General features: G+C 40.0%; 3 protein-coding genes and 2 long non-coding RNA genes across 10 annotated transcripts; 1 reads left to right on the top strand and 4 right to left on the bottom strand.

The window, feature by feature from the left end:
* Positions 1 to 1,339: 1,339 nt before the first annotated feature.
* On the bottom strand, positions 1,340 to 42,006 carry LOC135492520 (uncharacterized). Its single transcript, XR_010448084.1, has 3 exons — positions 41,740 to 42,006; positions 39,096 to 40,775; positions 1,340 to 1,395 (listed from the first exon to the last, which is right to left on the bottom strand). It is a non-coding gene; the product is annotated as an uncharacterized LOC135492520 (long non-coding RNA).
* Positions 42,007 to 43,264: 1,258 nt separating this feature from the next.
* On the bottom strand, positions 43,265 to 53,118 carry LOC135492830 (uncharacterized). Its single transcript, XR_010448130.1, has 4 exons — positions 52,968 to 53,118; positions 46,278 to 46,371; positions 44,019 to 44,088; positions 43,265 to 43,860 (listed from the first exon to the last, which is right to left on the bottom strand). It is a non-coding gene; the product is annotated as an uncharacterized LOC135492830 (long non-coding RNA).
* A 677-nt stretch (positions 53,119 to 53,795) lies between these two features.
* LOC135492156 (ets DNA-binding protein pokkuri-like) lies at positions 53,796 to 62,428 on the bottom strand. Of its 5 annotated transcripts, XM_064778381.1 has the most exons (9): positions 61,672 to 62,299; positions 60,812 to 60,980; positions 57,848 to 57,938; positions 57,404 to 57,520; positions 56,644 to 56,757; positions 55,967 to 56,263; positions 55,579 to 55,740; positions 54,996 to 55,242; positions 53,796 to 54,641 (listed from the first exon to the last, which is right to left on the bottom strand). In XM_064778381.1, the coding sequence occupies exons 3-9, from the start codon at positions 57,906 to 57,908 to the stop codon at positions 54,326 to 54,328; spliced, it is 1,314 nt and encodes a 437-aa protein (XP_064634451.1). In that variant the 5' UTR covers positions 57,909 to 57,938; positions 60,812 to 60,980; positions 61,672 to 62,299; the 3' UTR covers positions 53,796 to 54,325. The 5 variants fall into 5 exon arrangements, with proteins under 5 accessions (XP_064634451.1, XP_064634449.1, XP_064634450.1 ...); XM_064778379.1 differs by lacking the exons at positions 60,812 to 60,980; positions 61,672 to 62,299 and adding an exon at positions 62,318 to 62,428; XM_064778380.1 differs by having other exon boundaries at positions 60,812 to 62,299.
* Positions 62,429 to 62,878: 450 nt separating this feature from the next.
* On the bottom strand, positions 62,879 to 67,335 carry LOC135492155 (uncharacterized). Of its 2 annotated transcripts, none has more exons than XM_064778377.1 (5): positions 67,201 to 67,335; positions 65,484 to 66,428; positions 64,834 to 64,995; positions 63,544 to 64,317; positions 62,879 to 63,101 (listed from the first exon to the last, which is right to left on the bottom strand). In XM_064778377.1, exons 1-5 carry the CDS (start codon positions 67,203 to 67,205, stop codon positions 62,879 to 62,881), a joined length of 2,109 nt encoding a protein of 702 aa, XP_064634447.1. In that variant the 5' UTR covers positions 67,206 to 67,335. The 2 variants fall into 2 exon arrangements, with proteins under 2 accessions (XP_064634447.1, XP_064634448.1); XM_064778378.1 differs by lacking the exon at positions 67,201 to 67,335 and having other exon boundaries at positions 65,484 to 66,073; positions 66,177 to 66,306.
* An 11,233-nt stretch (positions 67,336 to 78,568) lies between these two features.
* Positions 78,569 to 117,967, top strand: LOC135492766 (FMRF-amide neuropeptides-like). Its single transcript, XM_064779403.1, has 3 exons — positions 78,569 to 78,767; positions 113,945 to 114,130; positions 114,516 to 117,967. Exons 2-3 carry the CDS (start codon positions 113,980 to 113,982, stop codon positions 115,931 to 115,933), a joined length of 1,569 nt encoding a protein of 522 aa, XP_064635473.1. The 5' UTR covers positions 78,569 to 78,767; positions 113,945 to 113,979; the 3' UTR covers positions 115,934 to 117,967.
* The last annotated feature ends 5,175 nt before the right edge of the window (positions 117,968 to 123,142 follow it).

A 123,142-nucleotide genomic window follows, 5' to 3' on the forward strand; every position in this document is an offset into this window, starting at 1 on the left:
CGGCTGCTGACCTTTCAAGGACTTATTGGTGCTGAATACCGTTGATCTATTTGGTTATGAATTGGGCTACTTTTTGTCCTTTATGCTTCCTCAATCCTCTGTCACAAGTTAATTTTTTTAAACATTACCGAGGCTCGTCTTTTCTTTTTATATTTTGCTCATTGTTTTGGTTTTAGAGCTAGGAGGACTATTCGAGCTCAAGCGAGTCTTCCAAAATGGTTTAATGGATAAGATACTTACCAAATTCTGTGAGCATGAAAGAAAGAAAGAACTGTTAATTCGATTAATATCATATGATTGTCTGGTGATAGAGCATGTTTATGTTGCACGCAGAATGTGTGCATGGGGAGAATTGCGACAGAAAATAGGACGCTGGAAGAAAATCGTCTTCAGGAATTGGTTCACAAATATTTTCCGTAAATGACATATAAGAAATATTTTTATGGCCGATACCGGTTGCACCACATATTTCAGTAGCCCTTACAAAATATTGACGAAATAAACATGACAAAGTTTACTTCACAAAGAAAGGTGAGGTCTGCAGCGTTTCCCCATCAATACGGGAAGTAGTGAAATAATCATGGTTAGCATCAAAACCATATTACATTTATGAATTGTTTCTGGGTGATCGAATTTCTCAGTGCTGCGCCTACTTTCTTATAGAATTGTTTGGGGAACGGTAGAGAATGACTATTGTTCTTTACAATTTCTTTGAAGAACGACAATTCGAATCGACAGCCAATCTTATATGTTTTTCAAGTTGTCATAAGACTGTGTAACAATGGGAACTACGGAACGTGCGGGCTTTGTTTAAAGACAATAGACTGTATTGGGCTAGGCCGGAATTCTTTTAACAGAGAGGTAAGAAAGGGCAAGAAAATCAAATGAGTAAGCACGTTCGACGAGTTGATTACGCTGCTAACACTGTATTACATTAATCTCCTTTTTTGAATCGACACCGCTTGTGAATCAATAAGCCATCGTCATTAGCAAATGATGTACAAATGTACTATGAAAGCCAGATGCAACACATCCGATTTGATATAACAATAGGACATCTCTAATACAAGACAGAAATGTTGCAAAGGAAGAACTGGTGTTATCTTAGTAATTTCATTGTGCAATTGTGCTTGCCAATTTCCTTACGTTTTTGATATTAAAGAGAAGTCAGAAAAGGAATTGCGAATTCCGAAAAATGGAGCAATTAATTACGACTTGCGCGAGCTGCGAACTACTTAAGAGACGCAAGCGCAAGACGGAATTTGGAAATATAACACAATCAAAAATATCAGATCAGAAGACATCACTAGTTGAGAAAGTCTGATACATGATGACTTACCCCTCGCTTGTCGGTTGATATGTCTGGTAAAGGCAGTCTCCGGCCCTCCGAAGCCACTTAAAAATACAAAAGAAACTGTATGAGTAAAGCATAGAGACTCGAGATGCTGTTCTTGCTGCCAACTGTTTTTGAAATTTCTTTTGAGTTATCAGGTTGTCCTGTTCTTCTTCAATGTGGAAGAACCTGTCCTTGGTGGTTCGATAATTTTCTCATCTGAAAAAAAGGAAGAGAAATGGGGTAATCGCGAGCGAGCCTCGCAGGCAATTGACGCATAGAAAGACGCAATTCCCGCAGCTCACTTTTCCATAGTACTGTACTTGACCGTGGACTGCCGTTAGTGACGGCTGAGAGGCAAAAGTACGGCAGACTTGTGAGCAAAGTTGTCGATAACATGCACATCATTCTTAGCTATCACCAATATCGGGAAAACGACAATACCACTCGGTCAACGGTATGTCGATATTATTGTTACCCTGGGGCGGGGGGGGGGGGGCTGACGTGTTTGGCTCTCTTTCTTAAGGAGTGACAGGCAGGATCATACGGAGTGCACGGCGTATGCATAAAACAACTTGCAGCAAGAGGCTCTCTTGGTTAGGCGCCCCCCCCCCCCCCCCACTAGGTCGATTGTGAGATGATCTGGTAAAACAATGTATTCTGGCAATGGGAGTTGTTTAAAGGCATAATATGATTTTCAGAACGAGCATAGCAACGAACTAAGTCAGGTAAGTAACTTTAATGGATGTTACGGGTACCACAACAAGATTTCCAAAGCGTAGAACTTCGCGACACGCCCTTGACGTTCGAACTGGTAAAATACCAATACGATGTACCTTGAGTCAGTAACATTTAAGAATCAGAGAGACACAGACGTACAGCTTGCAACAAAAAGAGAGCCTGGGGCCAGAAAGACCTCATCAAAAGGTACATTAAGCCAGAACTAACAATATATAATACACAGCTTCAGTTATAATTGTCTTGACTGTGAAAAGATCTTTGTGATGGTTGAAACCATGATAAACCTATCACGCACTTAAATCTACGAGACAAATCATGACATGTTGTGAATATCCCTAAAATTACCGACGTAAATGCCATTTTTCAGAAATGACCTTTCCTCTAGACGTTCAGACATAAGTAAGAAAAAATGCGTTATATTCTGCGCTCATTCACATACATGGGTTGGGCTGTCGGAGTGAGACAGTTGAAACATCAGCGCTTGCCACGCCTGAGGTAAGGTTTACGATTTCTGTTCGGTCCCGGTACATCAATTCATCTGATAGAGAGGGCGATTCTTTTCGACAGCGTGCTGAAAGTTTAGAGGGAACCGAAGACGACAGGAAAATATCACCCGATTGAAAATGTCTAAAGACTTACCGATAGACAGTATTAATCCAAGCACAATTGAATACAGCAGTAAGGGTTGCATTATCCGTTTAGAATCAGGTGCCAGAATTGGTATTATCACAATGCTACCGTGTGATGCTGCCTTGAAAACAATAGTCTAGTCACGAATGCCGAAAAAGAAGCTCTGAGCGCTAGTCAAAGATCCAGGTTACAATAGACAATATATCGTGATCGACTGTCAAAACGAAAACCCACCAAAAGGTCAACACTTGCTGAAGGTAATATATAATAGCAACCTGAGTTTTAAATCTAGAGTTGGAAAACTAAGCGGCTACGATTAGGAAAAAACGATTCAATCGGCTCGCACCCTGATTAGTTTGACTTGAGTAATCCGATATGCTCTCTGTCTGTCACGATATTTTAACTTTTCTGACGAATTGAAATCAGGATTATGAGTGTCGTACCCACTTTTGCAGTAACGGAAGCCCCTGCTATCACAAAAACATTAGCTGCTTTACAAACCCGCCTCGAGTAAGTTTATTGCTGCTACTTCTAAATGTGCTATGTAACCAACGTGTCCTCCAGCACAAACTGTACTACACGGCAATTCTCCTTGTTATCATAAAGTTGGTGTGTCTGCTTCCTTTTTTATATAAGGTATCCGTCTAAACAACTTACTTGACGACACGGTGTAATGATCCAAGTTGTTACTGAATGTACATATGTATGATATCTCCGTGTTTGATTAGTTAAACATATATTTTCATTTTCGTGGCGATTTTTTGCTAATCACAGGCGAACTGACTGAGTAACACTAACTCATATTAAACTAGATCCTGTTGAAGATATCAACCTTGAGTCGGACAAATTCCGCCAGAGTAAGAGTGCCTTTTCGTTGAGAGTTGTCAATTTCCTGATGTGTCCTTTGATTATCAAAGCGACGTTCTGCCAGAACGTTCCGTATTGGCTCCGAATGCGTAACTAAGTCGATTGAAGATAATAAAATGAATACACGTATAGAATTATCCTATGCCCACGTGTATTCGTTATTAGTTCTCAATATGTTCGATACGTCTTTTGATAATTAGGCGAACTTTGTATTGAACTGGTCTTAGCTAGTGTTGAAGAGCGCAGCACATTGCGTCTATTATCGCCGTGTTTCAACTGTAAACTGACCATAATCACCAATAGTTTTCATTAAATCAATAAATCTTAACAAAGTAAACAAGAAACCCCCGATGATTCAACTGCTATAAAAATAACTTTATGATGACTATCCCGGTTTCAAAACGTTGAAATGAAAGCCTATGGGTTTACCTTCTTTCTCATATTTTCTTCACCTCAAAGTAAAAGTGTTTGCCGCAAGGAATGAAAACGCAATTGACAAGGCCGGCCATTGGGTGTTCTTTAAATGCCTCAGGCAAAATCGATCAAATCTACGCCCTTTATAATGGTTACAAACTTCAAACAGAGATACTTCCTGAACACTTTTGAAATATTACACAGCAATTAAGTATTTATCTCAACGATGTAATGCGCTAAAATTAAACTGCTTTCGTTTTCTTCTTCTGGTATGGTATTACTCTAAATAAGGTCAGGTTTTGCGAGGTCGAAGTATCTACCGGAACCTGATGAAACTACTGAACCGGATTCATTCATAAAAAAAATATAATAAAATTAAGGAGTGTATTTAATACTGTGCTTTTGATTTGATGTCTGACGAGGTAGACAGTGTAGCCAACAACAGATCTGTAGGAACAGGCAGGATACTGGTTCCGATTCACAGCGCGGATCGTACCTGGTATCGATACTGCCACTGTTCGGAAGAAGTGGTAAGAATCTACATTTGTAAGGTGCATAATTTTGAGGATTCCTGAATCTCGTTCTCGGTCTCGTGATATTCAAATGGTTTTACCGAAGTTTGATACAAACAGATGACTGCGGCCTTCCTTCTCAGAAACACAGCATCGTCAATTTTTGCTGCCATCCTAAAGAAATAGAAATCAGTTAATTGCAGCAATCTAATTGTCACCTAATTAGATCTCTTACAGATTGATAACCATAAATCATTTATTAGTTACTTCGGAGCGTAGGATGTTTTGAAGATGGGCAATTTAGCAAAATTATACTAATCATATAGCTGTTTGTCAATAATTTATGTTATCTTAATTTACCCAAATATGCTGGAAAAGTTTAGAAATAATATTCAGGAATAGTTCAGGGATATTACTAACCAGTCATCCTTAAAAAAATAAAATCATTAAAAAATACCGGCAGGGCCAAACTGAGCAGACTATAAATACTGTCTGTGTCTTCAACCAGATTGGTTTTCAACGGGTGTATTGAATATTTCTAACGGCTCGACTATTGAATATTGTCTAGACTGTTGTTTTGTCAGAGTTTTATTATTGTCCACATACGAAGATACTGTATAAAGCCTAACAATTTTTTTAAAAAGTTAACAAAGTGATGAACAGCTGGCAGTGGGATACAGGTTGTATACATGACATTTAAACTAACTGCTTCCTAAACATGTTTTGTTTTATTGGATTTGATGTACTAACAAAGTACCTTTAAGTTCTATTTCAGAGCTGCCATAGTTTTTCATTATCGGTATTAATATGTCATGGTTTAACATTCCAGATCTCAGAGTGTGAAATAACAATATTATAACCTCGCGTTAAGGCTTGTTTCCACATAGGCGTTGGCGTTGACGTTTTGCGCTCACCTCCTTTGTCTGGACGCCTATGTGGAAACAAGCCATTACTGTAGTTTGCCTCACAATGACGCGAGCAAAACTTTCCCCGTCAATTTCTGCGAAAGCGCTTGTCATTTCGTGCATAATAAACAAAATTAATCACTGCCATAGCAAGCGCCAAACGACTGTTCGTCCGATGTTCCATTTTGACAAGCAGAATCATCACGATGACTGATAACACATTCGCCATTAACCTGAGCATCAACCAACAGCGAACTAATGACGATTTTAATATTGCCCGATGCCAATTTCTTGAATTAAAACTTGAGCCTTATCAATCAATTTGGTAAGTTCTCATGGGTGAAGCAATCAAATGCATTTTGAGAAGGCTACGTATGATGGTGGAAAATTCAATGCACCCCATCCAGTAAGAAAACACTCGCCTGATATGTACTGGCTCAAATAATGCTGTCGTGTATATTATAAAGGAGCGTGTCAAAAATCTTTTGAAGTCAAAAACGAGCTCTGCTCTTCTTGGGGTAGGGGAGTTGGTGAAAAAGACATAAAAACGGCAATTCTTGTCGTAAAAAGAATTAAACTGATTCCTTCGACGAATGACATTTTCTGTCGCACGTGCAAATAGTACCGTCCTTTCCTGAAATATGCAGCCAGTTTTCCCTGGGAATTGATTCAGTCAGATTAATACCATTTAGGCTGTCTATTCGGTCTGACAGTGTCTGGGAATTAGCCTACTTCACCCAACATGTAGATACCATCGATTAGGTTGTAATGTTCAAGAATACTAGACTCTATACGCACTGTCAGATTATAGATTACACGTCACTCAATTTTCTGAAACCCTAATCATCACCCAAACCCTTCGGACAGCTTGTAATTCAGTCTTGTCTCCTTGCCAAGGCGAAGGGGTAAGGATTAAATGGTACTATGCATGTAGGTTAATGCCCTAAAGCAGTTGATGCCGGTGTAGAAGCTAACCAAATGTCCCCCTAAAGAAAGGCCCTGTTGTATTCTAACGGCTTATATATGGTGTATTGCTCTATAGTTCGTATTCTAAGTCGTGGTGATGGCCTACGACTTCGTCATATCCGTCTCATATGCACAGTTTGGAATTCAAGATATTGTAAAATGCAGGAGGAATATCAATATAAAAACAACTTTTATCAATTAAATCAATTTGAATGTATCACTTTAGATGACTGTAATTCAACCTCGGAGATGAAGCCATGGTTGGAGTCGAAATGGTGCGCAACCCCTGTAAACAATGAAGATACAGCCGCGGCACTGAGATCAAAATTATATTATAATACGAATACCGATGACGGGAAAATTGTCTGGGAGATACGGATTCAGAAGAACGTCCCTCCTTAGCCTGTAGTTGGCCAGATTTGAATTGGAGATTCCACTTCACAGGTGGGGTGGAATCTGGTTAATTCCAACTCGATCAGTGGGCATGCTAATTTAGTTCGATAGCTTTCAGGCAGGGCTAAGTGACATCCTGCTTCTGATGAAAGAAAGATAAGCTGTAAGTGATTCGGTTGGTTTCGTGCTTTGAAGAGACTTGGAGCGCATTTTCATTCCAAGTCAAAAATGAAGCGACACATTGCCAATGATATGATTTGGCACCGAGCTGAAATACAGCCATTTCAACACTCGAAAATAGGGTTATTCTGGCATGGCTCTGGAACTTGCGGAATGAAATATTACTGCTCAAGGAGATAAATGAAAAAGTGTGGTATCAGGCTCTCATTTCTAAATACGAAATTTCTTGAAATCCGGCCCAGAATGGGTAAATACTTTTTAGACACGAATGAACTTTCGCGCAGGTTTTCTGTAGTGGACATCATACATGTTGCAATGTAACAAGCGCACATTTAGTGTGATCTTCCCTTGAAGCGAATCTAGTGCGATTTCTGGTATAATGCTTCAAGAACGTTGTTCAAAGATGTCTTCGTCTGGCGGGGCCATGTTCTGAAGAGGTAGAAAAAACCAAACAAGATTGAAGCACTTCTCTCGATAAATGATAGAGATAATTTTCTTGTACTTTCGTGACTAATTACTGGTGTAAGGTGTACCCTTGTGACATGAACTTTAGTGGTAGGATCAAACTGAGAACAAAAAGCATTGCTTCTCTCTTCGCCTAAGGTGATTCAAGGAATAACTGACATGCATGTGGGTGTATACAGGTTGCGTTTTTGAAGTAGGTAGTCAGTTGTTGGGTGGACAAGGATTCTATAATGATTCACTTCAAGGACACTTATCGCTAGCTTTAGTCTGTAAGGCATCATATAAAAATGGCAAAAAAACAAATCTATGGTGGGACATATACCGCCTCAGTCTGATGTACCCAGAGAATTATGTTTCTTTACTGAGCAATGAAGAAGCGTCTATGGTACGTACATGCATAGAAGGATATTGATTACATTAGTTATGAAAATGATAATTATTTCATCAGTTGACATTTACCAGCCTAGTGAATTCTCATAGTGGACCTTTAAAAATTTGATGGGATCGAATTCCAGGCTGTATCTATTACATGCATGTCATTATCTCGGTCATGGCCACAAAATGTATTTAGTTGAGAAGGTTACTTCCCCGATGTGCTCTCACAGCAAAGTGTTTTTATCCAGCCGTACTTCTAGGTACCATGTTAATAGAAGTGACGGCTCACGAGGGATTGATACGGAAAATGAATGATCGAAATAATTTTAATCATCCATCACGAAATCCCAGTTGAACCTTTGAGCTGGGGAGAAGACCAATCTACCTGCGCCGTGCTCTGGGAAAGAATTGACTTTGGGGAACCTACTGTATATGGTCAATTTAATTGACACTGTTGATCTTGATGTTGATGTTGACATGTTGAAAGCCAAAGATTGTTAAGATCAGTCGTAGCATTGTGGTGAGAGATGAATTGAACACAACTGTTCAATCTTTGTCTCTTGAGCAGGCATTTTTGTCTTATTTTCTTTTTCTCAGCCAAGAGGCAAATGGGTACCTGATTGGTAAAACTGTTTATACGAGGTAGTGATGTTCGCCTAGTTCGAACTGGGACCAGGGGTATTGGTACTATTGCCGTAAATAATAGTCAAAGGATGAAGTAGGACCAAATATGGGCCATTTGATACATGTACTAAGTATTGACATATTAATGTTCCCAGCTATTCTGTTTGTTTAGCGTGCAGTGGGATTTTTCCGTAAAATGGGGTGTAGTTGTTACGTCCCGGGGAAAAACGAACGCTGTCGTCATTGCATGAGTATGCATGCAAGAAGTCGAACGAACACGCTATTTGTGTTAAACATAATAGCATGTAATGGATGTATTTCAAGTTACCGTCGGTATTCGGGAATGAACTATTTTTACGTATGACTTTCCAACAACAGACGACGACGCCTGACTTTTTATCCTTGATAATAGAACTAATATAGCTAATACTTGGCGCAAAACATCATTGCATGTGGCGGATGCACATTTAAAAAAAAGTCAATTTTTTTGCGTTTCGATAGAATCTGTGCTCCATTTTTGCGTTGTGATGGTGAATTTGATATCAAAACTTCTAGACGCTGCGTGTGTAAGTTTCATTGCGTGTGACGAATTTTTTTTAGGTATATTATTGAGTAAGTAAACAAAGTGATGTTACGTTGGTATTTTTCTTGGTCACTCGTGAAGACCTACCACATCGTGATTGAGTTGTTATATGCTGATGAATTTAATAATGAATGGAATTATATCATGTCCATTGACATGTAGCTCCTATCATACCACAAACAAAAGATTTATTGTATATCATATGCACTTTATTTTCGCCGATCTAAGATCATTCTGATATTGGGAACATATTTTTTCGAAAAGGTATTTTTTCTCGGATAACCAATAATTATCATCATGTTCAGGGCCAGGTTCCTCAAAACAAGTTATGTCATCCACTGAGCATTAACTTACATCTCATTAGTGTTATCTCCTTCACGTAAGCCAATAAAATGAAGTTAACGCAACTTAAATGATTACTTCTTTCAACAACCGAGCGCTGGTATAAGTCGTACATGAGGTTAACTATAAACATACTGTTATGAATGATCGTATGAAGATATTTTCAGGTACGAAAAAAAGCATATCAAAACTGGTCTTTCTTAATATTGAAAGCGTTAAACTGTGAGTGGGTGGTTGTAATTGGGTATTAATTGCTCTGGTCAAGTAGATAATCAATCAGGGAGACTTGTTTCATTCGCAATCGCATGACCTAAAGAATCATGAGCGGAAAATTAGCAGCATATCCGGGATATTGAAGATCAATAAAAGCAAGTGCTTGATGTGTTGTGAATCATTACTATCATTATCAAAATAGCATCGTGATAAAGTTAAGATAATTTGCATGGGTAAAGAAAACATATGATTCATACATTATGATATCTTTTCCTGGAGACATCCGTGATTCACGTCTATCTCCATTCACACTCGATCCCCGCTTCGTACAAAACTGTTTTCAGGTCCCTCTGGCCAATTTAGATTTGCGGTATCTCACATATCACAACGTGCCAAACCACCATTCGTACAGTCATTCTCCTTCCTCGACAAGCCAAATACAGGAACCAGTTCCCGGTTCAAGCACTCAGCTCCTTCGTAATGCTATATCTTAACCATCAATTGGCGTAGAATGAGTCTGATAATGAGGTCTAATCATGTTATTTTTCTTTGAGGTGTGTCATTATGTTGTTCTCCTCAACTCATCTACCCATAAAGGGCAAATCAAGCGGGATGAAGTGTACGCAGTTTTGGCCTTGGTAGGATAGGAATTTAAATTGGACTTTTTAAAGTCTATTTTAAAGTCTCGCGCTAACTTAAAAGTTAGCGCGACATGATATCTATTGGACTAGCGAAAATGCTCCGCCAAGAACCCTAACCCACGGTATGACATTGTTCTTATCGCCAACTGCCGAGGGCGAATATCCTGATAAAATTCTCATACTTGACAAGAATTTTGTTCATTTGATTCTTCGTTAAGTTCTTAATGAACAATCTTACAAGAATCTTGGCACGAATATATATGTTTATGTTGACGACACTGCATAAAATCTTAACTTAAAATCTTAACTTAAAATCTTAAAATAATCTTACATTACACCAATTAAGCGCCATTTATAACGACTCTCAACCTACTATGAATCCCATTTGGCAAATTGTGATAAAGAAAGGGAATCCAGTTAAATTAATCCATCTGGCGCAATCACAGAAATAAAGTCATAATTAGCAAGATGATACATGATGTTGGATTACAAATTGTCTTGTCGCGTTTGGGCTGTTGCGACAGACGTGCGGGGGTGGCCTCATCAGACTGCCGGGAATGATCATATTGCGATTGTACAAGTGAGTGTCCATGTATCTCCCGCTGCGGATGAGAGGTGAGGATATATGAAAGTTAAAGTTCGAGTTCGGATCCGATATAGCGCTTTTCCGAAGAATTTTGAATCAGAGCGCTTGGCGGCCACCCAAGAAGTTCCCGGGCGCTGCTACCATGTAACAGTCGTGCTTTTTGAAATATGTAAACACTGACAAGTGGCAAATAACGTAATGTAAATATCAAAAATCCCGATGAAATTCGAATTATATAATAAGTTTATCGGGAATTCCGATCTGGGTTCAATCATAGTAAATTAATAAATCATTATAGTTTGTGGGAGAAAATAACGGCTGCTACGAGAGCAACGTTATTGGAAGTTTGAATAGTTCATCGAAGAGCGAAGACGTGGACATCAGCCGGCTATATCTTGTCTCCCGATACTATATGTATGTGTCGATAGCATACTGGTCTTATCACGAATTTGAAGAATTCAAAGTTAATCTGTGAATCAATATGCTACTTCTTATGATCCGACCTGAATGCGAACAATGTCGTGCTTCCGAGGAAATTGCCATATTATGGATTGGAATTTCTTATTAAAGTCATCGCGGGGCATGCCCACATCAAATTATTCTGAAGGTCCTGAGGTATTCCCCCCTTTACTTACTCAGCATACATGTTTGTGTGTGAAAGAAGTGTAAAGCATTTAGGTTCAAGATCACATGTAAAGGGTCGCATATGAATAATGGCAATAAGTGTCACCCAGACAGGTCGCCAGGTGCCTCCGCCTAATTTCCTCCAATGCCTGCCTGATGATACTTGAGAATGTGTCGGGATTCCTCGCCGGATCTGTGACCATTCTTGGACTAATGTGAAGACATTTGGATGCCTGCTACGAACTATCTAATGATACTTGTCTATTGTCTATTGCCTTACCGATACCGAGCGCGAGCTGCTTTTAGGCCAACCCAATATGACGATATCGCTAAAATAGATCCGCCGTCTAAGTACATGTATGTGGTGTTTCGGAGCTTACGCTTTTTCGGGGAGGCCTACTGGTATATTTTGTTCCTGTTTTTTTTATATTTACAGCTATAATTTGCTTCTGTATGGACAAAATCCCAATATATATCGCAGCCTTCTGTAGCATTTAAGGTTGTTTTCATCGAAGAATGGGCTATGACGTTTAGCTACCGAGGACAATGATTCAATGAATAGGGCACAGTGGATACATTTTCACAGCCCACAAAAATGGACTTCAGAAGAATATTTGTAAGATGGAGGTAACTCTATAATTTTTGTAATTACATGAGCAGTGTAGATAATGATTATTGAAGAAATCCGTATATTTTGTCTTGCCTGATGAATTGTAACCTAAAGTGACATATGCGGCGCAATTCGTCACATAGTGGCTCGTCACTCATATGTAACACTCTACAATATGACAGTCAATTTGTTAGAATTTATTTTGTAAAATGCTCGCGTATTCGGAATTGAAAGTCATTATTTTAAAGTGTGGTCTCGATCATGACATGTACCCATGTGATATGCTGGGAATATGAATTTCTTAAGGTAACTCAGATATTATTTACAACGAGTGTTAACTTGCATTGCAAAAACAAAAGCGAAAAATGTATATCAAGTTTTAGTTGTGTTACGTAATGATTTTGGATAGTTGACCTTTAGAAGCAGGTTTAGTATGCATCAAAGAAACAAATGCAGCATGAAATTTGTTGGTTTTTGTTGTTTTTAAGAATATTTCTACCAAAATACTTTTAATTCAATTTTTTGGGAATTTTCTGCATAATATAATAGTGCACGCAACGTTTTATAGATACGGAAACTTGTTTGGTAATGCATGACAATACCAGTGGAGATCAGATCGATCTAACTGAATAGTTCGCTGGTGAAAAAGGCCTGAGGGACATGGTTTATAAACAACGAATCCACGCATGCGACTGAATAGATAACTTAGAGATTTTTAGAAATATAATGTTATATGTCGGCTGCAATAAAAATTGTTTGCTTTAGTCTGCCCCCGGTAAGGTTGTCTTCTCTTTTTTTGAATTCGTGTCCCGGGTCCCAAAATGTTAATCGGAGGGCATTGTTGCACTTCATTTCATGATTGATAAAGGCCGTTATTTTCGGTTCCTCCTCATTTGATCAGGAAATTGTCACGAATTAGGTGGCAATTCTGTTGTCATCATTTCTCGGCTCACTCTCCAATTTGATCGAGGCGGACGCAATCTACAAATTGGGATGTTCTTTTGTAACTTCCTCGGCAATAATTTGATGCCTGTTACACCGGAAGTCTGACCAAATTCTTATTTGCGACATTTCCGTGTCTTCTTATGTCACAATGTCACATTCTAGTGTCAGACAGGCATCCTTTTACTTTCAGAATACACTGAAAAACAGGCCTTCTTTTGGGTAAAAGTGGTTTGAGAGATATAAATTGCGACAGGCCCCACGTATTTTAAGGTTAGCCGATATCCACCATGATCACGCCACTCCTGTAGACACTCATTTCTGACATTTAAGACGATTTTTTTGGGATGGCCTCCTTGTAATGAGAGTCAATAAAATGATAACAGTCACATTGATGGCGGCAGGAACAACACCTGTACTAGTGTGTACGGGTCTTTAAAGATGGCGTGAAATCGATCAAGTCCAGAGCGTGACGTAGGATGAATCCTTCACTAACTCATTAAAGAAGGCCAAGGAGAAACTGCTGTGTAAGGTCTTTTTTTCAATTTCTCAACAGAGTACTGGTACGTTAATACCAGGTTCATATGGCAGTATTAAAAGACCCTCTTATTAGCCGGAAGCATTTTTCAGTCCTAACATTGTCGTTAAGGAGTTTATCCTTTGTTTTGGTACTTATCTATAGCTGCGAGGCGTGCAATACCAGGTGCTCTCATGAAAAAATTCAGTTGTCTATACTTCTCAACCTCGCCCCTGACACGACACCTGCAGCAAAATATGGGTTCCTCTCAGAAACATAATCCTCTCAAGGAAAAGTTGGCATGTTGAATACAACGACTGCCTATCCTAACAGAATTTTTCAATTCTTCCAATACGTAGCAAATCACCGGTATGTAATGGCGATTACTCTTACTTTGGAGGCTGCAGTCGCTTGTTTTTCGTCACAAAATCCACGCGCCCAATAGAATATATTCCAAATCTAGCACCCAGTAGTGCTTATTTTGCGAAAATAGTATCTTATGAGGTTCTAAAACGCACTTAGAACTAAGACATGCAATTGCCGCAGCATGGAATTCTTAACTTGAGATATTTTTTATTCCAAGTCGAGGCCGGAACCTTCATCCTATACATAGACCAATCTACGACCAATCTTGGGGGGAGAAATCTCCGTTATCATTATGCGGAATGGAGTGCATAACCTATGCACAGATTGGGCGATATTGATGCTGGACAATGAGTATGAAATATATATATCGATAAGATAACAATGCGGGCAGGATCCTGAACAGCTTTCAGGAGAAAAAAGGCCATAACATGTCTACATTCAGAGCCATATTCGTCCATAAACTACAGCTAAATGATGATTGGATTCCCCTCCCAGCCAAGTGAACGTGATCAAAAGTACACTATGGCATTATACGTTACGAAGTCACCAGTCAGGCAACTCTCCTCGATGGACCGGTCGTGGCCGATCAAGCTATTTCATTTTTCACTAGAATCGCAGGGCGATGTCACTTGATCCTTGTTATAATTAACCCGATACCAAAGGGATGGGCAAGCCGCTAGAAAAACATGGCCAAAGAAAAGTTGATTATGATTTAGATTCTCACGAGTACGCTTTATTACCAGCAACTATCCATTTGAATAATTACGTTACTATAACAAGCCCCAAACGATTTCAAACAGGACTGGTCAAAGTCCGTTTAGAATGCCCTCGAAAAAAGTTCTTCATTTCTCGATTGTTAGCCAATGAAATAAATTAATTCCAGTACTGATCTATTCAGATACCAAGCTTGCAAAGTAGCGCTGAAAACTTTGATATTTGGTTCACAATGTGGCTAAATTCCCGACGTAGCATCTAAGTTTTTTTTCACCCGAGTTGAGTATATAGCTGACGAAATACAATGTTAGATAGTTGTTCCGCTGACAACTTCAATCAACATACATTTTCTTACGAGTCGAGGAGTTAGTCCCATATCATTGTTTATTGGGCTATGGTCTCCTCACGACTATAATATTGATAAAACAGACACTTTGCCGGACTAATAAAATGTCAAACTCGGACACAAAGTGATGGAGTTCGTGGGCGGACATCCTCCTGAAACTAGAATCGGGGTGCGACTGCTCAAGTTACAATTTGATCCTAAAGCTAGTTAATTGCCTGTTACATGTACGTACCTGTTATCTAATACTGCAGCTATTAGCAAATGATTCAGTTTAGTTGTTGCTCGAAGCAGTTTGTTGATCAATAAAGTTAGTGTTTTTTGGATGGTTGAAACATTCTGTTTGAAATGCGATTTGTAAAGATTTGTAATCTATAAATCATGCTAGATAGATATTAATATTCTGTAAGATATTATTTCGAATGACATTAAACGAGTTGGACATAAAAGCAAGAATGCATGGATCACATAGTGCAATAGAGTATGGTTGGCTTTTCTTACAAAAAAGGACCATGGGATAGTGCAAGTGTCCTAGTTGATTTATTCCCACTTGCTAAAACTGCGCAACACCACCTCGATTTGCCCTATTTGGCTAGATATATGAGTACAGGAAAACCACATAATGATACACTTCAAAGAACAAATAACATGATCAGACCTCATTATCAGACTCATTCTACGCCGATTGACTGTTTCAATAAAGTATGACGAGGTAACTTGGGTCGGTGAATCAAAGAATTATCTCTGCACATGATTAGGTGAAGAGAACAGTTGAGTCCACAAACTGAATTTGGATACAAGGTTGAAAAGTGCAGAGAACAGTTGAGTCCACAAACTGAATTTGGATAGAAGGTTGAAAAGTGCAGAGAACAGTTGAGTCCACAAACTGAATTTGGATACAAGGTTGAAAAGTGCAGAGAACAGTTGAGTCCACAAACTGAATTTGGATACAAAGTTGAAAAGTGCAGAGAACAGTTGAGTCCACAAACTGAATTTGGATACAAGGTTGAAAAGTGCAGAGAACAGTTGAGTCCACAAACTGAATTTGGATACAAAGTTGAAAAGTGCAGAGAACAGTTGAGTCCACAAACTGAATTTGGATACAAAGTTGAAAAGTGCAGAGAACAGTTGAGTCCACAAACTGAATTTGGATACAAGGTTGAAGTAGATTTAAATAGCCGGGATCTTGAAGCAGAATAACATTTTCAATTGGCACATGTGTGGTAGGCGATAGCGTCCCAAGAAACAGTCTTCGGGGAAAGAAATTCTCTCCTGTGATAACATAGGGTCGACTTTTAAACCCGCCCCCAGGTAGAAGTTTCTCATAGTTAAGATAGTTAACACACATTGGTTGCTCCATTTGGGAGGCCTAAACCGTAAAGAAGTCGGAAGCGGCCTTCTACCAGTGTAAAATAAACCAAGAAACAGCTTATATGCGATTAGACTAAGGATGTTCTGCTTTGTACTTATAGACCAATTGACTAAAACAAGCATAATTCGCCTTTTGTTGAAGTATTCTAATTATCAAGAACAGGCCATTCACACTAGGCCAATTAACTGACCGTGTGATTAATGCCTAAACCGTAAGAAAGTCGGAAGCGGCCTTCTGCCAGTGTAAAATAAACCAAGAAACAGCTTATATGCGATTAGACTAAGGATGTTCTGCTTTGTACTTATAGACCAATTGACTAAAACAAGCATAATTCGCCTTTTGTTGAAGTATTCTAATTATCAAGAACAGGCCATTCACACTAGGCCAATTAACTGACCGTGTGATTAATGCCTAAACCGTAAAGAAGTCGTAAGCGGCCTTCTACCAGTGTAAAATGAACCAAGCAAAACAGCTTATATGCGATTAGACTAAGGATGTTCTGCTTTGTACTTATGAACCTTCCAAGTAGAGACCAATTGACTGAAACAAGCATAAGTCGCCTTTTGTTGAAGTATTCTAATTATCAAGAACAGACCATTCACACTAGGCCAATTAACTGACCGTGTGATCAATGCACTCGTTTAGATATGTTGAAGAGAGTACGGGGAATAAAGGCTTATTATTATATAAGGTATTGGCTTCTATCGCCATGCACCATCTATCACTAAACCTTAGTCTGGGACTAATTCTCTATGGGTACTAAGTGCAGAGTAATAATCGCTTGACAGTTGCGAAGACATCTAATTCATGAAACGTGACTTCCTAAAGAATGCCGAACTTGCGAACTCTGGATTAAAGTGATGTCACATCCAGATAGCTTCTAGTGCATGATGCCAAAAGCATGGATAAATGCACTGTAATGTGCTTATTGGCGACCTGTTTAACTTGACCTCGTATACCCCAGGTGGGGATTAAATTGCCTCTTGAGATGCAGATATTTATTTAGCCTAATGAAACTGAATGGGAGCTGGAATATTTAACTGAGGTTCATGCGTTCTCGAGTAATGCAACAATTTTAGAAATGGGATTGTTTAGGGTGAGTTTGTGAAATCGTTGCATGCATACGTATGCTGACGTTAACCGCCCTTGGTGAATGCTTAGCAAATTCAGATGGATTTTAACTTAATTTCATAATACTCAAACGTAGTATCTAAAATGGGAAATTACAAACTAAGTGTTCGCTAACACAAATATGCATACCATGGACGTCTTTCAGAGAAACAACAAACTCCTGAAGATTTTTTAGCTTGTGAAAAGCCTCTCAAACAATTTGTTTTTTTCTCGGCTATAAAAAAATCTTTGAGAGGTGCATATCAATGTTGGCTAAATACACTAAAAGGTTTTTCAAACGCTCAAAACACCTTAAGGTGACGTACTTCAGTTTAATCGACATCAATCTATCATCTTTGGCGCTACCAATAATATGGCAACCGATAATTCAACCAGTTGCTGGAGGAAGCGTCAACAACAGTAGACGTTTGATAATAATGCAGAGAATTAATCACAAGATAAAGTGATGTAGATCCAAAGATGACTGATGGTTTGTAGGTGCTTTGACGACGGCTTTTCGTGGTATCCTGGCAGAGAGCTGCAGAAACCATATTGTTTTCCTTAGAAAGGACCTTTTGGTTCCCATGCGTAAAACTTTTACTCCAAAAAGTCTAAGGCCGACCAGACCGTAATCCAACTTTTGTAGAAAAAAAGATAGTTGATTACGACTGGATATCAACAAGTTGGATCAAATAACATGCCAAGGTGTCAGCGTGATAGCGAGATAATCTAGTCTACCGAGTCTCATTAACTGCATTGACGGATTACTCCTTTACCGAAACCTGAAAAAAAACTTCTCCAAACCTGATACATGAAAAGCAGGGCGGAAAACATCAGCATTTAAAAACTCAGTTAGGGAGGATGGAGATCGTTTTGAGCTTGAAATTAGCCTTATCACTCTTCATATCACAGGCGCCTTAATTCTTAGAAGTACACAATGCCGTCCCATTGGATATTAAACTTGAAGACCTCGGCTCACACTTGTCTCCTTCAGATACGTTTGTCAAGACATGATAAGTTTCTAATCTCAAGATGCGAAAATAGGAATGTTGTTGACTTTTCTTTGTTTCGAAATTGGAGATAGATAGATAAGCTGGTAATTAAAAGGGAAGCCAACGCTAAAATTGGGAGATCAGTGGCATAGTTGTACGAGCGTTTGTAGTAAATGAGAGTATTTCTCTGCGTCCTTACAATAATTCAGACAATTTTTCAAAAAGATTTGCATTCAATAAGATTGTTTTTGCTTTGTAATATTAAGTTTGAAATTTGATTGTTGATTATTTCAAAATCATTTTTGTTGTGTTTGCTAGCCCGGTGAATATGGTTGAACGAATTTGAACAAACAACATTTCCAACGATATCGATGAGATGTTTGTCCATTTGCTGTATTTTTATTCACAAAAACCAATTAATAACTTTGTGATTAGAACCGTGTAACTAATTTAGAGAACCGCAATACCTCACAACAAATATTAGCTTGCGCGGCTACCACGAAACGGCCGTCACAGCGGGTACCAGATCCGAGGGAACGCATTGGCGCAGAAATAAAATGTTTGGTACACACAGCACTGGCCATACCGTGTTGACTTTTTCTAGTTACTGTGGTTCCTGTGTCATCGCATATAGTCCCACATTCTGGTCTCTTCATAGCAGACACTGCGTAAAGAATTTTGAAAATGAATTTGAGCGTATCTCATACGAAGTACATAACTACATCCTGGTTACAGCAAATGGTCGATCCTTAGAAATAGCTTTTTTTATTATTGATTTATCGATTTATGTTGCATCGTCCCTTTACCATGCACATGAGGTGTCATTGCTTCCACAATATGCGGCAATTGCATATTGTCATATTACATGCTAGTATAGTACTCCGTCGTCCACCATCACGACTATTGTAGAAGTCGACAATCAACACTAACAACAACACAACCCCTCACGCTTCATCTGATTGGTTTAGCCTGACAAAGGCGTGTTGACGAGGCAATGATGTCAGGAGTGGTGTCAAAGCGGCGAATCAACTTGATCAAGAGGATTTGTAGTGACGGTCAGGATATAATATTGCTGAAGATGGTCGATGAGGGTATAGTGAACTCATCGTGCGGCCATATTTAGATTCATATGGTCCGTGTGTATTTCATTTAAGAAGAAATGAGGCCTGTAGCAGATTGACTCCGAGTATACACATTAACCGCATTCAAAGTAGGCCTTTGATCTTTGATGCCCTATTTTGGGAAGCCCTTGTTTTTTTCACAAGTTATCTAGAAATCCAACCTTTCAGGGAAAAGTCGGACTTCAGTCGGATAAATCAGGAAAAAGTTAGAGAAACCGTTAAGAAGTCGGGAAAGTCTCCTTCTTATAGTGTACATAACATTGCTCAGTGCAGAACGTATTTCATATACATGTATAGCTCGGTACGTTTACTCTCCTACGCAAGCCCAGTGACGCAAGCCAATTGTCTCTTACCAACGGTGAAGCGACATGGCTAGTTGTGTCGGCGACGGCAGCTTAACCGAACTGTCAAAAGTCGTTAATGATATCGAGAGGAAGGCAAGAGTCTCTTTGGGATTATCGGATTGCTGTATACTGACTTTTCAAGAACGAGCAAACAGTCATTCCCAGACGGTACATGATGCATTTGATCGGCTGAAAAGGGTATACTGGTATACCGTTGTAAGATCATTTCTGTAACAAAGTTGAATCTTCATAGAATAAGCGAAGACACTGTGACATTGCATGGTCTCCGTATATAGAGTAGACTGACTTACTTAGATCGACGCTGTGTAAACAGTCATTCCCAGACGGTACATGATCCATGTAATCGGCAAAAGAGAGTTTGGTTATGTAAACAGTACGGGCAAATAGGTGAATTGTACAAAAAACTGGATAAATGGGTGAATTGTACAAAAACTAGATAACAGTAACAGGGTTTGTTGTGATTACCGATACCGTTTTCAGCAATTTCATATGTGCAATTTGATATTAAACCTGTAAACTTGACGATGCCTGATCCGTTTATCCCTATGTTGGTTTAAGTTTAACAACCACATACCTACGCCGGCGGGGGGATCACCGCTATGCCGACTCCCAAACGTAATTTATTAATAATGTTGACCAAATACCACTGACAGTTCCACTTTCATCTTAGTACACATTGCGCCAGTTCTTGTTTGCAAGGTTTGGTCTCTGACTCCATACCTGTTTGATGGTTAACAATTATTTCAAATTGAAAACCCTTTGTTCTCCCTTGTGGTCCACCTTGTGTGGTCACGAGTCGGAAGTATCAGCCTACCTAGCGGAATTGCGTGTGCCCTTTAATTGCATTCTTAATCACGTTGTACGTGTATCTAAATCCTTCGAGTAACTAGGCATCAGACAGGTTGATTGAAGCAAAAATGGCCTTGTTCTTGTTGTTGATCTCATTTCAGAGGACGAAGAGCGAACGAATTGACTCTTATGGTCGCCTTAAGCTATGCTAATTGTTTCTTAACCGTCAATATGGCAACCGAAGTCCATCAATCAAGACAATAATACCTATCAAAACGTCATTGACATTGGTCACAATTAGACCCTGGCTATTCCAGTACGAATCAACTCGGTATTCTAACGTACTCCGCGCGCGCCCGGAGGTAACTCCTTCCGCAGTCTTTTATCTTAGTTAAGGCGAGACTGATTTCATTGTCGCCAATGGAGGAAAGTGGGATTCTCCATACATCAGAGAAATAGCGCGTACATTTTGTGCCTCTGTTGTGTCTCCAGATACAGCGAGGAAGATTTACTGATAGATCCCAGAGCTTGTAGTCACGTATTTAGGGCCCCTGACAGTTCCTGCCGTGGGTGATTCATTTGGGTCGAACCCGCACAGGAATATTAAGAGGGTCACTAGGAAACGAACGAATTGTATGAATAGTGTACATTACCCCATATACACTGAGTGTCATCAGGTGCTGCTGACTTCCGTGTAACATATATTGATACCTAGTCATTGCTATCAAAACGGTAACTACCATTGGTTGCAGTTATGACAATTTGATTATTATGCTTCAGGAAATATTTACCATTTGCTGACATTGCTCTTAATGTGGGATCACAGCTGTCAGACAGTCCCTGAATGATCTCTTCATTCAGTTGCGGTCATGCAGGCGCAGTGGACACCAATTTGCCACGTCAACATCATTTAATGTGGGGTACTGGGATAGTTAAATGGTTAAGAGAGAAATCAACATCAGTGGTTGTCACCTCTAAGTATAAACGTATTGACATAATAATCCTCACGGATTTGGTATGAAGGATAACCTACTCATAACAGGATTGAGGCCAGGTGCTGCAGACAAGTAACTACCAGTTTAATAGCCACAGCCAACTGACTTATCGTTGTCAGTGATGGTCAAATATTGGGTGTACCAGAAAAAATATTTACACTTTTTGACTGATCTTATCTCAATTATTTGAGTATCGAACGCCTTTGAGAGTCTTCATGTGCCGGTTCAAAACATCCTACGGAGTGTGGTTCGTAGTCCGGAGAACCAAGTTTGAATTGGGACCAGCAGGTTACAGGGCTAGCTTTTGGGAGGAATCTGGAAAATACTTTTTTTCTCAAGGTGTTTCTGCCCGCTATCCATTGACAATAATCTCATCGGATGTGATGTGAAGGATAACCTGTTCGCAACAGGATTCACGCCAGGTGGCACAGACAGTTAGCCACTACATGTACTGTTATATCTGGTGGAGCCGACTTAGTGACATCGGCTCACGTCATTTGGATCATTAATAGCGCTCGAGGTAACTAGCTTCGAAACATAATCAGTGAATGAAAACTAGGAACTAAAGCTGGCGTAGACATATGACCCGGGACCGGCGGATTGATCGTTTCGACTATCAAAATGCCTCCCATATTCTTGGTGGCTAAACTGGGGATTCATGGCTGTCCTCTGGGCTCCAACACTCCTAATGCCAGGTCGATGAAGCCAGTCTTGCTCTAGAAACACACATGAACACATTGATGAGACACCAGTCTTGGTCAGTTGGGCACTCATTTCCTACTTGCTTAAATCACCAGGCACACCTGGACACTGGTTTTGAATGATAATTGTCAGAGAAACTTCTCATTTTGATCAGTTACTGCATGCATTGTCGTTTTTGAAGTGGAGAGTGTTAACGCATTTTTACCAAACGGGTCAAAAGGTGCGCCGTTGGCAAAGATTGAGTTGACAAATATTTGAGGGTTTAAGTGCTGAGTTTAGTATAATGCATTCCAGGTTAATGGCATCGACAGAATAGAGACACATTAAAGCGTTTAGAGGTTTCATACTGTGCTACTTAAACAAAATCTTTTTTTTTCGAGTGAGCCCCCATTAAAACACCTACAACATAGTAAAATCCGATATTTGCGATAAATCTATAACCTTCCTTTCTCATTGATAACGATATGGCAGACTGACAAAAACAAATAGCATTTTTTTAGAATATTGATTTTCGGAACAAGTATACTTATAACTGTAAACAAATGTTGATATGTGGATTACATCTTTCAGCGATAGGGGTAAGGCCCTCTCCAGAAGCCCTCGTTCCCACCGCGGTCCCCTGACCTCCTGGATTACAGTCAAATCCCCCAGAGCTATATGTCTTTGCTGGCGCTCAGTTCTCAACTTAAGGAATTGAACCCGAGGCGGAGGACCTTGGTTGAGTTACCAAGACACTCTCGGGTGGAGCTAAAATACAGTCCAAACCCGAGCCGACAGGCGAGGGTTTGGACGAAATTTTAGCTCCACCCGAGAGTGTCTTGGTAACTCAACCAAGGTCCGAAGCCGAGGGTTCAATTTCTATTCTAAAATACCTCAAACTTAAAAAGATAGGCCACGAAAATAACTTGAATATGTGCGAAGTTTGCAAATTCCATCCATCGCCGGCCGGCCGGAGCGCCGGTAGCGCCATTGTTTACATTATATTACGGCAACGTTACAGAAAATGAGACATGTACATTTTGTACAGCGCGCATAGGAAGTCCGCATCGGCTCGCTCAAGTGATGCTAAAATCCGCGCAAATGGGCTATTTGGAGCGTTTTTCTCGGCAAATATGTGTAGTGCTCATTAAAAAACTTAGGGTGGTTGATGCTTCCTTGACAGTTTGTGTTTGAAGCAGTGTTTTGAGCGCCTCAAACTTCTGAAGTGAGCCGAAATTCCATTGACGTGACGTGTGCATGGTTTCCACATTTTAGTGCAACCCGAGGGAACTTTGGTAGAGCATCTTGGTTGCGTGTCCAAAACACTCCGCTCTCAGAACGAGGCTAATGCATTTTCCATTTAAAAGTTGACTTTACGGTACCAAGGTATTTTAGAATTAACATTCAAAAGTTAGATATTGAAAGCCTGGATATATCTTTGTTTTAAAAGCATCACAATTAATTACCCTCATCTTGCAGTTGTGTTAAGATAACAATCTAAGACCGCAAAGCGTCTACTTGTCATGATGTTATCGTTGGAGAAGAACAGATAGGTCAAAGTTTGGCTTCAACTGGATATTAGAGGCAAAATTCAAGAATTGAGGAAAGGGATGATGGGGTCGAACGACTTCACAACGAAACAAACCGTCTTTTAAAGAAGAAATGTACCCCGTTTCCTACTCTTACGATGCCTTTTTCTCGGACACAAAATCAACACTTTGTTGGGAATTCATTTACAGATCCGCTTTCAATTAGTTACTTGCTCTTCCTCTTCATGATATGGGATTATTGGTCATTGTTATAATGAATCCATCTGTTAGCGTGTTATGACATGTCTAGGAGTCTTATTGGTAAACAATATCAACATCCGATGGGAGATTCATGCATCTGTCCGGAAAGGTACCCAAGAGAGCATCCGAATAAGGCAATTTGTAGACCTGTGAATGCCGTTGGTTGAACCCTGCGGTAATTCGATGTCCTCCTGTACGTGCCTTATAGCAACGAGTATTCACATTGAGCAGAGGCTCTCACTCAAATTTGCTAGCCACGGTACCGTATTTCAAATCAACAACCCTCACCCGATTGGGTTGCTGTTCCGATATTTAACATTTTCAACGGTGATTTTCATCGAATGGTTTCGGCCCTTAAAGAACAGCATCAAATTCCATGAGGGGCTTATACCGGTGACTTTTAAAATGGAAATTGTGGTCTCGTGGTTTAAAAAACGAATACGAATGAAAAGACAATGTAGCTGTAGAATCTTTCGGTAGATCATTCGCGATAGTCTCTACAACGGCGCGCCTTCCTTTTAATATTTGCCGAACACCAACCGTTTATAGGCGGCTAATGGGGAACAATATCGAATTACGCAGCTGCAAGAGACGAAGCCATAGGACAAACAGCTTAAAACATACAATACTGCCCAGCCATGAAACCAAATGTCTTCATCGTTTCGCTCTGAATTATCTATTCGTTGATCAATAGTGTCTGTCCAGCAAGGAGTGCACGCCAAGACCAATAAAACTTGTGGACGACGCACGTACATTATTTACGTTAGGTTCCTCTTGCAAAGGTCACCCTCAATTCATTTATCACTTATTCCCTTCTTAGATATGATTAGCGTCGTCAACAACTTTTTTTCTTCATTTTCGTCCTCGAAAAAACCTTTTAGATGGATCTTCCAGCTGACGACAGACATTGGGAAGCGATTAAGTTCGTCTCGTTTCCGTTGGGTCAAAACAGATTTGAAAAATACCAGTAGTACTTTGCCAAACAGCGAACAAGACCCAGCCGTTTCACATTCTTCATAAGTTCAATACAATGTAGTTTGAACAAGACACGAGGAAACAAGCAGGAGTGAACAACTCATCATTATGAAAACAGGTAGAAGAAGACACTGGTCGCCGTGTTGACAAATCGACAGATGGAAAGGTGTCATTTCCGATGGGATACCAGTCTGTATACTGTTGGCGTCTTGGCTAATGTCTTGTGAAACATCGGTAAAATCGTAATGGTTATCGCCAACATTAGCATTAATATAGTACATGTGGACTTGCTCATCTCGCAAACTCTTTACTTGATCTAGCTGTTGACTGTTGATTGGTCAATTTTTCAACCAACACTCAGTCATGTTGTTATCTCATTAATGCTCTGTCCTCACACCCACGATTTCCCGTGAGGCGGACAGAATAATACGTTCAGCGACCGCAATCACCTCGCTAAAGAACCTACCAATGGTCAAGGATTGATATGTCGACTGTTCTAGATAAATTCTAAAAATGACATGCTGTCACCAATAAGGGTAAGTGGTTGATATGCCCTGGTGATTTGCAACATTTGCTTTACATTAACAGCAAATTATATTCCGATACCCCTGTGTTATGTGTGTTAGCAACTTTCATTGACTTATGATAATCATGATGTGAAGCTGTTTAGCCAGCGATCGTGATAATCAGTACATCTAAAGGTTTGTGGCCAGAGCCATAAATATATTTATTATCCCAACCCCTTTAAAGCCTATAGAATCCCCCCCCACCCCCCAATTAACAACATCCCAAAAGAGGGGATTCTCATCATTTTCATCCTTCTTATTATACGAAAAAGGATTGACATTAGATTAGGAATCAGTTAGCCAGCAGTTGGCAGAGTACGTTGCTCACTAACTGATCAGCAATTATTCCAATCACAAAGATTTCAACAAGGTCCATACGCCGCGTACATTTTGGGAGAATTATCTATTTGTGTGTATAATCAGCTTACCCCTTACTTGTCTGCAAATCTTTTAACCTATCCACGACATTGTAACACCTCAAAGGCATGCATCCCAAGGAACGCGTAGTAATAGTTACAATCAGGGTGTCAATCTGCCCATCAATTATCCCCTCGCTTCAGATACTTGAATAAACGTAACGTCAATCTTTCAAGTAGCGTGTGTGGCCATACCAGCGGGCAGCTTACTTCCTGATTTATTCCCAGTGTAATTGGCAAACGTTAGCTTGACCGTGAGTCTGCATGGAGTTGCGCAGGTTTCTCAAAACATCATGTTGACATTTTACCTGTTTTTTTCTCTTTCCCTTTAAGGTCATTCATTGAAATGTTTTAAATTTGAATTTGAATTAAATGTACGACTGAGTACGACCTCAGTTCACCGTTAACGTTTCTTTCGGTAAAGAAAACGTACTCGGTATGTGACGTCGAATTAAATGCAGAGCAAATGCTTTGCGATGGTTGGTGCTAAAACGCCTGTTAAACTATCTAGCATTCAAGGATAAACAAACTTCGGTCGACAGGAAAATTCGTCGCCTTTAGCCGCAGTTTCCAGCGTACATGTAGTTTACTAAATGGAATAGTCTAAACCTGGGTACCACCTTCGTCTGTCGCCACATAATATGAGCAAACCCAATAAGGTTATTTCCCGGAGGTCTATTCTCTTACCTTTTGGCTTCACTTGGCCTGGAGGCTATGATTGGCAAGTCCCAATTCGAACTGGCACTCCCAGTGCTCTCAAAATATAGATTATTCTCAGATAAACCGTATTTACAGGTTTTCGAGACCGTCGGGCGGAAGGGGGGAAAACGTTAAAAGTAGACCTTCCATGTTCACTGAGATTTAATGATACGGTCCTGTTTAAATGTTGATTAGTCGGACTTACATCTTATTGTAAATTGCGTTGTTTTTTGTTTTTGCCATTACGCACGCGCATTGATAAAAACCAACGAAACTAAGCGGTAACTAAGGGACACTAATTCTTGCGCATGCGAAACCGGATGCAAAATCTGCAAATTTTGGGGTCGTCGAAACCACGCCCTTTGGGAATAAGCTTGGTCCACCATCCTAATTATCACATATTGGCACCCGGACACTGAGTATATGGTTTTTATTCTGACGGAGTTAGCTAATGAGTGTATACCAATAATTGTATTAGTGTTCATTGCCTGAATTTCGTGCAGCGACGACTGTTGTTTATTCAAATACACAAGTACTCAGCTGCATGGCCGGTTATCTGGAAAACAGTGTTGGGTGGCAAGGGGAAGAGGTATGAGGGTTAAATATGATCAATTTCCGAATACTAATCGTCGAATGATATGTGTACACTGTGGGCCTTCAAATAATCAACACCTTGTCATGGTATCATAAGGGGATGATCCAAAAGCTTAAGTGGGGGGGGGGGGGGGGAATCCCATTTTCCTCCTCAACCGTTGTCCATATTTTTCATTTAATGACCTCAGGTCTTCAATCAGGCCGAACGTTCTTGCTTAAGGGTGAACTTAAGGTATCATCTATCTACACCTCGACTTTCACAACAGCAACAGGAACCATATTATTTTCAATCCTAATCCTGCCATATGAATGAAACCTTCACCCACTCAAGGTTTCATCAGAATCTGCGGAGATACTCTTCACTAAACAATCTCTGGTATCATTGAACGCTTTTCCAACAAACCATCCCTAGTCACCAAGGATTAAGCTTTTGAACATACATCTACACATTTTGCATGACCTTTCAAGAGATGGACTTTTTTTAGTCGATTGGAGGATTTACTTTGTAAACTAGCAGTTAGCTGGTTGGAAAGCGTTTGAAATACTAAGTCCCGGTGTCGGGTCGCCTCGCAATCGCCTCGCAAGTCAGCCCCAGGCGGTGTGACTCTCATCCCTTGTACACTCATCGTGGACAAATAAAATCGAATTAGGTCATCATGTTATGTGTACTTGAATTCATTTTTTTTGTTTTAAATGCCATGGAATTTTTCTTCGATATGTGATTACACTATTTTTATTTTCAGTACAAACCGCTACGCGTACATAATACACTGATAATGCTGCTCTCGGTTAGCAGAGAAAAAATCTATGAAAATAAAACGCCCACCGCAATTCAGCGGTTTAAAGAACCCAGTCATGTTGATGATGAGTGTATATCTGTGACTTCCATATTCAAGGCATCTGGGAACAGAGCTTCAAACGATAAAATCTAATAGAACCAAAAACAAGCTGTCCTCTGAAGATTTGAAATTAATTTGATCCAATACCGCCTCTCTCGTTCTGTCTGTTCTTTAGTAGATTATTTTGTTCAAACTCTAAGGATGAGGATCAGAATTAATTAAGGCGTCAACTTAACTCTTATTTTCTCCCAACATTCCTTCATCTGTTGGAAGGTAGATTAACTAGTTAGCTCTTCAGGACAAATCTCGCCGTCTATCATAGCTTAAAGGACAAAGAGTGTATGTGATCGATTATATATTCTTTATATTTTCTAATATCTGTTAACGTTTTGTCATGTTACAGTACGTTTCACCTCACCTCGTTATTTTTCAAAAGACTAAATACCAAATAATTATCGAACCCAAAACCATCAATTTCATATTCATCAAGGCGATTAAGAGGACTGTTTATCGAAAAATGAATGGTAAGACATATCAACAGCAATTGTTTCAAATTATATATTACACTATTCTGTATCGTGTTGGGGGCCTACTTCTGTTACATTTCAATTTCCTGCGATGACATTGACAATTTTCTAGATATTCATACTTTCAAGTGGCTTTGTGAGACCAGAACATTAAAGCTTGAAGATCTGCCAAGCAGGAACTGTTATGACGCATTTCCATGTTTTAAACTACAATAGATACAAAAAAAATACAAAAAAATACAAAAGAAATACAAAAAATTAAGATGAAATACAATAAAAAATACAGTAACTAAATACCTTAGGGTGTTGTTAATAACAAGCAAAGAATTAAGTCAAGGCCGCTCAGCACAATAAAAAAAGTATTGATATTTTGTAACAACCTAATCGATAGTGAGAAAAACATCACATATTATATACATATGATTAAACAATAATTTTTACTGACTTCAAATGTGTTGTTTGAAACTCTGTGAAGCAAACAAATTTAATATTACCCCTCTGTAAAGGATTCCTCGCTCATTACAGCAAGAAGTGATTTTCTGTCCCGCGGTTTATCTTCTTGTCTGAACCGTCCTCAAAATGGACAGATACAAATAATCGGCAATTCGCACAAGTCGTTTGCTTTGCCAGTGCTCATGTAGTGAAGATAAAGATAATGAAGAATTGCAGCGGATTAATTTAGTTAATCGGAGGCTGAGCATCAAACTAGTATCACCATTAGTTAGATAACTGAACAAGCAATATGAAACAGATTGGTTAAGGTGCTGATCATATTACTGTCATTTTGAAACAAAAGAAACTAAGAATATCATGTTTTTGCTTGTGATGCAAACGGATTACATGGTATTATTATTATTTGCCGTCTCCTAACGCCGCGCTCTACCTGCTTGTATTATGTTACAGAGCTTGCTGATTTAAACAATATCTTCCGTTAACGTCCGTTAGAAAATTACAACCGCTTCAGATATCACCACACAGCTAGCAACATGACACCTGTTGGTTCAATCACTGATCGCATTACCATCATTAGGAAAGAAACGAAAATGGCGGAAAAAAGAAAAACTATCACCCAGCCACATGGGAGCAGATGTGGTGCTTTCATTGATGATCATGGTGTAAACATTTATACCCGGCCTATACAAAAGAGAACATGTACAAACCAAATTCCTGATTTTTTTTCAGAACGTTCAGAACATATGAATGAAGATTCTATCAGACCATAATGACAAAAACTTAGTCTTGCCTCCACCGGCAGTAAGGATTCATTGTAACCTATATTCCTTCGATTACCCTGTTTTATAAACAGTTGCAATATTCCGGTTACCCATGATTTGTCCAATTACCCGCCACCCCAGAGGCAGCTTTCGCCAATTTCCCATTCACTGATGAGGCGTGATGTTCTTTAAACCAAAGCAGTGATGCATCAAACGATCCTTGCACAGATTCTCCGTAACCCACTGGGTCTATTTTTCAAATCAAATCAAATTTCGTTTGCATATAAACTACGGCTGATGATGTTTTTGTGGTGAGATGGGGTGAGAGAAAGAACCCATGCAGTGCAGTGTCGTCATGTGGATAGACCATGTTACATGCTTCCCGAAATTGGTGGCTTGCATTGGAACTAACTTTTTCCCCCTTGCCCGTCATTAAAGGCATTCAAGTGTGTTGGTCAACCATGACTATCTCCTTTGTCCCTCCACCATAAGGCCTAGTTTCCCCTTATAACATCACTATTTCGGACACTCAGCGCCCCATTTCTGGAAAGGTGTATACGTCGTAATTTAAACACTCTTAGAAAACACAGGTTTTCGGGGGACATTTTACAGGCATGCACATGATGTCGTCACTCTTTTTCGTGTTCTTTTCAAACTTCATAGATCTGGACACAGTTTTTAAGATGCTCATCGGGTAAACGGAGAGAAACAACTTTATTTAAGGGGAGGGGGTGTATTCTAGAAATAAGATTATTTAATTATTCCATGCTCTATAAGATGAATATACGCCCGGCGTTACCTCCCCATCCCCATTCGCTGCCCTGAAGACTTTAGGTGATCTCTTTATGGGAGTTCATGATCTGATGGCATTGCGAGTGAGTCTGATTTCCCTGAAGTGAAACATCCAAAAGGGAATTGTTTTGTAATTTGTGATCCTAGGACCCTAGTGTTATGATATGTGTATAATAATGCAGTCAACTCTTACAACTAATCAATGAAACTACGTATCCGTTTCGACCATGTCTATCGTACCCACCGTCTGGATTGGGCAACACCGAACTAATTTTGAAGAAAAAGTCAATGTTATCAAAACGTATTTGAGTCCCCGTGTACCCTTGCAGACTCACATGAGAGTTTTTCAGCCAGTTGATCTAGTTACTATGTTTCCTATTTGAAAAATGAGCTTTGAAAAATTAATTATTTCATATAACACTTCATAGTACTTATATCAATCAAACATATTTATTATTATTTGCACGTTCTTGTCAAACTTGAGCAATTTAATTTCATCACATTCTATAAATAAACTGACTATGATACCAATTGGTTACACTAGGCATGTGGCGTACAAGTTATAATTAAAATTGGCGGATGAATAATATATAAATATTTTCAGATTTTTGTGAGTGATTTGGTGATACCTATGCTAACAGTGCACATGGTTATCCATTTATTTTCAAGTGAAATGCGGTGTACACATTCAATTTTGGAATTTCCAGACATTATTAGAATTTTTTTGTATGTATTTCGGTATCAGAAAATTGATGCGGAAATGAAAAAATCCAATTTGTCACGAGATTTCTCTGTACTGATGGGAACATAATGTATCAAAAACGCAATTACATTTTTATAGTTTAAGGATATACGACGCGACATGGACAGCACACTCATCTGTTTCCTATAATGAGATTTAATGTGTTTTTCTGGTAGTTCCCTATCTGTCATCTTGTCAATGTCAGCAGAAATCCTCTTCATTGTCCTATTGCATGATAAATGGGATGATATACTCCATTTAAACAAGTTTAAGGTCAGTTTGATGTAATAAGACATTCGGCATTTACTCTTCAGTGCATTAAATTGTTTAACAACAGAGTGCCAGTTTGAACGGACTTCATAGGAATTAAAAGATTTAGCAAACCTCACTACAGGTCACATTTGCCACCCCCTCGAAATTTTGTTTCCTTTCCGAGCAACTAGTCACGTGTAATACTTCCGTCACATTGGATAAGGTGCACCAGCACCACATTTCATTTGATGCGGGACGTACATGAATTTGTGATTTACAATAAAATGTATGAACATGTTAGCGGTAAAAATACGCTTGCTGCACCCGTCATAAAAGGTATTAACGATCACGGTACAAAGAAAAGGCGAAAAATTGGTAGATTTTGAAACTGTGTTCAAAAGCCAGGCACCTGTCGGTAATCCGGACTTAGTGTTGCAAGTGCGCTCAAGGGATCAAACATGTCTAGCACTCTAGCTCTATCAAACCTTTAGAAATGCTACAAATACATGCACTGCAACAGGCAACTTTTTTTTCGAATCGCAAAGATTTATGAAAAACATAATATTCGCGATGAATATTTTGGCGGAATCCGATATCGTTATTCGCGAAGTCCACGAAAACAAAGCACCCGCAAAAAAAATTTGACGCTTTGCGGTAACTAATCCCGCGACCAATAAAAAAATTTCTGGCGTAATCCAGAGTATGCCATATCCGAGTGACGTAGCAAAATTTCAAATCGCATTAGTCAGTTTTTGTTAATGAATTCCCTGATAATTTTACAATTGTGCTTCTAAACTAGACAAAGAAAATTGCCGTATGAAGCAGCCAGGTGATTCAAATTGCGCCTGTTCAATCTTGAATTCACTCTAGCTCCAAGCAAAAGAGGTTTTTGTATAACGTCAGAAATTCTAAGGGAGTTGAGATGTTGATGGTGATATCAAAGTAGGGGATATCGTAACAAATTCGCTACGAGCACTTAAAGTTCAGCGTTTCCTTTTTGGGTTGTGATTACAACATAGATGAAGAGTCCACGGTAGGAAATTCCGAAAGGATACTTATAATATCCTTTCTAGATAATAATTTATTCAGTTTCCTGAATATGCTCATGACAATACGATATTTAAAAGATACTTTAAAGATTTTTAGTTAACATCCTTACTAAGGAACCTTACAAGACTCTTATGAAGAAAGTATATGATAAACAGAAGAATATATTATTTAAGAATCTTACAAAATGACCTCGTTGGTTGGCAATCTGAATAATTCTTATCATTGATGTGGTCTATATATCTGATTATTACTAACTATTGTTTGAATTATCGATGACTGCCTTGCTTTGCCAGGCGCGGGTTCGAACTAACTGGGACATCCACTTTTCTTGGTCCAACTTATTTCAAATAAAGTTTTAGGATGATTTTATCATGTCCATTGGATGTCCAGTAACACTGATTTTAAAAGTTAATCATCTTCTGATGTCAAAATCCTTGAATCTTATATCTCATGGACATCACTAGGTTTTTATGGATATCGCTAGAATTATCAACGAATTCACCGAAACCAACGGAAACAACTTCATCGAAAGCTCTTTCCTCTTAAGCGATCGTTGAATTTTTGTTCAACGTGTATTTCTGACCCGTGTAACACCATCTAGCTTTGATATTTAACCCGATACTAATAAAACCAAGAGGGAAGCGTTTGTAAGCTAAGTTGGGTGGTTCTTCTACGCCGGTGTGGGAGGGGTGATAGGATCTGGCCTGTATTGGTTATCATCTTACTCACAAAGACGTTGCAGCAAAAAGTATTGGTGATCATGGCTGAGTGGTAGCTTAATATTGCAAGATGTTATTTTCTAACATTATTTGCCATTCTGGGCTTTACTGATATGTTAGTGGCAAACATTATGTATTGCCTAAAGTGATACCATCCTGGTGCTCTGGTACAGGGACTTTGTCTTCCAGCGACTGATATTTCGATAACTGGGATGACTAACACCATATATTAGCTTTTTACACTCAGGTATTGCAGCACAGAAGTGTAAGTCCTCTCCTTACCAATTTGATGTAACAGTAGTTTATCATTCACTTATATTGAGATCCATTTACTCAAAAACAGATTGCCTGTCGAGCACGATAAGTTTTTTCCTTTCCAGTTTAGTATTGTTTATAATACGGATAGCCTTGATGCCAATCTGCCATGCACTAGTCCCCAATACCGACAAACCTAAAATCTATCAAGGAAATAATTGTTTGATTAATAATTGGCTATTTTTCACTGATGGCCTTGGTTTCAAACTAAAACAACGGTGGTAGAGCTAATGCCAGTTACAGAAATAAGACATGAACACATCGATCACATAACCGCTTTTCTATCTTTTTTATTCTGCACAAAACTGAGCTAATCAGACACTCGCACGATAAATAATTCATAACCTTTATTGAGCTGTTACCAGATGATATCGAGTTGAACCCTGATATCCGTAAATAACGTGCGACCAGCACGATATACTAATACTGCTAAGTGTGACAATGCACCTGAGTTAAATAGAGCTGAACAAATATAAAATGGTGGTCAATGTCTCATTAGAGTTGGTGAAATGCTAGAGATTTATGTGTCAGCATGATGGATTTACAATGATTAGCGTCGAAGAACGCTAGAGATTTGTATATCAGCATGATGGATTTGCACTACAGCTGCAAGTTCACACTGTGCAGTTCCACTAACTCTGCAGATTACTTTTCGTTCCAAGTGACATAACTCTACGGGACGTAATAGACATTATCTGAAGGACATTCATTTGACATCAATTTGATATCTTTTTTCATCACTCTAACAATGTGAAGATGTCAAGCAAAAATAGACATCACGAATTTTTCGTTGTAAATTTCTTGTTATAAAATATTGCAAACAACGATCAGAAAAGTGAACAACAACATAACACTGAATAGATTACATCCGTATATCATTCACACGTGTATTTTTTTCCGCGAAACAATACATCATTGGTTCTTTTAAGATACATTCATCTATATCGGTCGACTTCGCACCTATTCTCTGGAAAAGAAAAAGCGATGGGGCAACTTATGAGACAGTTCGCCGTCCTTTGTCTGTCTATATATTGGCATTAAATGATTCCATCTGATCTCACAGTGGTGGAAAGCTCCGAAAGAAATGCCCGGAACAAGGAATGGCGTTCTTTGATAACAAGAAGTAGGCCACAGGGGGTATTCATAAATGGCCGCTTTTTCGCCGTATTTTCAGCGCGATTACCTCATATTCTGCGGCAGACTATGGTGACCCTGGGGATCAATGCCAGGGACAGTACAGTGAGCTGCAAAAGAACACACCGATTACCAAGACTGAGAAATGCAGCATTTGAGGAGCGTCATGGTATCATTATGTATGCATGTGAATGCCGCGATCTGAGGTAATTGACACTTCGTTCCACGATGCAAGATTTATATGCTCTCTCACTCTCTTAAATCCACTTAGCAGTAACAATATGGTACTATTGTTCTCCACAACGCCATTCCTTGTGAGTAAAGAGGACGAACGCTCCCTCCTCTCATACATGTATATTGCTGTTTTCGCTGCATCGGTCAGACAGTGTTGACCAAGTGCAATGATGCGCTTACTGCAAATAGTCTGCAACTTTGTCAGAAGATGCCAGGGAATTCGAGCTCATTTTGCCTTATTCGTTCAGGTTTGCTCACCACGTATTAAGACTTATCATGTTGCTAATAGGTTACCTATACACACTTTGAAATCGCCAAACACATGATTCTTATTTCTAGGAGTGAGTCAGGAATTTCTCACGCTGATTCTTCTTTTGCTTCTTGAGTGTTCGATGCCAAGTCGTTGTGCGAGATATTCCAGCTATTACACAGTGACAATGTACTCTCGCCGCCAGGCGCATAGTCGGAGCATGAAAGTAGCAGCGATAAAGTGATGAAATTCCCACAGAACGGAAATTCCCCCAGATGATGCAGTAATTGTTTTATAGCGCAAACAATGAGAACCACCAGCTCTGAGCCGCTTCCGCAAGGTTGTCAACAGCCTCAATGACTATTTTATATGAGTGTTGAAAATGTAAATTTTGTTTCCTATAACTATAACTTGGCTTTGGCACCTGTTTCTCAAAAGTCGGAAGCACTAGTGAGATAAGTGTCAGTACTTATGAGTACACATGGGTTCACGTTGAGCATACACGTCAAACAGATTTAACAAAATGTTCCTCAACAAAGAACAGAAGGAAACCGAAGGAAATGAAAATTTTGAAATATCTGTCAATAACTGGGCAGAGAGCAACATGCACATACTTCACCAATTAAAAACCTAAACCAAAGTGACGTGATTTTACCATTTCATTCAAAAGCGAGAACGTGGGGTATCAACTTTTGATGCATTTTGCATTTGACTATGAATTCCTGACGTATCGATCCGCATACTTAAACGATTAGTTTCGCATTGCTCATATATTACAGCCTTTTTCTACTCTGTTGGGCATCGTGATTTTAATTCCATGTCATACGTCTACTGTCATAAGCATTAAAAAAATAAACAGATTAGAACCGATGAACTTTTACTTGTCATGAGATTGTAGAAAACGGATTGACTTTATGAATTCGAAACTGACATTTGAAATGTAAGTCCACCGACAGATTACATCATTGTTTCTTGAATCAGAGTTATGAACCAAGAATGGTTTATCATAGAGAGCATGAAAATCAGTCCACAATGTAGTTTTCTTTTGTTGGCATTTTGGTTTGACAATAGGTTAGACCTAGTAGATTAATCTCCAAAGTCATGAGAGTGCTGATGATTCACTGCACTGAAATCACCTGAGGTAAAAAAGGCTATTCACGCACGGGGATTACCTGAAAAAAAACAGTTTGATCTTCCGAAAGGCGTTTCAGTTAGTTTTACAGTGCTTTTTGTCCCCAGATAGGCCAACCTTTAAAGGGCCTACTGAAGAAAAATCGTCGTCATTGCAAATCATAGTACCGTACATATTCAGTTACTAATTCCTAAATCCTTTGTATTCGGGTCATTGCTGCATTGTAGATGCCTGGGACACTCTGACTAAAGCTTAGTTCAACCTTTTGTAAATACGATTTGCGACAATATACTGTTGGGTATTAAGTGCGCATTTACGTCTTACACGGAGGTTTTATGACAGTATCTATTTGATCCATATCACCGGGGACATTTCATCAGATTTGTCAACAAAAGAAGAATGCATCCAAACACAACGGAATGATACCGGATTGTCCCTCAACATTGTGCAAAGCCCTTTTTGTTAAGCTATCGAAATTCCTGCTTGACCATTATTCTTTCATGTTTGTACAACAAGAGATCCGGTAGGCCTCTCTAAATAAGACGGATCCTGAATGTAAATCGAACTGTCACACGTGACTACACAATCTTACATGTTCTTTAGCATATCTACCAAAGAGCATCTCAACATGTTCAATATATCACTAAGATCAACGAGAAAATGTCAACTGCCACACACAAATCGAATTTCTTGCATACCTGTATGCATAGCTTACCACCTATACATGGTAGCGACCACATAAACGTATATTCACCTTGCCCACTAGCCACTGACATTGAATACATGCATTACGTTATGTCATTTCTTTATTAAAATAAATAGAAACGCAATCTTGCGTGTGATTGGCCAGGTGCTATTTTCAAAAGGGAAAAGAGCATGACGCTTAAAACAGCCATCTTACGGGTTTTTTTGGAACTCCATCGGAGTTTAAAAAAACTCAAATGGAGCCAAACTAGATATAATAAGCTAGCAGCAAGGCCTGATCTGTAATATATCGATACTTAAAGTTTTCTTCACGGAAACGCTTTCATTGAACCCAAACGCACATTTGTACCCTCAGGTGTGTTATTGACATAAATAAGTATATGCAAGATCATGCATGCGGCAGAGGTTTTTTAAATTAGTCTTTTTAGAAGAAAAAGACGCATGTTGTGTTCTCGGGTATTAAGTAATCGAAGAATAAAGCAACACTATACCAATGCCAATAAACTAATTTACGATAGTGTTCGTTTTTCTCTTGGTTTGTCACCCCTTTGCGACGTAACCTCTCTGTGCGTTCCTCGCTTAACCAGCAGGTATATTTTGTAGTGGTCCGCTTCAGAACATTCTCTTTTTGGTAACTTTGTACTTCGTCGGAGTAGGTGAAGCTCAGTTACTTTTGTTTTAATGATTCTTATAATTGGGTCATTTGAAATATTATTTTAAAGTTTACCTTGAAATATTATAATCAGAATTGCTCTGAAAATACATTGTTCAGAGACAAAACTGTACACATTTTGTACTCTAATGATTGTGCCATTATAGAAAGACTTGTTTTTCAACAAAAGAAGTTAAGTATATTTTAGGAGAAGCGTTATACTCGGTCCGAAATTGGGGTCTACATGTACGTACTATGTAAAATGAAGTATTTTCCAACTAATGTTGAAATCCGCCGAGCATTTTGCACTCAGGGACCAATACGCAGTATTGCAATTACTTCTGAAGCCAATGCTTTAAGCTAAATAACCTCAGAAGCACTTGACTTTGACCATCGCTTAAACTCCCAAGCACAAAATTGATAAATCATGTTCAATCGGCATAAACAAATATTGGAAATAGTTTTGTCTTGAATGATGTGAGAATCGATTTCTATTCCGATCATTACACCACAAATACTCCGCTTACTGTTAATCAGGTGTACGCATTATTTACTCAGGTGAAAAAAGGGTTGTCTAACTCAAGTCCAGAACCAATTCGCTTTCTGCATGTCATCATTACGAATGGTAATAGAATAGGTATTACACCTGCATTTATGGGATAAGGGAATATACAATAATAAAAAGGGGAGGAAGGAACTAGCCCCGTTAACTGTTTGCTGGGTCACAGAAGTTGTAAACTTTTCAAATATAATCCATAACAGATTTTGGTCAGGACTTTGATCTCTCTTACATCTGTTACCATGATAGTTCCGTTTTCTTAAAGCTGAAAGTAAATCAAAATTTCTTTTTGCAGTCTGCTATATTTGGTTTTGTGAATAAGAAGTTAACATGCACGCATTCGCACAGTACCACGAATGTTGATAAAACACTGCAATGTTAACTACGCGTATTTCGTCACAAGATTTAAAAACACGCTGCGTCGATCCAGAAAACCACTCGTTATAAAGTAAGTCATAATTCCTGAGATCAGTGCTACTTCGCTACTTGGTTGTTTTCGAAACAGTGACGAAGAGCGACGGACGACGAAGTACGAAGTATGCATATATACTTATACTTTCCAACGGGTCACATTTAAATAATTTTTTACAAACGCAACTGACGACCTTGAAAGTTGAATGTGACCTACCTGGGGAGGAGAGGGCCGCGGCTAGCGTCGTCACGATTAGAACACTAGCCAAACAGAAAGACCGCCATCTGATCATTGTGGCAATGAGGGACAAAATAGGCAACTTTTCACTGTCTCTCTGGAGAGGTCAGCGCGGGACGGCACCGCGCCAACAAAAAAATTGCCGAGAAATCCCCCAGAGACAAGATGAATAGTTTCGTAATATCCACTGATCGACTCAATTCCTGTTTCAAAACGACGCATCATTTAGAGGAAAAGGCATGATTCCGTTTGGATTTTATTCCGTTGAGTTCTGCAACAGTTTTGACTGATTGGTTCCAGTACAAGTGTTATCTCGATACTTCCGTCAGACTTTGATGTATTTAGCGCCTCCTAGTCGTCAATTGATGCACTTCATTTGTAAGAGATCACGAGTCTTGCGCTTTTACCAGCGCCATCCCTTCTTATTACAAGAGAAGCAGTGACTCGATAGTTCCACGCCGACTCTGCTGTATCAAGCACCCTCTACAACCTAGTAAATGAACTGAAGATTTTGCCTTTGGATCAAACGATTATTTCCGTCTGCTTCTTGGTCTTTTGAGTTGAGTGCGTCAAGCTATTCCTTACACTTTTTAGACTTTCTTTACATGCAATGCCAGGACTTTAGGAATAGCGTACATCAGATACTCGGCAGTCAGTAGATCGACCTATGTTCTTATCTGGTTCGTGTCTGGTGAAAATGAGGTATAATGAGTGTATCCGATCCCTCTAAAGTTATTTTGAGATGAGCGGACGAGTCATTGTACCGGAATTCTGTTTACACTCTAGTACCTCTCTGTCATCGATTTGGCACCGTGGTAACGTCTGGTCCCGGTCAACAAATTGGCTAACCATGTCTAGACCATGTAGATTATCTTAATTTCGGGCACTTTGCATGTCGTTATGTGGTATTGTCTATATTTGTCTACTATGCCCACTGGCGCCAACGATCGGCGACCTGTGACTGCTAACTGGAACCCTCAATGTAATGTCGTCTCGTGGTGAGAACACACAGTGGCGAATCTGGATCGGTGCTGCGTCGTCGAACTGAGGAGTTTGGCAAAATATAGACGAAAAGAAGACGTGACATTGATTATGTCCATTTCGGCACTGGCTTCATCAATGACTATTGTGCACTGTAATTCGTCAGCGCAATAGTTTGCCAGACCGAGACTGAGTTGATAGCCGGTTGAACCGTGAGGCAGTATTCAGGGGCCCTCTTAGCATTAAAGAGCAGAGACCACTATTTGTCCAGTCTCTATCTATCTACTGATCTGCGATAATTTTCTCTTCGGTCTACCATGTCTACAAATGATTTCGTAGGCGATGGAGGAAGAATAAGGACGAACTATGCTCCAGATGGAGCCGAAATGTATCAGGGTATACATGTTCAAAGCAGTGTATGATCGATGATCATTATTAGCATTTAGATAAAATTTTCATTTAGGCATTTTTGTATCACAGTGTCGACCTTTACGCAATATTATAATATCTATAAGTAATCGGCGAAAGTTTGCACCTGTCACAAAATAGATAAAAAAGTTAACTGATGAATTGACCACGCCCAGGATCACGAAGTAGTCCAATAAACTGAAGAGAAGATCCGGAGCTATCTTGATCATGCTTTTACCGACGTCTGAATACTCCAAAACAATATACAGACTGTTTAAAGGGAAGGGCCCGCCAAAAAATGGGGAGTTTTGGACGGCCCGGTCAAAACCTTAGGCGGGAATAAGGTTTCATTGATAAATATAAGGAGTTTCAAGGCCCCCAAATTACTTGTAAGGTTCAATAGATACTGGCCTTTCATTGGTTTACCGTTTGCGTATCATTTACATACTCTCATCTTGAAAAATATGACAATATTTACGATCACGTTATTGATTTTTGCAACATTTTCGGTAACGCGCCCCTTGCGGATCTGTAAGGTACCACTCGGATGCTTGAAAAATGTTAGTGGCGTGGCTCCATCTGCTACAGCTGTCACCGCGCCGGTGTTAGTCTCACGTCTTGGCGTCTGCACCACCCTTCGGGGACACCTCAATGCCGTTGGCGTACTATACTGACGAGACCAGCGTCTCTAGAGACTCCGACATTCGCCATGAGCAGTGACAGGTCACTTGGCTGGAATGGCCCCATCTCCTCTTCACTCATGTTCATTGCCGGCAATACTGGCAAATATCTTGAGTCGTCACGGTTGTCAAACAAGTCTTGGATAATATGCTGCTCCATTTCTTCTGTACTGTTCGGATCAGGGGCCTCGCTCTCCACCGGCCCAGAATCCACCGGCGACTCGAAATCGATACTACTATTCTCTCCATTTTCCATTTTCTCCTCTCTCCAACTCACTACTATCGCTATTGACTGCGTAACATACACTAACATTCTTTCGCTATCATTGCTAACTTCATTTACTAGAACACTGGCCTATGTAGCCCATAGTGGAAACACCTGACAGCGCCGCCCGGCATGATACACGTGCTACTGGCATATTTATAACTCGTAGTAAATAAGGTTGTAAAAATATGCAAATGAGATGCCGTATATGGAAACCATGACGTCACTAAGCAGTGCTTATTTCTGCTACGGGTGGCGCTGGTGCTTGCTTCTGGAGGCGCTATTCAACCTCTTTAAGACATGGGTGGGTGTTTCTAGAACGAGGAATACTAGAATTACGATAACCACCCGGAATGTAACGACATTCATGTCAGTCCGTCGTTTAGCCTTATCCGCTATGATGACGGTCTTTGCTGCTTTTCTCAACGCGGTCACGAGGTGGAAAGTTGTAAAATACAGAACTATAACTGGAATGGCAAGACTGAATAAAGTGTACAAGGTTAGGTTAAAGATAATATTGTAGTATACATCGAAAAGGTACATGTCACTAGGCTTCGAAACCGGCCTAACATAGCCTCTGCATTCGTCCATCTCAAATATCAAATCAAATTGCCAAATGTAAGGTAGGTTGTATGCAACTGAAAATATCGTCAGCGAAATGACTGCTATTTTTGCATTTCGTAGCGTGCAGATATATTTTGCATGCAGCGGGTTACACACGGCTATGTATCTTTCAGTAGCCACAGCAATTATCATATAAACAGCTAAAGTCTTACTGCACCAAAGCAGAGAAAATATGTAAGCTTCAATGACTTGATGGATCTCGAAATACCCCTCGAAAACTCCCAAGAAGATGAAAAAGGACGGCAATGAGTTATGCCAGGCGAAGGTGATAAGAACCATAATGTCAGCTATTGCTAAAGATTTCAGTAAAAAGGTAGTCGACTTGGCCGATGAGTGTGTAGATTCCAGCGACAAAACCTTGAACGTAAGGGAGTTACCTACTAGCCCAATACAAGTAAGCGACAACATGACATGAACGCGGACGTAGTACAATATGGTATCCTGTAAGCCTCCATTCGTCCGCATTCGGGTGTACAGGCAGTTGTCGGTAGGATCAAGAGTATCATTATCATTTCTCGGAAACACACTCGTACTCAGGTCCAAATTACCAGAAATGGGAGCAGGTGTTGACATTTTCCGAGTTTTGTGAATCTCGATTCTTGTGTTGCTTCAACGCGATTTTCGACAGGCCCTCTGGTTGTGACTTTGTCCTTCTAAAGAATCATGATATTTAAACCACTGTTGTATGCAACACCACGAACGTATATCCTTGACATCATTGACCGCTTGCCTTAGCCAGGCTGTATACTGCAGGACTACCCGGCTTTCCAGCCTGCCGACTGCCGATTTTGAGACTATACATGACTTGTCAATGCACTCTTATCTGATGCAACAGTATTATACGAGTAAACATCATTGAGTCTTTGATCTAAATCGGTCACTACCTCTAATAGCCAGCCATATTAGGATATCTTTTGTTCATCAGTCATCAGTCATTCATTTGCGACCATTATAATAATTACCGTTTAGGTGAACTGTATATTTATATGAAAACTTAGCTTTCGCCTATACCGGTGGTCGTCTTTTACTTTTGGTCGGAATGCTCAGAAAAATTAAACTGGTCATCAAAATATATATGGGCAATGACATGACAATGTTGGATTTGGCGTATATCTTGTTTTACGATGGGTCTCGTCAATGCTCCTGATCTGTTGCACACGAGTTTGTGAAAGAAAAACACAGATATCGACTCAGTTTCTACTTTTTATTTTCATCAACTGCATCATTATTGGCTCGGCTTAAAACAGTTGCCTGTAATTTATTCGAATCCTAGATAGACAATGATTTCTTGGATAAATCTATTCGCCCAACTTTGCTTGAGATTTAACGAAGTTTTCTTCGACTTCTGAAAATGCACATAAGAAGTTGCTCTCAATATTGAAACTTATGCTACTAGACCTTTTTTCTCATGGCGTTTCGGCAAAGTGTTGGCATATGAAGTTTAACCATGGTCACAAGGCGTCTTTACCAACAACATACTAAATAACTCACAGTTGATGTTAAACTACAATATAATCGGTTGTCAGATGCTTTTTAAGATAACAGGGAATTGTGAAAAGAGTATGATGACCAAATATTACTCAATACACTCTTGAGGGAAATACTGATTACCAAGTATAAGTGAAGAGCGTAGCAAAGGACACAGGAGAACTGTTAATCTCGTGGTCGTATCCAATGAAATTACTTCTCCATCTCTCTCTCTAATGATCGGACACTGCGCTTTCCAACCCGACTCCAGCCGCCCAGGCCGCCGCCGCATCGCCACCAGTTCTTGGAGTTACAGCGTCTGAAAAGGATACACAATAAATGGAGATGGTGGAAGTCCTCCTACAGATGGAGCTGACAAGATAGTCAATTCGTTACGTATGAGAAGGTTTTGCGAAAGAGTCTTAAATTTACTTAATAACAGCACCACTCCTGTCAAATCCGTTACACTATACCTACCGCGACGGAACTCGTTTAGCCATCAGCATTTGTTTCAGTGCATCGTCGGCGTCGTCGACCGCGAAGTCATCTAAAAGAAGGAAACTATAGTATTGAAAATTATAACTGAAGCAACTTTTTAAATGTAATATGAAGTCATTGGTGTGGAAGGAAACCGAAGATTCGGGAGGAAACCCATGCTCCGCTGCCAGAGTGAATCGCACTCTCTACTACCCAAGGAAGTGCCGATATTACTTTGTAAGTTCGAATATCAATGCAGTTAGAACATCATTCCTGTTAAGATGAGATGCCCTCCTTTCACTTTTATAAGGTCAATTTATGTTCTGGTGTCGGTGATCCCTGCAGAATTTGTACTTCATTCACCTGAATTGGTTCGCTCATCATCATTCCATTGGACATGAAGTTTCCCTCAGGTAGTTAGTTGTATGGGTAAAGCCCCTCGATTCTGGTAAAGCTAATAGACCTTGCGATTAGAGATGCATCTTGACATGTTCATCACTATTCTCGTCACTTACAGCTTGCCCTATCTGTCGGAACAGGAACGGAAATGGACGCTCAGGCAGGAAATGATGAAGCAATCAGCATCCCTTATTCTGGTTTATGACAAGCAAGGGTGTCATGATTCGTGAAGGACGAAGAATGGGGTAGTATTCCCATTGAAGCAAGACTAACGCAGAAGCACACTGAACAGAGGTATGCAGCGAGTAGAACTGTTCAAGTTTCTCAAAGTCGAATCAGAAGCACTGGCACTGGTACCTCTCTTACTTGTATCATGACTATACTTACCACACTAAGAGCACAGTCGCACTACAAGCTACTATACAATCTGACATGTCCTTTGACATAACAAACCGTACCAAAGAGCACTCCAAAATACCCCTATACCTATCATTGAGATTCACTTGAACAACCTTACATGACTTGTTCAAATTATCTGTAAGATTCACCATAACAATCCATGATGTTCAATATATCACCAAGATCAACGAGGACAAAACCATGCGTGTACAGGAAGATTCGCAGCTTCGTGTATTGTACGTGTTCACAGGAGCGACCGCACAAAACATGTGTGCACCGCGTTTTCCATCAAGGCACTGACGTGCATTACGTTACGCCATCGTCTCGGGTGTGAGCAGGCATTGTTTGGCGACGTAGACCTATTGTTCTGTGATCGCCGCGGGAATGTAAGCCATTTTCTTTCAAGATTAGGGAAACCTAATTAACATGACTGAGCCCTCCATTCAGAACTGAAGCATTCAATACATAAACACACTACTTGAAGAATTAACGTGATCATGTGATAGCATATAGTCAGACAACAATAACATTGATAATCTATACATCAAACAAGCTTTGATGTCTGATAATCCTCGCTTGCAGCAGGGGATTTATGCATGGAACCAAGCCTGAAATCATCTAAATACTTATTACGGAAAAATCATTGACTATCATTTCTCTGAAGTTGCCAGTAAGCAAACCACTTTTGTAGTTGCCTTGATATCACTCTGTGCCTTTCCCTATACGTGTTCATCTGAAGTGTGTCTTTACTGTCGAAGTCGATTGTTAAAAATTAAGCGAATGTCCGATCACAGCTTGGGTCATGAGTTGGGTTCCTAATCGGATATCTTTCTGATGTAGTTGAGAAAGAGACCATCTCTTTTGGAATAGCGCTGGTTTCCACCAACATTAAGCGATTCATATCACGAAATGTCTATGTTACTAGTCCTTATTGTGATTGAATATTAAGTAATTTAACAGTATAAGATGCGCAGAGAAATACTTTATTCTAATATATGATAATATTTTAGGTCTGCGAATGCAATCCTATTTGGACAAGTTGCCCCGAATAATCAATAATCTATACATGGAGCTTGACATCGTCCAGGTTAAGGTAAAATTGAATTTATTTCCACCCCCTGCAATGACCTGAACTAAAGTTAAATTGGTTAATTTCCTTTGGGGCAGCTGCTACTGCTGCTTCTTAATTAGACTTAACATTGCAGTATAACTGTTTTGTTGCATGCTCATGTCCCTACTCACCGCCCGATATCAGGCATGGTTTGTTTAAAAGAAGGTTCTTTACTTGGCTTCAACTCATCATGGTCTGACCTTACCTCCTTAAAGCAGTAAAGCTCATTACTAGACTTGAGTTTCAAAAATTAGCGTTGAGATAATTGAACTAGTTCTAAACAATCGTGTCATGGTGTTTGATGAACCAACGACACTGGAATACATTCGAGTGTCGTTGGCTGGACTTACCCGCCCATGCAAGTGTTAATTCGGCTAGCATCAGCACGGCAATTGCGATGGCCAAAGCACTTCTGTTTTGTCTCATCCTGACGGTGTCAATGTTCTGGAAAGAGAGGACAGAGAAAAGCTGGACTGAGTGAAATGAATCATTAACTCGTAAGTAAGGAAATAGTGTCTTCTTTAACTCAATGATACCAAGCACTGATCAATCGTAATATGTAGATTAATCTTAATCTATGGTTGATGATACTCAGAGTTCAAAGGACTTCTTCCCTGGCCTTGTTTAACTGTAGAAACTAAAGATCACAGTCACAAACGATCAGGTGGTTGTTCAAAGATCAATCCCTTAAAATAAGCAACATGCAGTGCAATGGCATTCCGCGAAGATGACGTCACTGCAGCTGTTGCCCTCTATTTCCCCATTGCTGAATTACAGGCAATATTATGCTACCAAATGTTCTTGGCCAATAGCGTAACTCGATTCACATCATGTGATTTCAAGTCATCACATCGTATCGGATCCAAAAAAGCAATAACGGATCCAAAAAAATGTCGTAACGGATCCTAAAAGGTTTTAATCCAATCAAAATGAAGTTTACAAATGATCTTGGATGGTCGTCGGTAGTTACGTTTAAGAAACAAATTTGCCATCAATTCAAAAGCAAGATGGCTGCCACTTCACTTCACTTCATAATTTTGTATCATAAATTTCAATGCTGTTTACATTTTGTATATTTCATTAAAAACAAATTGTTTTCATTATTTTCCTTTGGATTGATTTCTTTGCCAAGACATTTGGTTGCATAATATAGCAAATAGTGGATGTTTAAGGTCGTCCAATATGGAATTCCATATCGGACTCCCAAACATCCACTATTTGTATAATGTCGGACAAACATGCGGTTTCGTAATGGATTCAGGCTTTCTAACTATGGCAGTTAGATTCAATCTGGCACATGTCCGAGTGTTGGAAATACTACATAATTGTTATGAATATTTCTCTCTCTGACTCAATGGTATCATTCATGCTAAAAACAATGCAGGGTCAAAGATAATTGACTTTGAAATAAGCTCAAATGCGTAGAAATAAGTGTCGATGTCCGACTGTCACGTTACTAAAACGTCATCAATATCTTATGCAAATGACCTTGTGAACTATAAATAGTAACTTCGCGGAATGCTATTATTTCGTGAAATAGAGTATAGCTGCCTTTGCATTGGATATTTCTTATCCTTAAAACAGGCCATGAATGGACAGAGTGTAGTCAATTTACTAATATCGGTTGTGGATAATTGCTTAGAAGATGTGAGCAACCTAAAAAGCAATGGAAAATGTTGTATCGACATTCTTAAGGTTTTGCTAAAAAAAGAAGCAATATCGGCAGTCCCAATGTTTTCAATTTTTCAATGTTACACGAGCTGGTTACACTTACAATAAAAATATAAATGCACGTTACACGTAATTCCATGAGACGGATGTAACCTTTGGAAACAGTTTCCTATTAAAAATCGCATTGATCGTGTTATCCACTGTGACAACAGTTGAAACACTTTTTGCAAAAACTCAGTAACTATGAATTTACTACTTTGTTTTCTTCTCACTTTAGCATTTTCTCCCATCATTTTCAAGCTCTGTTTGGATTTCAGCGAATTCGGTGTCAACGTGTCCATAACCGAGACTACCTGCCTGCAGTACATTTGCACAGTAGCGCTGGCGTTGATTATTCGTCGGCGACCTACACCACAGGACTGAAGTTATAATGTAGTTTCAGCAGGTTGAATGAAGAAGAAGAAGAAGAATTCGTCGACAGTCTGAATTTCGGTCTAAACTACGCTTCAATAAATAGAACATAGCTTTGCTATCATGGTACCTTTAAAATACCGCATGAAATATACTAGTAAAAACATTTCGAACAGGAAATTAAGACATTTCGAAAAGGGTTTCCATCATAATAAAAATTGAATAAACGAAATTGCATAAAATGCTTGGTACTCGTAACTTATCACGCAATGAGGTTTCTCACCCTTTCTGAAACCAGTTGCTTTATCTAGTCCATTACGGGTAATCGAATTTTTCCATTTCGTCTAGCACTGTACATTTCCATATTTTATGATTGTAGAAACGGAGACAAGGCAAATGCAACTATAGGGCCCTGACGAATAGATTATTGTCGAGATGCAAAAACAGCAGTTTGACAAGTGTAGCAATCATGAGTAGAAAATGTTGTACATACACCTATGTTCGTTGTGGCAATTTTGGGAAAGTCGCATTGTCTGTAGGATGGAAGCCCGTTTCTTTTTACTACCTTAAATGTGTTAATTAAGTAGATCATCCGATATACACACTATGTAGCCCTTTGGCATCTTCACACTACAAAAAGCTAGCCAAAGTCATCATCGTGAAATATCTCGGTATTGCGGACAGAAATGATGGCTTTGATGAACGCTTTGGTTTTTAGCCGTCCTAAGGCTGTGACATAAGTAGTTGATTATTGATATCAAAGGAAAAGTGGTGGCATAGGGGTCGAAAAAGTGGTGAAAACAACTAAATCCAGTTCAAGTCTCGCCTTATACAACTAACCTTTTAGGTTTCTTATCCCGCCATTATCCCGCCATTAAACAAACATGGTTTTTTGTGGACTGTGAAAATGATACCCCCTACTTCCCTTACTGTATTATACAGCTCAGATTTAACCGAAAACACTGTAAATATGTAACAGAGACAGAAAGTATAGATACATGTACATCAAATCTAAAACTGAGTCGAGCGTCATCATTATTGTCTGAGGTTACAAATGCCAAGCCAAAACAAATGCCAAAACATCAACACTGGCAATTACTGCGAAGCTTTTTTTTGTCTTGTTGCAATAACACCAAATTCAGGTAAAATGATATATTTGTCTTAACATGTTTGCACTGCACGGGTTTCTAACAATGTTGCTTGTGGAAAAGCAGATACCAGTGTTTCACTTTAGCCGTGGGGCGGGCAGCTGGTACAGATCAGCAAGGTTTAACGTATATCTCAGATTTTTGGATGTGGAAACTCGATAACCTTTGGACTGATAAATGTCATCCACGGAGTGTTGTCCGGATTACAGAGGTAAAATTAAACAGAAACAACTAGTTTGTGATAAGAAACAGTGACCTTTATAGAGAGGGTGTCATGCTAACCGAGTTGTCATCTATACATTATGCATATACTGTAAAATGTTCACTAGTGTATAAATCATTTATCCTGCCAACTCGAGAGTCCAGTCATGAAGAAAATAAGGTCGAGTCGCAAGACTAGCAGGATGCTTGCTGCCGATTTTTTACTCTCGTACTCCGAGTGATATCGCTGATTCACCTTAACACAAAGCCAACGTCAAAGCGTGTTATCATGACATTCTGGCGACCTCGGGCAGTACGACTTCACTCGGAAATATTGACCGAACTGATAACTGTTGCAGATCAAATAAACAAATTGTCCGGCGTTATCAAATTTCTACCTGGCTTCTCCCGGACTTTTTATTCCAAAGGGATTCCCTGTCCTGTAGGCATATCTTTCGCTAAATCAACACAATACATTAAAGGACGCCTCCATCAATTGATTAAAATGATAAAGGAATTCAGCTAATGCCCATGAGGGCAACGTACGAATGAAATGAAAATGGAAAAGTCAATGCATTTTGTGGTAAAGAGATGTACATGTACAGCTATAGCTGCATGGTATCACACACGTTTTATCATCAGTTTTGTGAACGTATGTTCGAAAAAACCCACAATACGAAGATGGAATCTCAAATAGAAAAGTTGTGAGGATATCGAAACTGAAGGAATTAAATCATAATTGAAATTAAATAAAAACAGAATTTGAAGTGGGATTAAATTTTGAGCTTGGAATTGGATTCCACAGAACATCGATCTGGGCAAAACAATTGAACACGTTCAGAGAAAATTTATTCGTCAACTGCCCCACTGATAAGTCAGGAAGTCAAGACGCAATGTTAATGCGTACATCTTTAAAGCTCGAATCATTACTGCGATCTCCATATCTAGGCGAGTTGCTGTGAACTTATGCAGCTGTCAATGTTAACCCTGCACACCGTGAAGTTAATAAAAGTTACTCGAATCGAAAACATACACGAAGTTGATACCTGCTGGCCAATGGCACGTCTCCGATTGCTTGTGAGGTGTGAAGTATACTACATTCCATTAGCCGAAGGATAACTCGGCATAAAAGCATTCCGCCATCCTTCAACACGCTCAAGTGGGGAGAATGTCCAGCTCGATCAACAGATTAGACAACTATTCTATCGAGCGCAGTATTAAAAAAAGTTCCCAGGCTCGTTGCCGTGGTATTTTGCGAGAAAGGAGCTGGACATGCCAAATAAGTCTTTGAAGAGTCGAATGGGATATAAAAAACCTCCCTTCCGTGCAAGAAATGTATGCAGAAAGTGCATGTTTGTCCAAATCTTTGGGGTAAAGTGTTGCTTTTAAATGGTCCCTATCTCACCGGAGACTTTTGGATATATAATAAGCAACATGCACCGAAAGCAACTTGTAGTCACATTATTCGAGTAGGTCAACGAACTGGCGTGCAAAGACAACAGAAGAGAAAGCATTTATTGGCAATATTTTCCATATGACTACGCATAATCTGCACGAATATGGCTGTAGTGAAACAATAAATGAGACTTGACACGAGAAAGAAGAAACCAAGACGCATCTACCCACGACGAAGAAGACAAATCATTAGATAAACTAGATCAGCATGTTGCCCCCTTTCTTGAGTAAACTGATAAATTGTCTTCGGGTCTCCTGTAGCGAAGACTGGCTTAATCTGTAAATTAGGCCTTCTATCATAACATTGCCGTCTTGTTTGATTTGCCACGAATTATTTAATTGTTTCGCCGATTGGCAAACAGTGGCGTGATGCGCACGCAAATTGCCCCCTAAGTTGCAATATTGTGCTAAGGTATTGGATACCGCACTGGATGTATTAGTTGTCGCACTTACAGTAGCCGGGCAGCGGAGGTCTACCAGAGCTCTATACCAGAGCTGTATATTATTGGTTTAGCAGCCAAAACCGACAGTTAGGTATCAATTTTCGTTATAACACCTCAAACTAAACACTGAAGATTTGATTGCTTTAACAGTTTGCATCAAGCCTAGCGGTTATGATTGCTGTCGCCAAAACGTGCATTATGTTACTGTAACTTGCGTAACCGAGGTGCAAGTTTTAGAATTGACAATTTATAATATAATAATAATAATAAATACCGGATATTATAGTGCCTTGTACAAGCTAAGCATGCTCCAAGGCACTTTACAATGGAGTTAGAAGCAAATATTTGGATTTAAAACAGTTTGATAGTGGTAAAACAGATAGATTAAAAAAAAATTGAGTCTCTAAAACATAGATGGCACATTATTTATAGCATCGTATAACCCGTACGTTGAATGTCGCGTAACGGTCTGGCTGCGGCTCGTCACCAGGCGGCATCAATAACAACAGACGTTCTTACGGACAAATAAGTTCATATATTATTCAAGGAAGACCGACACTAAATGTATCCAATTCCCCTTTCTGATCAAAATATCTATCATTTTCCAATTGCCTATTTCCCCGTGTTCGATATGGCATGTTCAAATTTCAGCTTTCTTGGCAGGTTTTCCGATAAAATTCATTTTGCCAAGGCCTATAACAACAGAAATAACGCAATACAATTGTAAACGTTTTCTCCATCTCCCGAACGATAGTTATGAACTGAATGCAAAAGTTATCGATGTTTTGCCTGAGTGACAAGTCGTCAAGAGAAATAGTCAATAAGCAGGTTTCGCAACGACGAAGAACGAACTAAGTCCAAATATGCGGTGTCATCAGGTTCTGTGCTAATTATTTAGGTCTTCGTAAAGCTTGCGAAACTTGCCTAAAACACGCACCTTAATTTCAATGTTTTAAAATTGAATCATTTTACCGCTGTTACCCGATGTTTTGGATTATCCTCATGGATAGCCGAGAGCGTATTCCTCACAGTACAACGCAGTATTGGCCGGCTACTTTGGCCAAATAGATCGAAGGTTTGGGAAGAATCGCAAATACGGTTGAACAACGATGGATAATTGTAGCTAGGGGCTTAATGGTCTTCTGTTCGGTTCATTACAAATAAGTAATTAGAGATATAAGTGTTTTTTTGAGATCACACAATACGTATCCGAATTGTTCATCGGAAGGGAGAGAAGCACTTACTTCACCTCGTTGAATATGGATTTCTCGATGGCCGATTCTTGGCGCACAATGGTCGTTTGAGCGATTGGATACATGCATAGATGTACATATACTTCGGGGGAAAAGCATAAAAGGTTCCCTTTGTTCAAACTTCGTGACTCCTAAACAGTTTAACTAAATTTAGCGATAGGAGGAAATTCACGTGATGGTTATTAAAAAATGATTGACTCAGTTCGTACATGTACTTCTTATCAGGAATATTGGGAAGAATGCTCAGTAGCCAAAAGATATGGCGTATATCTCACTAGGCCAGACTATTGACTATATAAACGCGTTGTGAAAACTTCCCGTCATTGTTCTTTCGCTGCCTCGGAAGACCTGGTTCATTAGTTACGAAGGCTTGCGATACTCATTTGGACCACTGCAGAAAGGTCATGACATAGCCGAGAAATCAAGTGAAAGGGAGTAATAAGCATGTTCTCACTTACCTTATTGCTTCTTTAAATGTTGTCTTCCTAACGTTACCGAGAGCCGATACCAGTATTGACTTCTCCCCCTTAACGCTGTTGCTAGGCTGATTCCAAAACAGATATCGCGCAATTTATGTCACGTTGGGTGTCTTCCATCGATTGCCGATCGTCTCAGCAGCGGCGCATAGTGGTCGAAACGCCCTCGTTTACTTCCATGCGAACTGGACAGTTATTTGTAACAACCTGCCCGTCTGTGCACACCGCCACCGGGACTCCCACACCCTTTAAAGAAACCATTTAAAAAGTTTACTTTCTCGGATCGGTTCCGCTGCGCTAGTAAATGGAACGAATTTGCGGTATCGAGCTTTCAGGCCGGAGGAAATCATCTCGTGCGATCTGCATACTCGATCAGTCATTCGTGCAGTTTTCTTATTTTATCATTAACATTAAGGTAGCCCTCACAACTATTAGTACTATAAAATCCTTCTAAGGGGTCACAGATCAGGGCTATGGCCTGATCTTCAAAATCTATTCGAAAGTATACACATGCGTCCATGTAGGTATAGTAAGCACTGTGGATAAGCTGTCTGGATGCAGCGAACTTTATTTAGATTCGCTGCGACGAACTGTCTGGCTGGAGTCGTCATGTATTTGTCTACATTGTCACAGCGTCCGCTTTTTATAAGGGAAGAACTGGGCATACGCTTGCATGTCCATTACCTTCATAGATGTAAGACTGGACACAACTGACTGCAAAATGTAACGCGGGTTACCGTCGTATGAAGGTGACCGAGGACTCAGGTTACTTTAGTGTTACGCATAACAATATTTATTAACTATAGTATCACAGTTTTTATTCATTCACATTGGCTATGTAACACAATGATATCTGGGATAACGTGTCTTGTTCTCAAATATTTTGATATTGACTTTCATACAAAATGCTTCACACTCGGGTTCACATAGATGGTGATATACATCCACTCAATAATTCGAGGTTCTGTCAGCACCTCATAGGTGGTGACATCAACTATCTGTCTTGTTCTATCGATTTAAAGGAGCCAAGTTGGCCAGATCTACACGATGTTGCCGACAGGGTACTCAGTCAAAACGGCCCCAGCCTAAAGCACCTCTTTAAATGTTTAATATGTCTATTAAAATGTCTCCCCACATTCCAGACTTTGCTACCAAAACCAGAACACAAGCAATGGCGGATTAAGGGTGGCACATTAGGCGCCCCCGTTCATCTGTCAGCGATGCTTTTTCAGGACACTGGTGATGAACAGTCATAACTCAGTGTCCACAGACAGAATTTTAAAGATTTCCATTCATATTGGCAAACCAGATACGAACACTTTTTAGAACTGTCCTAGTGATCACACTTGCATATTTTGGTATGACCTGTGGTCAAGTCTACTTGGGGAAAGCGGCGAATTGACTTTTAACTCTATCGATTGCCCGATTAGGGGTTTCATTTCATCCAAATGTACGTAAGATATTGCAGCATCTGTTTGGCAAATGTCCTTATTCGGTTCTTGGTGCGCTTGTGATTGTCCAACGCTGCACGACGGACTTTGAGAAGCTAAGTTTATACGCAGCGAATTTTGATGGGTTGTATCCTTCCGCTGCTGGACGCGACATCGCAAAGCCAAACCTCTATTTCGTCGAATCTCGTCGGGTTTTTTCATGAACCTGAAATCAATCAACAGATTGTAATGAAAAGCAGTAAAAATAGTGTATGTTTGGGACAAGTCCATGTTGACAATCATGAGGATTGCTATTTTATGGAAAGACGCTGATAGTTGGTACCAAAATAATGCACTTATCATACCCAAAGATTAACCTTTCCATGAAAATACCAATAACGAGCAACATATGACCCCCCCGCGGAATCTTTTAAGGCTAGTGAAAATGAAACTGGGGGGTGAGTGTGTGTGGGGGGGGGGGGGCACATCATCCCCCTTAAGTCCGTTTGAGATTCGGGTTAGTGTGTGGTGGCCTGTAACAATGTTTAAAAACCTCAGTGAAGTAAATTATAGAACTCACCTATAGGTCAACCGTTTGCCTTTGACCTTCTGAATGATATTCATCTTGTAGTAATACCTCAGTGCCCTGGACATCTTTTCATACGTCATGTTGCTGCGGTTCTTCTGTCGGCCCCATAGTACTGCCAGACCTGCTGCATCATGGATCCGGAAGATGTCTTCTTGTTCATCATCCCAGCTAATGATGTCTGGAGCTTTATTGTATTTTAGGAGGTTGCTCAGAAAGTCCCACAGTAGGCGACCGTCAGCTGTAAAGGCAACGTGTTGAAATTAGGCGAGATACATGTATGACGGCAGCACAATATACAATTTAGGTGGCACCAAATCACCCCCGTCCATACTTGCAAACCCTGGACGTGAATATGCATTCGAAAGCTTAAAAAACGGGAGTGAGGCGAGAGCTTCTTTATGTGCTACGAGAGTCCTGGATTTTGAGTATGGCCGGACCTGTTTATCGGCGGAAAGCAATAGGCACCCCGTCAGGATGGTATCGTACCCGGGGATATATTGCACAGCCTAACCCGCCAGCCGAGGAGGATTTCCTCTGTGGCCTATAGTTGTCTTAAGACCTAGTATAAGCGCACCTTTACTTTTCTTTCCATCGCTCTGTAGACCTATTGTCCTTTCTCGGGAATTTTGAATTAGTTCGAGGTCTTCCCGGCAGGACACCATGTTTTCATCTACTTCCGGTTGGCATTGGATTGCCAGGTTCTCCGACAAGCTGGAGGTTGGTGATGGTGTCATATCTGAAAAGTTGGCACAGCACAATTTAGACAACATACAAGGGTCAATGAAAATCGAGGTACATTGTTATTGCTCCCGGTGTCATAGTGGTGGCGAAGGTAGTCCGAACTGATGATCACTCTCGTGAACGGGATTTTTTTAGAAGAAAAACATTTGCTCCGGACTTTCGAATGATGCATCAAGCCATTTGTGCCTAACTTTTGCTTGACATATTATTCGAGGACTTACCGAGATATTTATGGTCCTCTCGTCTCTCATACATGACAAGGTTTTCAGGGACATCGTCTTCTTGCGTACCAGCGATCATCTGTGTTCCAAGCATCCTAGTGTACGAGTAAGGAACGGTCATCCTCGGAGATCGTGTCGAGTCGAGACCTTCGAAATGATGCATTGGACCTAGGACTGGTGTTGTGGGCGAGTGAGGTTGGCCTTTCACGAGTAACGGCTGGGAAAGCGGGCCTGAAGAACGATACGAGAATGGTATTTCATCGTAGAACCCTGCTCTCTGAGGCGGCAATGATTCACCTGAAAAAAGGAACGTATACATATCAATGTACAAATAATGTATTTGTCAGTTCATTTCACAACACTAATTATGGACGTACAAACTCCAAAGAACAGCATGTTTCCGTTCCAAGGTACACGGAAATTCTGAACGTTAGAATACGAAAGATAGCTAGAAAGTTCAGTATTCCTAGAAAATAAAGCAAAACTGGCAAGCTTTGTTCAGCAAGTAGGAAGACAAAATTATACGCGAAACTTGTATATAATTTGGACAGAGAGTCCACCACAGTGCACTGTAGGTGCGTACCAACTGAAATGTTAAGTTTTGTGCTATATATCGACATTAAGATATACCAAAAAACAAACAGGTCTATGACAGGTGTACGAGCATTTTTACTTACACATTGTTCTCCGAGCTTCCTCCAGGACGACATGGATATGGTTGTACAGAACATCACCAATAGAAGGCAGGCGGTCAATGAAGTCCTGTTTTGTCAAGATATACAGTGCCTTGCCTGGAAACATTGAAAAATAGCATTTCAATTGATATATTCTAGAGGCGCACAAGTGGGTTACAGAAAGTGTTACTGCCAATTTAAGGTATCTTCGCGTACTAGCTGTCGCAGCCCACTGGTCTGCTCATCTCATCAGAATTGGGTGAGTATCATGGAAATTATAAGATGCATCCGGACCTTATGCGACAAGGAGAAGGACAATAACGAAAGAGTAAGAGTCGGAGCAGGAGAATGCTGAGTCGGGGACAGAAAGGCATTATTGAAATACATCGCGAAAAATGGCTTTTTATGGGTTGGCTCTGCAAACAATGATAAAGCTAACAAATCGCACATATATCTAGGAATTACCGGGTAATATACATTCACCACAATCTGGCGTAAAAAGGCCAAATACACGATAGAGATTGGTCAACCTGGACAATTGGTCAGAAAACACGAGGCCGTATCTTCCGGGATCAAGATGAGGGAATTCCCCGAGAGCTGTTCAATCAAGTCCGCTGGCCTCAATTGACTATCAAGTGAAAAGGATCAAGTAGTTTCTACAATTTTTCAACTGACCATTACCTATTCCGGTAATAACTATCATTTGTTTGAAGATTACCTTTGCAAATTCACAAAACGCTAACCTAAGTTAAATTGAGCCTACCGTTCATGGCGAATCTCTTCAAGTCGATCTTATCCAAAGAGTACTCTCTCTCACAGTGTAACAGCCATTCAGACACTTCATTCCTGCTCCAATCCCATGGCGGTTTGCTAGAAAGCCCTGGAAAATAGAAATATTCAGAATCTCAATGATGATACCAACACTCTTAAGAATCAGGTCCCGCCTTACAGAAAACCTGAAGGTGTTATGTCATTGTTGAATCGAGAGACGTAATGAAAATTCTTTTCACTTTGAGTTATGAAAGAACCTTGGTTTCTAAGTTACAGTTTCTATCATGATGTGTGCTCAAGATGTAACGAAAGAAACTCCCCTCGTCACGTTCTGTACGTGGTAGTTTTCACGGTCAGCAGTTAACCAAAACGACTAAAATCGAAATCTGCCCAGCGCCTGTTTTCCATACATTTGTTGGTGATTCTGAATGCTTACCGATGTCTGGGCTGTGGGCCAGTGCCGGCGAGAGCGGGGTGAGCGACATCGGGCGCATCATGTTCTGGTGGTCAAGCAAGGCGAACTTTCCCTTAAAATAAGAAAGGAATATGATGAAGGCGAGCAAAAAAGTTAACAACTCTGATATCGCCAAAGAAACTTCTAGATTGTACCTCACTTTCAGAAGATTTGTGGCCCAGTGTTCTAATACACCATGATATTTTTGCGGCGCTAATGTTGGCTTTTCATTGCAGAAAAAGTAATTTCAAAAAGAGACGACAATTTTTTTAAAGAATATATTCAACTTTAAACCATACCAGCCAAGTGTTAGCAAGCACCATGTTGGCCTGTATAAATGATTAGCAGTGGTTTAGCCTTGCCCCTTATATATTAAGTTTTACTCCCATGTCTTACCCTGAAAGCTTTGAAGAATGTGTAAACAGGAAGCTGTCTGTCTAGTCCTGTAGACCCTTATGTTATGCACTATCGAATCGAGACCGCAATACTCATGACAGTTAAGCTTACGTTGGTTGTGTCTTTGTCTTCGGCACATTTTCAATTGAACCAAATCAGTTCTGGCCTTACTGATATTTTGGGTGAGGCCGCGGTAAAAGGTGTCTCACAGCCAATACGCTTACGCCGAAAGCCTCGTCCATAAGGTGAATTAGCGAATCAAGTACGCGACGAGGTTGTCTCAAAGTCAGGTAAATCATTATCCGTTGCCATGCGCCTAACGTACTTCCCGGTTCTTAAACGCGATTGGTTGGATTTTTACCAATTTTCATGGGAAATCACCCTACTTCCTGTTTTTTTTAACATTTGCGAAATAACACTAAAAGGAAAAAGACCGCAGGAAATGACAATTCACAATAAATTGCACAAGTATGATAACATGAATTTGGTAAACAATGGTCACTTGACAGATGTTTTATTGTGATGACGTCAGAACCAATCAACTTATGTTGATTAACTAAGGAACCCCATAGTCACGTGCTGCCCACTGACTTGACCAGATGTCAGTCAACAGAGTCACGCTTTCTCGTCTGATGTATTGATCGTCACAGCAAAATAATAAACACAAAATTATGGAGTATGGATCGATTATGATTATGGATGATGCATGAAATACAATCACGTGATATGACCGCCTCACAGAATAAACGATGTATATCTACGTCGACTGACCCCCCCCTCCCCCTCAGGCGGACTAATATTTTCTCGGTACTTTGTGAACCAGGATCTCTTAGCTAAATCCCGAGGAACCGCGTGATACTCATATTTCGAGGTGATTTTCAAAATAAAAGTTTGCAAGTGTTTCCCACAGCCAAGTTACATATACTTCAGTCTCGGCAATACTTAACCTGAAACACCTTAAGTGAGTTTTAGCAGGCCGACGTTTAGGCTTACGCTTACTTTGTGTATGGGGGAGGAGTTCCTGGTAACACAAGCGTTTGATTTTATTAGTGTGGTGAATATGTCGTGGCTTTATTGATATATTCGTTTGTTTTGTGTAAAGCTACGAAGTAAGCAATTTTGAAGTAACTCATTATCAGATATATTCGTTGACCGGAGGCTTGCGAAACCTCACTATTATTTGACAAGAATGTGTAAATATTCGTTCTCGGTATAACCCAGAGCGTTTTTTTTTACTTTGAAACAATCCGATTGGCTGCATGGCGGATATCGAGACCAGGAAAAAGGATATTCACGGCCTGGCACACTCCCTATACTTGGGGAAGATAAACATCTTTGGTAAAGTCAAATTCAAGATCTAATTAAAAACATGGTCCGGCCGGATGAGGATGCTTAAAAAAGTCTATTGCTTCCTACAGAGTTTTTTTCTTTTTCTTCTTCTTAAAGTCACCTGCTTGGAGAAGTGGCTGACGAATAATAAAGGGAAGGGCGTTGATTCTGGTTGTGTCACGGTAGAAAAAGGGCGACATTTATGTATGCGTAACTGATATGTTATGTCAACGGATCGGATATATTCAAAAATGCGATTAGAAAATACATTTAGATAAAATTGTAAGCAGGCCGATATCTTCCCTCGTTTTATGCAGCATTCCTTATTGAAGCTATTATTTGGTAACTCAAATTTGTTGGCCACTTGAAAGGCCATTCTGGGCCTCAATTGGAATTTTGCCAAGGAATATTTCACATACATGTAACATGAATATCATGTTAATGTCAATGAATGAAAAACTCATCATTTTCAAACTTCAACCGGACGCTAACAACAAAACCTATACTATTTATCACAGAAATTCGGCCTGAATCTGAACTTCCTTGTTCTGCCGCCGTTCTTATTGGCCAAACAGAGGTTTCCTCAAACTGGGAAAGTACCGAACGCGAAGAAAGTTTGGACATATCTTTGTGACAAACATCTAGGCCAAATTCTTACTGAGTTTAAGGTCAATAGTCTTGTAATGAGGGGCTGTGGGGGGGGGGGATAACATGGGTGTTACCCCCCCCCCGCCGCCGCCTTCATGAAGAAAAAAAACAAATAGCTCAACGTACTCTATATATATTTCAACATTGCCGTTGTGTAGACTAATATACAAATACTATGAATACCAAGTTTACATAAATTTGTATCCACGTACAATAACTGCACTACGGCATTGTGTATTAGAGGATTTTTATTTAACTGGACCACAGGTAAATACCATGGAGGTAAATACGAACGGCGTACCCCTTTAAGACGACATTACCACAGACATAACTGGCATCATTATTATAGTTGCATTATTACAGTCGAAGCCAAATAAGATAGAAATTACGCAAATTGAGCGAAAAGAAATAAAACATAGGATCAGGATTAAACAAAGATTGAAAACTACTGGTTCATGTCTGTGAAATAAAAATTGCAATAAATTTTACCGGGATGTGCAATTTTATTTTATAAGGAAAAACGTTCAAATTTTGATCCTGCTGTATCCAGAAATAAATAGCAACAAAACCTACCTTCACCTCAGCTCACTGCTCTTTTTTCTCGTCGATTTATGAATAAACGTACCGGGCAGTCCAGTTGTTGTGTTTACGCCGTGCACCTCGTCAGGCCTTCGCATATATTATGTTTCGCCGGATCGTAGCCCGTGAATTACCGGGTAATCACAGCCAAGCAGGAAGTAACCTTGATAGAGAGGTTTTGTGTTGATTCTTATCGAAGTACACTTCCACAATAACATAGGCCCGCCCAATGTCATCACCAAACACCAATAATATTTGGCAAATCACCGTTAAGAACCGTCATTTACATTTCTTTCAGAAGCGCCATGAATAAATACCTACCACGATTTTCTACTGAGAATAATGTAACAAGCTTGATCTTCGCCGTCCGAATGCAAGTGCAATAAAACCGAGTGGATTGGGCCGCCCATTAATTTTGCTGTCATGACGTGTATCACTCTTTATTTTATCATATCTCACTTGATAATTAAGGACACTTTCGATTTTTTTTCGATTTCCCGGAAACAGGACTGGACGGTACCCAATCACTTTGACATTTATGCTGATACTATGATAGTATCAAAAAATATGTAATAGGTTAACAATAATGACTCAGTATGTATTACCAAAGGAATGCCGGTATTCGAAAAGTATTCAGCTGGTCCATCATCCCGTATACATACTTATGGGTCACCCGCTTAAGGGTAGTTTTAGAAAGATTTACCTGGTTTTCTCCAAGTCCCGTACAAAAATAGATGCCGCTTGGTTTTGTTAACCAATGCTTGGTGCACTGAGATTATCAGAGTCGGGTGTATAACTGAATAGAGTGAGTTGTAGGCAAAAGTACGCCTCAATACACATCCCTGTGTTCTTACCCAGTTTCCCAATATCGTCGCAGACACTCGACCCCTTCCTGTGCAGCAACGTAACTACGTGGTCACGAGACTGCCAACATAGGTGGCCATCTTGTTTCGCCAACGATTCAAGGGGTAGATCATGGAGGAACTAAAAACTTCCTTGGGTAGATCACAGGCATATAGAAAAATTAAAGCGATGCATCAGCCCGAGCCAAGTAATCTCGATAAATAACCAAACCCAAAATGGTCGAATTCGCAAGTTTTCCTCGCAGATTACTGGCAAGCCACCTCGTGGCTGTTCAACTAAAGTAGGAATATAAACAACAGCGCCGTCTTGCGTCGACCTGTGAAAATCAAGGATGCTTTTTGAGCGGGCTCCACACAGACACAACATACTCCGCACTGAACCTGACGATGATAAACCCGGGGAGCCAACGAACACAAAGAGTGTAGGTTTCAAGATCAAACACAGCAAAACCATGATCCTCACCATCACCGTTGCGCTAACATAGTTAGTAGTAGGCCTACGTATACATGTAGCGTATGATAAAAATATACAAAATGTATATCAATTAATAAATTGATAAATTGACAAGCTATTATATGAGTTATTGTTAGTACTATAAACTGGCATGTGATGATATCAACACATGATAATACTTACACTAGAACGACTGGCGAATAAATAATGCCAGCACAGAAAAAGGAGTTCGTCAGCTTTTTCACCAAGTGTCTTTGGTATCACCTTGGGTCTTCTGAAAGTTAGTGCTTCCATAGATCGCTGAAAGTGTTAGGTCTGGCTCCCAATCCTTCCCATCTCAGTTTCAATATCGGTCTGACTTGTATATTCACCGATCCCAAACGTGTCCCAGAGGGTTGACGCTAATTTCACACTCGACACTGGGCCTACAGCAGAGTTAAGATTGCTCTCTGACGAGTCAAGACTTGGATCATCTCTTCTCTTCGTACTGACCCAGTTATCTGAAATCATGGCTCCGCCTGTTTCCCTTTAACGAGTGCCCTCTTTCCCAGCAGTTCGTGTTTCTGTCTGCGTTTCAATATCCGAGGCTTTGAAGTCCCCTGCCACTCGTTCTACATCAGCAGCATCTTCCAGATCTTTTTCAACCCCCGCTACTACGACGTTCACCACCAACTCTGGAGATTTCAATTCAATTTTCGTCTGCGTTTGAGTGTCGGAGTCATCGCGAATCTCAGTCATGACCGGTTATTTACCAATGTCAAATTCTCTCCAAGCCTCCCCTTCCAAGTCCTCTCCAACTCTTGCCTCGACATCCACCACTAACTCCGTCAGCATTTTGTCGTCAAGTTGCGTGATGGCTTGAACACAATCGCGCCAGGTTCTCTTTGCCCGAGTCATCTGCTGCTGATCTCTAAAAAACTTTGAACCTGTCACCTCTTCTCTGCATAGAACCCGGAATGCTTGAATCCTGAAGAGGTAAACAGGGAAAATTAGATGTGGAGGTCATTGTCGTGGTGAAAAAGATGATAAAAGTGGTTCGTGTATGGTTGTGTCACACACACGCACACACACATTCACCAATTGCTGGTAGCGGAAATGCACTCTCTTAAGCTAAATGGTTCAAACAAGGGCGGTTCGACTAGAACAGTTGAAACGTTATTGAGTGTTTCCGTTCCAGAGTGTTTTTTCATATCAATTGAGAACGCCAAAGACAGATCGACTAGTTTTTCTCTGTTTCCCCCAATGGGAAAGTCATTAAGTCCCTATCTGTCTGTTGTATGATGATATTAAAATATGCAGTTTCGTTCATTAGTATTTTTCCAGACTATAAAGAGGATGAAGAGCTGTGTTTATCCAAATGCTGGGACAGAACAGTCTCGCAAATCAGTATCTAAAGTACATGCACCTACCACTTATAACACTTGATTACTTCATACATCCAGTCACTGTGCGCCACATCGTCTGTGGTTCCTGGGGGCATAATTTCCCCGATGGTTCCAATAGCCTTACGACCTACTGCCAGATATTCAGTGACAACATCTCCCAAGGGGAGGCACTTATTTATCAAAGTGACCACCTCCAGGGCCATGGCAAGACGCTTCCTAGATTCCAGCTCATGTGAGGCCGGTTTGAAGTGGTTCATAATGTACCACCCCAGACCGAACGTTTTGGCCTTGTCAGTTACTCTTGTTTCTCTACAAGCTTTTTTTAAAACTTCGGATAGCGGTTCACCGTTACTCGGAAAAAATATCGACACTTCATTTGCAAGGGCCTGTACTTGCGCAAAGCCAAGGATTCGAGGTTGAAGCTCTCTCAGAACAAATGAATGTAGACCCCTGATCCAACAGTTGCACACGATATGCAAACTCAGCAACAAATCAACAGCATCGTTTTCAAATGCGTGAAAGATGTCAACTATCAATCTGCAGATTTTGTTAAAACTGCTCTGGATGTTTTGAAGTTCAGAGGGCATCTCCGGTTGTAGGTAACAAAGCACATCTAAATATCTCCGAAGTTTTTGCATCCGGGCCAAAATCAGCGCATAGCTGTTGGCTCCGAACGTATTTTTCCCGACACTAGTTGTCACTGCTTCATCAATTGTTTCTACCTCGAGTAGGTGGTCAAGGGAGTACCTTCGGTCACCAATGGTAGGAGTGCGATCTTGTTTTGCCACGACAGGAAACCTTAAAAACATAAATACCTTTAAGGCTGGGTTCATATGGAGTACGCTTTGTCACTTGCGACGAGTCACTTTCAACTAGTCTCATGTCATGCCAGGTTTTATAGTCAGAGCCAATGACGTTACAAGTGACGACGATCACTCAATGTCAATCCAGCAAAGGGGAACTGCATTAGCATAACCGACGACCTGATCTATGATTACATTAAAATGAACTAGCTCTAAAATACCACGACTCTGAGAAATATATTTTGAAGTCATGTTTGATAGATCTTTTTAAATTCTGTACATCATTCTTTGAGGCTATGAGTACACTACTGAACAGGTGAGTTGCACCATCTTAATTCAAGCATTGATGGATGGGCAAATGACCAGTGAAGGTGACATGAAGCTTGGGAAGTGTGAGAGAGTCAGCTTTCTGCCTCTCATTGTGGCTCTTGGTGAGTAGCCGATAGAGCAGTTACGCTTATAAGGGCCTCTGAGAAAAGAAGCAAAGAAACAGTAAGCGTTTATCATTTACCTTTTGATATGACTCAGATCCACACTCTCTGCAACCAGCTCCCAAGCTTTCTCGACTGCTTCTCTAGGCAGAAGGTTCTCCATATAGAGGGAATCGGCTTTCTGCCTCACATGGTGGATGTATGTAAGATGACGAGAACAGAGCAGGTAGAGGGCTTTCCATCTGCAAAAAATATCGAGTTGAAGGACATTTAGAATTGTCTTTCTTTGTTGATGTGCGACCCTTGATAAAGGCACAGCATGCCACTACTATGCCACCCACCGATCCACTGCCTAACTACGCCCAACATTGCTTAACGTCGGTATCCTTATAGCCTGGTTGGTTAGATGGGGCCACAGGCTTCACCTGGGGTCGAAACACAACTCCCAAGGAGAGTTCGTCCACGAACAACAGAATTTCCAATTTCAAGCTCCGTAGCCAAGTCATAAAAAAGCTCACACGGCAAATCGACAGGAGACGAACGTGTGTGAGCAACGCTGATTTTACTCCAATCGGTAACGGTGTTAGCAACGATTATCTTGAACAAGAGAAAGTGCATTAAGCTATAGTTTATTTGATGATTCAAATGACCTGATGGTGCCGTTGGTGGGAAACGGGAGTATCGTAAAAATACGCCAATAGCAAACGCCATTCTGGAATCTGGCTCTCACCTGCATAGGAACTCAAACGCCTGCTGAACAAATGGCAGCTTCTCCCAAAATTTCCTTTTTTCTTCAGCCGCCATTTTCTTCGTCTCTGCAATGTTTTCTTTCATGGTCTGCTCGACAACATTGCGACACTCAACGTACCAGGTCCGGGCCAAATTCTCAGCTTCACGGAGAGGCACTTCGGCATGCTCAATCTTCTTTAGCGCGAGACCTAGTGACTCTTTCGCAACGGAATTGTTCAAATTACGTTGGTGATCATGGCGAAGTTCATTCAGCTCTGACAAAAACGTTTCAACTGCTTTACTCCTAGTGTTGCTACGTTTACTTTCCTCACAAACAAAGCAGTCCCGCTTCAATACCTGTTTGACATCAGATTGCATTTGCTGAAATCTATTGTGTAAATTCTTCTCTTCAACTGAACACTGTAGACCTTCATAACAAGCCTCCATCTTGCGCTTCACCTCAGAAAACGTCCTCCGCGCCTTCTCAGCAGCATGTATCATCCCGTTCACATGCTTTGAAATAGCATCCATGTCCTGTTGGGCGAGATTCGGAAAACCCTCTAACAGCTTGAGGTAGACCACGTGTAGTTTCTGTAAAATATCATTTGCACCAATCTTATAACTTGTCAACATTAGGTTCCAAGAATCGCAAAGTTTGATGATATCGAACTGGCAGTTTGTGAAACTGACTAACCGTTTTGCGTCCAATGCGGTAATGTTAGCTCCAATCTGAAGGAACGTAGCTGCTTCGTCTAGGCTGACCTCAACGCCTCCACCAACATGGATGCTTTCTGCGTCCAGTCCGCCGATGTTTTCGTGGACAACCCGGAACAGTTTCCCCTCAAGCAAGGCAGCTGCCTTCTCGACATTATCATCAGACGATGAAGGAACCATCAGTGCCGACTTCGGTTCCCAATTCCTCGCCATGTTGAAAGCATGTGTGTAGCTGCAAATATAAACGAAAGTAATAACTCCACCTTCGGATTGAGCTTTGACAGCGTTACCATGCATATTTACCTCTGGAGTGTATGTAGCTGTTATATGCATTTATGAATCACTCAATTCTAATCGATTATTATCCTGTGTTTTTCTAGCAGGCCTACCTCTCGTCATTAGTGGTGACCGGAAAGAGAAAGTATGTACAATACAGTCCGACTTTTGTAAGGAGGCAGCTGTTACTTGCGAGGGGCTGGTACTAGACCTATACGTTCTAGTCAAGTGATGTCTGTGGGCCTTTTGAAAATGAAAACTACGCAGTAGCCAAACATGCCAAAAGCAGCACAGACTGTCTGTTATATAAGGTTTTTCTCTATTAATTCTTTGATAATCTTCGCCGACCAATTCCACCAGCCGTAGTTGTGTCCTGCCAGGGTCTCCAAAAGACCAGCAGCTATCCCTGATGATCTCCGAAAATGGGATCATCAAGTAATGTTCAGCACTAGGGAGGAGTAGCCGTCCTCTTTCGTTTGAACGTCAATGACGAGGGTCGATCTGAAGTGAAAGTGGTGTGATCAACATAGGCCTACGGGATGGATAGAATCCTAACATATTGTTTGATATGTGTTCTATTACGGCCCCAACTTGGGCTTTAGCGTAAGAAATAGGGATGGCCTTATCTAGGCTATGTCACGAGACAGAGGTGCCACAGGTCACCTGCTCTAAATCGAGTTGACTTCATCAAAACCAATCAGATATCATTAACATAACTGAAGGCCTACCTCATGTCTTGGTGTCAGGATCCTTCCGTTTGAGTTTGTAGGTCGGAAGTGCAGCTGCTTCCCAACTTTGTTGGTACACCTAAATGACTTGGGTCAAGAACTGGGAATGCCCAATGATTTCCGGCTTTGGGATTGGTTGGGGAATTCCCATGGCATATGACATCTGTGCATAGGCCTAAACTCAAGCCTGCCATGCCAACATGACCTAGTTTCTCACTGTACGTACATTCTACTTTTCGTTATTGCTCTTATCTCCTTTATCATTTATCGCACAACCATAAATGCGTGATTTTTGTCCTTGGCCGGATGTCACGACGGACGGTTGTGGTTGAAATTCTAATTTAAGGGAAATAATTATTTAAGCTGGTGACATCCCCAAAACAGCAATCTAGCTATATCGATACGGTAAGGTTTCAATCCGTATCTTGCATGGTTGCTTCGATGAACTCTGTTGTACATTTCATTTTGAAGATGGCAACACTATCGTCTTCAGGATTCGGCCTTTTATACCGGTGTAACATCTGTTATCAGTGGTTCCCTTATTATTCCCCTATCCTCACTGTGCTCGGCAAATGTGAGTGAAAAGTAGAGGATGTCTCATTCCGATCTCACAAACGCTAAAAATGCTCTTTATTGGGTACTCAAGAAGATGTCAAGGAAGCCTTAGCCTCCCTCAGGCCATCACTATGTCTCATATAATAGCTGCAATAAAAGGTTTGACATCAAATGAAATAAATGGCGGGCCTAAAGGCTTTTTTTGCGGGAGAAATAGAACATATAGTAGCAGCTACATCTTGCAACAACGAGCGTGGTTGAAAACCGATGTTGGCGACATAAAGACAACACCGCGTCTACTCTCACTCTGAACGTCCAGCCGTAATCTCTTCGAATAAATATTTCTCATGGCGGAGCTATGCCACAGACTTGCATTTGGTCATCTCGTCCTATTAGACCACTCTATTTAAGACTGAAAGTGGCAATATAGACTTATATTTGTCATCCTTTCCATATTGGTGAAAAAGTCAGTCCCAATACTCCTTTGAGAACTTTGAATCGCACCACGACCGGCAGAAGTCGGAAGAAAATTTCCAGATTTTGCATCCGGTTGCGCATACGCATTTATAAGTAAACTAAGGTAACCAAGACGTTACCAAGGGACAGTTTTTCTTGCGGATGCGGGTGCAAAATCTGGTAATTAGTATTGTAGACGAAGGCATTGAGTATTTTCAGAAATATAGAATTTGGATAATTTGGTTATTTAGGTCAACTTCAATTCATATTATAACGGGCTGTGCCTTGCATTCTTCAACCGCAAGAAGTTCTTGTAGACCATTCCATTTTTTACCAAATATTTTTGATAGATGCTCTCGAGACTGAGTGAGGAAAGACCCGAAGCAGATTGGTTTCACCATCAAAAGGCTATTCGATCAGATAATGAAGGCAATAACATAACCTCAGTGATCGCCGAGAAGAGATAGCTAGAGAGAATCGGGCTTCAAATATTGAATTATGTTTTTTATTACAAGTCAAACGTCTATCCTTCCGCATAGGTTTGAAAGGTAATGACCTCGTTATCAGCGAATAACAAGCTTCGACTTTCCGATTCATCTTCAATTCATATTTTGTACAAAATTGGTGGACTTGCATAATGGCAAAATGTGGGCTGTGCGTTAACGCAGTTTTCTCATAGATCAAGACAGCATAATTGGACCCTCCTAGTCTGTTTCAATTAAATATTTCATAGTTTGATCTGAGATTTGCTCGAGCGATCATCCGAGGTCTTTGGCCTCAAACGGAACCAGCGTCTGCGCATAACATTTTTTAAATATTGCTCTTTAAATCCATCCTGCAGTTTCATGATGATCATGTTGAAAATACTAAGGAGTGGAGAGGGGTAGCGCCTGAAGGAACGTAGACTGTTTAGCGGACTGTGAGCACCTGTGAAATTATGAATAAATTACTCTACAGACCATCAGTAACCTTCCAGGGAAGGTGTTATCAGAAACTGTCGATTCTACCAAACTATGTCCAGCAATTTAATTGAACATATCGCATCAAAGATGAAAATTGACCTAAACGACACCGAATCTCAATGAGGCGTCAAACATTTGTAATTTGGTAGTCAGTGACGAAGAGTGAAGCTTCAGGCATGGCGTAGGTTATGGGCTGTATCGATCCGACATGACCATCTTGTTTCCCTCTGTTGATTCAGCTGTCCCTAAATGGAAGCCTTAAGATTCAACGGGTTCCGTGCCGCTATCCAATATTATCATTAGTCGGCGGTAAATTAGCGCCCCGGGTCCCGGGAAAGTTTTCTAAACCAGTCATCAGGACTTGAGAGTTGACAACAGAGGAACTTCTGCCCCAAACACCACTTACTCTCAGTGTCCGGAAAAAGCAGCTGCATGACCGTCGATACTTTGCAATTCATTTCACTATAGTCTTGATCTAGATCGTATTCGAGTGATCGATAAATCACAAATTTTTTGTCCTCGACTGCTAATCTAGCATTTAAAGATTGATCAACGCCATGGGAGCGATTAATTTCAATTAAATGATAAAGTCATCAACAATATTCGAAAATTATTTTCAGCTATTTGAGAGTTCGGCGAATGGGCTGCTTTTAATCTGCCTTACGTAACTTATCGATCATCACCTTGTGTTGGTCTCTCCTAACTTCCGAGGATCAGCCCAAAAGGCTAAACTGCCACGGCCAAAACCTGTAATTCATCTGTAGCTTATAGCGTCGTCAACCAGGAAATAGGACGCGATGTTCTACCATTACTACCTGTCGACGGGTCAAAAGTGGTAGAGGGTAAGCTTACGTTGAGCTCTTTTACGCAGAGTGTTGAGGGTTGACAATCGTTCTTAACACCACTGATATAGGCCACACGATTGCGCTCCCCGCTACTTAAGTAGCGGACCAAAACCCCGGGTCAATATTTCCACTCGGCGCCGGAGCCTTTGAGATGGTAACCCAAGAACGTCAATTGAGGGTTGATGGCGATTAGAGGTGACTTCCTTTACGGTGAAAAGCTCTTGGAAAAGGGTGTCACTTTCAACGCCTGCGGAGAGGACCTAGACGGGGTTGGGTGCACGACATGGCTAGATGCCAAATTGGCTTGGTAGAGGTACATGAGTTGAGTACCAGGCTTGTTTTGAAAATAAAATACAGACCTGTTCCCGTGAAGTGAATGGTGGTGTTTTGATAGCAGATCGTATGATTCGATGGGTGTAACTAGAGCCCTAGCTTCTTTTTTCAGTCAAGACACGTGTCCCAAAATGACATAAGAACCGTGAAGAACCTTTTGTTGTTGTTGTGGTTGCTGTCTTTGTCGTTGTCGTTGTCGTTGTGTTGTTGTTCTGTGGGGTTAAAGGGTCTATATAGCCATTAGGAAAAGGGTCCATTAACGCCTGAAGATGAGAAGTCTCGAAAATTATCATGCGTTACTTGATTAAGGCTCAATAGCCATTGGTGCTTCCTATGGAATTAGCCAAACACGTATAATTTGATTAGGTCAACCGATCCAGTATTTTTAAAAATGATGTCGCACAACGCCTTCCAATTACTTTGAAATAATTCCACTATCGACAATTCACATATGCTGTGTCAATCTCTTATTTATACGATGCACTGTGCTACCAACTAGTTATTGATTTCAATCAACTCAATACTGTGGCTACAGATTTTTAAGGATTTGTAACTTCAGGGTAACTAGCCTCAATTTGCCCTTTTATTGCCTGAACAAATCTATAGGGTTTCTGATAGAATGTCATAAGCATTGAGTTCCAATGCAAACGGCATTTCATTCAATTACGGCCTCAGTAATAAGGGTACTGTTGACTGGAGTTGATGAGCTCGTGCGACCCAACTTGTTCCCAGTAATTTTCATTTTACAAGCCATTATTACAATACCACCAACGTAATTAACCTAAGTTAACACAACGTCTGAGTAAATGAATCGAGGGGATATTTAATCTCGTTTGCGTGTTGTTTAATCTCGTGGAGAGGCAGCCTTCGGCTGTAAGGGAATGGCCAACGAGGTCGGTTATTGATAAACGCAGGCTAGGGTGCGGTCTATCTAGATTATATAACCAAAGGGCGTGCTGAATTGGTTTTGGTCATCGTGTCCCCACTCTAGCACCTCTCAGGGCACGCCGATATCTTAGGTTTAAAGTGACGCGGTAATTATGGAAAGGAGTGTCATATACTTTCAGCGACAGTAAGAACGCTGGTAATTTGATAGCGTGATATTCATCACAAATATTCATCGAAGCAGACGAGACCACTTGAAGAGATTGTACTTTGATGTACGGCGTTGTCAGTTTCAGCCTGTGGGTTAAGTCAATAAGGGCAGAAGTCATAAAGGGGCTTTCACACTTTGTCGGTATCAGAATCGAAATATGATGGAAATGAGTGGGGTAACTTTTGGTGGAAAACGTCAAGTAGGCGAGGAGCAATGGAACAGAAGGAAGTTACTTTATTCAATAGCTCATATACACAAAATTTTAAAATGTCCCGTCATTATTTACAAACCAATGTTTGTATTTTCCGCTTTCCTAGTACAGTTGTGGCAGTTGCCATCCTTAACATAGCCGTTCCAGGAGAAGGGTCGTCAGGAATGTATCTGACTCTTTAATCCTTTCCGAAGTCTTTTAGATGTTCTGGTTAAGGCCCTCTTTTGTTAGATATTGGTAGTGGCTTCTATGGGCTGCTTGAAGGCTGTTGCTTACCCTTTACATATGTTTAGTTCAGTTATCAATGCAATGACTAGCGCTATGACTGTATTAGCATTTCCATATAGTGGCGCAAAGCAAACAAATGGCAGATAAGTCGATCGGTGTAACCTATTACGCCTGATTCGTGGGCAGAATACCTCAGCGATAATTCTTGGTCATTGTCTGAGGAAAATGACATTCACCCATCAGAGTGGAAGAGACTCTGACAGGTTATTTGTCACAAGATCAAAAGGATTCATCCGAATATCACTATTCGTAATCTACTGGCTACTTATTCCAGGTTATCAGTGTCAGTTGTCTATATGGCTATAGTAATGAAGTGAAGTTACTCTAATCCCAACGTCACACCTCTTGCACATACTCTGTGCTATTTCATCGGCACATAATTGTTATCTTTTTAGTCTTTTGGTAAAATTGTATAAAACAAAATACTTTATATGATTTCGTGAGTTATATAGATAAGAAGAGGAGACCACATAGCAAAGCTACTCGGTTGGATTTAGTCGTCCTCAATATCACATTAAGGTGAAATCCTACTATCGTACCAAAGACCACAGAAGTGATGCGATATTATTTCCACTACTGACTCTGACCGCCCTAACTTTCGTATTGACCTTGTTCAACTTTCTAACAAGAATATAAAAAAGGCTTGGCAATGTTGTGCGAATTTCCCATGTGGTATACCCGACTGGCCTTCCACTTAGCATGCTGAGTAGCCAACTGTTTTGTGGGATAGCTGAAAACATCAGCTGCCAAAATGCTGCCCACAAAGTCTTTCTGAATGAAAAATATACTGCATGGAGATTCGTAGTTTCTTTAAGGATGACTGAGCCACATGAATTATTCTAAAACAAAACGCCAACTATTCATTGGCAAAAAGCATCAATACTAGACTGTACCCTGCTATGGACAAAAAGCATACGCGGCCCTGCTGCGCATCATTAATCGACAGTGCGTGCTCTGCAATGATAAAACTTAGGAACATAGTCATTGGTAACCCGACAAACCTTGGTACAAAGTGAACATGTACAGTCCAGCTATCTGCTATCTGCAGTAGCCTTCATAGCTGAAAAAAACAAGTTTGTGCCGCGGATAGTCCGCAAAGGGAGGAGCGTATCGCAACGGACATGTACTGCAGTTATCGTTTAAGATTTCGGAGAGCAGATTACCCTTACAGAGAAACGGATAATTTTGATGATCACAACATTGGCGTGTGACACTGACCTTACGTGAGTTCGCCCTGACCGCAGCCTTTCTGTCGAACGAAACGTTTCAAGATGACCAGGTAGTTGGCACACAGGTAAAATTGCATGTATAAAGAATGTTAGCGAAGATAATCGAAGTATATGATGCTGATCGGAGTATGGTCCAGAATAAATGCTTCATTACTGTTGCATCTTCAACTTAAGCCAATCTGTAAGTTCCGTTTTTTTGGAGATCATATTGACTCGCTTAATACGAAGATAATAACCATTTAGTTCAGCTATAGTGGACTCCTCTTACTATAGCTGTATTTGTCAAGACCTTTTAATCATTCATTGAGCGCCCAATTATTTGACTAGGGTACAAGCCAAATTTACCTCTGATCTGTATTGGAATATTTTCTTCCCACCAGGCAAATAATGAGAAAATCTCGGGAAGCCTTGTCCACAAATCAAGTCTTAGATTGCAGTTCCTGTCAGGAAATGAGCAGAAATGGGAGCTTCAGAACCCGGTCTAAGAAAACATTCCTGATACTCCCGTTTCCACGCCCGGTCGTCGCTAGAATAACAATTTCGTTTCGGGTGTTGTTTCGTCTGTTTCGTTATTGGTGTTAATTTGAAAATCATTGGAATTTTGTGTAATATGCTTTTTTGTCACTATCCCTTTATTATTGACACTGCTCTAACTTCTGACAAATGGTGCTGCAGTGAGGGCTATTGGTAAAGGGTTGGCCTCGGCAAATCGTTCCCTCTTAGCCAATTTTTACCTTATCGAGATGTCCATCGTGGAAGGAATGCGCTAGATTTGCTTCTGCAACAACTTGTCCATTGTCAAGGATAAAAAGCATTGAAGAAAGAAATCCATTCGAACACACCGGTTTTTTTAGAATTTCAGAATAGCCTGTAGTTTAATTGCATGTAGAATGCATGTGGATATGTAAGGTCAAGGAAGCGAATTCTGCGTCCTTTGGCGAAGGTCAAAAAACATCGGCAGCAGGAAATTGAATAATGTTAAAAGTAGCCCGTGAGAGATCTTCGCACATTTTGAATTGGATTTTAGTATGTAATTTAACTGTATCACTGTTGATATGAACAGACCAATGCACAGTCGTATATCAAAGCAGATCGTACCGAAAAATAGTTAGAATGTACGAAGGCCCTGATTGCAAACTATCTGCCAATTAAGATTAGTTCGGCACCTTTTTAATCTTAATTTCAATCTCAGCTTGCAATTAAATTCCTGCTCATCTGATGCATTTTTAATCGTAGTGTCATCCAATGCAACGCATACCAATCGGGGACCTGCCATGATGGATTTATTCACTTTGCCACTGGTTTTTGCTACAAAAATCGAAGTTTGGAAACTATTCGTAAATCTTCAGAAGTAAAACTGAGGGAAGACACGCAGTTTCTAACAGAGTCTATCGGCAACTGCCGCAGTCATAGAAGGTCGGAAGAACTCTGACAATAAGTAGCATGTCATAGGATTTTCCAAAGAGACAGCAGAACTATGTTCGAATCATAGTTCTTGACATTTTGTTAATCATAATTTTGACTAATTGGTATTTGAAATATCGCCTGATGAATAATGACAACTCATATGCAACCCAGTAAATTACACCACAGTGGTTATGCAGTATAGACGCGCATCTGTGTCACAAGCGACTTGACTAAGACCATCATTCCAAAAGAGCGGCCAGAACTACATGGACAATTGGTTCGAGATAAGGAGTTAAGAAAGTAAGACCTAGGATCGCGTTTCTCCTCTTGTCAAAGACAGCGCCATGGTAATCGTATCTACAGTCAATATGGTTAAACTAGTTCTCGTAGCCTACCGTCATAACGAGTGAGTATGGTCAGCGCAATAGTCTATTTCCCTCGAAAGTGTCATTAGCTATCGTATTAACTTCCCCAGAGGGACGCTTGGTAGCGTATTGACATTCTGATGAAGAGATGTTTTGGACCTTTTGGAATCTGAAAGATGATTAAGAGTGACCTGGTCGAACCAGCTGCACGAGGACATGTTTCATATTAAGAAGCAAAATTTAGGTAACATACAACTGTTCTTCTGGTGATATTGTCCAATCAGAAATTAAAAATCTAGCATCGACATTTTAAATACGCCAATCACTCGGAGGTATTTCTAGAAGAGGTACATTTACGTTTTTGTCTCCGGCTCCAAAAGAAAAAATCTCGATATGGCGGGAAAGAAATGACAAATTTGATTGCTGTTTACATTTCATTTCGCGAGAAGGATCATCTTGATCCATGGAATTAGAATTTGTTTTGATACACGGTAGAGGAGTAATCGATTCTAGTTGTAATTAGTGTCAGTCGGTAGGCAAAGATACATGTAACCTTAACAGACCTTTTTCTGACTCAATCTTCCAGTGTGTTTTGTTTCTGTTGGGGATTATGAGCTTGGGCTAGGCGAGATGGAGAAGACCAATGCACTGCAGCATGCGTTGTGGAAATCACGTTCGAAGCAAACCCACCTCTACGCAGTGTGCGATTCAAGCAGAGGTGCAGTTAGTGCACACACACATTACGGATTTGCACTAGTGCACACCCGAACACCAAAACAAAGGAGTTGGTTCTGCGTACGCATGCTCTTTGCGATTCAAATAAAATCGCATTTAGTGGAAACCTATCCGTGTAAAGAAGGGTCACTTTGGTAGTGGAAAATCTGTTACAAAACGAGTTATAATATACATGTATGTTATGTCATAAACCAGACACGTGTAAGCTGTTAGTTCAGCTGACTCTCATATGACATGTATGAAAAAAATTTAAAGTCAAAACTACCTGGTACGGTGATGCTGATAATCTGCAGTTGTATCTCAAGTTGCATGCATAGTGCGTGGCATAATGGCAAGTCATCATATAACAAGTAAAAACAACCATTGACTAATTCCCCCCATCGATCAGTGTCATTACAGTGAATTTCTCTCAAAATTATCAGTGCATTTTTCACACCAGGTTTTTAGCTTTTGTCGTGTACATATTGGAGTTATTACTTCACTGTTATCATCATTATGGTAATAGGAACGCACGGTTCCTTGTCGTGCCTTAGACTCGGCAGCTTACTCTCATGGTTCTTTCTTACTAGCTAGTTCTGGCCAAAGATGCTGCCAGTACTAAGGAGAAAGGGCATCAAATCCTATCACTGGATATACTGAAAATGATATTGAGGAGCACCAACAAACGGACCACAGCTAGATATAGGTACCGCCGCGGATGGTAATTTACAGCAAACATTCACTACAACAGGCTATAGCCAGCTGTGACTCCAAAAACAAACGACTTCTGATATCCCACTTGATTAATCTTCAGTTCCGCACACATTTAGCGCATTTGAAACACAACTCTCGCATACAGGATATCGCGAGAAGGGTGATTCCAGCGTCGAAATGAATCCCCAACACCCTAACTTTTGGCGGCAAGATTACGTACACGAGGACGAAAGAATCTTTTTCTAAAATGGATCATCGGTTTTGTGACTACACCACTGTGACCATTCGATTTGAAGAAAATACATTTTGTTATTATTACTGATTTAAAGTGTATACTTTCTATATAAATCAACTCTGAGCAGTCAAAACCCACTATTGTCCCATACCGCAAGATGAAAACAAATTGCTTTAAAATTGGGCGATATCCTGTAGAATCGACAGAAAGTATTGTAGCTTCCATTAGAAATTCTTCCGTGATTGTTGCCTTGCCTCTTCTATTCAATAAAAGATGGGTTACAAAATCTCGGCAAAAAACGCACCACTCTTTAGTCATGGTTGTGACTCGATGGTCATCGTACTGAGTATGATGATGGTCATCGTACTGTTATTATACAGCAATGAGAACCGCTCCGACACATACTTATCCGCCTTATGTCATTACCCAGGCCGATGGGTAATGGGACTACGAGTAACGACAGCAACAACTACCAGATTGACCAATCAGAGAGCAGCTTGCGTACGCACGTTTGGCCAGTAGTTAAGAAAGAGATCAGTGGGTCATAACTGGTGACAGGTCTGATGACAGGTTAAGCTAGTGATGCAGGACTATCAGCAATTTAGATTTCAAGCAAACTGGTGGTTTCCGGTCTCATTCTAAAGCTTAATCCGTCAAACATCGACTATGGAAGATACCAACACCACTGAGCCATGTCTCTACCAGTCAATGATGTTTCCTGGTACCACATTAGACAAAATCAACTTTATTATACAAGTACCCGTCATGCTTTTTCTAGCTGTTGCTGGTCTAGTTGGCAACGTCCTGTCATACTGTGTACTGGGCAAGGAGCTAAAAAGGTCGTCTACGTCTGTTTTTCTGAGGACCTTGGCTATTGCAGACAACGGTGTGCTGGTTACATATGCACTCTACTTCTCTTTCCGTGCAGTTTATCAGCACACAGGTCATCTACTCGAATATTTCGAATTCTTCCAATACATTCGTATATATCTGTTTACACTGATGGTAAATTTCAAAGTCATTGGAGTTTACCTAATTCTGTTCGTATCCGCTGAACGCTATATTGCAGTATGCAGGCCTCTTCGAGCGCAATCTTTGTGTACCATAAATAAATCTTATAAAGCAATCATAGGGTTAGTAATTGTTTCGTTCTTTTATAAAATCGCTAACGCATTTAATATGGATGTTATCTTTGTATATGACCCCTGTTCTCGATCCCTTAAACCACTGTCAGTGACGAGTAACTTCTACAATAATCTAGTCTATATTATGTTTTATGTAAATGCACTTCCGGCTATAGTCGAATGCATTATACCAGTATCAGCAATAGCCTTCATGAATTACAACCTGATCAAGACAATCACATCAGCTGAATTTGGTACTGGACAAGAAAAGCGTAAACGCCAGTCCTTATCTCTTACCAAGAGAGTAATAGCTGTTGCTGTGATATTCGTCATTTTAGAAACACCTTTACACTGTCTAGGCATTTTATATGAACTTGGAGTGTATAATGTTATCAAATTCAGCAAATACGAATTATTGTTATTATACCCATTGGTGTACAACGCGTACATACTCTCAACCATCAATTCCTTTATCAATTTCTATGTCTACTGCCTGACTGGGCGCGGCTTCAGGAAGGCATTGCAACGAGTGTTAAGAATTAGCACAAAAAATGAAGGTGTAAATTCCACATCAATGGCTACCACTAGTGCTGGCACCAATATCGTCTTGGAAAAGCGTGAATAGTTTCGATGTGCATTCGGATGGGCAAGACCCCTATTGACGACATCGTATAACTTTATCTGACCAATCTGGCTCCTGCCTAGAAACTCCCTTTAGGATTTTTTTTGTGCTTCCGCACTACATTCCCGCGGTGCCCACGTAGCGAATGGCTCTCAGCAATCGACGACATCGATCGGTAACATGTGACGTCGACATATCCAACAAATGGCGACGATCGTAGCTGTATTTAAAATGTTAGCACCCGAAGGAAGGTGTTAGTCTGATACGGGGATCTATCAATGAAGGTCTGTATTTAGAAGGACGATAAGAACCCAAGAAAATAACATTTTTGAGACGGACATAAGGAATTAAGAAGATGACATTGTGAAAAATAGCAACGGACCGCGGGACATTGGATTATTCAAGAACAAGGTAGAGTGGTTTCTTACAAGTTCTTTTTGGTGTTGTTAAATCTATTCTGATAGTTTGATAAGTAGAAGGCTAACTTTGACAAGTATTTGGACAATCTTTAGAATGGTGAAAGAGAGGCGTGATAAATCACTAATGTTTTTTTTATGTTATTGGAAGTTGGTTAGTTGGAACAGTTGACAATATCTGTTGAAAATTCCAAGACCTTTAGCATTTTTTGGAATGAACTGATATGAGAATAACAATCGTATAACAAATATAGCTTCTAAACTACTTGCACAACTCCAAAATTAGTAGTGAACTCATTTTCATCAACCAGGTCACCCGATAGATATATAAATCTAACATTACAATCTGATCGGACAATTTCAACTGGCTATTGGAAATCACTGCTTAGAAACCGATATTATCTGACACCTCCAACGAAACTCGAGCAACGAAATCCGAGACAAATCGTCAACTTCATCCAACGCAATCTGATCGATTGTGATATCTAAAATTGTTTGCCGTTTATCCGTGTTCTGACAATTTATTATGACTTGGTTACGGCCATAAAGGTGGTGAAATGTATTCGAGTCACCATTTACTTTTGCCTGGCCTGGGACAAATAATTTCGGTGAGTCTACTGTGGAAACTACAGGGAGCAAAATCTATTCTAAGACTCCAATGGTCCGTACTATAATGACTTGCATCAGCGATCGAGTTTAGATAAGACAGGAATGAAACCTTAAAATAAGCTCCAAAGATATGTATGTCAGAATTAGAACTAAGTTTTAGTATATATGGTTAGTTAAACGTCCGTCCCCAGTCTATACTAGCTTGTTTGCATGAGCGTATAGGTCTGATCAAGTGACATCTCGGAAGGGTGTCAAAGTATATATCAAATGCACCCGTTTGTATAGTCCGATATCTCTCACCGTCCCCACGGCCGATTCGTCCTCGTCAATCAATTTTATATTGCCGATATAGCCAGCATTGTGTTCTACTAAAACAAGCCGATCATTGTGATCAAATACTTCATTAGCTTCAACGATTGAATGAATCTCCACACGTATCAATCATTTTTAGCAGTATCTCTTCCCATTGTCCTAACTTCTAGTGACGCAACTATCAATTTACACGTCATTCAGTTACATCATAATTATCAGGTAATGACCCGCGGATCAAACACACACAATATCATTAGAAATATAAAAAACTAATGACGGTTCGTAGGACATCACAATAAAGTGTCTTATCATTGAATAAGGTCATCATTTACACCGCGTAGGATATTTTGCGTAATATCTGTAAGAGTTGTAACTGTAGAGTCATTATCGAAAATTTTACACTTTAAGAAATTATGATAGAGTATTATGACCCAAGCCGAGCCTAAAAACTTTCAGAGAACTCCGGGAGCTGTTCATACACAGCTACACTTGATTCTTTCCGACTGGTGCTACTATCTATGCAACTGCAGGTCTAATCAAGTGTCCTATCCTACTACACTGGATTAGTCTGGGCTACTCAGAGCTCCAAAGAAGAAGAAACTTTACAAACAGCGGGCAATGCTTTTACTTGTATACGTCATTTACATGCAATAAATGGTAGCTGAATTTGTGCATCTGTACCACGCCAAAAGGTTTCTTGACATCCTCATTTTTTGTTCATGTCCTTTGTAAAGCGGAAGTTCATTCCATCTGTCACACCTTGGACTGGGCTAGTTCGAAACTTGAAACACCCGCTCAGCAAAGGAAGTGCGTAATGTCCACCTAAAACCATTTTTGACCTTTCATTCGTGAGAGGCCAGAGAAGATCTAACGCTTGATAATTACCGGATACAATCCACAAAGCCCCAGAGCACAGCAATTAGTACGCCCTAATTATGGTATCGGATGCTAATTAACACTTGTACGCATGTGCTTAAAATCATGCGTTAATACATAGTTGTATGTTTTGTGTGATAAATTGCTCGACAAACTACTTCGATTTGAGTAAATATTATTTTCATCAAAAAACATCGCGTGGGCTATAAAAAAGCACAAAAGTCTTAAAATGTATACATTGCAATTTCATGCAACTAGTACACATTCGCGTCATATATGTTATTGGCCAACAGTGCTGAAAGTATAATGAACACACATGTAATTCTAAAATTCATTCGGTAGCAGCAAAAAGAAAAATGCATCTTGAAAACTTCACTTCTGGAAATACAGCTTGTTGGACTTTTATGTGCCTCCCGTAAGTTAAACTTTAAGAACTTGGGTTATAGACCTTGCTGGAAAAAATGCAAGTAAACTCAACCCTAGTTCAAAAGCATCTGTGCCCTAAGACAAACTATCTTTCTTATCTATCAGTCCGATAGCTTTTAAACCAATAAAGAAAATTACCAATTAATGTCCAGGACTAACCCTAACAGCCCGGACATCAATTACACTTTACGATTACCCAAAAAAGAAAACAAATTGCTTTATCCATTTCCTTCCAAGTACAAAATACGGACAAACGATGCGAAGCCATACAACTGAGGCCGCTAAAGGATCCTCAAACGTTTGGCAATGGCCGCATTACTTATCTAGTTATTGTAACGGTTAAGTCTCCTTTGTCCGTATCTTCTACAAAAAGATGTTGATCTTCAGATGACAATGGGGGTATCATAGCTGTCTCGGCTGTTGTTTACATTTTTAAGGTAACATTCACCTCGCAGAACATTTATGCATCATGTGCTGCGCTGTATATTAGAATCGCTCAACATATGAGATAGAGGGAATTTTCAAATAGTGCGAAATCATGTTAGTGATGGAAAGATGAACACTCGCAAGTCTTATAGAGACTCTTAAAGCGAACGCTTTCGCATTAGTATCAGTAGCCAGGTTGGGCCAATTTAATAGTTTTGGGGTACGATAAAGTAGGATGGTAGGTCCTGCTCGAATTCATTCACGCGAAACTCGTGAATCGGCTTTGTAGAACGAGGAATTCAGGTTACTCTTCAAAAAGCTTCTTTAGATAAAGAACATACTTAGTAGGCATACTTCGTCGTTCGGAGCCCTCAGTTGCGAATCCTACTGTATGGTTATGGGGTTGTTTAAATTTCCACTTTGGTTTCAGATAGGCTCGCCAAAATTAATGAGTGTGGTTAATATTCGCAATTTATATTCATTCATGGTTACATATAGATCAAAACCACCTGCCTTGGAGCTCGTTTCATGATTACTAAGTATAGGCCAGAGTGTTCGTGATAAGTATCCACATGCACTAGCAGCCGTAGAAGTTACAGATCTCTTCATCCCCTTCACTTGAACGCCATGCTATGATATTCACAATGAGAAATAATATCCATTTAGACGTCACCTGACCGCATCACATCGTTTACATTTCGATTAGTCAGTGATCTACCTGATCATATTTGATACCAGAACACCGTTGACTTCATTGGCGCTGGGCGATCAATCACGGCATTTGTTTCCAACGCATTTTTTCGTATCTTGATAATATGATGGGACTTGCCACTTTTGTTCAAGGCTCGGTCACAGTACAACTCAAAATGACAATGTTTCGCAATAAATTGCGCTGCTGATGCTGTCGAACCTTGAATAAGTCCCGTATTTTAGCGGTATACACGTCGCTTTTTTTCTGCTCACGTTTTCATTGAGTAGGGTCGATTTGGCTACCACGACGTGAGGGTGAAAGGTGGCATCGTGAATCGTATTCGTATGTAGGCCGCTCTTTAGAAAGGTGAACAGTGATACTCTATATGTAGATGTGAAAAAAATCGTGGCTTAAGAAGTAAGAATACTTCATATTCGTATTTCGTACACCCCTTCGGTTGCACACCATCCCTATTATTGTCAATCTCAATTCCACGCACCATCAGTGCAGGATGTAGCGATAGACAACAGTTGCCGGCACTTAAAAGTCTTCTTTGCTCTACACTGCCGCATTCTTCCTGTCGTTTGTGAATGAAAAAAGTATGATGCTGCTTGGTATGAATACGCCCTTCTTCATCTCGATTGGCGTACATAATGCATTCGTTGTGAAGATAAAAATATCAAGTTTATGTTTTACTCCTCTAATTTTTTGTAACGTCTTTTTTTAAATGAAGGAAGTGGTTAGAACAGGGCAGAGTATCGTTACAGAGGGAGTATCTAGTATCTTAAGTGAGTCTTTTAAGAAACGTAAAGGAACGTGATGGTCAGTTTTATGTTGGCTCCCCCCTCATATAGGAAACCTCAACCCACGCCCAGAGTAGTGGTCCTCTAACTAGTTGAATGTAACCCTACCCCTGCCTCGTGTTTAAAAGCATCATGCAAAGTGCCCATCAAATCAAGTCTGATACTCAGCAAGGTGGCACAAATATCAATAATTAATACACTTGTCGATATAAGTTCACGATGTTTCCTACGTTGGCTCTTATAACGGTGTCACAGAGTGCGGAAAAACACGGAACCTCGATAGCTCCACGGAGAGAGCGGTAGACCAGGGATACCAAGGTTTGGGGGTTCGCTGGCAAATTCATGCAGGTGACAATTTAAAGGACAAACTCCCTCCTTCATCTCTTGCCGAATTTTTATCATGGCCGCACGCTCAGCCTCCAGATGGACATCAATGAAGAAATCCGTTGCAATAACATCTGCTTGCGGACAAATTACCAGCTGGACGGTTCGATTATCTTGTGGTCTATGTTCTCTGATTGGTTTCTTTATAGGGCTTATATGGTTAGCTGGATTATCCCTTAGTGCTAGTTCTTCTTCTGTTTCCTTGAAAGTGTTCGACGTTTGTTTCAATTTTGTGACAACTTTTTATAGATAGTGAAAGTAGAAAACACGTTATTCATTATTTTAGCACACACAGCTCCTGATGCGGAAAACTTTTCGCACCTTCCGAGTGCAGCCGAGGTAGGATTCTGATCACGTCGATAGCTCGACATTATCAGTCTCGTCAATGTATCGGGATAATCGCGTGAACGACCCAGAGACGTCAGAAACAGCTCGACTTGCTTCAAACTTACTCGTGCCTTGCGTGAAATTTGTTAACAGTAGAAAGATGTTCCCCGGATATTAGCAGGATCACCTTAAAACATCTATTAGTTTACCAAGGTAAGAGCGAGAGAGAAAATAACAATGATATACGCTTACCTAACAATGACATACACTTACAAAGAAGTTGCACGCCCGTCTCTGGATCGGAAGCGCATGTCCGGGGACCACGCAAGTGACAATGTCACTCTATCTATAATGGAAAGGCAGCCTTCTGAACGCGTGCTTTTACAAAATTTAATTGATCCGTCTAATAAATTATACCGTATCCTTGGTATGCGTCCGCTCAGGTGGGCAAGGAAATGGAAGTAAATTTTCACCTTCTTTTTTTGTACTATATTCATTCGCCGCGGCGCAAGGGGTTTTTCTTCGAAATATTCATATATCGGCTTTTCGGCACTGGTGAGCAAAGTAATTACGCATGGGTCTGGCTCCTTCAGGATTGGAAGGGATCCGAAATGTACTAGACAAACACTGAAAGAGCTATCACATATGGATATTCACCATCATAAACATGGAATGCCTCTCATGATGCAATATAGAGTTGCAATGAGACACGATAATTATGCGATTTTCTTTTTGATTTAATAAATGAAGTGGTTATTCATATATTTTGTTCTCCACTGAGAGACAAGTAATATTGAATTGTCAAACCTCCTATCATTCGATAATCAACGGATGCCAAAACATCGTTACCTACATGTAAGGCATCATTTCATCTATATTTTCACATTTATAAAAGTGTGCACCAATTAATTGTAGGCTACTTGCCTTCGCAAAACGAAATGCAGTTTGATCTGTACCTGTATCTCCATTTGAAATTACACCTTACAAAATTACAACGGAGTAACGTGTTTCTATTACATGTTACGTGATGTAAATGATTGACTTAATTTAGGGGAAGATCATTTTAGGTATGATATACTTGGACATTCGAGGTGATTATCTTATATAATTTATATAGCTGCACAAAGGCATCATATGACAAATGGGCGCATCTTGTTAGATCGACATTGTGCTCCGCTTAGCCCTGGAGAAAGAGTGATGAAACTTGCCACGACTTTAGCATAATTTCACTGTCGTTAAATCATAACTTTCTCACCCTTTTATAATTCACCACATTTTACATTTCGCTAAAATACGCGTTATGGGGTGCATAGTTGTGTTGAGAGGCATCCTTCCTCATAGAATTTTATTCTATAAAGTTCGATATTCTTGTCAATGAATCAATGATTTTGAAGGGATTCTCACCACCTCATTATCGAGTAATGATGTGAGTTTATCTTATTCTATCTGTTCGTTACCGTATTTGTCAAGGCTATTGATTCCCAGGTTTGTGTCTTGGGAAAGGCGTGACTCCAAGTGAGATATTGTACCGAATCCCTGGTAGCTTGGTGGTGGTTTGGGGCAAGCGATTCATTCCGCCCATCAATGAATACTAAACGAACGCCCTGGCTGTTTCGTCCCCAGCACAACTTTATTGAAAAACACAGCCTCGAAATAGACTCTTTGGGTGTTGCTTTTTGTAGAAGCATACCAGCCAGTCTTGCTGGAAGAAGTTGACTGGTCTGACTTGAACCCGCAGCATAACAAACACGCAACATTTCCATTCAAACTTCTCTCATTATATCGTATTTCCTGATTATTTCCTTCTCCACACCAGCCAAAACGTGAAAGCTCCTCGATTAAAACAACACAATGCTTACATAAGCGTCTTCGATTCCATTTCATCTCAATATCTCCATCCCTGTAAGGCTGCTTCTATTCCCCTCTTTGCTTGTGTAAATACATTTCCTGTTATAGCTGGACCACTAGCGGTTCTGACCAAAGCCTTCAAGTAATGGACACCGGGGGAAATGAGAGTTTGGTTCTAGTTTGGGCGTGTCTTTGACGTGTAACGAGAACACTGCGTTGTTAGGTGCACCGCTGATTAGGTCTGCAACTTAAGACTTCTGCCGATTCCTGCTGTTCTTTTCATTTTTTAAAGACAAAGTCTACTCCCAGTACATTATTTCAATGTGTCTCATTGGTAATTACAAATTGCATAGCCATAGTGTAGTTATAGTGCAGGCACATGCTTTGAACCTTGACGGACATGCAACATACTCGATACTAATGAAAAAACGAGACGTCCATGAAAAACTCAAGGATGTAGATGTCAATTAGAAAGCAATAGCATAGCGGTGCTGATGGGCGGATGACGTGACAGGAAACAGGGGTGGCAGAACTTCCGGTCACAACTATCATTGGTCATGATTACGGTTATTCGTCGGAATTCGGTGTACATTCTACAGCTGTTTTGCACATCATGCACATCGTTAAGAAATTGAGGGAATAGTGGTGTCAACGTGAATGTTCAGTCAAGATGAAGCTATTACAACCGTGCCCTGGTGATCTCCTTTCTTTCGGCTGGTCCGGTAAACTTTTTTCTTGTTCACGAAACCTAAAGCATGGCTTCAGGTGAAGACAGTTCTTCCGAAAATCCGCCCAGTACGCTCACAGCCAAAGACCAATGGTTACGATTCACCAGGTCACAGACAACCTTTAGACTTTCTTTCCAGTTTATTGGTTGGTGTGGTTCTCATTACTGAGATTAATGTGGTGGATCAGCCTCAGACACCACTAATAGTGTCGTAAATAATTGTCAAAACCATTAATAGATTAGCTGAATATGGTTATCTTTACTGTTATTACAAAAGGATAGTGATAGCTGTGATTTACACTGCCTGGGGCGTCTCGGGGCAATGACCTTGATGGAAGATGACGCCTCCGTTTCTTGCCGTCAACCTTCGCCTATCACAACGTATAACATCGTTGTTGTCATTCACGAAGAGTTTTATAAAGTGATCGACGGATAAAATCGATGTAACCTGTTGAAATATGAGCACTTTCTGGTTCGAAGTTATTTCGCCAAACGCAAATATCATTATCAAACAAATCAATAGTACATGTACTATGTAAAATCAAAAGTTCATGTTGTGAGCAGTGCCCTTATTGTGCTTGAGGGTATGTTACTAGCATATATGAATTTCTTTTGTCGGATGACGTGTTTGCTATGGACTATCCCTAATATATAATTGTACTAGGTTGAACTGGACTATCAGCATGGAACACCGCAGAGGCAAGATCAAGATGCTGTTTTCCTCGCCTCAAATATTCAGAGTTGCGAATGCTATGAAATAGCCCAGAGCTTTTCGCGATAAAATGCACGGGTGTCGCTCCGTAACTAAAGGCAATTTCACGACTGAGAAAAGTGCCAACATGTCCTCCAATTACTGATGTAAATACACCATTGTTCTGCGGCTCCAAGCTGTTATAATGGAATCACTTTAGAATGGTCGGTATTGCTTACTTGTGGGCAAATGTGACTACATTTGTACTATTGATTTTCCTCAGCTTGTTAAAGGAGGCCGTGGCCTATCAAATTGAACTTTACGTGTAATATAGTCTGCATTGTTCGTTTCCTTGATTGGGAAGAGGAAGAGGCGAGGTCTGTGAACGACTAATTGTATTTAATCAGATCAGTAACAGTACAGTGTAATAGTATTTCACTATTTCAATTAATAAAACCCTCTGTTAACCCATCGGTTTTGCAATCAAGGACTACAAACTCAGTTCTTTGAACCTACACCCGCTATGTTACTCTTTTTATGCATACGTCTCTAGAAGTAATGAACAAGGAAAAAAATGTAATAGCATTCTAAAATTATTTGACAAAAGAGTCTAGTTTTTCAGGTATCAACCCTTGTTATAAACTAATGCACTCTGACAGTCAGGATGAATTGAACTGTGGGAAAGAGAAAAACAAACAAAAAATGAGTCTGATGTTCATGGAAATATACTCCATTAGGAGTCGAGGAGATGTATTGTATGTATTCTCAAGGAAACACGCGTACCGGAAAGGCGGAGCAGGTGACATGATGTTATATTCGTTAAGCATTTTTCTAAGCATGGCGAATTTCTGGTACTTTTAGTCTACATGTATATTGATGGAAATTTTCTTTATCTGAGAATGAAAGTAGAGCTAAAAAAGCGCCTTTTCTTGTATTGGCAGTATTGTTTTTATAGAATTGTAACCCCGTTACATGTGTTAACATACGGTATGTGTGATGTCAAACTATTGTGGGTGACAAGAGGATTGAAAACATGATGGGGTAGTTGCAAGTATATTTGTCATGAAATTATTTGTGTATCAATTTTTGATAGCTTCTGATCCGATAACTATGGTGAATTGAGATAGACCTATCACTCTTGGAAAGAAAATTTATTTTGAGCTTTTGAAGACAAATGTGTTTTTTTGCGTAGTCTTCGACCAAACGAAAAATTCACCTCGTAAAGGCTTTTCAACAAAGCGAAGAGGTTCACAGTGAAAAAATCTCTCGTTTGCGGGGCGTATTATTTTGAAGACCATAAGCATGGGTTTTTGTTTAACCCAGCGCTTCTAATGTCGGTTTCCTTTTAAGTTGTAAAATCTCTACTTTAGTAAGCCACCCCACCTCGGCATTGCATTACTCGATTGATCAGCACCCCGCTAGATGTCATTTAGTTTTAATTAATATGCCGTTTTGTTGGTCCCGCTACTTTAGTCAATGAAAAGACAGAACGGATGAAATATTAATTGGAAGTCGCGTTATTTCAAACATTTAAAGCAAATATTCTATAACAGTATAGGCGAGGATAGAAAGGGTTTTGTGTTCTCTGACGATGAAGAAAGATCCGTGTAAGGTACCCGGAATTTCAAGATGGAATTCAGGATGGAACCTACATTCAAAATATGCAACCTTTAACATAGACATAAGTGATTTCGTAGAGAATCATTTAAAACCAAGAAGGACGAGGTAAAAAGAAGGCGAGAATACTTCCAGCAGTTAAACGACCAGATCCAACCGCTGAGGAGATTAAAACTCATGGATCCTCCGTCAAATCCTTCAGAAGATCCAACATGTTCAACAAATATCTCATTGAAATTCACCAGAACTAATATCACTAAGATTCACGAAGACAGTCAAACATGTCCTAAATACCATACAAAATTCGGACAATCGTGCACCTCGCCATACCTAAGCAGTGGACCTGCACCGTGTACATGACATTGAATACAGCACTTAATTGAGCAAATGGTTACGAACTAGACCGGTATGGCCCACTTCAATACCAATAGAAATGCATATTATGCACACAGCCAATCGCCGGCGAGGCTGTTGATAAACAAAGAAAATAAATCCGTCAACAGGATCAATTTGAATAACAGCGCCAATCAATTCAATTCAGCAGTCACAGTAATCTTTATAACACCATTCACTAAACATGCTAAAAGAGCTGATCAAAAGCCAATTACGGCATGACTCTCCAGGCGCAATGTTTTTGCCATTGTGGTGGATTGTTGTATGACGGATGAGCCGTATACTCTGGAGAGTGTTAACGCTATTGTTCAGATTCGGTATATTATGCAGTGCGTGGGCATGCACACTTCTATCATTGGTATTTTAACTATACATGTCCTGCAGCTTTTCTGGTAAAAAAGCAAAAAGAATAGGAAAAATTATTATCTAATCCATTCGATACGCAGATTTCTACCAGGGTCATAGATCCTCTCCGTTTCAAAGAATAAAAATAATGTGACTATCTCATATCATGACTTTCCCTTGGGTTCCAATTAGCAAACCATAATTAGAACACAATCATCATGACGAAACCAAAATTTGAAAATCATACTCTATTGATATCTACACCGGAGAAGAAGGATAACATCATTGGAAAAACGGAGAAAAAATCATCAATAACCACTAAATAGATATCGTGAAAATATTGGGTTTCTTCAGAAATCTTTCTTAAAATCGCCAAGAAATACAGGTCCGCGACAATTTACAGCTGGACATTTTGTTACCTGGTACATGGAAACACACGCTTAACGTACGTTACGTGAGCAAAATATATCTGAAGCTATTGAAGAATATAACTACGGAACCATATATTTTATCAGTTCTGAAATGCCAGTCAAAGAACTCGAAAGCTAATGACCCTATTCGGAAGATGTGATGACGGTATCTAAAATATTAAAAACGACAAAAATAGGTACGTGTCATCGTTATATGATCAGCTCTGTTATTTCCCTTGTATCTATTAAACGTGGCGTCCGCGTAAACGTAGACAACGAATATCGCATAAAACAACAGATTTTGCAACTAACTTTCAGAATGTTCCGTAGACGTGGAAAAACATGAAATCTTAGAAAGGCAACCTTTCTATCAGCACTACTTGGATTCTGTGCACTGAACGGTTTTAACTGGAAAAGAAGACAATACGGAAGAATTTACAGATTCAAACCTTCATCTGAGTTTATCCTTTTTTTCCACAGACATACGCATTTGTCTCAAGTAAGTGTCGTTAACTACTAAAGAATTTGGTAAGCAGGAAAGCCATCGAAACCTTTACTTAAGTACATTAGTGATTAAAATGACAAATAAATGAATACAGAGTTTGAATATTCATTCACAGCATACTTTTTCACTTATAAACTCTATATTTTTTATGAACATCGTAGATCGAACATAGGTGTGCCAAATAACAACATGGAGTGAAATATGAAAAATATGAAAAAAGAAATCACATAATATGATACTTTGCCAATAAGTTAAACTGCCAATCAGGTTACTAACAGTCGTGTAATTTGTAGCTTCTTTCCCTGCTGGTGTCTATTTACAATCTTTTGGGTCAGATTCGCCGGAGGAAATGATCGACTCAACTTGCTATTGAATTTCTTCATTGCTTCAGGTCGTTAAAACAGGGGAACGAAAGGTATAGATTGGCAGAGTCGAACGACCCGAGGTCTTGAAATAAGGCACCGGTACGAAGAGGGTGGATCTGCTTATTATATGAAACCATTTTTTATTCTTCAGTCTGGTTGGAATCATCCTGAGGAAATCAGGGGTTAATGTTCGCTTCTCCGGCCCTGCTTCACGATGTCAATTTCAACCTCAGGTGCTTATATCTCATTCTTTCAAGCCTCTAACATCAGGAACCATACCAAGTATGCTCGTGACAAGTAATTTGTGAAAAGTAACGAGAGACACTTAAAGGGACCCCGTGAACAGTTAGTTACAACTAAAAATGTGAATATCATATAAACCCAGCCAAAGGGACTTCAAGGACACTGACACGTCACAAAGTAGATGGGTGTGTTGGAGAGGCGGTGTCACTGTGTTGCGTGTTTTGACGGATTTTATGCAAAGATCCTTTAAACTAAACTGATCATGTCCTTATACTGCACACTGTCGTTAATCCTATGTGCTCTCAGAACATTCACATCTAAAATTCATTTAAACTGGATTTAGATATTTATCCGTACTCAGAGGGTTGAAGGGTTCAAACGGATCGAATTCTCATCTCAATGTTTGTCCAAAGGGACAAAGACTCTCAATAGTTAATGACCCATTGCTATCGATCCCTGGACGCCATCTGTAAGAGAAAAGATTATGGGAATATCGATACGGACAGTTTCAATTTTATGTAGACAGTTCTGTTCGGAAGGTGAAAATGGGCCCATATTCATTGATGTTACAGTTTTTGGCAACTGCTTGGAGGAACGGGTACATATCTTTCATGACTGATTACTTATACTTTTTATGTAATTTTCTTGCTACTCTTTTTAGAAAGATAATTTTAACCAGCACAGTATCAGCAACAATTGACTAGTGTTGCTATCGGTAGAACATGCAGACCTCCGAAAACGAAATGAAGTGTCTATCTGGGGCCACAATGACATGATTTGCTAATGTTCTCAAGATAACTCTTAAGATATAATTCAGATAATGATATGGATGCTAGCTGGGAGACCCTCACCTCCTTCCCTGGCATTCATCATTTAACACCTGCACGTCTCTTGCGTTTGTGTTTGCTCTAGTCTTATGCAGGTGATGAATTGCGCACAAGCGAGTAGGCCATGCACGGAACTCTCACCCTGGATTTCATCATTTATGGGTCCACTCCCGCACATCTCATCCATTTGCCTCATTCGGTATCAGGTTCCAGCTATTGCTGTAGTCTATGGTATTTGATCTTTGAAGCTGTACAAAAGTGACATATTTTTCACGCAAATCGTGTTGTGTTATGTTACCGCAAATGAATTTACGATGATTAAAATACTACCCAACTCATGGAGGGTTTCGCAAAGTTGAAATTTGAGGTCGAAGTTGTTGGTATTTATAAGGCCATAGTAAAATTTTAAGTTCAATCAGTGTTATTAAAAAGCTAAACCATTTTTTTTCACTGGCACTAAAAACAACTATCACTCTGCATGATCTTGAAGGGCCCGATACTAATTGTTGCGTTTTAAGAAAATTGCTACAAAAGTGTTCTGCCAAAAGTTGTTTTAATCAAGTTTGTGTGTGGTTGATGACACACTGGAGGGGTGATCTGAGAATTAATCTTGAACCTTCACTATCTTTATAGACCACATAAACAGAGATGATCACATTAGATGAGGAACAAGAACAGTAATTAAAGAGGCATGCCTTTCGTATTTACTGGTGGTTCAGACATCAAGAAGTTTTTTATGATAGATCTAGACTTGGTTAAAGTTGGGTGCGTGTTCTTGCCCATCCGAATACAGTAAACGTACATCAGTTCAGAAACCTCCGTAACGAATCTTATAAACCTCATATGTTTTCATGTTTTTACACCTAATTTTTTTTTCAACGAGAAGACCCGTTAATTATACAATAAAAATAGTAACTATATTACCTAGGTTACTAAAAATAAAAACCACTTTTAACTCTGATGAGAAATCTTCCATTAACATTTCGAATATGGTTTCCTCGGTTCTCATTACCGTTTTGCTGTTGAAATGACATCTAATACGCAAGTAAATGTTTCTTTAAACCGTTTATTACGAAATAGAGAGCAGTGAACGGTGTAGGTGTATCAGTTGTATAAATGCGCTCAAACTGGCAGAGGGGTTGCTAGATTTGACGAGACTTGACCGAGACGAGACTTGACCGAGAGTCTCTCCAAGCGCTGTTAAAAGATCAACATGTACTAGTTTTTGATCATCCATTTTTGAAATTAAACCTCATCATTCCTCATTAGTTTTCTGTAGGAACAATAAAAAAACGCTAAAGGTTTCCTGTTATTTTTCTAGTATTCGAAACTAATGGATTGACGGATATTTATTACACATTACGCAGTATTTAGATGTTCAAACGTGTCAATGCTTTGAAATACATTTGTCACATTTAAACGTCAAAGTATTCAATGCTGACATGTTTGAGCCATTAAAGTTTCCGATGACAATGGTTCTAACTTGTAATAATAAACTAAGGTGTTACGGTTCGTTCTTAATGAAGGGAGCAGTGACATTAACTTGCTTATAAGAAAAGTGCACCCAAGTAGATATGAAATAATGTATAAGATGCATTGGTGATCAATATCATGTTACATCATAAGACACCGTACCATATTGTCTACCAAGATTTTTTTCGTAGTAATGGCGGCAAAAGGTACATGAGATGACGTATATTCATTAGAAAATAATGGTACAATGTTTGTTTTAAAATATACTATAAAAGCCACTTGAAGGTTTCGCCCACTTGTTAAGGGCAGTTGCATATAGGCCCAGAACATGCCTACCGCACTTGCTGTTGGGTTTCGTAGTACTGAGACCTGAGATATGATCGGGACCGGGTGCCAACCTTCCACCTTTTTTGCTGTTACTTAAAGTTTTAACTTTGTTGTTTCTCCAGGGTCTGACTAAGAATCTTCTCAGACAGCATAGACAGCACTAGTATATTTTCCAGGCTATTAATCTCCGTTCGTCTCCGTGTTCACATGTTTGTCCTTATAACATATCGAATACAAAGTCACTGCCAATATCTTAATTTGCTTAATTTCCTTTAGACGCCCTTGTACAGTCTCGCGGTCTTTGTCCCCGCGATGATGCTTTTGCGAGATAAAGGAGATGATATAAACTCGAACCGAGCTTCTCTTAGAACAGCTTGGAGAAGACAAACACTGAGGTATAAGCCACTTTTTACGCAATGCGAAGTGGGTGTTAAACCAAAAATACGGACCTTGCTTCACCACAGAGATGGGGATAATGGGGATTAGGTAAAGAAGCAGATAAGGCGATGTTCTTCATGCCTTTGATCCTCCTGTCTTCTGCCTAACAGGTAAGAGGATACAGAGCCAGTGCGGTATTCTCGGCACAGTTTCGAATGACTGTGGCATGTGGGAAAGAGAGAACATTGTCTACGCATTGGCATTTTTAAAACTGATAGATAGATAACTGGTTTCGAGTGTTAACATTGACAAAGATCGGGAAATTTAATCAGTCAAGTTTGATCATCAACCTCATCAGTTTTGAACCAGTCGCTGGCATACTGGAGAAGAGAATATTTTTAAAATGTTCAGCATTAACCCATGGACAGCTGGCAGGTATAAAACGTTAAGAAAGATGAGATAATTAGATTAGTCAGATTCAATTACCACTTAAATCAATCATCGTGATGATCAGAGATCACGACTATAGCCATGACGTACGGCCGCGCCTTGAAATTACTGCTGCTAACGAGACATTACAGATTCTACCTGCTCATTTTTACAAAGGCATGTCAGGAATGGGATATTCGGCTGCCCTCAATCTTTCAAAGCCAATTGAACGATTTTTTCCTTCAATCAACGCCACCATTGGCAGAATGTGGAACAAAATTAACAGATTTTGTATCCGGTTGCGCATGCGCATAAATGATTAGCAAATCTAGTGAGTAGGTTAAACATAGCTACAAACTGTCGAACGTTACTCCATCATTCGAATACCTTCTACTACACAGTTCACAGACAATTTGGAGCAAATTTCCACTTTTTGCAAGAGGCAAATTCAAACGAAAATGCGTCCAGACGGAGAAACCTGTTACCGTAACAGCATCAGACCCAATACAATCGACAGAGACATGAGCAGAATTCAACATCACTATAATTAACTGGTATTGGGTGCGCTCTGCGCTTCCCTGGAGTCCAGCTGAACATGAGACTCTACAACAGTAATATCCTGTCCAGGGTGATTAATTCGTGATGTTACTTGACGATTTTGATAATAGGCTGTTGCTCTGTCGTCATTCGTGGCCGGTCATGAGGTGTCCTTTTTCTGTCGGGTGACCTTTCGCAGTCTCACCCACCTTACCCAATTAAGTCCGATCCCCACCTAAGAAACAGGCAGCCCCATATTGTTAAAGGGCCTTGGCGACCCTGGCGCCTCGTGTGTCAATCTGGTGACTTCGCTCAGAACAAGAAGCAGTAGAACAAAATGATGCCTGGTCACATGATGCCTGGTCAGTCGATTGTTTCGCATGTTCTGTGCATAACACACACTGTTGCATTGCATTGCAGAAAACAACCAACGCGATATCCGTAGTCAAAATGTGACTTCGTCGTTCCCCGATTAAAATCTGATCTATTGCCAATGGCTTGTCCATAACGGACACTGCTTGACCACGTACAAGCGAGTTTTACGCATTCACACTAGCGATTATCGGAAGTCATTTTTGGCGATTTACTGAACAAATCATGAAGTATATATTCCACGCGCATATCGTCAGTCTGGTCAATGAGGATTTACTGATTTTGACAGCTGCTAATAGCTCATTACGCGTTATCATGACACATTGGTGATACTCATGACCTGAGTTTTGGCCAATAATCAACATCTTCTTACACTCGTATTTCGTGATGATACCAACAATGGTAACAAACCGATTCATATCTTCCTGAATTTGACCTCTAAATCTGTACTGCCGTATATACCTTTATTACACATCGATTCTAACTTTTATTAAGAATAGTTCAATGCCCTGGAACCAAGAATCATGTTATTAAACTTTGACTCTAACAGTTTATTCAAATTCAATGCCCTGGAAACAAAAAGCAGGATATATTATTTGAGTTTTCGATACTCTGGGAACACAAGATAGCGTATTCATCTCACCGTATTAAGTTAGCCAATGCTTGCATTGTGCCATTACATCGGGTGGATATAACGTTCCTAAAAGAAAGGCTTCGCCTATTGTTGCGGAATACCATTGATGATGTAATTCAAACTCAACTGCGATGATTATTTGTGGATCGTTGACAACCTTCTCGGGAAAATGCGAATGGTACTATTACCTTCAGTTTTTCAAAAACCAGAAGTATTACACGTTCATGTTTTTTGTTCTTACATTGCTTGTTCCGGTGTAAAAGTTTTAAAAAGTCTTAGGACAGAGTGTCCGGATGACAAAGGATTCTATTGTGCGCTGGTAATCTCTAATATAAGAATATACAAGTACCTTATTCGTCACTATACAATAGGGACGGCATCCTTTTCCAGGAGGGACAATTTAGACTGCCACACCGGGCTAATTAGGATGTATCCTTAAGGCATGCAGTACTTTATTAGAATGATGCCACAGCTCACCAGACAGTTTAACAGAACATTCTCGAATATAAATTCTATTGCTACGCGGTCTTGTCACTAACGCTGGTTTAACTTAACTTGGCGACGTTATCAGTTAAGTCTACTGGACTTAACGAAAAGTTAAGTTACCGCTAGTGTTAGTGACGAAACCTTTTTTGAACAACCGATCTCTTTTTAGTCAGTTTCCACAGTCAACGACCGATCCATAAGGAAGGAAGTATCAAATTTTTTAAAAACTCTCCCGATAAAAAAGGCGTATTAAAACCTCTCCGGGAAAAGGAAAGCGTTCTACACTCTGAGATAGCATCACGGAAGCACACCATTGTTTTTTAACGATAAAAACTCATCGTTTCTTCGTCGTTATCGGGATGTCCTGTAACGCAATCTCTGTAGGTCCAGTTGTTCCACTCAAAAATCTTTGGAAAGCAAGACTTCGGCGCTTTAGCTAAACGGCAGTGTGCCTCGATCGATTAGTGCGCTCACGTCTGTCGTTAAGCCAATACTGCCTTAGCCCGTTTCGTATTACTTTTATTTACCTGCATTAAGATGTTATCATTATCCTTTAGGCACGCGATGTAAGGTTCGCTCTCCTTTGTAATGGGGAAAGAGTTTGCATGGTATGTTGCTCAAGCTATTAAGCAGTACTCAGTTTAAGATTGTTGTTTTCGATGGGTTGTGTTACAAAGGAGCATTACAAATACATGTAGGCTGGTTGTGTAATCAACGTCGTTACAGATCTGCGATCATACTCACTATATGCTCATCGTAAGGATGGAGAAAATGGTAGATAGAAAGGAAAAGGAAGGAAAAAATAAAATCTAACGTAGTTCTTTATTGATTATTGATCCAGAAAAGACACCCACTAATACGAGTGAATCATGGGTGTTGAATCTCGCAACAATTTCACAGAGGCGTCACAGCAGAAAACAGGACTCCCGGCCCCGTGTGTCTTTCATATCTCACTTTTATCCTCCAAAAGGTTCTGCCTGGTCTACTCTTCTTCCTTTAGCAGTATATTCAATTGATGCACCAGCGTGTCCACGATACGAATACAGATTCGCGCTGGGCTCTTTCCGTACGCCAGATTCGTTATGCTCGTTGCCTGATACGAGTCCCCGTGGTCGTGTAGATCGAGGTAGTCCAATCGCCACTCAAAAGGCCAATCGCCATGATAACCTTATTGATTCAATGCTCATCATACCACAATAGTAAACAGGGGAACCGGCCGCCCAGACCATTACGTCTTGCCGTCTAACAACCACTGAAACCAATGATTACTTCGATAACAAGCGTACTCCGTAGTCAATCTAGTGAGTAATGACACGAAATAAGTATGGTTGCGATAAATTCAATGTTTGGACAGCGCCACTTGCATCTAAAGCTTCCGAGTTGGTTTCTGCAGGCGTGGGTCCCGCTACTTCACCCATAAGGTCAGACTCATTGTAAATGGCACCTTTTTACCCGTTTTAAAGCCGTATATCATCACAAAGACCTATAGCCATGCAAACTCTGAGGAGGGGAGGTCGTTTTATTAAATACAGGGGTGATTAACGGGTTATTTCCAACGCTATTTCCCCCAAAAGACAGATTCTTCGCAGACCCGACCGCCTTTGGCAACGCCTTTGTATGAGATCGTGAGAACAAACTTGACGACCTGTTGGGTATATCATACGCCTGGTTCTCTCAGCCATTTACATACGCGAGTGGTACCCAGGCAAATTAAACAAGTTTGAGAATGGTCACACATGTTTTTGCTTCCACAGACATGATGAACATACATTTAATGATTGCGTTTCGTGACGATCTAGGAGATGGCCGGCAAAGTTGAGAGATTGGGTGTCCAGACAAGATCATGAAGAAATCTTCTCTGATTACATTAGCGGTGCATAAATTGTTTCTCGAGTCCATTATTGTAAATTGCTTTGGTAAATCTTGTTAAGCACTCCGGTGTTTACATTACCAGGTGAAGTCTCTCTCTAGATTCTATCTAAATAATGAACAAGGTTGCGACTAAGGACGCGGGTAAGAAGGACTGACCCCTCTCATGCATCTCGAATTAAAATCCCCTACCTCACCTATTGTGGAGTAACGGCTTCAAATGACTCAGAGAAAGCGATGACATTTGACAATCTCACATATTTGTCTGATCAAATAACGTACTATCATTTAGTCTGATGCTTTTAACCTTATGAGTAATAAGCGCATCCTTTCTTGGATGTAGACCAACTAATTAAATTACTTTATTCATGATCTACTATTTGTAAATAAAAAAAGATACCGTTTTAAGCCCTGCACCGGTCTTCAAATGTTGCCGCGGTTAACCTGGATGACATGATATTTGCGATAATCATCAGATTGTGCGGCGCTCTGAAAAATATAAATTAATTCTCTGGCGATTCGCAACATCACGCAACAACATCGAAAGAAAGACACTGCCATTATAGGATAAAACTGCTCCACGGTGTTCATAGTGATTGTACGCCGATGGGATCCTATGGGAATTGTAACAACTCACAGCAGTCCGGCTGTTAGCTGCCCTACGTCATTTAGGTATGTTGTTCATACACTGATTATCAATTAGTGTAACTATTATTCGATTTTCTCCGATTATTGTTAAGGTTTCGATTTACAGACAAGATACTTTCAGATAACGCATTTAACGAAGTATCTATACGTCTTCGCTGAAATAACTGGTGTTTAAAATAACGTCTTTTTATGACGTATGTCAAACTGTTACTCCATTCGTGGGACACTCTAGACAACGTTAACACTATCTAAGGCGAACGCTCTAAATCAATTCTCATGCAACTGCAGGAACGGTTGATACTCTTAGCATTACGGTCCAAATTCACGCGGGTCAGAACGGTGAGCATCAACATTTTTGTTAACATCATCTCCTTATTCGTGTCTCGTCATGTACCATTTCATGTTGAGAAGAGAGCTGATTTCCCACTTCCAAAATTTCGACCTGGGACCGAGTTTCTATTTTTTCGCGAGAGCATTTGGTTATTTCGCCCCTTTTAATTACTTTTCACTCAAAATAATTCAGGCCCAGCCCAATACACGGCCTATTGTCTTTTAACAAAGAATCCGTTCGCACCTGGGCCTAAATTTCCATTGTTCTACTGTCTTCTCAAAGGGTTATCAGGGCAAATCTTGATAACATCAACCCACTATAAAACAGCTTCCATGGGGGTTGTTAGGCGTAAACTAGGCAAAAAGATATAAATAGTACATGTTGTAACGGCCATTCCGAGATGGATAAAACATGTAAAATGAAGATGGAGAGTTCTCGGCGTTTCCCCACAAAATACCGCCGGCATGAACGAAATGAATCATTCTTACTTGCTTTTCTTACTCTTCTTTATACTTGATGTAGAAGTTTCACAGAAGCAATAAATGAAGGTGTGTTTTTGGCTGTCGTCTCCTGTGTCCACATTAAATTTATAATCAATAAATTGTGATCTGGATTGTCTCCACGGCGTCCGATCTGATTGATTCTTCAATGTTCGCATGGGTAGGTGGGCGTTTCCCATTTAAAGGGTCGTGACATCCTTACCAAATTACACGGCCACTCTTGATACCGACATGACTTACACAACTGTACTTGGCAATATACACTCACTCATAGAAATAAAGGTTTTTGTTAGCTTTTGAAAACTTTTGAGGGGTTTTCGGTGAGCAATATACGTTACCTAGAAGTTTTTCAGGGAAATGAAAACCCTTTTAGGTTTTTTTCGCTGAAAAACAATTTCATGGGGTGCATATTCGTGTTGGCTGAAAAGGTGAAGGTTTTTCAAAACCCCAAAAACTTTTTTTTAAGAGTGTGCATGGACATTGAGAGATCGGTACTGTTTTATTAGTGAAGATGTCCATCTTAGCAGAGTATTCTCACAAACAAGGGGCCGAAGCTGAGTAAGATTAGTATAATAATGATAAGAGGTATGGTTTCAGGAACCATCTTATGCAGCGATACAGCCACGCTTTTGCCCAAACTCGAGTTCCTTGAGTGATGCGGGCCGAGGCGGGGCTCTCCCAGATACGTCGTGTCTGACTATAGTCTCAAAAGAATATATCATATCATATCTGATTAAGGTTGTCCATCTCGTAAGATCCATTAGCTTTAGCAAACCTTGTGAGGCTATATCATTATCGTCATTATTCGTCATCACGGGATATGTAGCTACACTGTATGCGGATTATCAAAACGAAGTTATTAAGAAATTCATCAAGGTTTCCTCCGATTGCGATCGGGCGTTTGCGCCGCAAGAGACTGGCATATTCCCACCACCCCCAGATAATTCACTGCCCAACCCCTTGGAGAGAGAAGTAATCATGGAATTGATCAAATGTGGGTGATCTACTGTTATAGGATCGAATTCTTATCTCCAAGTGAGCACATATATTGGAACTTTGGGTTAGGTTAGTCGGACGATGGGATTAAGTACAAATCAAGCCATTGTTGTCATACCACAGTAAAGAAGGACTGTGTAATTAGGAGGTAAAAAAGCCCTCTGAATTAGCAACAGTCTATTTCATAATCGAGAAAACAATCCATAAGGGCGTGAACCATTTACATTGCCGAGTTTCCATCCATATTGGCGTATATCTCAATGGGAGCGACAGAAGTGAATTCGTATCCTCTAAGCCCCTCTAGATCTCGGCTGATTTACCGTCGCGAAGAACGAAGGTCCACGTACACGTTGATCAGAAAGGAGTTGATTACGTGAAGAAACCTTCATTCTATCGACAGCAAACAGAAATCAATGAGACCTAAACCAGTTTGTCGAAATCAGAAAAAAATCAGTCAACATCGTTAGGAGGAATTCGATTCCAAATTAGATTTTGCGAGTCCTTTCCACCATCTTTGAACAAATTCCAAAGTCCGAAATAAGGATGCAGAAATCGGGAAGAAATTTTTTTTCCAAGAGGGCAATTTCCTCACGAAGAATGCCGTATTGACGAAGCAAACTGTACTGGCGAAAGAAAACTCCTGGTGTCATGTAACAATATACGATGGAATTTGAAATTACTACCCGAAGTAGGAATTCAAGACGAGTGAAGCCTCTTGAAGAAGGAGAAGTTTCAGCCTTGGACTGGATCCGTGTGTATTGCTCTTGAGGCCATATTGACATATTCTTAAGGCGTTTCTTCTGTCAATAGTATTTAGTTACGACTAGGTAAAGGAAATTAGGAGGCTGGTTTCCTATGTTCATTGGGGAAAACAACGTGACCGACATTAGTTGCTTGGTTTTACAACTCTCATGATGGCTGGGGATGGCTTGTTTGATAATGGATGCCTCGATGCACTAGTGTAATGGGGACATGACGAATTAGATTCGGTGCTCCCGGTTGGGCATACGGCATGATCGAGGAGGAATTGTCAATCATTACGTAAGTTTTCCCCTTACCTCGTACCCAAAATAATTTAGGACCGACCCATTACGCAGTCTATTGTCTTTAAACCACTCGCACCTGGACCTAAATCCCCGGATTGTTCTACTGTCTAATCAAATGGTTATCAGGGCAAATAAAGATAACATCTACCCCCACGAGACGCCTCCGTGGGGTCAATAGCCTAAACAGGGAATGGCAAATAGACGTAATGGTGTACTATAATATACAGGATCGTTTTACAAATTTACAATTTATAGAAGAAGCCTGAGAATTCTATAACGTGTTATTTTAGCTCAGCGGGGCTTTACATTCACACTGGCTATTGGCATGTACATTCATGACTCAAGCGAATTCTGAGAGTATCTCGTTCACAAGGCTGCCAAATATGGATGTGAAATGTACACAAAACTGTACATAAAAACAAGTCTTGAACTAACATCTTTACTTCTTGCTGAGTAAGGCTGAACGCTGGAACCAAAAAGAAATCATCGATAACGATCCAATATCAACACATTGACTCCCGGTAGAATTCGAAACTCATATCAAGCAGCGAAATAAATGCGTTGAAGGAAAAATGAAGTGGTCTCCGTTACACGGCTGGAGGATTCGTATACCTATATTACCGTTAAAGATACTCGATTTGGGAAATCTTATTCGGTGAAGCTATCGAGGCCGAGAGTAACGCGCTGCGTCTTCTGACAAACATACCGTGCTTCTGGCATCGATTTCTTGCAAGGATAGCTTTTGGGAAGATATGTTTTACTGATTGGGGCAAATGTCTTGTTTTAACAAAAATAGTGTTATCTGTCTTGGTATGTATTACCAATGTTAGTAGAAAATACATGCACGATAAAAGTTGATCAACTTGTGTCGTCTGTCGTATTTCTGATCAGACATATTTACCCTGAAGTGTATCCGCTATCGTTTACATCCGATTTTTACCTAGTAGAGACTTACTCTGGTTCTTCTTATCATCAACTATGGGCGAAAAAAGAGCGCAATGCAACTGATAGCGTGCTGTGACGCTTACCAAAAGCAAAATTCCGTCATTAAGCGTTTCCATACAATAGATAACTAGGGAGACAAATACTTTTTAAAGGGGACAAACAGGAAAACGTGTCGATCTGTCCTTCACCGTTCCAAAACATTAAGGTCAAACACTCAGAAAAGAAAAAAACTCAACAAATTTACACCAGTCTTCATAACGCATCTGCCGACATGCTTAGCTTGTGACTACGAGATAGTTATTTGGTCATCAATTGGATTCTGTATTTATTTCGATATTGTAAACATTGGCGGCCTGTTTGCTCTTCGGTCGCTTAATTGACATCACGCTATAGATGAATTTTAAGCTTAGTGTTTTCCATTGTTCGTGTTGACTTTAAAGTTAAGATTGCATGACACTTCATAGGTTTAAGTGAAATGTTAAAACGTCTTACCAATTTAGAAATAATCTTGCGATGTAACATTACACCAGATGGTAAGTTCAATTCACTGTGATGTAAGCCGCTCCAGGAAATTTTACTAATGGAAATAAAATGAAAGATGGTGATTGTGCAAGGAGGATACCGCGGTGACGTCACATCACGTGATCCCGACCCATATTACTGATCGCTATGGCCAATCAGATTCAGTCTACTGACAGCAGCAGCACTGAACACATCTCCACGTCTCACTGTCTGGTGCGCTCATGTACAGAAAAACACCAATAGACATGAAATATTGCAATACCTAGTACGGATTCTTCCTGTGTAAAATAATATTTACAGAGCAGATTAACTTCCACGAATAAAAAAGACGTTTGGCGTGGCCAAAGTGCGGAAATAATGTCTCCGCTAAAATACACTAGGCAATGCACTACGCAATATACAGTAGAGATGCAGTTGAGTTTGGTATTGTTTTGACTTAGAAGCCCGCCAATATCTTAATATATTCATGTATTCATGAAGTATGAACTCATTTCTGTCCCATACAACTCTAAGAACAGTCAATTTCTCCTTAAATCATCACCGAAACCGCGATATCCGCAGGAAGATTTCGTTCTAGTGTCCGAAAATGCATGATCTTACAGGGGCGCTAACTCGACAAATAGAGGGGATCTATGGGGACCTATGGGAGTTTTAGGTCCTACAGGTCTCGAACTTGTAAAATCTGTAAACATGCCTCCAAATCCCATTATGATAATGAAGAGATTGCCCCATATCTGGGAGACTGTTTTAAACCATCGATAATTTTGGAAGATCGGTGCCCGGCTATTTGGTTTAAAAAACCCTATTTTTCCCCATCAAAACAGCACTTTTCATTATTCAAATGATAGCTTATTGTCTGAAGACTTATTTCATAGCAGAAAAGTACTAATAACTCTGATTTGATGCGAAAAATCTAACTTTTTTGATGACTTGATTTTCCCTTGGCCGTGGATCGAGTTTGTTTACAATATGCAGCGCCATCTTGGAAAAGCCGTGACGTCACCGCGGTATCCTCCTTGGTGATTGTGGAAATGTTGGCAGGATAGGAGTTCGCAACGATTCTGATATGTAATCCGGAAAAATCTATCATGTTTATATCTAAGTTAGGATCCATTGTCTTTTTACAATTGCATGTAGAATAAAAGTTCTCCTTGTACATTTGTTGTGGTAAACGTGGTAAAGGCCGGTCACTTTGTTATACATGCAAAAATTTAGATTAGTCCAATGGTTTCGACGTGTGGCACAAGACTCGAAGAAAGGACTGAAGTCTTCGAGAGAGTGGAGTTTGTGACAAGTGAATCTTAAAGGCTAGTCTATGCGAAGATACCGTGGTGTAAGCGCGCTGGCTAAAACGTGCGTTTGGGTAATGTTTACTGTACGGTATTCAACAGTATTCTGTATTGACACAATATATGACATTTATACTTTGGCGTGCTATTTTGTATTCATATTTACATTCGGATGATGTGTCTGAGAACTTACAAGTTTCCACATGAATAAGCTTCTCTTTCTTTTTTGCCTGCACAGTTTGTATAACTATTGTTGTTCAGATAAGTTCAGTTTCGACTTGCCTTTTCCGAGGTAAGACGGAAAATGGAAAGAGAGCACCCTTGTTATCGATACCGGCAATCTGACAAAAGAAGAAAACGGAACATCTTTTCTTCTCAAAGACGAAGCGGAGAGCCTGCCTTTACTTCAGCTGATAGTGACAAGTACTCATCTAGACTAAAACTTTGTAAGCTAATTAGGCATAAGCAAACGGGTCGAGAGGCCTATGTTATTTTGCCCCTACATGTACCTTACAGTTAAAAATTCAGGCCTAGCGCTATACAATGTAAGGTCTATTGTCTTTAAACAAAGCCCGCTCGCACCTCCGCCTAAATTTCCATTATTCTGCTGTCTTATCAACGGATTATCAGGACAAAACATGATAACATCGACCCCACGAAACACCATTCGCGTTCGCCAATAGGCCTTAAATGGCAAAGGCAAATAAACGCAATGTACCTTTTGGGGAAAGGCCCCTTATTTGGCTTGTTCGAGATTAGGTTCTTTGCTGAAGTACAAGGTGACTCAGCTACTCTAGAAGTGTGAGTTGCTTCAGTCACCCAGTCTTTTGAACACTTTCACTCCATTAATCTCAGAAATTTCTTTGTATCAGATCAAGGCGTTGTTATAAAGATGCTTATAATAGAATTTCTTTAGCCTTGGTTAAGTCATTACCTTTAATCATGTGCGATATTTCACCTCTTTGTCTTTGTCACATAAAATGTTTAAAGCCTGTCAAATATTTTTTCATTTCTGCCACCTGCTCTTTATCACAAGGGCGGATATCAGACAAGGTCGTCTTTTACAGTACAAGCAAATCCCCAACTAAATCAAGTATGCCCAGAGACTCTTTAATCATCCTCACAAGGTGTGCGTCGAACACATGCATTAATTAACTATTTTGTCTGTCACCTTTTGGGAAATATCTCTGATAGGATTGAATTGAGGACAACTACTGTTTGCTAAACAGATGCTACAGAAAAATCGACCTCACGAGACAGCTTTCATGGAGGTTAATAGGCTTAAGCCGGCAAAGTCAAATAAATGTAATGCTCACACGCATCATATTACTAAGTTATGAACAACAAGCATTGAAAAACAGGATTTTGAGTGATTTGAAATCACAAATCGTTTACCCTGAAACCTGAGAGATTTCAAGTCACTTTTATTTCCCATGTTTGAAATACTTTGCTTATCGCTCTTTACCGTCAAGGGCGTGCTTTGTCATGTTTTTTTTCTGAACGTCATCTCTATGACCGTATCAATTCAAACGAACTGATTTTTATGACTTTGCACTTTTCATGATGAAACCAAAAAATGTGATTATTTTCTCATTCGCTTTTATTTACTATTACGAATTAGTCACGTCCGGTAAAATAAGGTTTACCAATGAAATCTCTCGGGATTGGCTTTATCATTACACTAATTGATAAAAGAATACTATGTCATGACAAAATGTTCCATCAGATCTGACCTTATCAACTTGCAAGTGTGTTTGATCTTCTGTCAATCAGCACTGATTGGCAATTACTTAGTAAACGGATCAATTTCTCTATCTGCGTTCTTTGACCTGGATATGTATAGACTAAAGTACTTGGTGAGCAATGTTTTTTTGATACTATCGAATAGGTGTTTTCAAATGGCCTTAATGTTCCCAACCCCTTGAAATATTTCACAAAAGTACATTTTCGTGGGCTGTGAATGAGCACAATGACCATTGTTGTAATGATAAGACATAACAAGATATCCTTATCAATCATTGCTTTGTTCGCAGTGTACGGGAAGATATTACGTTATCACGGCGTCCCAATTTAGTCATTTGAGGACGAAGTCGCAACCGGAGAATGCAGGGATAAGTTCATTTGAAGTTCGTAACTGGCAATGAAAGTAGTCCTGCTGAGGTTTTTCCTGGGTGATTACAGGACAAGCCGAACTCTCCGATGGTAGTTTGAATTGTTCTTTCTTCCAATAATATACACCTGTACATCACATGAAGAACAGGCGTAAGCTTTCTTCTCGTCACCTCAGACGCGAACGGGACTAACCAATACTTCGAACATATTGCGAACATATTGACCTTACCACAGCGCTACACTGAATGAAACCCAAAGAAATCCGCTTAGTCGAGACCTAATAGTTGCGTGACTTCTCCTCCAAGGCTATGAGATCATGTTGCCAAGCCAGAGGACCACATAAAATAATCACGCTAAGAAATAGAAAAAGTCTAAGCCGACCCTCAGGTTCAGATCCATCGCCTTTTTTTCTGTATAGATCAGGAATAAAAATGATCTGTCACAAGTTTCAATGCTTTCGGTCAAACGTTAGGTTAGGATATGATGACCTTTAATATGGAACAGGATTAAGTAATAATGTCTTGTTTGTTTGATAGAAACCAATCGAAAATCCCTTTTTGTCTTGATGATACCTCAACATTTTATCAAACGCGGTATATTCTGACAACATGTGCACATTTCATTGTTTAACATTGTCGTGTTAAAAGACAACCAGCGATTAAGAAAAATTATAAACAATGTCAACATTTCAGGATTATAAAATGTCGATAATGTTAAAGTGGATCCATCTTAAGTCTTTTGGATATGGCTGTATATTGAATAGTTTTATCGCTAAACGATATTTATTTGGCTTTAATGGCGTCAAAGATTGGGGATTCGGTAAAAGTGCATTCGTAGAAAATCTTTGAAATGTGTTGAATTTTTTTCATCATGAAAGTTTAAGTCTTTGATTTAAGGGCCAGATCAGTCATTCGTGTTATGGTCAATGCCATGGTATGGTCAACTCCAAAGTCTTGGATATCGCATATATCTCGATTTGCGATAAAACTCGCCATCGTATGATACGGTCCAGAGACTCTTATAACGACGCCTTTGGTACGGACACTTACCAAGTTATCATAAACACTACAAAGAAGTTCGGTCTTTGAACTAAACTGGCCCGATCAGTCCACCTTGAAATTGAGAGCGATGGTCATCAAAGTAGAGAAAACCGCCTTGGTGTCCTGAATGCGTTCACCTATGAAAACATCTCTTTCAATGCATTGGTTGGTTAACACCGGTGATATAGTCTCGTGCTTATTAAATGGTCTTTGTAACAATCTTTTCATACGTTGTGTCACGATAGACATTGAGAGGACACCATCGTGTTGAGGGTCAAGGTGGAGTGATACTTAATGTTGGTTAATGCTCTATCATGCTCACAAAACCACTACATGTAGTTTTAAAAAAAATTTGCTGCCCAAAAGTTCGACCAAATCAAGCCAACTAAACGGTCTTGAGCGTCGATGGTAAAATCGTCACGGCGGTCTCTACAACCACACGATATACTGACTACACCCCGGCTGCATTCAATGCAGTCAATACTGTCGTGAGTGTTCCTGTTATTATCAATGTTATGGACAGAAGCATAATATATCTATCGTGTTTCAAGACGTCGCATTTGTTAGCTCAAGTTGCTAGTAACCTGGGATAACCGAGCAGATGCAGTGTCTGTCGACAGGTGAACAAAAGCGGTTTGGAAGACTCAGGGCGATATTGATGAGTGTTATTCGTCAATTCGTCCGACACGTTTTTGGCCGTTTCACGTGCGTCTCATGCTTACAGTATAAAAATGAGTTTGTTTTAACTTTTGAAAGCTTCAATGCATTTGCATGCATAATAACTACTCTACGACCATATTATTTCTATACACGCAAGAAACATGTGAACAATTTACCACACATTTGATGACTACAGAGTGGGTTTCATGCCATTACAACCTTAGCCATCCTCTGCTCTGTCAGTGAAGGTGGTCAGATATCAGTGCTGTTTAGAACAGCGTTATTGCGGTAATCGCCATAAAAAGTATTGGACAGGTGGTGTGAACAGGCACTACATGGATAGGTAATAAGCCCCACCTGTAACCAGCAAGCTACATGTAAGAGCATTAGTTACATGGATCTACCTTCGCATCTTGCTGCCAAGGTTCCGCGAGATCTGTCCGTTTCTTTCGCCAACATTCGTTGGGTTTCGATGTTTGCTGTGCTTTTTTTATAACTAGAGGACAACCGAAAACTGACTGACGGTCTGGCGTGCATCTTAAACATTCTCAACGAAGAGGAATCGTCCATGTTATCCCTATAGACATCATAGAGTGATCTAGAACATTCGTATTAATCTATTTCACAATTGACAAAAAGAAAAGCCACTTTCACTTTGCTGTTTCTTGTGTTGTGACTTTATTACGGCGCGCAGCTTTTGCCTCAGCGTGTCTTTCTGTTAATGCTACCCGCTTCAACTCTTCAAACTCATTTTTTATTGGTAAATCTGCCTTCCTCACTATCACTGTATAAGCAAGCCTGGTTAAACCAACTCAAAAGCCAGGGATTCCCATTAGCTGAAACAAGGAACAGCATCATTCCAAGCTGTAACTTTTAAATTGGGTGAATTTTTGATTGAAAAGAACGGGGATCGTGAGTGGATGTCGGGAAAGGCGCTAATCTCAAAAACATTGTAAGCTCAAGATGTAGTTGGCATGTTTGAAAAGTGGCAGCAATGCAGTTTATGCACGCAATGTTGGATGTTTCCGTTTAGCGGTTTCTTTAGGATTTTTAACTATCAGTGTCATGATTAGTGGATCAAAGTACGCACAAAATATTTCGTTTAATTTAATTACGTTCTCAAAGATGTGGTATCTCTTATGAAGTGTTCAAAAGGCATTGTGCACGCATTTCATTTTTAACCACGGCGATTGAATTGATGTTAAAATAATCCCGCAGAAGCCAATCTTTCATTTGACAGACTGAGATCCAGTGTATGCCAGCGATGAAAACTGGTTCAAATTCCCAGCGGCCAGATCAATCTCCACTTGTTTAAATTTGTTAAACGTTTCCGGCATTTCCTAAATTTGTGACCGATATCAACTCAATTATGACTTCAGTACTTTTTTCTTCTTTCTTCTTCCAAAGTTGCTCATTTTGATCCTAATTGTTTGAAATTTAACGATTTGCTTGTTATGCATTCAAATATCAGTGTATGTAGCTCTGATGACGAAGTATATATGACATCAAGTAATTGATGAATTCAAAGTATTTGGATGATGGCTAATCAATACCAACAGTCATTGGTTTATTTCATTAACAATTTCGATCACTTCGTGTACATACTTATCCAAAGTTCTCACAGAATCTAGTAGTAGGAAAATCAACTTTAACTAATAGTGTCAGTATTTAAGACGAGTTGGCAGAAATAGATATAAATGTGATAATGCCAAATTTGAAGAGACCCAGTTTCAATTTCTTGGGTGACAAGTTTAAACGTTTTGCTAACCCGGTCTATTACTGATGTTATTGGGATTAGATTAGATTTAACACAATTCTTTCAGCTATAAATTGAAACAATATTAAATGATCCGTCGAGTAATTGCAATTTTGTGAGGAATATCGAATTGTTCTTGAAAATCGGGCACAATACAACCTTTGCATCATGATGAATTGGCTAAACTATTTGAAATTAATTGAAAATAAACGAGTGTTGGTTTATTTTTTGACTTTGTCCATGAAGAAATCGAATTCGATGTCTGGAATGTACTTTGAGGAATGGTTCTGAATTCGAATTACTTAAAATACTTGACCCAAGATAGGCAATCGCTCGATCGGGGTAAGAGACTAATGCCAAGGTTAGTTCAACAAAGCGTTGTCTCATTCAGTAAAGCGTTACCTCTTTCAGCTTTTGTTCAACATCTTCTCACAAAATCGTTTCATACCTTTCAATGCTTAATCCTTTTTTACAGTAACACCGAAACAAGCAACGTATTACAGCTGGAGCAAGAAACTGTATTGTAAACCTTAAGAGCAGTGTGCCTAACATCTAATCCTTCCCTTATCTTTGAAGAATATCTTTAGGGCTTATTGGAAGATCTTATTGAAGACACTTAAAGATACCACGACCTTGAATTGAGATTTTTCACAACGACCATTTCACTAAATCCTGTGTATTAAAGCATTCCTCTTTATAATGAGCTTTTAAATGGTACAACCTTTGGAGCAGTTGTCCGATCTGGAGCCGATTCGGTCAATAGTGTGGTGTCAAGCATCTCACCATAGCGACAAAGCCAATATCTCCCTTTTGCACCTAAAGAGATTTTTTATATCTTATTAAAAAAAAACTGCTTCCTTTTTTGCCAGCTCTAAAACATTTCTTGTGTACAATGTGACCGAAACAAGCAAATAATTGCGAAAATGCAAGTGGCGGCGGTGTGAATCGCACGCAAAACGAGTATTACGCGTAATTGTGGCGTCTTTCCTTTGTACCGTTAAATGTGGCACCTGTGCTTCGCTACCAAAAAGGAAATTAACGCACGGTTCCCACTTTTTGTTCGATCGATGAATTGAAGCGATAGAATTAATTGTTTTACTATTCCTCTGACACTATCTGATTGGAATATTGAGTAGTTTTGAGCTTCAGGCGAGATTTGTTTCTTTCCTCACCGGGACGAGCCATTACGCATCCGCTGAGCGATTGGTGTTGTCGGGGTCGTGTTTGGTAGCGGAATTTCTCTGCGGGGTTGAATTTTGGTCCGATTCATTATTCTGTTGGTGATTTATTGTCAAAGTAATACATTTGCCTGCACTGTCGTGCAAACATTTGTTGAAAAAATTATCCTCTTAACAACACTACATGGCACCCTCACCACTTATCTCCAAATCGATAAAAGGCGAGCCTATTAGAAGGTTTGGGGTCCGGTAAGATTCCGGTCAAATCCAGCATTTACACCGTTTGGAAATATTTAAAAACTCATTACTAAAGTTACATGCGTACCATCAAGGGCTTCCGAATGCAACTACAGCCTGATTTGTTTTTGTTCCCTACAATTGCCATTGCATGACCCAAATAGAAGGAGAGTTTGATTGACCTGGTGTGACTTCCCATTCTTCAATAGATATAGCCCTTGAACTTCAATTGAATAGCAGCCTGGTCCAGATGGTGGCCTATCATCCACTTTTAGATGCGGACCATACCATTAGTGTAATGCGGCGCAAATTTAAACAATACTTACAATTAATTTACAACTATTAAACGTTACTCAATTACCTATTGACATTGTCTTGAAGGACCATTCAACCTGTCATTTCGTTTAATGAATACCGATTGACTACCAGTTGAAGGAGAATTCCCCTGTGATTAAGCTATCTTGTAGTAGTCGTTATCAGGGTGATTACGTAGTGGTGTGCTTTAACCGGTAACATGGAACGCGTGTACCGACGTTGATTGAGAGATTCCATTTACTCTTGTTTCAATTGCATATGCTTCAAATATTATTTTTTAAACCTGCTGGCGACTTAAGATGAAAAAGTCGGTAGCGTGTCGGCAGCTAGACTCCTGGGGCAGTCAATTAGTGTCATCATAAACATAGTCTTCCTAGTCTTGGGTGAGGCGAGGTCTATTCACTGTGTCCAAAGTGTATTTGGTAGCCTGTCGGTAGCGTGTCGCGGAGCTGGTTCATCACTGACCCGCAATAATCACAGCAATGCTCACTGTTCGTTGCATTATAGATCTAATTGTGGACGTAGGAGGTGGAACGCCATGGTTTCAGCTAACGGGTCCAGAGGGTCATTACCAAAGCCATATTGAGTTACATTGGTGATTATTGTTCTCATTAATTGTGATCAGGAAGGACATCGGTTAAAAGAGTGTCATCTCATAACATCTCTATCAGAAATAACTTCCGGTACCACTGCCATAACTGGTTTATCAATTAGCCATATGACGCTGTTAGTAAGAAAGGCTGCTCATCACATATTGTAAAATCAAAACCGTATAAATCATTATTTCAGTAAAAGGTCTTGAGTGAATGATTAGATTCAAAAGGCTTGCTCGCGAAGGTCTAGCCGTTGCTCCCTTTATAAAAAAATATCGTGATGTATTTTTGTTAACACACTATTTTACCTGTCTCCTGAGATTTTCGTTTGAACCAGAATTGTGTCGATCACCTTGATTACAAGACTTCCCCTCATAACATATATACGAATTTTGTCCGAATAGACACTGGCTTGCTTCCTAGCCATTCGATAACCACATTGACTCTATTCCAAAGAATGGATCCTTTGTCTGCAAAGAAGTCATAATAAAGCAGAATGATGATCACACGAACGTCTAGGGTATATCACAGATCTGTAACATATGCTACTACCACACTAATTCCTATCGATTGCTTTTAGGAGTCACTCACTGACCCTTCTGACGATGGTCTTTACATTCTCATCTCATTCAAACTGATAGAATCAATGATCTCTTGCCACAGCCCCCTTTCCCCATAATTCCCCTTTCCCTGAATTAGCCAAAACCATACACGCAATGCACATTCTTTGCTTCATTGGGAAAGTTCACCCGGCAACCTTTATCCAATGCAACTTTACTGGATGTAGAAGTATAGTTTGTGCAGGATTGGCTTGAAAGACACTCTTTACCAACAAACTCCGATCTCTGATGCCTGTTTCTGGCGAAAAGACAGTAATCTGTTCATCTCCTTACGTGCAGGCCGACTGTGGTTTCAGTCCACTACAGGATATCGTAAAAGAAAGTTGTCATTTCGAACAACTCTAGCATGCACCAAGTATATCGGTTAACTGAAGAACCCATTAAGGCTGTTGTGATTTTGAAAAACCTTCAAATGTTTTTCATTTCACTGAATACCTCTCAGGGGTGCAAATCTGTGTTGGCCGAAAAACCCGTGAAGCTTTTTAAAAGCTCAGAAGCCTTAACTCTCTTGAGTAGTGTAATATAGACTACATGTTTAGTTCTCAAACTATCAATTTGCACTGATTTACTGAATAATAAATCTATCTTAACTGCTGAACAGGGAATTTTCAATAGACTGGTGTTGATTTTATAAAGGTTGAGTCAACATCGAATGCCAGTAAAATCAATGTTGGGTGCACTTGCTTGAGTAAAACCATATGGTTGTAGAGTCCGATAGTTTGTACTGTAATACTTTATCAAATTGACTTTGCCCCTATGATGACAACTGCTACTTTTTTACAGTCATGTTCTTAGATGTATAATAAGAACCACAAGAGTGTGAGCTAAAGAATATTTTGTGCCGTTAGACACGTCTTACTTCCGTGATTCTTTTTTTCAGTTTTTGTGGAAATCCATGTTTTAATGACATTGTGCCAGCTAGGTGATGAATCTGTGAGCACGTTTGCCAAGAAATTTGAAGGGAAAGAATCTGCGAGCACTTTTGCCAAGACATTTGAAGGGAAAACCATCAATAAACAGTATTCTAAATACTCCTCTCCATTTATCTTTTCAGATCCCATTAACAAGATACCTTGACAGAAACCCACCATGTACATTCTTTACCTCGTAGCACTGCTCGCCGGCCAAGCAATTGCGACAGACTTCAACGCCCTGTGTTCTGACCCCAAGCTAAACTCACTCAAGAACTTCATGGTACTATGTGATGCCTTCCGTTCCTTTTCTGACAATTTAAATGATGGTAAGTGTCTTATGTTCCTGTCTTAGTGGAAATTACATGAAAGGCACCCGACTGCTCTGGGATGACTGCAGATAAGTCATGGTTGTCCGCTCGTTCACCAGTCGACGCATAAAACGTCAGCTTTGACCGGGGAGCTACCGGCGAGCGGGTCGCCTTAAATTATTAATCTTGCATTTTGCATTAGCTCTCCATAACTGTACCGGTACTTAGTAAATAGTGTGTACTTAAGGTCGACCAACTTGCAATTCATTGCGCCACATGGATGCCGTGCTACCGAAATAATTCAAATTGGGCACCCAGTGCTGTGTAATCGATGCTTTATACAGTAGTTCATATTTTATCTAGTTTTAAAAATCTCAAAATTGTTATTCATCTCTCGTTCCAGTATCATTAGATTCCAAGCGGCATAGGGCAACATTTATAAGATACGGTCGCGATGCCAGCCACGTCAGTCAAGAAAATGCCTTAGAAACCCATTTAACAACGCCTAGTAAACGAAATACGGAGGGCTACATGAGGTTTGGTAGATCAGTAAAGGATCCACAGCCCGCACAAAATGTCGAAAATGTCGATGTCGAAAATACCAAAAAAGAAGAAGAGAAAAAAGCCATACCGTCAACAGCCGTTGATTCGGAGCAAAAACAAGAGACGACTGCGGAGGATGACAAGGCGAAACGATACATGCGGTTCGGCCGGAATAATTATATCAGGTTTGGGAGGGAGAGCGAGGAAGCTGATGATGATGAGATAGATGATGCTAAGAGGTACATGCGCTTCGGGAAGAAGGATGATGCCAAGCGTTATATGAGATTTGGTAAAAAGAATCTTGGTCCAGTGGCGGAGGAAGAGGGTGAAGAACAGAAACGCTATATGAGATTCGGCAAGAAGGATGGGTCTGATGATGCTGAGAAAAGGTACATGCGGTTCGGTAAGCGGTACATGCGGTTCGGTAAACGCGAAGACGACTTGGAAGAGGATAAGCGCTATATGAGATTCGGAAAGAAATCGGATGATGAAAAACGGTACATGAGGTTCGGAAAGAAGGACGGCGAGGAACAGGATGAGAAGAGGTATATGAGATTTGGTAAGAAGAGTGATGAGGATGAGAAAAGGTACATGAGATTCGGTCGGGGTGATGAGGACATGGATGCTGATAAAAGGTACATGCGGTTCGGTAAACGCTACATGCGGTTCGGTAAGCGGTACATGCGGTTTGGTAAGCGCGACGAAGAAGACGCGAACGAGGGTGGTGATGATGAGAAGAGATACATGAGGTTCGGTAAGCGCTACATGAGGTTTGGTAAACGTGATACGCCCATTGACGAAGTGCGGAAACGAAACGTCCGGTCTGTTGATGAGAGTAAAGCCGAGAAGGCCGCACACATGCGTTACAGGAGGTCCGAGGGACCGGATGGGTTCGAAAGAGACGCCCGATACATGCGGTTCGGACGGAACCCCAATGGTGCTACGGTCGACGGATATATTCGTTTCGGTCGACTGTTAGACGGCGAGGATAGCGACGAAACAGAGGAGACACCTGCAAAGCGTTACATGCGTTTCGGTAGAGACTATCTTCGTTTTGGTCGCCTCCTTGACGGAGAGGAGGAGTCAAGCAATGACAATCAAAACTCTAGTCCTGTACAGAAAAGGTTCATTCGCCTTGGTAGACTATTTGGTGGCTTAGGCGTAAGCAAGGAGGAATTACAACGGCGATACCTCCGAAATAACCGCGATCGGGCCGGCGGGTACATGCGGTTCGGCCGATCAGAGCCAGCTGGTGGTTACATGCGATTCGGAAAATAAGCATCTGCTTTGTTTTCCTATTGTGAACGGATTACATTTGACATTGCAACAAGACATTCCTCGAAGTTTCAGCTAAAATGATATACCCGTGGACTTCTAAGATAGTAGGTTCAAGTTATCAGAAAACAAGCCAAAAGGTCAGACGCTGTATTATAAAAAGGAACAGGATAAAGTATTAGCTATGTGTCATGCTTCTCTCATTAATGGATAATATCGTGATGGCGTGAAGAGTATTATAGTTCTTTTCTATTATGAACAAATCAACAAGTGAAAGGGTACGTGACTCTCAAACTACAGTCAGTGCTACAGGTAACATTCGGTATAGCCCAGCGAAAACATACAACGCAAAACATCAACAAATTAGTCAGCAGCACAAAGTTGATGCCATTATCAACTTATTATTCGTTTGAAAACTGCAAAAGGTTATTCTGTTTTTTAGATTGCAAATGGTTGTATACAGACTTCCTTGTGAGCATTGTATCGTGACATCACTGACGTGCATTCGTATTCGAAGATGTTTATTGAGGCAGGGGATATCCACATTCTGTTTCGGTGACTGAAATCGACAACACAGACCAATATTTGCATAATAAACCTAATGTCCCTCTTTTCGCCTTTCCTGACTTTGACATTAAGGAGTACACAGATCCGTGACGATACCTTCCTGTGTGGCCTTCTGCATGTCCTGGGGAAATATTTGACCTGGACATTTCGTGTCTTTGCACATCATTGGGTCATATTCAATTTATCAAATGTTATGAACAGGTGTAAATAGTCCCAACACACACTTTCCTTCATTCATCACTAAGTTTAATTGCTACTCGGTACCTGTCGTCTCTTAAACACAGTAAATACGTTTGATTGCAAGTTCCTACTTGGAAAGGAAATTAAAAACAAAAATAATGGCCAAAGTCACGCCCGTATCAGTTAGGATGGTGACATTGGTAATTTTGATGAAAGCGTATTTAGGAAGGTAATTAAGTCATGGTAATGTTACTGGTTAGAATCTTTGAAAGATATGCATAGAAAATAGATATACAACATTGAGAGAATAGTAACCATGGGCACGGAGGAAACCTTTGTTTCACCCAAATGAACTAACTGACTAGGACCAATAGATGACTCTACCTGTATGATCGCCGGCCATTGGACTACGTTGAACCTATCGTCATGATCGTGTGGATTCTTGTGGCTGTGTCTTACTTCGTAAATACGTCCGTCGTTGTAGTAAAAACCGACATCTGTGCTAAACATCTACTGAAAGTTATATTCAACCAGGACTTTGTAACCTGCATGTAAGGGAAATCACTAATTCCAAATACTCTCTCCGCTGACTTAAAAGAGGTCACTTTCGCATTCATGATGTGCGGCATTTATCTACTGTCTCATGACAAGCATGAGTTCATCGGTTACCGTCCATCTTTTAATATTTATGAGGGGAAAATTTCCTATATCTTTATTGGATTCAAGTTATGACGCCACAAAATGTATAGTAAAAGCCTGAATTGTGATGCGAAACTGACCTCGTGAGTCCGCGTATGATAGTGTCGTTATTTGGTAAAATCAAGACGATATAAGACAAGTCCTATTTTTCTTGGTAACATTTATCAATCCCCATAATATTGAGCAGTAAACAACTCATGTTCTGTTGATTTGAAATAGGTTTGTTGCTTTATTAAGTTATATTATTTATAAACTGCGAACCATAAGCATACAAGTCGCTGAAAAAGGCGCATTTTGAAACCATTGAATTTATTGCAACATTCCATTCACACGTGCATCGGACACGAATCTTCTTTAAACTTTTTTTTAATTACGCACTATGCTCCCAAAAAATATTATATTGACACGAGATTGGAGCACTGTTCAAACGAAATGCGTGTGTATACAGTATGCTATTGGTACGCGGGTTCTATTCCTCATATAGACTGTGTAAGTAATCACTCCCAATCCGTTAAAAGCGATGCGTGAACTCCAATAGACTTCGAGGAAACAAACGTGCATTCAAAGATGTTTATTTATTTTAATAAATTATTCTTGAATTACACAAGCTCTTAGTTTGTTGTTCTTTGAGGAGTTTGGTTTTGCTGATATCTACTCCTTTTATCTCACTAATGGAAATAGGAGGTCCCGGCAAGATTCCAAGCATTGGCCACACCATGACACTTTTAGAAATAAAGACTTTTGGAGGTTAAAAATCTGGCCTGTAGACAGAGTTATCACGCCAAAGAAGAAAGGAAAACACTTTATGAAACAGGAAGACGGCCAGCTTTGTCCTGCGACTTTTTTGTTTATAGTAATACTCCACGTAAACAACATTTTATATTGTGACAACATAAGAACAAAAGCAATTACCAAACTATCGAAGTAATTTTCTTCCCAAAGTATTTCACAAAAGCAATTATTGGATAACGTTTTCCTCCCAAAGTGTGGTGTTCAGTTGCAGCTGCTGGGCGTTGTGCTAAAAAGTGTATACGGACACGGAAGTATTGGTCACGTTATTGTTCTCAACCCAGCATCCGAGGTAGGACCTTGAAGTTGACCAAATTTTCATATCTTGGAAGTGCTCTCTCACTTTGTTAATCGAATAGAAATTGTCACATTCACAAAATGCTAATCCAAAAGTTATCGGAAATCGGACAAGAAGAAGCATTTAATCACATACTGATCATCCTTATCTTGAGACATATTCCATGTGGGCGTTGCGGGTCAGAAAACAAGATCATACCGTTTTGATGGCCAAGATTTAAAGTAGAAGACAACCTAAACGAGTGCAAACGAAGCCAATAAAACGACACAGGTAAAAACAAGTCAAAAACATAACATACCGCGACTGAGGTGAACGATTCATTACGTGCCAGTCCCTGTTCGTCAAACTGTCATCGTTGAAACAATTCCATGTAATGATAAAAAATTAAGCAATTCAGCTCTCTCAATTTTGGGACCACTCTTTGTTGCCTGGTATACCCTAACGGTCAATGAGAATCAACTCATTCTTTTGATGAAATGACTGGTGCAACATCAATTGAATTGTTTTAATGTCGTTTCGTGAAAAGATGAACATATTTCTTCCGAACAAATATAATGAATCTCATAAAGGATTAAGCAGTTCGATTTAACTGAGAAACGTTAAAAAAGCGGAATCGCGACCGCGTTAAGCTTTGTAGACATTCGACTCCAGAACGAATCCAATTACAGAGGAATTTATTCAAATACTTTTAGAGAGGAAGAAACGTAAGAAACCTATTTGAATCTGCTAAAGAAAACAATAATTTTTAAATATTTTAATGAAAGCAATCATTTTTAAAGATTTTCATGGCGTTTTTAGTGGATCTCTTCGCCGTCTGTTCTAAACAAGACCGTTGCTTTGTGATCAAAATAAGGCAGGTTTTGCAACCAGTGACAAACGATAAAAATTAGAAATTCTGTGGTGTCATCAAGTCATGTGAACTTATTATACGTAACACTCTTCAATCGACTTTTATACTGAGTAGCATGGGTTATCGATCAGGATCAGAACTCATGAAAAACCTTCGTCGATAACTTCGCACTTCATTGTTCGTAGCTCTTCGTAAATGTCACGAATGACAAGCGAAAAGTGAAACAGAGATAACAGAGATAACAGATCAATCCATCTTTCAGGGTTTCAAAGCAATGAAGGTAAACACTCAGCAAAGAAAACAATCAAAAATGCTGCACCAGTCAGTAAAGGTCTTGTAAATCTGGGTTCAAACCGAACGTCATGGTGAGGCGGCAAGAACTCTACAAGCATGCAGCGCTGTCAATGAAAAGTACTCTAACAGTGAAGAAGATTGCGGTATTGAAACAGCTACATTGTTTTTGGAAGACGTAAATAACACTACTGACACTTAACTCGAGTAGAGGGCGATTGGACACCGATATAAACATGCACCCCGACAGTTTAATCGGTAATTTACTAACGGTTATTTGCGAGCTTGTCGTTCCAATGCCAAGTTACCATGTAGTGAGCAGTAATTCCGATCTCAAGAACTGGATATTGGTATTGTGTAATTATATCTGTTGCTGATACGCGAAACATTAAAAAAGGAGTTGCTTGAATAAATAATGAATAATGACTGTCCGTTAGACGTTCTTTCCAGAATGTCGGGGGTGCACACAGCCAGTTTCTTTTACATTGACCTGATAGTGCCATGCTTTACGGTGTGCAGATGTAGGATTTTTAAAACACATGGTGTAACTGTCCAAGACGTTGCATTTCTGTATATCGGAATAGAAGAACATTACGTTTTTCCCCTTACATGACGCTACCACAACACAACGCCTAATCGGCCTTAAACCAAAAGGGATTATATAAACACATCCCGGTATCGCTAAACGAAACAGCTATCCCGGCTTAGCCTTGGATATAACGCCGGGACACTATACATGTACCATAGTCCAAGCTGAGATGCCACAGCCAAAATGCCCAGACATGCATCACTGTCATAAGAAACTAGATAAATCCTCTTGATATTCAGACAAGATACTTGCGGAATGGTAGTGACAGGGATAGGTTTTGTGCTCCAGTAAAAGAACAGTCAGCGCGATTATCATTTTGACCGTTGGCTGGAAAACCTGCCTGGAATCACCGCCCGAAGTGGTAATGGGTAGTCATTCGAGATAGGGCCTATGTACGTGGTGGGGTTGATAATTTTCCTATGGAAAAATACATATGCCGGAATATAGTTGTACCATCTTACAGTGTGTTTGTCTGTACCTTGCATGCTACTACCATTCTTTAAACCGACTTGTCCAGTTGAAAACAGTTCATCCAGAAACTCACTTGCATCCGCGATCGTCTGTGATCAATTTGTCTAGGACAACACGTCAGAAAACTTATCTCTACGAGTTTATTCTTTGAATAAAATATATTTTCGAGAAATTGAAATGTCAATTAAGTTCATTTAGAACAGATGCTGATTGATCAACGAGCCCTTCGAGAATCATCGCAAAAATATTGAGTCGCAGCTTTGCCTCACCCTTTTTCAGCTACCAGAATTGACTTAATTAAAATATGTTTTCTTTATTTTCATTTGATTTCGCGTGACCTGTCCCAATCAAGCGAACAAATAAAGGTAACATGCCCTTTTAGCCTACCACTTATCTGCGATCAATTCACACTCCAGTTATGACATGACACAATGCATGCATTCAATGTCAGTTCCTGGCTGGAAGGCAAGGTTAACACATGCATTATGTGGTCACTCCTTTGTATTCGTGTGGTGGGCCTGCAGTTTACACGTACGCATATACATGAACACGATTCGACCGAATTTTGCAATGGTGGATGTATTTTGTATGGTGTGTTGGATTTTTCTCGTGATTCTTAGTGATATATTGAACTTGATGAATCGTATGGTTATTTTATCATAGCTTTGAAGTGATAAAACTAGGTAATTACATGCATGTATTCTATGAGTGATTGACAAGAGTGATTGGGTGCTCCGAATAAAGCATAGCTCGTATGCATTGCTAGTCTTTCCAACCCACCCTACCATTTGACGATGGCGGGATCTCCTGCTGCTTCTCAAAGACGCAGACCAACCAAAAAAATCGTCCATTCTCGATTAGGTAAACACGACGAAATTACTTAACATTTCTTTCAAAAGAATCATCGTCTTGATCTCTGATAGCTTATGTTAGCAGTCTAAAGGCATCCTAAGGTAACATAATAAGAAAAGACATCACCGATATATTCATTTACACATAAAGGCAATGACCAGTCTTTTTCGTTTATTAGCCATTGGGGCCTTATCCGCGGTCTCAGCAACTCTCATTGTCCGCTTTGAAAGGGAGACATTCTCTAATGATGATTAAGGTTTGCTCACGTACTCTTGGGGCTCATTGCAATATATGAACATTATTAGAAACCTTGTTAATCGTTGGGGATCAAGATTGGCGATAAATGGCCTGTAGAGGAATGTTGGACATGTTCGGGGTGGTCAGAATGATTAGAAAAACCTTTTCTTCATAAGTACATTACACGGACAGAAAAGAGGCAGCGTAACTCCAAAATAGTACACTTTTTCGAATACATTTGGTGCTACGGCCGAAAACTGCATGAAAGATCCATATATTCTCTGTAGGAGAGGAGACAAACGCCCCTGCCTCAATTGATCCTGCCCTCCATGCATATAAAACATAACCCCGAAAATACACCCGATTCTCGAGTCTAAGACATAACCTAATCATGGACTTTTATTCACAGACTGACGGATATGCTGAAAAATTCGCAAGAGATCGAGATTTTTGCAAAACACACAGTGAAACTGTTAGTTTTTCTTCCTGTTACCAAAAAACTGTATTGTTGGAAGGCAATATCAGTAAGTACGCAGACTCCTTATGTGACTGTGATGACCAATACGCAAATGGGAAATGCTGAACTGAAAACCCACACATAAAGCAATCACGTATGTAGTATGGATGTGTGGATGCAAGATAGCACTTGAATAGAAATTTGGTGAGAGGCTAAAAAATTCAAACAAGGTTAATACGCATCTTCTATGAACTCTAAATATATACATCAATACATTTATGTAAAATAGTGAATGCTAAGAAAGAAAAAAGCAAAAAGTATTTAAAATACATGTAAGTCGCCAAAACATACAACTGAAAAGCACTCTTTTTGTCAAAGTTTTGTTTATAAAACTGTAAGCTGCAAAATATTTGTGTCTCTTTATTTTTCTAATTCGCAAAAACTCCGAAAAAACAAAACTTACGATTTTTATTTTGGCAGATTACGTAATTTCTTTCAGTTTTTCTAAAATAAAACGTCGGCGGTTCGCGTTTTCATGGTTAAGAAATGTTTACAACTACTGACAATGTACTCCTGATGGACAATCTACATGTATAATGAAAAAAAGAGCTTTTCCATTTACGTAATGCGCCGCACTATTGGCACTGTTGTAATCGCCTCGACAGTATCCGGCATCGCCTGTTTCTGTAAAAGAACCAAATATCTAAGGCATTCGCGAGTTACCTTTTCGAAGAAACATACTAAGTAGAAAAGAATAGGCTGAAAAAAATGGATTTGGGGGACATTTTTTAAGCAGTATATGTCTTCTGATCTATTTTTAATCGAAAAAACATGTGAGATACGCTTTTGTCAAAGGTGATACGCACGTATGAGACTTAACCTTTACATATCTCGCCAGACGTAACAGAGAATAAGCATGACAGCAAGACTGT

Source organism: Lineus longissimus, chromosome 8 (genome assembly GCF_910592395.1).
Source record: "Lineus longissimus chromosome 8, tnLinLong1.2, whole genome shotgun sequence".
Taxonomy (NCBI): Eukaryota; Metazoa; Nemertea; class Pilidiophora; order Heteronemertea; family Lineidae; genus Lineus; species Lineus longissimus.

What these genes read in the sequence shown, in the direction of transcription:
- LOC135492156 (XM_064778379.1), bottom strand. Translation starts at nt 62,428, where the DNA reads ATGGAAGCACTAACTTTCAGAAGACCCAAGGTGATACCAAAGACACTT. An exon ending in TATTCGCCAGTCGTTCTAGT is followed by an intron (nt 57,939 to 62,317) that starts GTAAGTATTATC and finishes TCTTATTTTAAG; the next exon opens with GGAAAGTTCGCCTTGCTTGA. An exon ending in GAAGAGATTCGCCATGAACG is followed by an intron (nt 56,758 to 57,403) that starts GTAGGCTCAATT and finishes CAATGTTTCCAG; the next exon opens with GCAAGGCACTGTATATCTTG.
- LOC135492766 (XM_064779403.1), top strand. Translation starts at nt 113,980, where the DNA reads ATGTACATTCTTTACCTCGTAGCACTGCTCGCCGGCCAAGCAATTGCG. An exon ending in TTCTGACAATTTAAATGATG is followed by an intron (nt 114,131 to 114,515) that starts GTAAGTGTCTTA and finishes CTCTCGTTCCAG; the next exon opens with TATCATTAGATTCCAAGCGG.
- LOC135492155 (XM_064778377.1), bottom strand. An exon ending in GCGTTTGAGTTCCTATGCAG is followed by an intron (nt 64,996 to 65,483) that starts GTGAGAGCCAGA and finishes TATTTTTTGCAG; the next exon opens with ATGGAAAGCCCTCTACCTGC. An exon ending in GATCTGAGTCATATCAAAAG is followed by an intron (nt 64,318 to 64,833) that starts GTAAATGATAAA and finishes TATGTTTTTAAG; the next exon opens with GTTTCCTGTCGTGGCAAAAC.